Source organism: Orbicella faveolata, unplaced genomic scaffold (genome assembly GCF_042242905.1).
Source record: "Orbicella faveolata isolate gen_17 unplaced genomic scaffold, um_ofav_v1 contig_35, whole genome shotgun sequence".
Taxonomy (NCBI): Eukaryota; Metazoa; Cnidaria; class Anthozoa; order Scleractinia; family Merulinidae; genus Orbicella; species Orbicella faveolata.
Window position 1 is genome coordinate 26,761,095 of NW_028301564.1, and position 140,764 is coordinate 26,901,858.

Below are 140,764 nucleotides of genomic sequence, written 5' to 3' on the forward strand. Positions count from 1 at the left end.
ACACCAATCTTAACAAGCATGTTTGGTCAAAGGGTATCAGGTATGTTTGTACTGGTTGCTACTAAATGTATTGTTCCTTGCTGTTACAAATACTCTATTAGTCATTGTTTGGTTCAAGTGTCGTTGCTACTGCAATTTCCACATGTGGCATCTGTATGTTAAATCTAATGTATAGTTGTGTTTCACTTCAGTGCCATTTAGCAGGATATTTTGTAGAAGGTTCAATGCCGAATGCAATGTTTACTTGTGGTAAGTTTTACTTGTGTCTACTTGCAGCTAGCTTTTATTTGTTGAAAGGGTTAATAATATGGTGCTATCCTTTCGATCAAGTAAGAGCTTGAGAACTGCAAGCAAACATGAGTGAAACTAATCTCAAACAAACAGTTCATTTGGAGCTGATGTTCGACATTCTGCATTCTGCAAAATACACCTGCTGGGTTTCATGGATAACAAAGTGTAGCAAAGCCAAACCGAAGCAACAGACTATGTTCATTTTCTTGGTATTGAGTTGGAACTAGCTTGCAATGGAGGCTCGTGCAGGGGGAATATCATCAAAAAGAAGTTTTAATTTCTTTTAATTTCTTTTGTCATGCAAGTGACATTTTACTTGCATTTGAAAAGACTCCCTACATTAGCCTCAGTTGCATGCTAGTTCCAGTCCAATACAGAGAATATGAAAATGGCCTATTATTTTTTGAACCCTCAATCTTTTGAACCCCCAATTGCTGGAAGCACTTTTCTGCTCTGTGACAAAATGCAGCAGAAATATACCCTTGATTTTTTGAAATCCTGCCTTTTTGAACCAGTTTCTGTTCCTCTGGGTGGTTTGAAAAGTATAGACTCCACTGTGGATTTTTACTCAATAGAAAACTACTCTATAATGAAATGCAATTTTAGTATCAATAAATGTTTTTATATTCAGCCTAAGATCTGTCTTTATGTTGTAACAACATGACTGAGAGTAATACTGTTTTAACTTGCAAGATTTCCAAGTCTTATCAATTTCACAAAAGACTCAAAGAAGAATGGTCACTAAATCAAATCATCATCACAGTGTTACATTGCATGTCGGGTTCTCGTTACATGTAGTGTCATGAAATGTTTTTCTTTTTGTCTTGGCTGTTAGAAATGTACCTTTTAGAGTCAGAATTCGTCTAGCTCGTAAGAGGAATGAAGACGAAGACTCAGTTCACAAACTGTACACCCTCGTAACTCACGTCCCTGTGGCTACATTCAAGGGTGAGTAGTTTATTGTTCTGCTGTTGTCTGAGTAAATCTGCGCACTGTTAATCAATGTTTTGATTCCTGTCACATGCGCAAGTGTTCCAAACTACATTTTATTGCATTTCCGTTTCCCTTTTTGGCACTTATTAATACTTTGAGTAAGGGATATTGAAATTTACTTAAATGAACCTTAACTGAGTTTGTTGTTGATATTTTCTTCTAGGCCTACAAACACAGAAGGTGGAAAGTGAGGATTAGTAAACTGAACCTCTGTACAGAAATAAATTCTTCAATAAATGAAAATCTTGTTTCTTGTGTTTGATTCCAAGTTCCTTTCTATGGACCTCTGACTGGAACATTTTTACATTTCTCCAATCAATGAAACAAGAAGTATTGTTTTCTCTTTCACCTCCCCTTAGGGTTTTTGCAGCTTTTTTTTTTGGAAAACAATTAGTTGTTTACAGTACAACTCTCCATTATTTCCACAGTCTTCTGAGTTACAAGAGCCTGTGTAATGCAAAACAGTTCATGAAAGAAAATTTTAGGTTAAATCTCTTATTATTATATGACTGGGAAAATTACTTCTATGTGATTGGCTGAGAGCAGGGCTAATTTATCGTTAATTCTCAATTTGCACTGCAGTGTAAATAAATGTGTGTGCATTCGCAATTTTGTCAGTCATATTATAAATGAACAATCGTATGAAAGCTTGAGTGATATTTACACTATGATTGATATTTGAAAATTCTTTCAAATTACACTTGCCTAAAGGCTCATGCAATTTGGAGAGAATTTTCATATATCACTCATAGTGTAAATCTTTATTTGCACTTGCATTCATATGATTACCTATACTTTTTCAACATTATCCATTTAGTGTGTTGTGTAACTTCCTATTTTTAAAGGTTTGGTGGTACATTTGTAAGCTCATAGGAAATCAAAATGCAATTGGAGTGAAAATGTTGAGAAATACAGAACACTAAAAATAAATATCTAGTAAGAGATCAATTATCCAACGTTTTCCTTCCCAAAATCAAACATCAAACTGTGTGCTTAGGAAAACTAACAGGACTACATCTGAACTGTTTGATCAGTTTCTTTGAGTGAAAATACTGTGGGTAACAATAGAATTCTGAAAGTATGGGCCCCTGTTACTGGTGCTTTGAGATTTAGCAGGCGAAAGGGACTGCTACTTTTCTGGTGGCCATTACTTACAGATGGTTAAAAAACGTTTATACATGCACAGTGATTCACAGTAAGCTGTTGTTTCTGACAAAGCCCACACATAACACATGAAGTCAGAAGTTCTGTCTATGTATGTTACCAACTACCCACCAACAATGCAGACTGTACCAGGAAAAAGGCCTCAAGTGTTATGTACAGTACGTTGTAGTCTGCTTTTGGGTGGGCTGTTGCTTTTGGGGTTCAATAACAGGGTAAAAAGGAAACATTACTTTTAGGAGCCCTTACTTTTGGGGGTTAGGAGGGGGAGGTTACCATTACTATCAGTGTTTGTACTTGTTTCACACGTAATTTGTATCCCACTTAGTGGAACTTGCCAGTAAGCAATCCACACTAATTCTAAAACATCTAATGAGAAATGTACATCTGTTTCGTCGGACAAAAACATACACAACATTGCTGAAGGGTGTTAAGGGTGCTCATAAATGTCTGTTGCAAGAGTTTGCTGCACTCAAAGAAAGCACAGATTTAACGTGGAGTAACTTATTCATGATGGTGTCTTGCTTTGCACTGAAACACCTTGAACTTTGATTGAGCATTGGAAGAATGTGACACCCATAATATCTTTGGATATTTAATAATTGAAGTGGTGCATTGAATAAAGCCCTTAGTGACTTTTGGGAAACCTTGAGGTAACCAGCATTGAAATACCTTCCAGCCATTGTTACAGTTTACTCTGGTTTTCATTCTTTTCTAAGATGAACTAGTAATAATTATTAAGAGTTCTTTTTAGATAATAATTAAAAACAGAGTACACTGTAACAAATTATGGCTGGAAGGTATTTGAATGCTGGTTACCTCAAAGTTTTCCAAAAGTCACTTAGGACTTTATTTCATGCACCGCTTCAATTATTCAATGGATACATGATGGATATGAGTTGGCTATAATTACCCCCAAAATCATGCATAGGCTTACCGTATTTGTAGAGCACAGTACACCCCATATACCATGATGGCTAAGCCAATGAAAACTCTTGAATTACATTATCCAATGATCTAGTTTTTAAAAATGCTGCATGGGCTATTATACTTTGTAGAACAACTTCTGGAAACAAAATTAACATCTGTCCAACATCCCAAGAGTTTGTGATTTTGCAGCCTCTTGAGTAACCCACTCAAATAAATGTGTCTCACAGAGTCCAGTATTTAACTCAGTCTGTCCTTGGCAGCTTTTTATCAATACCAGCAAATTTATAGGTTTATCAATCATCTTTAATTGCTCTTAAAACACATTCAGGATAGTATCGTACAGATTATTATTACTATTCTCTTAAACACAACAGAACTGTGCTCCACTGGCCACTGAAGAAATGTGGTATTATTATTGTTAAGATTGGTTTGCAGATTGTGGGTTGCATAAAAAAAAATGCCCAAACTGTTTGAACAAAAAATGAAAGAAGGGCAGGCCACACTGCATAATCTTGTGTTGTCTGATTCAAACATCCTGAGAGTCTGGAACTGGCCACCTATGCAGACACTCTTTGGGCATGTCACACAACCTTTTGGGGGAGGAAGATTGCTTGATGAGCCCAAGGAGCATCTGTCTAGGAGGCTAGCATGGAACAAGACTGCCTGATCCTAAAAATTCTAAAATGGTGCCAAAGCTTAGGGGAATAAAACAAAATTAGACATGGAGTGATTGAGGGATGAATGAAAATGGTTTCTTTTTTTAGTCCCAGAAGCCTGGACACCATGTAATGTTTCAAAAAGAGCCTAAAAAACAACACAAGTACCCGTTTTTTCCTTCAACTGACAAATTTTCACTGTGAGAATCACTGCACATGGACTCAGCCATGTACGTGTATACTTGTATTTATTTGAGAAAAATTACGTCATGGCTTCAAAGGGTTTTAAAACCGGGTATTTTGGTCCTCTACTCACTTTTATAAATAATTTATTGTATTTATCTATATATACAATATGGTTTGCTTAGTCTTCAATAAACAAATCAAAAACTTGCAGTCAATGGTTAAACATTCACTGACATGAATGGGTCAGAACAACTTTCATAAGAACAGAGCTGCACTATTTTGTTTTTCAAATTTTGAAACTTCAAGCAAATACTCATGTGACCATTACCATATAATTTAAATTGTGCAAATATAGCTTGCCCACTACAATCTGTACCATTCCAGAACTTTTGAGGAGTATTCTCTGTGTAATAAGTGATAACAAAGTAAGTTTTAAAGAATGATGTTTTGAAGTTTCAAACAGTGAATCAAAACCATTCTGGATTTATGCAAGTCTATATTATTTGCTAAGAGGAATAGTTCACCCATTTCTAATTATATGTGACCTGGAGAATTCTCAATGCAAGTAAGATTGCACCTTGGGATTACAGTTTGAACTAGTTTCACATTCCATGAATGTAGATGGATGTTCACTTGTTGTTCCACCTGAAAAAAATATGCAACAAGTAGAAATCCAACTGCATTTACAGGCTATTTGAGCTAACAAAATAAAACATCAAGACTTGCATCCAAGGTCTTGACTAGGGCCTTGCTCTCAGCAAGTGTTAAATTTTCTACTCCTGAGGTGACAATCATTGTCATATTCCCAAACGTTTGCAAACTGTCAGTGTACGTCATTTCTTAAAGGAATCAGAGCTCACAAAATGTAATGATTTCTTGAACTGAGTTGGTGGAGTTCTTAAATATTTCTCAAGATTATACTGATCATGTATCCCTTGTAATCATCCAGTCAACAAAACAAGGTTGTATTCCGATTGTTCTTCTATTTGTAAATCTCCTCATGAATTTAAGGACAAGACACATTGTCCAATGATGCAGGCAATGTCAAATTGAAGCATGTCATTGTTATATATATATATTTGTGCACACAGTGGTACAGAAGTTCTACTCCTTGCTACAACAGTGTATTTCAGGGTCGTTGTACACGTGTGAACCTTTGGTCTTCATTTGTTGGTTGCTCCTGGTTTACTCTTCAATGAAAAAGGCTGTTAATGCAAATATCAAAAAGACAATTCCACCTATGATCGTCACTGAAAGATAGAAGAAGAAACATTGCACGTTAAACTTCTTGAAGTGCCTATAAAACCAAATGAAAAAGTTTCCTAAAATAGTTCTGAAGAATTGACGATAATGCTTTGGCTTTTTTTTCATTCCACCTTCACTTTTTTCCTTTGTTCTTCACAAGGGCACACCATCAGTGGAGACATATGCTCACAGTGCTTTTTTGTTGTATGGTCTTTGGAAAATAAACTGCTTGCAAACACTGTGACATCACTGTTCTTTATGTTTTTGTGGTTGTTCAGATTCACAAATTACATGCAGCAGCAAATATGGGCAGACCTCCTTCACACCAGAAACAACAGTACTGTATATTGTTATAAGTGCAATATATAACATTAAGTACCTGTTCTGACAGATATTCTCTGTGCAATTAATCTACCACCAATAACAGCAAGTCCAGTACATAAGGCATGTCCTAATGTTCCACCGATAGTCACACCCACTACATTCTGCAGAAAAAAAAACCACAAAAACTTCAACAAAACTTTTGAAATGTCTGTCTGGAAGTATTTGTTTTCAGTTACAACAAAATACACAGACGTTGATCAGAAAAAACAGTCAGTACATAGTGAAACTCCTGTCACCTGTAACCTACCACAAACTTTTCAAAATAAACTGAGGTATTGGCTTTAATATTTGAATCATGGTATTTTCAAAGCTATAAGCCGATGCACTGAACAAGAAATTAAAACAAAGTAAGCCGAACAAAGACCTTTCTTCCATTCAGAACCCGAAGAATGATAAGTACCCGTAATCTTGTACATAATGCATAGTAAGACATCAAATGGGACTCACTTGTGCCAATTAACAATATTATTAGACCCATAGCCCTTGTGGGCTACAGGTCAATAGCCCATGAGGCGAAGCCAATTTCACTACTCGAGGACTATTACTAATAGTCCTCTAGTAACATAGCCAATTAAAATGCAGGATTTGCATGAGTACACTAGCTAGGTGATACTAATAGTAAATGTCAAAGAACTTCTCAGACTGGAGCACTCAAATTAGTGGAAATAATTACCAAGATTTTTAGTCTACAAAAGTTATGCAGCATAGGTTACAAGTTTTCCTGATACATGTACCTTGTAAGTGGGTTATGTTAATTCCCACGGGGTACTCCCATATATAAGCAGAGCTATATAGGTATGTGGTGCTCTGAAGAGTATGTTTTTCAGGCAATTTAGTCTGGAATATTTACTGGAAAAGTAGCCAGTGAACAGGTTTCTTTACCTGGACTACTACGATAGAAACTGAAACTCGGAAGTGACTTTGTAAGATATTGGTTTAGTATGGCTATATTGGGCTATGATGGTGATAAAGTTTCTGCAGGGAAAATAGCTAGTGTGGGGGTAGGGGTTTTTGGTGTCCAGTCTAGGACAGGGTTACAAAATCAAGCTGATTGTGGTCTAGTATTGGGTAAGGGTTTCAGTGTCTCAGTGGCACACCTCACACTCAAAGATTTACAGAGTATCCCCAGGTGTTAATTATAAGTAAGCTGTAGTCAAACTCACCTCTCTAGATGCAAGCAATATGGTAGCTAGCTGTGATCTATCACCCCACTCAGCAAGGAAAGTTAGTGTGAATGCTTGTAGTAATATAGGTGAAAGAAGACCAAAGAGCTTTGCAGGTTTTTTCCCACCACGAATGATACCAGTTTCCACATCTTGAGTAATGGTAGATGAATCATCTTTTGCCATCTGAACAAGAAAAAACTAACCTATTAGATGGTAAATTGCTATATGTTTCATTTCTTTGCTATGGGTTATGCTATTAATACTGTTTTCACCAGCCCTTTATGTGGATCAAATTCAGAGTTGAGCTTAAGTTTCCTATAGTCAACAAACAACACAGCTTGATGTTAAAAACACTCATTGTGTCAAGAGCAAATTCTCTAAACTTGGTTTTCATGGCAACCACTATGGAAAAAACTTTAAACAGTACAATAACATTGCATTGGAAAAATCAAATAGTATTTAGTAATACACATTTTTACCAACTGTTTAAAAAAATCAGCTCTCACTCCTGACAAAAGGTATTGTATTATGAGTAGTATTAATAATATTGATTTCTAAGCTATTCAAACCTACTTCAGCTTCTTTCTTTTTAAGTTCTGCTTGAACTTCCTCTAATTCTTCCTGGCCTTCATTAGGATCCATATCATAACCTTCCTTCAACATCTTAAGACCGAAAAATACGAACAGTGCAGTTGATATATACAGAGTGTATTTCCTCGGAATGACAGTTGTTGCATAACCTAGGACTGCTGAAAGAATTGTCATCAAGCCAAGGGCGAACATTGCCCCTGTAAACACAACCAATCTAGCATGCCTCATTGACATAATGGCTGCAATAAAAAATGTCTTGTCGCCCAGTTCGGAAACAATGATGACAGATAATGAAGCTACAAAGGCATGAATGAATTCAATGCTAGTAACCTCCCAAGAACCACGAGATACTGAAGACTGCTTTGCTAGAGAATCTTGGAAGACAGCATTCTAAAAGAGACCAAACAGAAACAATATTGTCATTCAAGCCTGGCTTTATAAGATCCCAGATGATCCTAGGTGCAACTGAGAAAAAGATACCATACGCTATTCCTTGTAAAGCGCAATTTCAAGATGAAAACGTTAATTACTATTCTCTGATCCATTACAATCATCTACGATGTATTGAAATTGTCTAGAAGCTGTTGCATTTGTGTGATATCCAATGTGATCAGCTGCTTTTGTGTGGGACCCAGGCCTAATGGAAGACATAAGACTGTAAAATCAAGTCGTTAAATAATGGTAATAGGACTGAATGGAGTCAATTCATTCTGTAATCATATGAGTGATTAACAAAATCAGAAAAGTGCATAGTGGGAGTCCAAGTTGTTTAATGACAAGATGATCACAAACAAGATTAGACAACCCCTTTTACCAATTTATCAAAAACCTGTAACAAAATTTGATGAATATATAGCCATCGGTTAAACACCTTGATAAAAATTAAAAAATAAATAACAGCTAAGTTTGTTTGGAACCAACATGCACAGGAAAAGGAATCTATTCATATACATCTATCCAAGAAAAAGAATGCACAAAATGATGCGTACTGTCCACATACACTCTTCCGCAATTGGACAGTGTTTAATAAGAAGCATGATGCATAAACTGTCTAATATTACTAGGGTATCTAAAAGATAATAATGCTGCGGCACATTCTATTGATAGTGACATATTTTACGTAGTGATTCATCTACAACTTCATGCATGATGACACACGGATGGCGAGGTGTGACAAGGGATTGTGACAAAAAAGCACATAGTGATCTGACCCATGTTTGAACATAAAAAGATACACATCAATCTCCCCTTTACCAGATCTCGAAAATCAAAAGATGTGGAAGTTGTAGGAGCAGAAATCTAACTTATAAATTCTGTTTTGATATGCATTAAATGTCTCAAGAATGTTGACAGACTGTGTCGAGGACGCGTCCATCGCGATGTGTGAAAATGCTAAAGCTTTAGCTTAAATTCATGTTTGGATGAAAAGAAATAGATCGCAGCATATATGAAATTAGCGTGTTCTACGGTTTTCATTTGTTTTAATTATTCTGCGAGCTTTAGGAGCGACGATTTCTCTTCATTTAAGAATTCGGCCAAGTAGGCGAGACTGCTAAGAAATGACATACTAAGTTTAAAATTTAGATGTCACAATTAATCGTCCAGATTTACAAACTTTCACACACTGCATGCATTAAGAACAAAAGCAAGAGTTGTGAAAGCAGGCACAATCTCCTTCACATCGTTTTACAGGTAAATCAGAGCAAAACACAACCACTAATCTTTCTCACTGGAATCCATGCGAAAAGGCGTCCTCCTGTAGTTCGTGGCGCAACGCACTCTGGTAAAAAGTGGCGCAGTGCATTCTGGTAAAAAGTGATGAATTCAAGAATTTGGACCCCCTTTTACATATTCTTTTTAAATCCTGTTTATGTTGCTGCTCGCTCGCTACGCTCGCTCCGCAGCAATTATAAGCATGACACACATACTGTAAATCCTTGAATTAGCACCCCCTGCCCCTCGAATAAGTGCCCCACCTTGAATAGGCGCCCATTCCCCTTCCTCCATTTTGTGGATGAGTTATGAGGCAACAAAGGATATACAGTTTTCTTTCTGTAGTATTAGTATTGTATTTTTTGAACACCTTTAGTTTGGAAAAAATTACTAGTACTAATGGTGCTGCCACTTAAATTTTAGGATCAGCTTTTTCAGATGTTGATAAACAGCTTATATTGTTGTTTACGCCCAGGTGATGCGTTAAAAAAATGATCATGTCAGGCCATGATTTGGAAAATATTAAATAAGTACCTGCCCCTCCTCGATTAAGTGCCCCCTCGAATAAGCACTTCCGTCTGCTCCTAAATTTGAAATAAGCGCCCTGGACGCTAATTCGAGGATTTACGGTACTGTCCTATTCAGGTTATTATACTACAGGCTGAGAAATTTCTGAAATGTGATTGGCTAAGACCAGTAGTATTTAAGCCAAATTTGAAATACTTACATGTAAAAATTACAGCCAGTTTCCATGGTAACTGAAAAATTATTGTTTCTAATTTTAAAACAATGGCGGATAGATTTCCTGATTGTGACGCGAAAGAACTACAACAATTTAAGGAAAATGCAGAAAATTCGAACACAAAGAAAAGCACTAAGACCTGGGTTACTGTTTGGACCACATGGGCTGAAGAAAAAGGATACAGTCCAGATATTGTAAGCCACGAAGCCAAGGAACTTGACGAGATGCTTCAGAAGTTTTTCGCCGAGGTGAGAAAGAAGGATGGTTTAGACTACGAGCCAGACAGTTTGCGGGTAATGATAGCGTCCCTGGACCGTCATTTAAAGGAAGCAGGCAGCAGCATTTCCATTGCCAAGGACAGAGAGTTTGTCAACAGTCGCAAAGTACTCGAAGGGAAAGCTCGCTTCCTCCGTGAACAGGGCTACGGCAAACGTCCCCGTGCATCAAAAGCACTAACCACTGAAGATGAAGAGCTGTTGTGGTCCAAAGGGCTCCTTGGCAGCCAGTCTCCGAAGTCCCTAATAACCACAATGTGGTTTCTTTTGACGCAGCATTTCGGATTACGAGGCTGTCAGGAACACCATGACATGTATGTCGAAGATTTTTCATTCACCAAAGACGACAATGGCGTCGAGTACATCACGTACGAAGAAAATCCCACAAAAACGCGTCAGGGCGGCCTTCGCAAAAAAAGAAGAGTGGTTCAGCCGAAAATGTTTGCAACTGGTGGGCCAAGATGTCCAGTCAAGCTTCTAAAGATGTTCCTGTCACACAGACCCGAGGAAATGAAAAACAGTGGGCCATTTTACCTCGCGGTGATTGAGCGCTCTAAGTCTCAAGTGTGGTATAAGCGACAGAGAATGGGGACCCACAGCATTAATTCCTTCATGAAATCTATGGCTCTTCAGGGCGAGATTGAAGGTAAACGGCTCACAAACCACACTGCACGCAAAACGCTGGTGAAGAAACTCAAAGCTGCCAACCAACCTCGCTCCACAATTATTGGCGTCACTGGCCATACAAACGAGTGCTCTTTAGCCGACTACGAGGAAGGCAATGAGAATGAACAACGGCTGATTTCCTCAATCATAAGCTCTGACGGTCAGGCAAGCACGTCCAACCAATGCCGTCCTCTTCAGAATGTTGGCCTTTCCTCTGATGTGGAAAACACACTGATGATGAATGAAGAGCGGTTGACTACAATCAACAATTTCCACGGCTGTCAAGTGACCATCAACTACCAGCTTAGCCAGAAGTTTCCCGAGCCGAGGTGCAGTGTTCCACAGGCAGAATCGATTGCAGATGATTGTTAAACTTTGATTGATGAGCCTATTAAAAACTTTCACTCTTTAGAACTGAGATTTACAGACATTCGAGCACAGTTTCATCACAGTTGTGTGATGTGTGACCATATGTGATGTTTAAGCGATCACATGTTTAATCACATGTCATTGTAAAGCCATTCAACTGCACGTGACTAAATAAATGAAATTCAAAATTTCTTCGCCTTGTAGTATAAACAAAAAATAGCACGGTTTCTTCGGGGTATTTGGGATAAATACCGGCTCGTGATATTTCAAAACTCCCCAAATATCACTCGCCGCGGCGGCTTGTGATATTTTGGTGAATTTTGAAATATCACTCGTGGTATTTATCCCAAATACCCCTAGAAACCGTGCTATTTCCTATACAAATCGGGCCTGTTGATACAGTTAGCCTTACTGATATAACACTCACTCACTAAATTACTTGACCTCTTCTGTGCCCATAATTTGGCACATATATACCGGAGCATATATATAATAGTATCGCTAATTTCTAAACTTCGATGCTTATTCTCTTCACGATCAATTGAGTTCAATTAAATGCGACTAAGACGCAAACTCAGCACTGTACATGAAGGAGGGTCAAAAAACTAAGGTTTTGTTGCAATTACTTTATATAAAGCTGGAATTACACGGTTGCAATAAAAACAAATTCAAATAACTGTAATTGATCATAATTGATCATTTAATCGTGTGTCCTGTGACGTTGTATTGCCGGCATGTGTGCTTACATAATTTTGCAATTTTTGTATCATTCACTTATTTAACGATATTGTTACACAAAGATTTGCACAGAAGGTCTCTAAAAGCTATGCAGAAAAGGCTTTCTTACCACTTCATCCTCAACTGGTTGCACAAAGGACACAGAATCCGAAGCTTTTGTTGCTTTAGACGGATCTTTTTTAGGGATTTCCGAAGAAGCTATAAGAACTCGTCCAGCGAGACCTTCCATTTCATCTGGAACGGCCGCACACGCTAAGGTCACACGGCACATTATAACAACGGCGACTACTTGAAACAAACTAATACTTCCCTTCCGATATGTTCCCATGTTGGATCGATAAAAGAGGAATAATTTAAACCATTTACTTTCGCTCTGATGTGTTTATAAAATATGAATTTGTGAGAACTTTTGCCCATCACATGCAGCTGTCAGCGGGCAACTTGTGTAAGTCATGCACAAAAGTAAAGAGATGACTTGGGTTGGTCGGGGGAGGGGAGGGGAGGGGAGGGTGCCTCGGACCGTTTTCCGCTCGTTCCCTCAACCTACGTACATGGAAGTTAGTTTCTAAGAATTTGCCGTGTTGTAAAGGCGGATAGTTGGCATTTCTTGTGTTAGTACATAAGACTCGAAGTAGGTGTACACCAACAAGAATTTTCTGTCTATTCTTATGCGTCAGTCAATTCCAGCAGTGCCCATCTCCCCCCCACCCCCCCCCCCGCCAGGGCTAACCACCGGACATAAGCACTTTTTTTAAAAAATTGGGCAAATTCCCCGGGGTAGGAACACATAAGCTGTCTAAATGCCCAGGGGTGGGGACGAAAAAAGAGAGCAAATGCCCAGCCCCCGGGATCGTCGCCTTCCAACACCGCTGCAGTTTTTTTTATTAATCAGTGAATAAAACGTTCAACTGTTCAGTCTTTTAATGCAACGGTAAGACTTCAAGGACAACAGTAGGTGTTAGTTGATTTTGATTATATTTATTTCTTTATATTTTGTTTTTAACAGTTTTCAAGATCTGTCTTGAAGATCGCATCATTTGAATTCGCAAACCACTTTCATGAATTTAAAAATTTCAATGCGAAATGCGAAATAGTCGTGTTCACGTCAGTGATTGTTTTGTAATAAACAAAATATAGTTCACCTTGTCGCTTATATTTATATGCTTACAAGTAGTTAAGAAATAGCTAAAATTGAGAAAACATACCTTTAAAAACATCTACAAGTTTCTCTAGTCCCTGACGGACAAGCCATTGTTCGACAAACGCCTCGTCTTTCCCGATGAACTCATCCATGGCGCTTTCGAAAACACGTGTGTCAAATGCCCGAGGGTCGCTCCGGGGTACGCAAGTGCCCAGCTCCCGGGTCGCGATAAAATTGCGAATGCCCCACCCCCGGGACTGACAACCTGAGCAAATACCCCGCGGTTGCCCGGCGGGTGGATGGGCACTGCTGGAATTGACTGATGCATTAATCTGTCGCCTTGTACTGTATTCCTGAACATTTGCTGTCTAATTGTAGACCATTGAAAAAGAAAAAAAAAAGAAAAAAAAAACAAGAGTGTTTTACTAAAAAATATATCACTCGTAAATTTCATTCGAAACTCCATCCGGGACCCGAGTGCCGTAGTTTCCACGAATATTGATGACGTCATTTCTCGCTTTTTCACGGTTGTTTGTACAAACAGTCCGTTTGTCAACGTAGAAAAAGGAAATTACACGGTGGCTTGAAGACATAAGTTTTATTTTCTCGTGTTAAAAATAAATATTTTAGCGGAGCTCCGGCGGCCCGAAGGGCCGCTAAGCGGAGCCCCATACTCATATAGGAAAGAAAAGGAAACCCATGAGTTGATTTTCTCATGGTTATCGTGGCTTGCGGTATTGATCGTGGGCGCGTACGCACGACGGCGACGACGGAGTCGCGCAAGATGGCGGCCATACTCTAAATAATAGGTTGACAGAGAGATGCAACCTTGGTTACCGCGTTCTTCTTTGATATTGGACATCCATGTTATGATCAATTGACAACTGTCAAAACAAGGTATCCGCTGATCAGTATCACGTGACCATATCGCGGGTTCAAGTTTAGCTCATCGAGGTCACGTGTTTTTTGAGGTTGACCGCTGACCAAGTGCTGGTTTTCGATTGGATCGCAGGGGCAGGATTGTTTTGAAGCAATACAAAGTCAAATTCAAATCAAAATTCTACCTTTACCATAACAACCTGGCCCAGGAGTTACGCTTTTAGGCTGGCCTAAATCTATATATTACTCAGTCGCTGCGCTCGTTTGAAAATAAAAGTTCTATCTACGCGCCGCCGTGTAATACCCTCTATTTAACTGTTAATTTTCTTGTATAATGCATAAATCCCACAAGGAAAATGCAGGGATAAGCCGAGCCGGATGTTTCAGTTGTCGAGACTGAAGGCATGTCGGGAAGGGATGGGGGAGGGGGGGGGGGGGCAGGGAAGCACGAGTTACACGACTGTACTAAGGCGCGCTATTAAAGTACTTTTCCGAAATTTCTTGCCACGATGATATAATCAAAGGCTTCGGGGATTTTACGCCTTTTAAGAAGCAACCGTATTGTAGTATATATAAGTCATTGGGAATAGTGTGCAATATACCGCAGTCAGTTCACAGCTTCTGAATTCGGCAGACCAAACTCGCTTGCCCCTTATTTCACTGTCTGCGTCAAACTGGTTGCTTGCTCCTACGTTTAATGTCGGCAAAAATGATTTCCTTTACTACTTGAATGAAAAGCTGGCTGCGCGCCTGCGGGGTGATAAGCTTCTGGTTGGAGACTGTTGGATGGAAGACAACCGGCACTAATGTGGAGATAATAAACAATTTATCAGTAAAACTTTGGGTCATTTGTCTGTCGTTTTGTTTACGTTTCTGTTAGTAATTAGTGATGCTGGTGACCCCTTCTTGTACACATTCTTGAGCATTCGGCAAATTGCCAGTGTTGTAGACCATCGGGAAAAAAAGTCCAAGCTTTAGGTCAGTAGTTAGATTTCACGGAACAAGCCAAATCATACATCAAAAAGTTCAGTTCGCCCCTAGCTAGCGCTGTTGATTATACTTATCTCTTTCTGTGTTACGCAACACTGTTTCTAAAAGAGATCTAGTATCGTCCACACGGCCAGAACAGTCCGTGTGAGTAGGCCCTAGGGACGAGCGTAAAGTCCTTTATGTTTTCCTCTTGATCTTTCATATCATCGTCACCACTTTTCCGATTTCGCTGATAAAGACTTGCAGGAAAGCACGTTTTTTTCAACTGAAGACAGCGATCTTTGTCACGAAGGAGTCAAACTAATTTAGAGGTTAATATTCGTGTCTATATGTTACTGTTTCAAATCAATACATCAGATGAAAAGCTTGGGTATTCATAGCCAGATGGAAGCTGGCAAACTGGCCTGTCTTGTCAACTTTTTGCTAATGGGTGAGTAAAACAAAGTGACACGCGATAGCAGTTTGCGTACATCATCCCCATCTGCCACATCAATAGGCATCTGTTGTTCTCTATTTAGCGCTCGTACATCAGCGTTGCAGCGTAACAAGAACTTGACGATGTTGATGTATCCCTCACTTGCTGCGTGGTGCAAAGGAGTTGATCCTAGTCCGTCCTTCTTGTTAACATTTGCTCCCAGTTCGACCAAAGCCTTGACGCTCTTCAAATTGCCGTCTAGCACACACTGAGTAAGGGCAGTCATTCCAGAAGCGCTAATGGCATCCAGTTGAAATTCTTTTCCTTTCCGACGCAGCAACTCGACAAACTTCTTCGCTTCGGTAAATTCTGAATCCAAAGAGTCCTTACTACACGCGATTTGAAGGATTAAATCAAAAGGTAGCGGGCACGACTTAACCCGGTGCACTTTCGTTTTGCTTTTCGGTTTCTGCGTTGTTGAATCAACATCCATAGTTGTCAGTTTTGTCCTTCCCACACCACGTTTACCAGGGTGAATGGGCCTGACTTAATTAGTCACCACTTTTTGCTGTTAATTACATTAGAGCCCAGGTTCAAAATGAAACTCAGAACTGACAACCACTGTTAATCTATATCCTGAATATCGCACTATCAGATAAAGCCGTATCGTATTAGGTGTGTTAAGTCTCAAGATTAATTATTCCGCATCGCTACGTACGCGCGTATAGACTTCTTTGCTGCATATCAAATGTTCACAATCAGCCGTCCTGCAACTCAAACAGTAGGTCTCCATTTTCAGTTACTATACTAAGCATTTTCTTTTCGAGGATATTTTTTTGTCACGGAAAATAAATTGATGTAATGTTGATTTGTTTGTACAATTGAGTATAATCCACAGGGCAAACAAACTAAGTGAAAGTTTATCTTCGGCGATCGCAAGCTGATTGGTGAACCCGAGATAAAGCTGGAGGCAATTAACGCCAGAAAAAAATACCGCTCATTCTGGAAAGCGAATTTCGTTTGTATTCAAAAGCTCGTGCTATTTTAATAACTAGATACTGTTCTTTTGTTGGATTTATCTGTTTCAGGCGTCAGCCCGCTGGTGATGAGTTTCTGAAGCAGTGATGAAATTCTATGATGAACTTAAAAGCTGACAAAAACAAATACGTCTGGTTCGGGGCAGTTTTGACTCGCGGTGCCTTTTTTAAAATCTGTCACGGCAAAACACGTTGATTCCCTATCAATCGGTAATCCACCATTATCACATTACCTTTCATTTTTCACATTACGTAAAATCACGTTTAGATAATCATTGATTCTACGCAATGTCTCTCGTGTCTAGAGATAAGAGATGTATAAATATACAAGATATTTGTATAAGCTGAAATTGTCGTTATGTGAAAATCTTCACTTACTGTATATGAATTATACCAAAATCCAAGCTGTCAAAACACATACGGGACGTATTACATTTCGCACGTAGTGCGGGCCTACACCATTTCCCGCGCAGAGCCTAGGGACTCTCGATTCAGTAAAGCTGCCTGAAGTCTACAAATTTCCGCGAAACAAAAAACACGGAAACGTTAAGGCGGGACTTAACCTAAAATTCTGAAAGAAATTCGAAGTTTTGTTTTTCACGGAACTCGAATCTTAAGGTATTGAAGTTTTATTTTGACAAGTACTGTTACTGTAAGTTCAAAGCTCGTTTTCTCAAAACGAGTTATTTTCGCCTTCGAGAAAAGATATCTTGAGAAGGATTTATTCAATTGAGCTAAAATTTTCAGCATTTGTTGTTCTGAGTACGTTCTGTGGGATAAGCATAGAACTTTTCCATCCAGTGCATTCTGTCGAAGTTATGCATTGAAACGTATGTTAGATTTTCTGTATCAGATGTAACTGGTCATCATTTTATGTGTTTTTAACTTTTCAAAAATCTCTATGCTTATTCCAGCAAGCTATTTGTCTTCTTTTGTTAAAATGTAAAAATTATTCCCTTTGATCAGTTCTTGTAGGAGTTATTTTTTCTCAGGTAAGACCTGACATTCTTTAGCAGGTGGCAGATTTAATCAGCCGGTGTCAGGTTACAATACAGTTATAGGGTACACAAATATTTTTTTCATAATCTTTGGTTTTTGAGCCTTTTAACAATGCATACTTTGCCATGGTTTGAAGTTAACTCTTAGCCACGAGAAAATGTTTGAAACATGGTGTGTTTTTAGGATAAGTCCCACCTTAGCATAACTGACAGGCAGCTAAGGATATCATTTGGCAAAAACAATGCAGTGATAGCGGAATGGAAAGAGGGAAATTGCAAATCGTTTAGGGCAGGTAATGGGCTCCTGTTTAGGGGTAGGAGCCTGAGTAGGTTATTCAATTGTCTACTTTTTATTCTCATCTCTAGACGAGAGACAGTGCCCAGTGTTCACGATGATCCAATTAACGAATTGGCGTCAGTTTTTTTGTGCGTCTGCCCTGTTACTGATCATGAATTCCGTCGTAACAGTGGAACCCCGCCTTACAGTTACCCCGTTAATACGGTCACCTCGTTATTACGGCCACTTTTTTTTCATCCCGGCGAAACGCCCAGACATTTGCTTATTAGGAGATCCCTTTAATGCGGCCATCCCGTTACTACGGCCAACGGCCACAATCTGAAATCCCAACCTTTATAATCCATTATAACTTTTCCCCGTTTATATGGCCACTCGAACCAGTCATATTCATCTTTCCATTGTTAATATTGTATGTACTGATTGAAGTTTCATTTTTTTAAACGATCTGCATTCCGGATGCTTGTTATAGAACAGTTGTTTAGAAGGCAATTTTGATAGAGCAATCATAAAATTTGGCCCAACCCCGTTAAATCAGCCACCCCGTTAATACGGCCAAATTTTCGTGACCCTTATTTAATACGAGGTTCCACTGTACTTTGACGACGTTATGATGAAATTCTTGGCTAGTTCCTTTACGCCTTTCTCACCGGCCTTCACGGTCAATTGATCTCGATGAAGTTTCCGAAATGAACGGCTGGGAGTAATTTCGCCCTAGACCACGTGGTTCGAAACGTTTGACCGCGGCGAAATATTAAGGCCTAGGAACAAGGCAAATAAAATTAATTGTCAAGAACAGGACAGACGCATGCAAAACTGACGTCAATTTGTTTTTTATAATAACAAAAAGGTATAAATTATAAATTCAAGTGTCTGCGCGCTCATTGAAAATGAAAATTAGCCAAGGTAAAGGTAAAGGTAAAGTCTGCATGCGAGCCAAGTGGCCCAACAGGCCGGAGCTTATCTCGATTTCTGTAGCATGAAACGACTAGGAGTATTTCTACTCCCCCCTGGATGGGATGCTAGTCCATCGCAGGATTACCCCCAGCATTAAGTTCGCCGGTACCCATTTATACACCTGGGCGGAGAGAGGCACTGTGAGAGTAAAGTGTCTTGCCCAAGAACACAACACAATGTCCCCAGCCAGGGCTCAAACCCGGACCGCTCGATCCAGAGACGAGCGCACTAACCATGAGGCCACCGCGCCTCCCAAAAAATGAAAATTCAAGTGTCTGCGCGCTCTTGGCTAAGTGAAAATTGGCCAAGAGCGCGCGAGAATTTCTGCAGTTATTATTACAGCATGCTGTGTTTTGTGAAGAAAGCTTTGAAAAGAAGATTTGTTCGATAGTTCGATTGAGTTCGGCAACCGAACTCAATCAACTCAACCCAATGGTGTATACATTGCTTTGAAAAAAGATCACGTTTATACCGGGCTTTTATAAGAGGTCTGAAAACCACATGCACGAAAAACACCTGGATATGGCCCGAATCCACCGTGTAAATCACTATCCAAGGGAAAGCGTTGTTTGTTTTGTTAACCCCTTTAAGCTTTGTGTTGGTTCTCCCTTCTCCCTACTTTTTTTCACCGGTGTTTCTGCCTTCTCCCATATTTTTTCAGCCGTTTATTTTCTCCCTCCTCCCTAAACCGTTCCTCTCTTTTCAAAACAAATCATTTCAACACAAATCAGAGGTGTCAAACACCGCAAGACAAAAACAAACCAGTCACGAACCGGTGGGTTTGAGGGAATGGATCAAAATAAATGTTGTGCAAGAATTTGTCAAATCACAAAGCGGGTAAGAAAGTAGCCGATCAACACATATCTGTGCAAACAGCGGGATTTCACAAGCTTTTGGGAACTGGGAGTCTCGGACGAACTATAATCGAGGATTTTGTGACACGACCGGCTGTACCCCGGGCTAGTAGCTGAGCAGAGAAGCGTTGCGTGAAACTCAAAGGCAGTCGATACTTGAGGGCGTGTCTGAGGGCAGGGGCATCCCAGTAACACGCTCGCCACGTGTTCTAGTTCTGTAGGCTCGATTACCAGCCGTTGTTCGGGAAAGGAGCCCGCGCTCCTCCCCCGGGAGGAACGTAGACCGGACTCGAGAAAGCGGCGGAAATCGAGCCTACGTGTTCTGCGGTCCCCTTTCTCAAGTGTCCAAATCAAGGAAAATTGCTACTATAAAACACTTCTGGCGTTTTTCGAGTTAGTGCGTGATTTTTGTACGGGGAAGAAGTGATATGGGCAGGTTATGACGCGTATAAAAAAAGAGGTACGTGAGTTGATATGACGTCTACACCGGGTTGAGCGAGTCAATCACGTTTTCCACTCACCAGGATCTTTCACACGTGTTTTCGTCGACCTAAATAGTCGACAACTAACGTACAATGACGGCAAAACTTCCAATTTGGACTAAAAAAATGTCGGAGTTTCCTTGCTTGGTCCATGAAGTCTGGAAAAGTTAGCAAAATTTCGTTGCGTGCACTGATACAGTGATAGTTGACCAAAACATTGCGTGTGTGTGTATACATTGCTACAATGCGCATACGCCATTTACATGCAGAATAGAAACGATTACTGTACATGTCAGGAATCTAAGTTTATTTATTTCATCAGAGGCTCAATCATGGGTTTCTGACTTCACGGATTCCGAAAGAAAAAAAATTGCAAGCTTTGGTGTCCCCACCCGCAACACACCCCCTTCTGACCCAAAGAAGCGATCACCCAACAAACTAAGGCAGAGTTGCATCGCTCGAAACGACTCTATTAGCAAGGTAGCTACAAACATGCAACGTTGTAAATTGGGAGGATAGTCTCTGATCACAACTTCCGATGTCTAATAGAAAATTTGTTTCGGAAACCTTTGATTGTTTTTGCTTAAACCGTCTCCCATCGCACTGACGTGTACAATTCAACGCTTCAATCGCCTCACGAGAATTCGTCTTCAACCAGCTACTATATTACCCCTCCCCACAGGGTAAAGAAAATATGACTACGTCCACGTGATAATATTGAACTTTAGCATAAAGACGTGAATGTAGTGCACGTGAAACTGATTGGGTAACCAATCAAACTAAAGCTTACTACATGTGAGTTTTTGCAGCGGGAAGACAGGAAGCACGCATGTATGAAGAGAGTACAAGGTTCGTGTTACGGGTTGTTTGTGTGTTATTCACTTTGACCTGTGACTTGGAAATTCGGGAAAGTGGACACTAACGAACCTTCGATTCTGTACAAAATTGAGCCTGAAATGGCCAGTGGAAAGTCGTCGTATGTCCACTTGGTTGCAGGGGGGTAAGTTTTCGTTCGTTTGAACTTCAGCTTTTCCGTTAAAATTCCTGCAATACTCCGTGCCGTTGCATGTCTTCGGTGGAAACGAATTTCGCTTCACCTCGAGTAAAATTACTTTCAAGCTTTCCTCGCTCAGTTTTGAATTTAGGGCTTTAATCAGTGACGACTTGCCCTGTTTGAAATTGTACTCGATAATTTTAACCTCAATCTTCTATTAGATTTTTTGGGCAAGCTACATGTAGAGTTCAGCTTAAGCCTAAGCTTATACATGTGAAAATCTTTATAACTATGCAGTGAAAAAGTGCTAAGCTTTGTTTCTTACGTAACTTCTCGTCAAGAAGTCTGGGTTTACTCATAGTATGCCTCTGCTTTGGTCTCTTACTATTTCACACTTGAAATTTTTGATCGTTTTAGTCGAGAATTGCGCTGCAAAAACGCGATTTTGGAATCCAAACGGAAACGGGGGTTGAATAGAGACTGTACTGAATTTTTTAGGTTGTAGCTTCAATCCAGAGAGCAGGAGTGTGGAAATACCAATGACTAATTTGTTTTTCATTCTTTTCAGTGTTGGAGGCACTGTAGGCGCTACGATAACTTGTCCTCTGGAAGTTGTGAAGACGAGATTACAGGTATAATAAATCGATCGACAGAAAATTCTTGTGCATGTTTTTTCGTCACGTGCTTTTCTTCATCGTATGAAGTAGTATTTTGTCTACCAATTTACCAAATTTCTAACTCGCGCTGCCATTGTGGGGAAACAGGGTTTGTAATCTTACTTTCATCCCCTGCAATGATATTTACGTATTGCGAATTGAAAGTGAAATACTTTAGTGATGGGATCGGAAATAGCGAAAGTTTATGTCGCGAAAGTAACTTTAGTGGGATGAAATCAGATTAAACATGGTTTACATTACCAATTTGATGGGGTCAAATGTTCCGAGAACTTGCTGGGGATCACGAGAAAAGATTGTAATGAAAAAGAAGTAAACATCTATGTAACAATTAAGATGTATTTTTTCGTATAACGCCATGTCTGTCTGAACAAGTCATATTTGTGCTCATTCAGCATTTGTTTATGCAAATCACAATGGGCTTAGTACGAATAACACGAAGCGCATTGTAGTTGCTATGTACATAAACTAAGGTAGTGGTATAACGTTCCCTCTCGTGGCTTTGTATTTGTTAGCATATTGCCAGTTCAAACTTTTGCGCTGAAGCAAGTTATGCGGCTTCACCCTGCTGGCTGTACTGTATTGAGACTTTCAGTCTGGTATGAAAATTCATTCTGATGAATGATTTTTGTTTCATATTCCTTGTAGTTTCACCAATTTCACTGCCTAAAACAACTTAGATAACCATTGAATGGCTTATGTGAACATGGTATAGAGGGTTCATCTTGAACCAGAATAAAAGTTGCCCACCATGACAAACAATCAGACATTCCAGTCGGCATTGATGAGACTAGACTGTCTGTCAGGATAGAAAACTTAACATGGGAGATATATTTGGCAAATGTGTAGCTTCTTGTATTCAATGTCACATGATTCAGGTTCTGGGTAACATACTGTTAGTTGCTCCATGTTATATAGTTATGTGAACATCTGTTTTTAAAAAAATCTTCTGTTTCTTGTCTAGTCTTCAGTTCCAACCTTCAGACATGTGCTTTGCCCATCTGCAACTGGACCAGGAGTGTGGAGTATTCCAGTGGAGATCGGTTACTCAAGGCCTGTTGGTATTTTGTCGTGTCTGAGACACATTATCGAGGCTGAGGGATTGCGAGCCTTGTTTAAAGGTCTTGGACCAACGTTAGTTGGTGTTGCCCCATCAAGAGCATTATACTTCTCGGTGTATGCAAAAGCTAAGCACACACTCAACAGGAGTGGTGTGGTGTTACCGGACAGCAAGTTTGTACATGTTGGAGCAGCATGCTCAGCAGGTACGTTATGCATCAGTGTAAAATTACATTACTATAGCCACCACCGTTTGTAATTTTGTAATATATTTATCAATGAAGTGGTTTTTAATTGAGTGTTGTGCAACCAAAACCAAAGTTATTGCTTAATTGCTTTCGACAATCAATTGAATACTTCTCTAAAATTGTTTGCAATTAGATATTGATAGACTGGCCCGCCTAGACTAGTACTAGCTATCCGGGGGCCAGTCTAACTGTGAAAATGTAAGTTGAACAAAAGTAAAGGTGGTTGTTGTTGTTGTTAGTATTGAAACTTTGAATGCTGAAATGGTCCGAAAGAGCTTCAAAACCTGTTGAAAAAAGCTTATTCCAAACATGTTGAGAATCACCCCCAATATGTGTTAGGAGTTAGGCATAGCTGGGTGCATTTGAAAATCAGTTTCTTGCCTTACAGGTATTACAACATCAACATTGTCCAGTCCTCTGTGGGTTATCAAAACAAGACTCCAGCTTGATAACGGGTAAGTCTCAGGGAACATTAGATCTCTAAAACAGATTATATAATTAGATTGCCCTTGAACTAGAAGTTTTCAAATATATTTCAATAGCAGGGTGGTTGAAGGTACTGTGTCATAACACCATGTTGTGGCAGTGATGATGATGATGGTTGATGTTAAGGGTTGGTGATTGGTAAATGTGAGTCTTCATGAGAAGGCATGACTAGCATTTTTCTTTGCGAGCCTGAGATGTTGAACTTTTTACATTGTGAGACTGAGACTTAAAAGATTTTTAAATGTGGCCTCATGGTTAGTGCACTCGTCTCCGGATCGAGCGGTCCGGGTTTGAGCCCTGGCCAGGGACATTGTATTGTGTTCTTGGGCAAGACACTTTACTCTCACAGTGCCTCTCTCCACCCAGGTGTTTAAATGGGTACTGGCGAACTTAATGCTGGGGGGTAACCCTGCGATGGACTAGCATCCCATCCAGGGGGGAGTAGAAATACTCCTAGTCGCTTCATGCTACAGAAACCGGGATAAGCTCTGGCCTGATGGGCCACTTGGCTCGCATGCAGACTTTACTATGAGACATTGAGACTGTGAGATGCACATAACTGCTAGAGAAACAAGACTGTGAGATCCATGGTTTTTGAAGGACCATTTGCCACCCCAAATAAGAAGACAGTTGTTAGACAGGGTCTATTGTGCTAGTAAGGTTGAAATGTTGTTCACTCAGGTCTAAAAATGTGTTACCTATTACCATTTCAGTGCTACAAGGGGCCAAATAATGAAACTTATTCACAACATATGGAAGACTGATGGATTCAAGGGTTTCTATCGAGGACTAACAGCGACTTATGTTGGCGTTACAGAGACTGTTATTCACTTTGTGATTTATGAACACATTAAAGCTGAAGTAAAGAGACATAACTGCAAAGTGCGAGGCAATAATGAGAAGAATATAGTGGACTTTTTGCAATTTATGATGGCTGCTGCTACTTCAAAGTGCATAGCATCTGTAGCAGCATATCCACATGAAGTAATCAGGACTCGACTGAGACAGAAAGAACTAGATGGAAAGAGAAGATATCACTCATTCTTTCAGGCCTTCAGGAAAATACTCCGTGAGGAAGGTAGAGTTGGACTTTATGGTGGACTGGGAACTCATCTTCTTCGACAAGTTCCGAACACTGCAATCATGTTTCTCACCTATGAAGCTGTGGTAAATTTTCTGTGCAAGGAAGATCTGCCTTATTGAGCTTATATGTCACAGACTAGAAAGTTTATTCTACTATTTAAATGTGTGGGAAAAAATAAATGTAACATGTATATCACTAGTGCAATAATATATGGTAGGGAGTACATGAAATGAGAAGAAATTTAGTCTCGAATTCAAATGACTTTTTAAGTCTGGTCACTTTGAAAAAAGAGACCTTAATGTTGTACAAACTATGCTCCAAGTCATTGTCATAGACTTATGGCATTACTAGCCTGATTTAGCGATAATAACTACAGAATTTGGTTGCTTTTTGTATTTCTATTAATTTTTAAGCAACCCACCTGTTGAATTTTACAACCAGATTGAGTTCATGGTTCATTGTTTTCATACTTTAAGTTGTAAAATAGCAATTTTATACTTTTGTACAAAGAGATCTGAAAGATAGTCTGTTCTGCATCTTAAAAGATAATTTTATATTTGAAAAGATTTATTTAATTAGGATATATTGTTTAAGATTAAAGTGAAAACAAGCCATGTAAACACTGAACTTTACAAACAAGTTGAAGTTTATGAACGTTGGTGTCCTTAGAGTAATAAAGTTATCTTAATGATGTATTTTGTTAGATTGCTTTAATTGACCCTTGGATTTGCTTCTTGTGGGAAAGGAATGACTTTGCTACTGAGTAAATTAGGTCTGGAAATAGTCTCCACAATTTTTGTGCCCTGGTAGGTTTACTTCTCTTGCCAAGAATTGAGGACTTCTCATTTCTAAGCTGGCTTTTGTCAGGTCTTTGTTTTTGTTGTCATACTTTAATTTTGGTTGTCAGCTAAGCTATGTTGTTCTAAGGATTAGTTGGGCAAAGGCTGTCGAGAAAAAACAAAAATTGTTGTTCAAAACTTTAGGCCACCTTTCTGTGTGTTTGCAAATAACCTTGTTTGATATGAGTGACTTGTCTGTTTCTTCTGGTCTTGCGCACGCCTCCAAAGGGTTCATTTCAAAGGAGTGATCTAAGGACTCCTTAGATGTTTTATTGCCTGAATTAGCTGTTAAAGGAATTTCATCAAAACACAAATTCTCCCAAACTTATTCTCTGCATATTTCCTATAATACTAGTAGGGAGGTTCTGTTCTAAAGATGTCCAGACAATTTTCTTGGCCTTTCACATTTATGTTGTACAAAAGGGACAACCTTGTCGGGGTGGAATTGTTAAGAATGTTTGTTATTTGTACAAGTTCATAAACTGATCATATTGCTTGATTTCATAACATCCAGAACCAGTAGTCAAATCTGTGCTGCTTAATAGGTAATTCTCAATTGAGCTGGAGGTCTACTTGGGAAATTATTAACCCCTACCAAAATGTTCTAGAAAATATGCACACCCAGCCCACAGTAGGTCATATGTGAAGGAGTGGTGGTGGGGGATCACTGTAGGTATTTCCCGGAACAGTACAGTGTGCTGAATTATGGAGTAACCATGAGTTTGAATTTCTTAGCCCTCCTTTGTCCTGGTTACATTGAGAAAAATCATTCATGGCTCAAATTCTGAAGAAAATCCATCCCAAAAAATTCAATTTTAAAACCCTGAACAGTTTTATTTGAACCAACTTTATTTGCCAAACATACAACAATCTTCAACTACACCATTTTTAAGAACAATTTTAAGAAGGAACATCTAAAATGTATTATAACCTGAGCAAACTGATGTTGTTTAGTGCTCCACTTCTATTCCACTTTGCATTTTTGCAGTGACCAGAAGTTGAGCAGGAAATGACATCTGTTTTCATCAACATGGGTTTTGAAGAGAGGTTTTTCTCCCTAGCATTATAAAATGTAGTGGGTCTCGGGGTAACATTCTTGAATTTACCAATAAAAAATTATTAATGTAATGAACACTATATCGAGGCTTCTCTAATTAAGTGAGTAATCTTAACTCTTTCTGATTCGCCAATTTGTTGCTTAGCAATGACGTCATCCGTTTTTACACGTGGACGTATATAGATAGTGTTAGCGACATATTCCCGCCAGTAGTTCAAGTTTCAGTTATCGTGCGTGCACAGTACGTGTTTTCAAGTAAATTAAGTTTTAAGCTACCCTTGACTATTTAGAGTGCAAGCGGGAACCGATGTGTAAGTACAAACTATTTTCTATGCTTGCTTTTTAGTATAAGTTTCAAGTTTTGACGTTTTTTAACCTTAAGTACCTTTAGTCTCGGTTTTTTATACAACAGCCTATTGTACTAAGTCCAACACGTGGCAGAGCCCCAGTTTTCAAAGTTTTTATTTCATCTTGTTTCTAGCGATAGATCTTTATAGTTCACACTCCCCCTAGCTTAGGTTTCTATTTAGCAACTGTCCTATAAGAATCTCTGGTAATTCAGTTAAGTCCTTTCTTTGCTAGTATATTCCCACATCGCTTTCAGTGGCGCTCACGCAAGCACGTTTTTATCACATCGTACAATTTTATTGCTTTCAAGTTTTTAGAGTGTTGTCATTTATTGTATTAGAACAGTTAGCAGTATGCGTATCTGCTTCGAATCACTGATGATTTTAATTGTATCTTTACTGAGAAGTTTGACTGGAAGTATTGTCATATCGCAGTTATGATTGGAATGTTTGCTATTATTGTTTCGTGACTCTTGTCATCTTGTAATCTTCTATTATCTAGTAATTAGTTTATTCATTACATTATATTTCAGTTTACGTTCGATTATCGTCAATTAAATCACCGTCAATCACAGCTGATTTTCCGTGATCTCTGGCTTTATTCGATTAGTAAAGCATCTCCCACACACGCTAGTCTCATCGCGACAAGTTGTCTAGCAAGTGACAATTCAGCCTTTCAACAGTCGCTGTGAACCTGACGTTACAATTAATGATCAGCCAGTAATATTGTCTCACAACTCGCTTTCACTAATCTCTTCAACATAATTGTTCTTTGCCTGATCTGTTTTAGGTAGCAGACACTAATTGAATCTCAGCTCCCACGATATGTTGAATATGAGAATGGACTAAGTAGAAGAGGTACATGGTAGTGTTGAGATGGGTCGCTTATGAGAAACACAATCTGAAAGAAAATGATGGAAAGGAAAATGAAAGGTTACATGAAAATGTGCAGAAAAGTGCTGTGTACAACAACTAAAATGCCCTGTAAGTGTATATGACTGGCCCTTATATATGGTGCTCTGTCAGGGGTTTCAGCAGGTGGGCAACTGGTTTTCACAGGCAGGCAAAACTTTTTGAACTGAACTTCTTTATGAGAAAAACTTTCTTCGAGATGGTCAAACCAGCCAATTAATTTCCCTGGTGTCCAGCCCTTAAGATTGTGTCCATGGCTGGTTCTGCCTGGTTTTCTCATGGACACACTTTTAAGGAAAACCCCTGGCTCTGTACCAGATGTGGGTTAAAATCCCACTAGGGTCTCCAACTACAAATGTTACTTTAGGCTAGGGTTAAAATTTCCTTCACAGGACTAGTACTGCAGGGGGATATGAAATTTCTAGCACTCTTTCATTTAGAATTAAACTTCCTTGCTAACATATTCAAGTCCATGGGATGTGGGCATTTAGAGGTCAAGTAGGGTGGCCTAAGGTGGGAACTATGCATGGTGGTAAATCCTCAATAATTCACTGCTCAGTCTTGGAAGGGATACCACTGGTTTCAAGATTAAGAATATTTTAGAGTGTTAATGGCCACCATTTTTGTGCATATGTTGCCTGTTCCACTAGAACAGGCTGTTGAATCCAGCATTTAGTCATGTTTATATGTTTTACAATGTGAGCTTGTTGGAGCTCTGCTAAGTTCAAGTTATAGAGAAATGATATGAAATGCTATGCAGGACGACTAGTAAGAGGTTACTCTGCCATTAGATTTAACAGCAGTTAAAAAGCAAATTGAAGATATTCAAGTTACCAGTCAACTAGTGAATTGCTTGTCAGGGTTCAAAAAATGTTGATGAGTGTGGGGGCTGAGCTAATTTGTTGCTTGGCTTAGCCCATAACACCTTCACCTACTGGCTTCAGTAGGTAATGCTGTTGTTAACCTGTTTATTTAACTTGCCTGAAGTCAAATTACATTTACTTACCTCTACATAAGGATAGAAAAATGACGAAACACCAATATCTTTGAAATAAGCTTCTGTCTCAAATCTGATCATATATTTTCCAGGTATGAACTGTTCTTGAGTCAACAAGTTGGGAGCTCTCCCATCAGCATTAGTGACTCTAAAACAGTGATTAAAAGCACCGAACAAAATGTTAATGATAAAAAAATTATTAAGAATCAAGGGCATAGCCAGGATTTTTCAAAGGGGGGTCACACTGTGTCAAAGTGAGGGTACTCACCAGATTGTCATTTTATTTTCGTCACCTACTGTAGGTTGTTTGCTTAAAAAAGACTTACAAAAGGGTTGGGGGGGGGGGGTCATGGGCACCCCAGGACCCCCCTGGCTATGCCCCTGTTAGGAATGACATTGGGTAGGCCAGTGACTTCACAAGTTGATTAACCAAGATAAGTTGCTGGTAAATTTCAATGACTGAGAAAGACACAACATTGTGTAACATTGTTAACCTTGGAAAACCAGCTGGTTGAATGGGTGGGTAAAAATGTTACTGCTAATTTTTTTACTGCTTTGTACATGGCTTTTCTTTGTGCTTGCTTATTGATCAGATTCACAGGTGAGCTTCTTAGCTAATAAATATACATGTGGTTACAAAACACCACACATTCAATATATCAATATTCTAACATGGCTCCAAGGCTTTCAGAACAAAATTGGCTATTTTTTAAGTTTCTTTTGTTCCCAAAAGAGACTTGGATACAAAGAAAACACCACCAAATATAGAAGTTTGTCCCAAAAGCCTCAGAACCATGTTAGAATAAATTGATATATTGAATTGGACCTATTGTGGCCCTTTTCATATATCAGAGACATTGCCAGCCCTTAGGCAGCATGTTTATCCTGCAATGGCGCTTAGTGACAATGAAATCTGTATGAGTAATTAAAAAAACTCAACAGAATAAAAACTTAGATGCTTAACTCTGTGTTTTAATTCAAATTGTCCTCTGATTACAAATTCAGTCCTCGTAGCTAGATATTTTTTACTGCATAACAATAGTCTCACCCTGATGCAATGTGCTTCCACATTCTACTGTCCGGCCGTATTTCTTCAAAATAGAGCTGTATCTGGAGGTTCCTGGCAGGTGAACCCCTGGCTGTGTCCAGCACATGAGTAGTGAGAGGGCTTCCAGTCATTGGACTACTGAAATCAGCTGAGCGGTGCTGTTGAACCAGAAACTAACAGTCAACTGAAGATACAACAATATTGAACCCTCCTTCGTAATATTTTAATAAGTTGATATTTAGCAAGGGTAAATGAGATGCATGAAAGCATTCATCTTAGATAATTATGATTTTCCAGTTGAAGGCCTATAGAAAAATGTTTACTTAGTGACTGAAGCTCACTTCAAGAACCTGAGTGTGTCAATTTGTGTTTGATGCATTCAGCAATATCAAACAGGCTTTTACTGTTACCAAAATTGTTGATTTATATGATTTATAAATCTTTCATTTGAGCAGACCCCACAAGGCACCTGTAAGATGATCACTAACTTTTCAAATCCTAGTAAATAGCCTGATATCACATGATAATCAGGATTTCTATGCATTGATAACATACCCTCTTACAGACAAAGAGAACATTTGACTTACAAAATCACCCCTAAGTGAACCCAAAAGTCTGTCACTTACCTTTTAACCTTACATTAAACCTTTCTATTCCTGTCAGTGACCACAGGGTTTGAAAATAATTAAGGTAAGGAGATAATTTGTTTGCTTATTAACACTCCACTACAGAAAATGCATCACAAAAAGAACAACTTCAAGAGGCATTTACTTCTTTATTAGTTTCAAGGTTTTTCTTAAAATAGCATGTGCAATGATCACATCATGTGTCTTATTTTTGGAGAAAGAAGGGGGGAAGGGTTATGGGGTGGAGGGAGAAGAAGACAAGTGGTAGTGAGTGTCCTGATCATAAGGATCCAAAAGCCGAGAGTCTACTTACCATATGGTGTGAAGACGATGTAGAGGATGATGAGGAAGCCATAGCTGGCACTGTTTGACAATAAACAACTCTTGAGTTTGCAAGACCAGTGGGATTATTTCCAGCACGAGCTACTGAGGTTTGAGAGAAAGTGTAACTACTTGCAGTAGTTTTAAATGATGCTTGGAGTTGATTGCGTAGATTATGTGAGGACGCTGCTTGAAGCTGACTCAGTCTGTAAGCTACAAAAGAAGTATGCTGTCCCCTGTGGCCAGAGTGGTATGGCAGACCAGGCACAGGGTCTGTTGGACTGGATGCAGGGCTTGGATCTGTTTCCTTTTCAATGTCATGGCTATTTCCTTGAGACAGTGAAGTTCTGATGGTGCTGGGTGGGCTACAGTTTGAAGGCTGTGATTGAGAATGGTTTGGAGAAATGATGACCTTTGTGAGATGAGATTGTTCTTTGTTTTGCACCACATTAAATGGTGGTGAGCCAATGGGTGTTTCACCACGTCTTGATGATAGCATTTGCTCTGAGCTTGATATATACTTTCCAGTAACAGGCACCATGGTTGGACGCTCGTCACATGGTTCCCTGGGGAGGATGTGTTGAAATCTTGGAGCAGTGGGTAGAGATACCAGTGTAGTAATGAGAGGATAATCTTCCACGAGGCTGTCGAGAATTGACACATAAGTACCTCTAATGCAGTTGTTTGTGTATATCCTGGACAGCCGCGCTAGTTTGGACATGTTTGTCATCATTTCACCCAGTGAATTGTGACCAACTGCTGCATTTTCATACCAAATAGGATCATCTTCGCAAGCATGGTGTTTGAAGGAAGCTTTGGGTCTCTGCCACAGGTACAGGTTCATTGGGTTCAGCTTTGAAAGGTACTTGAGGAATGATGCAACTGGGCACCTTGGATTTCCTGAGGGATGGTACAGTAGAAGAATCACTCAAAATTCTACTCATTGGCCTTAACAATATGGGCAAATATATTCAATTTTGTTACAAACGTACCTCTTGGAATACAGAAATTTTTTTTATAGGAACTAGAACGGGTTTTGTTTGTTGACGCTGTTATAGCATGTTCTGAGGCGTTTTCTAACTATCATGGTATATAGCTTGAAGATTACTTAGGCACAAACATAAGTCTTATTTAACAAATATTAGCCCATCCCCTCTTCAAGACTCTCTACAATTTATCAATAATATTAATCACTACTTAGTAATAAGTCCCAGGAAAACGAGTTTTCGGAGTTAAGGGTTCTTTGCAAGTTTATAGTTAAGATTGAGTGAATGATTGAAAAGTACTCAGCTCACGAGAAAAAACGCAATTCCTATAGACACAAATTGTGGGTTAGCCTCACTAAATTTATTTTTAACCTCATTTAGTCAGGTTAACGTTTCCTTTATAGGATTACCGAATCAGGTCGTAAATATTTCAACAAAAATAATATTTTAAAATTTCTTTGAGTGAGATTTGTTTTGATGACAAAGAAAATCCAAGAACTTGCTTTCTTCAATTGAGGTCTTTCCCATCAAAGAATCGACACCATGTTGTGATAACCAGTGACAGAATGCGGAACAGTTCTCTGAGTTCAACACGTAAGCTTTCTAAATAGATGTCTTCTTTTCTTTTTCTTAGCTTTTATAATTGGCTCTAAAATAATCCAACTAGTTGTTTTAATACGCTGTTGAGCGTTCGCGCGCTTTTCTGTACAATGCTCAGCTTACCTGGTTTTTCATTCATCCGCGGACATTTTCCGTCAGTGAACACATTTTCACAATGGGCAGGATTAGGGTAAACGTACTTCAAGCCCGTAGCTGAATGATACCCGATCAGAAAAGTGTCCCGGGTTTGCTCTCTCACGTTACTGCGGTTTCTTTTTCCTGGTAAATACATCAGCAGGTCAAAGAACACTTTCCTCTGCAAGCCATCGGCGCTGAATGGCGACAAGACCTCACTCAGATAAAGCTTCTTCAAATCGTCTGGCCCGATGTCCGAACGGTTAACTTCGCCTTTTCCTTGCTTTTTCAACTTTTCCACCTGAGCTTTGAATACTTTGTTTGACTCGGTGAATTCGGGGTCGTTTTTTATGTCTACATTGCTCTGTTGGGACTGTAAGTACCGCAGAATACCAAAGCGTATACTACCTAGGGCTGAGGATTTGTAGTAATCACCGTTCTTTTTGCGGGCTTCGACGTAGAATTTACGCAGGAGATCATTCAAAGCTGGTTTGTCTAAGTTCTCAAATTGGACATCCATGCTTTTCTCTTCCATATAGTCGCGGAGAATTTTAACTGCATTTTTAGTGGACCTCCATGTATTTTCGCTGCATGAGCGATGCTCCAACAACCTTTGAATGTCCTCCTCGGAAGTTTCCCCAAAGCGTGGGAGCGAGTTTTCGTCTGTTGGGCTTCCAAGCGAACTGGCTTCACTGTCGGGGTTATTTTCAGAGTTGTCAAAAGGTTCTACTTTTACTCCGGGGAGTAGAACGACAGAACTTGTTTCTTCGTCCATTATCGCACCAAAAGATAGCGGCAACGTATTAACCTACACAAGACTACAACGCAAGTTGACGCCGGGCAATATCTGGTGATGTCACACTTAAAAACTCAGCACAGGCACTCGCCTGAGTTATTTATATCACACACAAAATAATCTGCTGGAGCTCTAACGCAGTTTCGACGTAGTTATCTAACGGAGAAAAAGATGTGTACGATTCAAACGAATCTACGTCTGTTCTTCACCTGACATCGATAGAACGATCGAAATCTTCGTTTCATTCGCTGTAATATTCTGATACCAACTGGTCCAATATGACTTAATCTTCATGAGATACTTAAGAGACTTATTTCTGTGGTGCCGAAAAGCTAGCATCGAATACTTGTTTTTTTTTTCAGTCGAGTGGAAACTTAGGGACGATATAGATCGTTTTCCGGAGAATATCTTCAAGTTAGCCTAAAATGATATCAACATTTGTTAACTTTCAAAAAAAGCGGGTATCGTCCTAGAAAACATGAATGTTCCTGCCTGTCTTATCGAGCTGTTCGTAGTTGACAGGCAAGACCAAATCATTGTCCTGGGCGTTTTCATGCAATAACGAAGTAATCGAGATAACAGTAACTCATATTGAATGCTCTTCTCCATATCTATCATAACTCCACATAATATTACCACACATGGAATTGTTGTATCATATCTTTGAGCAATTAATAGAAAAGTAGACAAGCGACTGTGAATGCAGTATATATTGACACGTATAACAATTAACAATATGGTAGAGCTTTTCCCAAGAGAGGATATTGGGTCAACGAAACTCCACGTCAGTTTAGTTCCACAGTTTGGGCAATATAATAAATGAGATATTTTAACGAAAAAAAATAAAAATAAAACTTTTAATTAAACTTCTCATTTCGAACTATCCAAGAACGGAAGGTAAAATACCAAAAGAAAACGGAATTCCATTTTCAATATTTTGACTTTCCACTAAAAACGAAGGACACTTTTAGTCAAAATTCAACAAATACGGCTTTTTAAGGTTTAGGACAAGGGAGGTCAAATAATGCTTTGTCCAGAAGCAATTACGTGTTAATACCCCAACGATGTATTTCAGTGATATATTACTTTCCGAATACAAGAGTAGTGATATTGCTTTTTAGAAGAAAAAAAATGCAGTTTAGGCAAGCTTCCAAGGAAACTCTGAACGCAGAACGGTTCGTGTTTTGCTCCTGAAGACTGAATATTCTTGACACTGCCTAACAACCGCACTGATGTAGTGTGGAATAAAATGATATAGCATTTCAAATTTCAAGTTTCGTCAGCATGCCCTTGAAAACGTATTTAAATGATGCCATACCGACCACAAAATAGGCGCCTCTATTACAAACTAAATGCAATAAAAGCCAATACAACCATGCTGTTCTCAAATATCACTGAACAATTTCGAAAGAATTTTCTATGCAGGCAGAATAAACCAGTTCCTCACTCTCGCATATATTTATATTTGCATCTGGCTAAAAACAGCGTTCCACAATATATTTAAGGGAGACAATAGAGCTAGACGGAGTGAGCTAAGTGAAGTGGAAATTACTGGTATTCGTTTATAGAGAGACTGTTTTTTAAATTTAGTAACAAGGATATGTGCTAGTCTTGCTAGAGGGCTTTTCGTACGCGCCGCAGGTATATCCCAAATGTTGATAAATTAAAATATCAGTATTTATATGGTGTAAAGTTATGAGTTAGAAACTTGGTGTTTTTGTCTCGTTGGGGCTTTGCGACGTTGAAGAATTGAATGACCATAATTTTTTTGGTTTTCACTCTCGGATACTGAGGCCCTGTCCACGCTACGCCGGAGGAATTTAAAACGGTGTTTTCATTCTGAAAACACATCAAATGTTTTTCGTCCACACTGAGCCGGAGAAATTTAAAAACGCAACAATAACCGGTCATTTTGGATTTGTGTTTGACGAAAACTCGGTCAGGGGAATCACGTGATTATCGCAACGTCATCATTTTCGAAAAGCTCCGTTTTCAAAATGTTTTCCGTCTACTAGTCCACATTATAACGCAAAGATGGCGTTTTCAAATTCCTCCGGTTTGAAGGGCGTTTTCAAAAAGCTCCGTTTTCGTGACGGATTAGTGTGGACGGTAGGCCTAACGGTAGAAATAAAGCTACGTTTTTCAATTTCTCCGGTGTAGTTTGGACGAGGCTTAAATGACATGAAATAACCACTTTACTCAGCCGTTAGCTTAAGACGAAACATGAGTAAGTGGTGATAGCGTTGGATGTGAAATTAGACGTCCTTAGTTTCTGCGCCATTTGAAGTTGTAACACAGAGGCCATGAGGTCGTCGCCTTGGACAAACTAAAGTGAACAAGTAACTGATTGTAACTGGCCAGCTTTCACCGACTTTATGTCCGCTTTGCAATATTGTTTCTTCAACTTTCCCTTTACACTAGTGAGAGCTGTAGAAAACATAATTTTCGACGTAACTTAAATTATCACCAGATTGGCTTTGCTTGAGAACAGATGCAAGTTAGCATTGTTTGTTTTTCGTTTTATGTCCAAAACTTTAAAAAAATGAACATACATGTATACAGGTTAATATTTTCGTTTTTTATCAGCCAAAGGGCAATATAAAATAATGAAGAAACAAAAACGAACCGTTGCTCAACATACCGCCTGTTTGGTCAGGTTTAATGCTCTCCTTTGCTCGAACATCTGATGTTATGCAGACTACATCAGTTGTAGTCCGCCAGACCAAAATAAAAATTATTGCGTGGCTAAACACCGTGTTTGAGCAAGCAACAAGCAGGAAATTCCATCTTGTTTTGATGGCATGATGTCAACACAATCCAAAATGTAGTGCCTGTCAAGGGTTACACTACATTTTTCCGGCAATTAGAAAGCAACAAATCAAATAAGGGCAGTGCTCTGTCATTCTACTAAGGAATATTCCAGTTCATTGTTGAGCGTTCTCTATCCCAGGGGAGCTTCGTTAGCGGGTGGTTACAAATTTCTGAGCGCTAACTGTAATGCTAGCTACATTGGCGAAACCAATCGTCATTTTTCCACGCGCTTACGTGAACATTTGTTTTCCGACAAAGCTCTAACGTTTTCAAACATCTACAGGCTTCAGACGAATGCTGTAAGCCTTGCGGAGTCTTTCATCATTTTGGACTCTGCCGCAACAAAGTTTCAAGTAAAAATTAAAGAAGCTATGTACATCAGTTGGGATAAACCTGCTTCAAATCAGCAAACTTGTATACTCCAGTGGTAACTGACAACGACAGACGTTACTGTCGAAACATGTATTTAAAACTGAAAAGATGAAAAGCGCTGTCTTTTTTTTTATTTATTAGTAGCCTACTGCTCACAAGACCTGTTGTATTGGCGATCATGAGGAGATCAGATGAGCGTCGGCAGTTTTCTCTGAAAAACTACACGTATGAAATTTCTCTACTACAAAAGATAATGTTTGTATCCTCCTTCCAATAATTTCAAGTGAGCTTTTATTTGATTTCCTAAAATTTTTCCTCATAGTTACACATAAGCTTGATTTGCGGCCATTGAATATAACAATATTGTTCAACGTGGTTGCCACAGACATCACTTTTCAAAATTTCCTGACTTTTCCCTGATTAAAATAAAATTTCCCTCACCAAGTAAACACAAAATACCCAACGAGAAGCGATCACCAGCCTTCCCTTAATACAACCCATTCATTTAAGACTGACAAGTTTTCAACAAAGACACTCACAAATTCTTCATGATTTGAGGAAAAACATTGCGGAGATCACAGTAACCTGAAATGATTCTTCCAACCTTCAATGGTATAAAATCATTAGTGTTATTATTTTGACCTTCCCTCACTTTTCTTCAGATTGGCAATGTTCCCATTTTAAAATAAAATTCCTTGTGCCAAAAAAATCAATCAGCTACTGAGTGGAGGGACAGCAGGGATAGGTGCAGGGAGGGGGGTTGGTGGAGTTTACCTGTGATCAGGTTTTGTTTTTTTTTTTGTTGCTTTTTCAGGATGGGATGTAGGGAGGGAGGGAGGGTATGATTGCAGTTTAGAGGGGAGTATTCTGGAAAAAGGTAGGTTGAGAGGAGGATTACATTACTATCCTTGCTTGCTTTACTGCTTCCTTTCCATTATTACTCCCATTGTAATATTTCCTTTTCTGTCCACTGCGAGTCTTGGCAGCATTCCATTTTTCAGTTAACTAACTGATTCATCAAACTGCACCAGCTTACTCTATCCCCAACACCCTCACAAAACATCTTCAAGGCTCTGTCTTCTAGTGTTAACTTTTGGGGAAAGGTTTGCAACAGTAAATTTTCCTTGAAATGCTATCTTTATAAATGGGGCTGCTTGTTGAGGAAGGGGCAAAGAGAAAGCAGAAAGAAAGAGGAGAGAACCAGGAGACAGAGGAGGCCACTTCACTCTCAGCCAGTTCTAGCCCTTCCAGCCATGGTCAGACCCTTCTAGCCATGGTCAGACCCTTCTAGCCATGGCCAGACCCTTCCAGCCATGGTCAGACCCTTCCAGCCATGGTCAGACTCTTCCAGCCGGTTGCTTGAGATTGTACGCTCAATATGTGTCTCTCTACCCTGAAAGGAGTCCAAAGCATTTTAGGGCTCCAGGGTTTTTGCCTGAAAATACAGGGCCCCCGAGCTCTTCAAGACAGGAGAAACTCTACTGCATTGAATCAGGGATTCAAGGAAAAATAAAAAAATCAACTGAAGGAACAAAAACAGATGAGTGAGTGAACAAACATTTGCATCCTGGCTGGCTCCAAGAAAGGAGATTCCTCTTCCAAAGTGAATTTGTCAGGGGTCCGTGATGCAAGAGATGCCTGAACCCCTACTTCTGAGACCTAAGCAAACAGTCATGTAAGCCTGTGGATTGTACTGGCGAGAATCAAAATGTGAAAAGAAAATAGACAAGACGAGACAGAGGACTAAAATAAACCAAGACTTGGTTTTAACAATGATAGCAATCGTCTGTCTCATCTTGTTTATATTCTTTACTAGTGAGAAAAAAACTGTGATGGGTATCAGTTCACCTAAGTGGGGTGGGAAATAATTTTTCTCCCCTCATGCTACACAATCAAGACCTTGGCAGTACAAGATACCTGTTGACTTTGTAACATTCTAAACTTGGATTCTACAATTACATGATTTTCAATATTACAGTACAAGCATGGCAATGAACCAGCTTTGTCTTCTTTCAAGACGTAGGTGACGCATTTAAATCATATCATTACATAGTCAGCTCCGTGAGCGGGCAAGATGAATCAAAGCCTGCGCTGTGATTGGCTTCCTGAGTGGGCAAGATGGAGCTATCTTACCCGCTTGGGACAACCCGTCGTGTCCCGCAAAAAAAATTTCCCCGAAAGTCATATAATAAATCCTTTATTGACCAAGCTTGTTCAGTCAAGATGGCTTGATATTGGCCTCGTTCTCTTTTTGCGAGTTTATGGACCTCGACTCTGTCTCGGTCCATAAACATGCAAAAAAAGAACTTGGCCAATATCCAGCCATCTTGACCGAACAAGCTTGGTCAATAACCCGTATTTACATGGTGCACACAATGTGAAACTGGCGTACAACATGAGGGGAGTTCCATAATACGATCATTGCTACAAGTCTTTGTTACGTCCGTCTGATAGAACCGGAATTCAGCACAAACGCACTGTAATTTTGGAATACATTCGTGCTAAAAATCGTTTTCATAAGTCAAGCAGTTTTAAGAGCACCACGCCATGTGACAAGTTGCCATTACTCGTGACATTCTAATGGCTTTCTAATCTGTCTAATCCAGTTACAGCTTGAAGACATACAAAATTCAATACATCCGCTAACCTTTTCAGGAGTTATATGGTTGTGTATGCTTAATAATCTTGCGTTACACTGCATAAACGCCACTGTTCTCCACCAGTGTGGAACCAATTCTTCCTGCCTCTTCCTGACTTGACTCTGGCTTCCCGGCCGCGAAGCGATCCGCGATTGTAGCTGGTCAGCGGAGTATCGAATAAGTGCCGAGCCTGCGAATCTTAGATCTGAGGTTTCCACCGTAAATTTAGAATCCAAGATGGCGACTTCTAGTGCGGTCAAATCCTGTGCCAACAAATTGACCAAAGCAGAGAAGAAGGCTTTAAGAAAACAAACAAAACTTATCCATGCTCTTCGTAGACATAATGCCGATCTTGCAAGTGTTTCAGAATCGCCAACTCGACACCTGATGGTTGGAAACGGAGGATTAATGTGCGGTGTTGACAGAAGTCAAATCATTAGCTTGTTTCAGAAGCTTGGAAACATTGAACGGCTTTTAATGTTTCCTGGTCGATCGTTTTCCTTTATCAGCTTTCAGACTGTCAGTGAATCTGTGAGAGCAATGGAGACAGTGCATGGTCGTGTTTTAAATTGCCCTTCCGAATTTTCCAGACCCGACGTGACCTTTTACCTTTCATTCCTTGCAAATGTACCTGACGACGTCACGATTGAGAATCAGGTTAAACCGGCTGGACTTGTGCTAGTGGAAGACTTTGTGACTGAAGCAGAAGAGGAGGAATTGATCCAGGCGCTGGGTTGGGGAGTTGATGGCAGTGAAAATGAAATTCCAGGGACAGGTATTTACCTAAGTTTTTCCTGGCATGATCAATCACTCTGCGATCAAACAAAATCGAACTTACACGAAAATCATAAGAGACAATCAAACTGAATTGAATGTCTGATTTCTCAAATCTTTGTTTCCAAACTTTTGGTGTTGAACTGAGTTTGGTTGCTGAACTCAGTCCAACACAATCTAAAATTGAGTTCGATTGGGTTCAGTTTGTCCAATTTAGGTTGATTGGTTCAGAAGTTGAAATCACGCAGAGTTTGGTGTTCAATTTCCTTTGATTACTCAACTCAGTCTAAGTCAGTCTATGGACTGAGTTTGGTTGAGTTAGACTGAATTTGATTGAGTTTGATTGAGTTCGATTTCCAACTGTCTATTGAGTATGCCAGGGTGTTTGAAGGGGCAATCCAATCTTGACATTTATAAATAACACCTTAATTGACTACTTCCCCAATGGTGCTTTACAGTACCAATATTAACTGGAATGAGGCAGACAAGTTGCCCTCCTGCCATTTATTACCTTAGTTGAGGAGTAAAACTCATTACTACTGAGAAACGCAACAGCTAGTGGTCAAAGTGCAATTTGTTTCTACTAAATTTTGATTCAAGTCCGGTGCTCTAACCAGTCAGCCTTAAAAGATGTCTATAACTCCTCTCATATTCTAAAGCTTTATCTGGTTAACTGATCCTATATTTTCATCCTATATTGTGCCCGACTGTCCTAAATCCTACATGAAGAACAACATTGATAATGTAGTAGGTCCAACCAAATCAATGTTGCATGAAAATATTAGATTATCCAGTCTGGGCTCAGGGTCACCCTATATTTACATCCTAGGGTAAAAGATACTGACAAAGCTCACCCTCAGAAAATAGCCAAATTATGTTTTACTTGCTCACTTTATTCTGAATGAGGCAGTGAGACAGTTTTTGACTAAGGGGTGATTTATTATGGATAGTAACACCAGTTTGACTCCTTCCCATTAACAGTGTGTTTGTTTACCTCAAATCAATACCTCCCTCCATGCTCATTGTGTCAAACACATACAGTGATTGAACATATTATGTTCAATTGGTTAAGTAGAACAAGAAGCTATATCTGTGTACACAAGGCTTTTTTATTTCCATTGCAGCAAATCAGCAACTTCGTCACAGGAGAGTCAAGCATTTTGGTTATGAGTTTATGTATGGGACAAACAATGTGGACAAGTCAAATCCATTACCTGATGGAATTCCCAGTGTTTGTGATACGCTACTGGATTGCATCCAGAAGGAGGTCATGTTTAGACCAGATCAAATGACTGTTAATGAGTACAAACCTGGTCAAGGTATGATTTGGCAACTAATTGGAGGAAAAAGTTCTCCCTCATATTGAAAGAAAACTTCCATGTTGAGAAAATTCTTGGCTTGCAAGGGTGTTTTTTTTGTTTTTTTTTTCAAATTAAGATGGTATAGAAGAAATGAGAAAAGACACAGAACTTAACAAAAATTGTTGGCAAATTCTAGGATCATTTTGGGTAAGTCAAGGCGGATGAACAGGCAGCAAAAAGCAACTGTAACACCTGTGGTAAAGGAGAAATTGTGGGTTTCAGTCTGATTTATAGTTTTATTGCAGAACTGAGAATATTACTCCATTGTGATTGGCCGAGAGCAGGTCAATTTATTTCTCCTATTTGCACTTGCCTAAAGGCTCATGCAGTTTTAAGAGAATATCGAAATATCATGAGTAGCGTTTATATGATTGCCTACACTAATTGAATACTCTAATATTGCATGGTGTCTTTGATGAGAGATACAAAAAAGCAGCTTATGGCATAATCTTGTGAACCTGTGCCTACTTTGAACAGAAAATTTGTAAGGACTTTTGTTTTTTTTCTTTTATTTGCTGAAGGCATCCCACCCCATGTGGACACTCATTCTGCATTTCAAGATGGAATTGTCTCACTCAGCCTTGGATCACAGGTATTCATTTATGGCTAAAACAAATTTTAAAATGATGTTTTTAAATGCAGAAATTAGGATACCAAAATATTATATTATGGCATCCAAAGGTTCAAACCTAAAAGATGTAAAACCTAAACACGGTGACCTAGTAAATGGGTCAATACAAAGCAGAATTGACCCTTTTGCCTCGTTTGCATGTCAAACCACTGATAACTGTAATAACAGTTATTGTGGGACAAAGCGTGAGTCCCGAGCAAACAAGTCAGCCTTGTCTTGTTCAGTTGTGGAGCTTGTCATATAACAATTAATGTTATGAACATGGTTAGGTCACCATGGAATTCCGTCATCCTGATGGTCATCAGGTATCAGTGGTGCTACCGAGGAGAAGTTTGCTTGTAATGACTGGAGAAAGTCGATATCTCTGGAGTCATGGGTAAGGTCAATTGCTTCATGTTTCAATAGAAAAAGAAAAGATTTTATTTCATTTCAATATGAAACAATTAAGACAGTGTGGCAGCTTAGCTTTCTGGAAGTAAAAAAAAAATTCGGATGTTAAAATTTCGGTCGTTTTATTTCGGACGTTTTCATTTTCGGACACTTTTTGTCTCATTTCGAACAAATTTTTGGACACTTTGCCGAAAAAACCAAAGTAAATTTATGCCAACAAAACACGAATTAGACTGAAACAACATCTATGAAAGTGGTAGTTTTGGTGGACTTTTTTAGTGATATAGATGCGCTCCTAGCTTACCAGACGCATCTTAGTTTTTTTGATGCTGTTGCGTTAAAAATTGATCATCAAATTAATTTCGTTTCAGTATAACACCGCGGAAATATGATATCATCTATGGTACAAAAAGCACATCAAACAAGGGGGCCAGTTGTGGTGGACCCTCCGAGGAACATCAATCAAATATCGCAGAGAGCACCTCGAGAGAAACAGCTGAAGAAGGAACTACTCTGTTTGAAAGACAAACGAGAATCTCGCTGACGCTCCGAAAAATTCGTCACACTCCTTGTAACTGTTCCTTCGCATCTCAGTGCGACTCGCAAAATGACAATAAAAATTCATCTGCAGTTCCACCGTCTTCTGATGTCCCAAAGACAATCGGAGAAGCTCAGAGCCTGGAGAAGATACATGTACATGAAGTGTACGAGAAGATAGCGCCTCATTTCAGTGGAACCCGCCATAGTCCCTGGCCAAAGATTGCGGAGTTTTTAAGAGGGCAATCCGTGGGAAGCCTGGTGGCTGATGTTGGCTGTGGAAATGGAAAGTATCTTGGGATCAATGAAAACATATTCAAGACTGGCTCTGATAGAAGTGTCAACCTTGCGGCCATCTGCAGGGAGCGGGGATTTTCTGTGATTGTGTGCGACATCTTGGCCTTACCATACAGGTAAAGGGAACTGGATAGAAATAAACTTGATTCCCAACAGTGAATTAATTTTGTCTTGATGTACTACCAAATTCTCAGAAGTAAATAAAATAATAATAGAAATATATGACATCAGTAAAGAGAACTGGTATTTCTTGGTGAACCGAAATTTCATAGCCAGTCACCAGTGTTGAGTTGGCTTAAAAAAGTAAAGTCTGCATACGAGAAAAGTGGCCCATCAGGCCGGCGCTTACATCCGGTTTTTGTAGTATTAAGCGACCAGGAATATTTCTACTTCCCCTGGATAAGATGCTAGTCCATCACAGGATTACCCCCAGCATTAAATTTGCCGGTACCCATTTTATACACCTGGGAGGAGAGAGGCACTGTGAGAGTAAAGTGTCTTGCCCAAGAACACAACACAATGTCCCCGGCCAGGACTCAAACGCGGAGCGCTTGATCTGGAGACGAGCGCACAAACCACGAGGCCACCTCGCCTCCCATGTTGAATTGGCTTAACGGTGAGTTTTTCACGTGCATTTAAAAAGTAGTCTAAAGTACAATTTAAAACAATAAAAAAATAGATCGAAAAAAGAAAAAACAACTTGAAAAGAAATGTGAAAATGTAAGTGTTTTACCACCCCTTTTTCCTTGCCATCGCGTCTACGCTTGCCTTTAGCTAAGTGACTGAAAAAGAACTATTACTATTACTAATTTGTCTTCTTTTATTTCAGGTCCAATGCGTTTGACGTGTGTCTGTGTATCGCAGTTCTTCATCATCTCTCCACTGCAGAGCGGCGTCTATCGGGTCTCAGGGAGCTGGTGCGAATTACACGGCCAGGTGGACTGGTGCTAGTCTACGTCTGGGCTTTAGAACAAGAAGCGAAAAAAATAAAGAAGAAACAGTTGAAAGAAGTGAATTTCACTGGAGAGAATGACCATCGAACTGTACAAGACAGCGAAAATACCCCGGACGAGTCTTCGAAAGAAAGCGGTGTGGCAGAAGTTTTTCATGAAAGTAAAGAACCTTTTACAAACAAATTTGAAAATTCGAGTGAAAATAATTTAACAAAACTACTGGTAAATGCTTCCAGGGAGTCCTTTGAGCAACAAGACTTGTTTGTACCTTGGAAATACAGCGGACCAGGGAAACTACAAGAAAAACAGCAAAGAGAAACTGAAGAATCAGGCCTCGAGGGCAAAGATGGTCACGTGTACCATAGGTATTATCACGTGTTTCAAGTTGGCGAGCTCCGGGAACTTTGTAGCCATCTGAGTAACGTGACAGTCGAGAAGCATTACTACGACAAAGGGAACTGGTGCGTAGTACTCAGAAAAAACCAGTGACGGTGGGAGACTGGGTTGGACTGAATGTAGTAGGACATTTTCGTATTCTCGGTATAGGACTGGAACTAGCTCATGCGACGCATGTGGGGGAATATCATTAATCTCATCATTTGAAAAGACTCGCGGCATTAGCCTCAGTTGCAAGCTAGTTCCAGTCCAATACCGAGAATACGAATATGGCCTATTGCTTCTTCAAGAAACGGTAAAGGAAAGAATCGATTGTCACAAATGTGAACTGATTTTTTGTAAGCAGCTCGCTGGCTCTTTAATTGTTTTCTTCGGAATAAAGACGAATATTTGACCAGACATAATTGATAACCAAATGACATTACCACAACCCCACACACGTGTGAAAGAGTGTTGACATCTTCAAAGCCAATCTAAACGTAACCCCTTCTAAGACTTCAGTTATCTGTGGCACAGCTGAAGCCTAAAGCGGCCTTCGAAAAAATAGGGAAGTAGCTTGACGCTCGAAACACTTTCTTTTTTCTCTCGCCTTTTTTACGGTGATCCCCAACGTATGGAAGAGGTTAATCTAAATAGGCCATTTCCGAGTTATCTTGTGTCTGTTTCAGAACGAGTCCGCATGCAATACCTTCCTATGGAAGTGAGTTTGATTTGCATGAAAATAAACGTGATTCATATGAATGGTTTTGCACGGAGACTCGTTTAGATCGACACAGGTGAAAGGCAACTCGGAAATGGCGTATTTGTGATCCCTACTTTGGTGCAAACCCGTTGCTTTTCGAGACAGGTAATGTTTCTTTTGTAACGCAGCTTTCGTAATATTTAACTTGCAAAATGACTATCTGAGCGTTTGCTGCAGCCTCATGCACGACTGGTACCGCCACTGTACCCAACCATCGCGCTGCTCAATATGGCGGTTAGTAGCCATATCAGAAATTCATCTTCTCTTGCGTGTGCATAAAATCTAAAAAAAAAAATGCAGTAGGATTAAGATGAAAACAAAAACTATCTAATGACTACAGTAGTTCTTGCAATACACACAATAGCAATACAAATCGTTTGTTTTATTTCTGACCTTGGGTAGCTATTTATTTACACAACGCGCTTATGTTTGTTTCTTTCTCCACGGATAAACGCGCCATACCGTTGACACTTCATATAACTTAATATTAAAATTTTTCTTGAGTTTTCCACTTATGAGTAAATCGAAAACTACACTCTTTAATTAATACAATACCGTGACATTCCAGTCGACGAATATTGCGTTACGCGACTTAAGTTGTCACAGTTTTCGAAAACCACCTGTATGCTTTAATATCATTCCTGTAGGCAAGTTCTTAGTCTTAAATTTTGAAATGAAATTTCGGGATATCAAATCAAATATAAATACTAAACAGCACGAATACGATACTGACACCAAGTGAAAATGACTGGCACATTAACTTACGAGAGGGGACTGAACCCGGATGTTGGTGTCGGAGGTGTTGCCACGCAATGGGAAGTCACATGATATCGAGTTGACATCGTAATGTTGAGACCCCTTACAGGTTTTATTTGATTGGAGAACAAGAATCGCAAATCCACCAATAGTCCAACTACGGAACATTGAACTATTTTTGTCGTAGCTTATATTTCATCGCCCGATAAGTCCTCCGTTGTGTTATTTATCGTATCATTGTTTTCTCCTCCACCAGGGGAGAAGTTGATTTGCTCATCTTCCTCCTCAATATCTTCCTCTTCCTCGTCATCTCCATCGCCAAACGGGAAATCATCTTCCTCGTCGCTCTCGCTTTCACTGTGTTCAAGATCTTGCAGTAAAATGCTCTCAAATTGTGTAACGTCCTGTGAATCTTGTTCGCTTCCAAGCTGTGGTTGTGATCCAAGGCTTTCCTGTTTTGTGTAGCTTTGTGATGTGCTTTCGTCATCGTCGTAACCCTCGATGTCCACGTCTTCCTCTTCGTCAAAGTCTGCGTCCATTCGAGAAGCTAAAGACAAAATAACGAGGGAAGTATAAGCACAGGCGGGAGAAGAAAGTCCTTAACTCCAAGCCCAGTTGTTGGAAATGTGGATAACGCTATTCACCGAATAAATCACTATCCATTGAATAGCGCGGTTTGTTTTGTTAACAGTTATTCACTGGATAGCGATATATCCGTGGATAGCATTATACAGCCTTCGAACCTGGTTATGGGCCGAACTGAGGTGGATAACGTTATCCACCGGATAAATCACTATCCAGCGGATAGCGTGGTTTCTTTTGTTGACACTTTTCCACTGGATAGCGATTTATCTGGTCGATAGCGTTATCCAGCCTTCGAACAACTGGGGCCAGGACTTCAATTTTCTATGCAATTCCCCCCATCCTGAACTGCTCTTGTAAAGACATAGGCATAGACATACAGACATCATCAGTTCCGCTTCTCCGTGTGGACATTGGGGTATAAATATTAAACTCAACTATCTACGATTATATAACTACCATAAAATATTTACGAATGTATAAGAATATAATGGGTGATATCCAGATGATATTTCACTTCTACCTCGTCACCTAGTTGCCATGTATTTGATATTTTAGTGCACATGTCTGATCTATTTCTCTGGTCCGAAGCCGGTCTTTATTTTAGCCCCAACGCAATTCGCTACCATCTCTAGGATATCAACCACGAAATCCCACTTATAAGACCCTTGGATATCTCCCCCGCCTGTTTATAACACGAGACCCTTCGTAACAACACAGGCAAAAACATTAGATTGAAAATGAGCATTAAATCTATACGGTTAGTAGAAAAAATAACCACTAGCATAGCTTACATTGGTCTGGTGCTGAGACAGGAGTGCTCAGACTGGCCCTGAAGTCCCTGTAATCTTCGCTCGTCGTGTCCAGTTCCTCTGCGTCTAACACGTCCATCATGCTCTCCTCATCCTTCATGGAGTCTTCTGGGAAGTCATCCATGCTGTTTTCCATTGACCACTCCGGTCCTGGTACTGAAGGCGGCTGACTAGCGGCGTACGATGACGTGTCGTCTCCTGGAGTGAGTAAAATTTCATTCTCCAACTTGGATAGCTGTTCGTCATTCTGTAAGATAGTGATAATAAAGGTGGTTAACGAGATTTGAACAAAACGGAGAGATTTCTTGGTAATGTCAGTTAACGAATGCAGTCATTGTTGCTCTCAATAAAAGCTTTGATTAAAAAGGATTTAAGGAATATTTTTTTCGTGTTTTACATACTTTTAGTTGGCTGTAGAACAGAGCAGGTGAAAAGAAGATCGACAAACAATGTGCGAAAAACCTAAACCTCAACTATACGCTATCCGACATAATTACGCGAACAGCAGTGTTTCTGTTGGGAGGCAAGCATCCTGTGCCACTGTGCCTATAAATAAGCAGCTCATGCGACTAATGGAAGGACAACCCCGACAGAAAATCCTGAACCTTCAATTTGACCTTTGGCTTATCACCATATCTTGTAAAAAAAAGTTGTCGATCAGGGAACTGTTATCTGGTCAATTACAAGCCATGTTTTAGTTTGCGTTCGCCATAACTTTCATTTGCTGGACTGATGGAGCGATGAAAGAGGACTACTGTAGGAATGAGTTCAAATCATCCTGGTTACTTCACTATGGTGTAGTGTAAGGTGTGTATCGGCACATAACCTTGCTTACCTCCCTCAGGGCCTCCTCACAAAACTGGATCAGTTTCTCGGCCATCTTAGAAAACTCATGTGATTCGCCTGACAACAAAAATAAGTTCTATTACCCAGCGTAAATTTATAACTAATGCGGTAATTTATTGCAAATTAACAAATTGACGTCAGTTTTTCATGCGTCTGTCCTGTTATTGATCACGAATTTCGTCATGACATAGTCAAGGTGAATCCGCAGACTACTTAGACAATGTTATGACGAAATTCATGATCAATAAAATGGCAGACGCATAAAAAAACTGACGTTATTTTGTTAACTATTTCCCAAGTAGGAAGATTTGTGATGGTGATCATGGGAGTGTAATTGAGCCGTACCGTTATAGATAACACTGTTTCTGTGCATCATTTTCACGTGTTCCATAAACTCGTCCCTATTTTGATAAGCATGTCCTTGCACTTGCTGCGAAGAAAAATAGAGGCACATCAGTGAACAGAAGATAGCTCTGAAGTGGACATATGAAAGATCATATATTTGAACTGTGGGGAAAGATGTTAAGACATGATTGATCAAAGTGACCAGCTCCCAGTTGGCTTGATAGCTCAGCTGGTGAAGCACTGCACCGGTATCGCAGAGGTCATGGGTTCAAATCCCGTTCAGGCCCGAATTTTTCTCATAGAGCTGCATTGATTAATCATATCTTCATATCTTTCTCCCCAGTTCTAATATATGATCTTTTATATATTCACTTGTATTCTTCACCTTCTACGGGTATATTACGAACTCACAAAGTGAGCAGCTCCCAGTTGGCTTGATAGCTCAGTTGGTAGAGCACTGCACCGTGATCGCAGAGGTCCTGGGTTCGAATCCCGTTCAGGCCTGAAGTTTTTTCAGGCTTTAATTTCACAACAGCTTGAGTTGTGTGCATAACTGCGATGATCGTTCATGTTTTTACAGAAGGTAGCTCAGAGGTGAAAGTGGGAGGTACCGAGTTCAAACATTCCATTAGAAAACTTGTGTTTGTGTGGTATTGTATTTTTCATTTCTCCACTTGACGATATGAATACCGTATTGTTAAAATAAAGTGCGGTGAAAGGAAAGTGGGAAGGGCAAAATATAGTAAACTAATTATGAGCCCTTTAATTGGATACATTTATTTTAGGATAAAAACAAAACTAATATAAGAGAGGAGAGAGTAAACACACAGTAAATAAATAGTTTATGTCAGAAATATTAATACTGAGCGAAATAAAACTAGTAAAGTGCTGTAGTTAATATAAAGGGTATGTAAACCCTGTACTTCCGTCCTAAGCGGGGGAAACCCGTGAACTGATCGTCGGAGCATGATACAAAGGCAACTAGAAAAATGCCGCACTACGAGGCGGACTTACCTGTCTGATGGTCAGAAGGTCGATTGGAGTCTTAACGACATCGTAATAATCAGGCACCTGCTTAGACGACACAGGCTTCTGGAAAGGCCAACTCTGAATGACAAAAAACAAGAAATTACACATCTAAGAAACTTTGTTGTAGCACTCATAAAGTTTCCGATTTTACTATCAATCAAACAGTAGGGCGCGGACTCGCGAGTGCTCCCGGCCAACGCTCTCACGCTGTCATGGCGCGATTAGTTGCTTAGCAACTGTCACCCTGTCACCGAGCGATCAGTTGCTAAGCAGCCTCGAGACAAAAACTGCGGCCTCGGTCCCGCAGTCTTGGAGATCAACTGGTAATTGTTCTCTTGACCGGTTGGGCGAGAAACAAAAAATTGCTGCGAGAAATTTTCGCAGGACGATTTTTTTCAGTTTCTTTTTTCGCTTCTCAGTCGACGTCGCATAAGGAAAAGTGCGGCCTACTCATTTATGCATCGATTGCCCTTATTCAGTTTATCTGTATGTCATTGAAGAAAGTGCTATGTAGGCGCACTTCACCGCAAGTTCCACAATCAGTGTCAGTGTTAGACTTGGTACCTCATAGTTATTTCGTGATCAGAGACATGAAGCACGAGATCGTCTGTGGATCGGTCTGTACCGAGGGGGTGATCCCCCCCTTTTTAAATTCCTTGGTAATAGGTACATTTGAACTTGTCGACTTACTTCTTGCAATCCTTTCAACTGTGCGACGAGATTTTCCAGGAAGAAAGAAAACGCGATCTGTGAAGTACAGCAATTTGTAATTTAGGAACATTTAATTGTGACGCCCAAATACTGTAAACTGCAATCTTTTTCACGGCTAAGGAGGACTTCACATTTGCTGACAATTACCTGTGGATCGTCGCTAAGCATGGGGTTTATCTCTTTCTCCAGCTGAATGATTTCATCTTCTTTCTAAAGGAATGAACGTTTAGTACTGTTTTAGATTGCATACAAATGATATTCGTTATGATCTTTATAGGGTATTTATAATCAACATGATTTTTCCGCTCATAAATCGTCTTGGACGTTGCTATCATGGATGTGTTAACCCCAAAGAAATTTGTCTTTGGCATCAATTTTAATAGTCATTTAGCAAGTCAACTTAGACTGTTTTGTTTTCATCTTTCTTCAGCCGGATTTCGTTACATTCTCCACGTGTCCCTCGTCAACTTCTCTCATGTAAGCTTCACTTGTTCACTTACTATCTGTATACCTATTTTATTCCTGATCTCGTTCACCGTTCAATTCAAAATGAACGTTAATATGCTAAACATTCCGGCTGATTCAAGGCCGACCGGTTGTCATTCACGAGGAGTTGAACTTAGGACTATTACTGGTTGACAAGGATCGTTAGTTTTCAAACCGTCTGTCAGAAACAGTGCTGATAACCCAGACGCGCTACCTACACTGTTGGGTAAACGGAAACAGTCACTGATCCGATGTACTGACCTCGTTCAACGCCTTGTTACAGACTTCCAACATTTGTTGAGCTGAACCAGTGTAAGTGTGCGTAGGACCTAAAAGAGAAACATGATAAGTTCAGCGATCTCTATGGAATTTAAAGGAGAAACAAGTACCTTTTGCAAAGGGGTTCTCCATAAATTAGACCTATAATTACGATCCAATACGTCAAGTAAGTTCTTGATTGAATTTTTTATTTCTTTTTGAGAGCTGTGTGTTGGTTTTCGTAAAGCCTGGCAAGTCAGAAACAGAGTAAGCCAAGATAGGCGGGGCAAGTGAGAAACAGAGAAAGTCAAGATAAACGGGGGTGCCAAAGTGGCCTGCATGTGGTCGTTGGTTGTTTGATTCGCTCTGAGGTTGGATGAACAGACAGAAAAATAATTTTGTGGTAATTTTGATTAGCAGCTGGCTTCAGCGAGAAGAAACGGCTCGATATGTTTCATTGCAAACGTACAGACTCACTTACCGTTATACAGAACACTGTTTGACACGATCAAGGAAGCGTGTTCGAGAAACTCCTCTCTGGACAGATATTTACACTTTCGAAGATTCTAATGATAGCAAAAAGTAAAATATGACCATGTTTAACACTGAAATGAGAACGTATTATCTGTATTGGACTGAAACTAGCGTTCAACCGAGACTAAGGAACAGAACACTTATAAAAGCCTATTTAAGATTTCTATGTTAAAATGTTAGTTATTTCATGGGCTCAATAGGCAGCTAAAAAATGTCGCACCTCTCGCATTGTCTGTAGATCCATGGGAATTTTAACAATGTTGTAATAATCAGGAACAGTTTTTGCTGATACAGGATGGTGGAATGGCCATGTCTGTGAACAGAAAACAATACTACGAAGTTACAAAAGCCTCGGCGCTAATTTCCACACATAGTCTCGCGTGATAAATGTACCAGAGATATACGAAGAAAGTTATTTAAGAATATAGCTATTTGTGCTCCGAGGAAATAGTGGCAAATGGAACAAGAGGGAGTTCTGATTTTGTTTTTGTGCCATCGTGATTGGTTCTATGGTAAACTTACTTTTTAATACTAGTCAGAAAATCGTTCTACCCATGAATAACACATGGCATTAATGCACTCCTTCAGTTTCGGAAGATTTTAAAGAAAAGGGACGACTCAGGAGGGCAGTTTACCATCAACATCTAACAGTGCACTGACGATTTCACTTACTTCGTCAACTTCTTTCATTTTGTTAAGAATTCCCTCAAAAACAACTTGCAGAGCCACCTGATGTAACAATGAACAATACAACAAGTTAGTAAATGGCAAGAGAGGAGTCTAAACAACAGCAAAAATTAAAGCATTAAGTTCCCCTACCTCAGGATTTGCCCTACGACGGTTGATAGACTTCCGAGGTTTCTACAAACACACAATGAAACAGAACAATTCAGTGGAAAGTTTACACAGGAAGAGGACTATAATAGGGATATAAGTATTTCATCTAATAAAGTGATGTTTAAAGACGACAATTTTATGTTTCTTTTGGTTCGATGTGCCGTACATTTAAACATCATACCTTCAGATAGTCACAGTGCATCACTCCAGAACGCCTCTTCTTTCGAACTAGAACAGGAAAAAAAATTGCACTTAAATAAATCCGTTATTGAAACTGAGGTGAAAGGAGTATTATCTCAGGCTATGCTTACGCAAAACCTAAAGAAAATGTTTCATAACTGTATTTTTGAATAAGAACTAAATTCAGATTATGTAGAGCTACACTGTATAATTTCTGAATGAAGTTCCACGTTGAAAACATGGCGTTTTTTGGAAACCTGCAAAGAAATCTGAATCAAAGTTGAAAATTTAGCCTGCAACTGTCCACAGTATTAGTCATTCTGTCCTCGCCACATGCATCCTTCATGGTCTTCACTTCCTAATGGACTCTTGTTATTTATTGAGCAATGTTCCACAAAATTATGAAACTAACTTTCCACCGGCTTTCTATGTTTGCTGGTGAGTTTCTCAGCAAAATCACGCTTACAACAAATAACATTATAACAGAACATCAGCGCTGTTAGACTAAAATACCCAATGCTGATGGAAGCTCGGAGAGATCTATTTTTTTTTCCTCACCAGATTCTTTGGGGAATCGCAGAACAAGTGATTTCCGCTTCAGCTCGTTTGTTCTGAAAGAAAGCAGCACAAGCAAGGTCAGTGACGTCCACCACAAAATGACAACAATGAATAAAACGGTTTTCTTAAATAACTCATGACTACTTTGTCTAAGGGTTAGTGTTTTCGTCTCCGGATCGAGCGGTCCGAGTTCGAGCCCTGGCCAGGGACATTGTGTTGCGTTCTTGGGCAAGACACTTTACTCTCACAGTGCCTCTCTCCACCCAAGTATATAAATGGGTACCGGCGAATTTAATGTTGGGGGTAACCCTGCGATGGACTAGCATCCCATCCAGGGGGAGTAGAAATACTCTTAATCGCTTCATGCTACAGAAACCGAAGATAAACTCCGGCCTGATGGGCCACTTGGCTTGTATGCAGACTTTACCTTAACCTTACTTTACCTCAGGTTTCTTGTTGCTTGCTGTGATTGGTTTCGCCCGACAAGAAATTAACCAATCACAGTAAAGATTTTTCCTTCTTCTCAAAAAACCAACCAATCGACAAGCCAACCAAATCGTTATTAGCCAACGGCGACTTTCCCTGCTGCATTGCACGTGTTTCATGATAACCTTTACCCCTCATGTCACGTGCGTCAAGTACGTCACGTGCCAATTATGAACTTTGAGACCTCTCTTTAGTAAACTTACTGATCGAGGAATGCTTTTCCAAGAGTAATTTTCGTTCCTTCTACTTTCACCAAATCATCCTGGGGCATGTTCAGTTCTTCTTCAGCCACTTGCTCGTCAGTCATGGCTACTGTCACAGAGCCAGGGTTAGCTTCCTGGTAGTTCGGACAGTTCTTGTTTGTTCGCATGTGTCCTATCGCTCCACAAGCACCACACTTCAACTAAACGAAAGAAAAATAAATGTGTTACTGAGGAAGTGAATAATCAAAGACTATATCAGATTTATAGCGTTTTGAAACAGTATTTTACAACATCAAGGGCAACTTTGTAAAGATGCCCCACCAATTGTGGAGTTACCTGGCAAAAGACCCTATGTACAGGAAAACTGAAAATGGGTAACCCACTCTCCTCTAGAAAAACTACAGGTGTCCCAGGCGAGTGGACACCGGCTAGATAAGCTGGCAAACGGGGTGTGATGTTTTACGTCAGTTTTCCATACGCTAACCTGAAAATGTCGGTCAATGTAACTAGAAAATGCGAAGATGGAAAACGGTCCACAAGAACTGAAAAATACTTATTAATGAATGAATGATTGATCTCCGTTTGTTCGTCCGATGGCGGACGTCGGTCGTGTTCTGGTTACTACTCCATCTAACATTTATTTGGTAATTTTTAAGCACAACCTTAACTACAGACAGTTCCACTTACATTATTAGGTGGCTTTTCTTTCTTCTTTTTAACTGGCTGCAATTTCTCCTTTTGTTCGTTTCGCTTAATCCTTCGTAACTGTTCTTGAATCCTAAAGTTTCCACACACACACAAAAAAACCATCGTTAAGTTGAAAAAACATGAACAAAACCAAAAAGCACCGGCTTCAAACACACCGCTCCAAAAATCAAATCAGCTTCAAGAAATCTTAAGCATTTTGTAAATCATTCTAACTTCGAAATATTAATTCTCCTTACCTATTCCCATACATTTACTTTAAAGTTACTATTGGGAATTTAGTGATGCATCAGGGTTATTCCTGAGGGGCCAGTTGTGTCAAAGTTTACTATCCCAATGCCAACATAAGCTTTACCTTCTCTTTTCTCTACGAATTTCCTCTTTGTGGACCTCATCATTGCTTGCAAACTGGGCTCTACAGAAACAAACAAACAAAAAAAAAAAACCAGCAAAGGTTGCGAGTCGCATTGCATTTTGAAGGTATCTTGTTATGAAATATGTTCCCATTGTAGTCTCTCCACCCTACTTCAGAAAATGCCATTTCTCGACTAAAGAGCTAGCAACACCAAGTTAAATTCGCTTACATTCGAGTTTACTGTGAGCTAAATATTGCTGTTCAGTGGATAAGCCCTTCACTGAATCCGTCACGTTCAAACTATCAATTTTATTATACTCTTTGCATTTCTGGCGACTCAATAAGGTTAAGTGTCAAGCATCTAGAAAGCGACTTTTCCCATGTCGCTCAGCTGAGAAGGTTCGTATTACTAAAACTATAGTTAATAAAGGGAAATGGACATGAAGCCCAGTAAACTTCACAGGAGCGAGCAGAGATCAAAAGGTTTTTCTTGCAAGGTTTACGACCATGTACAATCCTTTGTTTTGCGCGCATACGCGCACTCATTTTGTTGAAGTACATGACTGCAACCTTTCTGTTTGCCCCCTGCTCGAACACACATAAAGATCTACTGTGATTTGTCCACGGTCGAGACTAAAGCCCTCAGAAAAAAAAAAAACATACAACAAAGAATTTGCCGAGTTTCGCAACCACTCCAGTCCCCTCTTTCTACGCTTCAACAGAGTAACTCATTAAAAGATTAAAACTACGGATAAAAATAATTCACAAATACACTGTACTTGACGTTCTTGTCCTTGTTAAACTTGAGGTAAGCATCAATCACAGCCTGGTTTTTAACGACTTCAATGCGAACAAATTCCTTTCCGTCGGTTGTTTTAAACGTTCTTCTTATTCGAAGACGACGTCCAACCTGGCAGAAAAGAAAACGGTGTCAACACCTCTTTAAAAAAAAAAAAAAAAAAAAAAACTCCCCTTAAGCATCAGAGCAGACTAAAACGAGAGACCTTTTTCACGGTTTCTGATGCCATCGTGCTTGGGGAACAAACAGAGCAAAAATTGCAGTAAATGTGTGGGAAAAGTAAAACGTTCGATACCCAATAAGTTGAGAGTGATAGACTTTCTGAGTATTGTATGAGTTTCAGGGAAAACTGAGATACCCAGCAGAAAGTGTTTTCGTCAAATTTGAATATAGATTTGCTGTCAGGCAAGGAACTGCACTTTTAATTTTTCATACAAATAAATGTCTCTAAATTTTCCAGTAAATTGCGGTTCGGTTTTACAGACAAATGTATATGGAAAAATGAAAACCTTAACTGTGGCTTTTCTAGCGAGGCTGTTTCTCTCAAATGTGGTCTGTAAATTATTTTATTGTTTAAGAAACCACTCGCAAAATCCAAAATTACAACTCAATTTGACATTCAGTCTTGTTTGAGGGCAAGCTGAACCTAAGGCTAATTTAGAAGATTTATTTCATTCAGTTGCAAACATACTGGTGTTGAATTGAAGTAAGTCAAACTTGAAACTATTGATATCAGTGGCCGGTATTCTAAGCGTTTTCTTTGTATACTTGCCATTGATGATTCATAACTAGTCACTGAAGCTGTTTCATCGTCATCTCCTCTGCTATCTTTCTTAAGCCCTTCCTTTCCACCCTTTTCGCCTGCAATATTGAATGAGGTAGTTAGGTTAAGTCTGTATACGAGCTCAGTGGTCCATCAGGCTGGAGCTTATCCCGGTTTCTGCAGCATGAAGCCACTAGGAGTATTTCTAATCCCCCTGGATTGGATGCTGGTCCATCGCAGGGTTACCCCCAGCATTAAATTCGCCTGTTCCCACTTATACACCTGGGTGGAGAGAGGCACTGTGAGAGTTAAGTGTCTTGCCCAAGAACACAACACAATGTTCCCGGCCAGGACTCAAACCTGGACCACTTGACCCGGAGTCGAGCGCACTAAACATGAGGCCACTGTGCCTCCCTCCCTTTGATTTTCATAGTTTAACGGCAATCAATGAAAACAAAAAAACGGGGGAAAAAACACTCACAGCGAATCGTCTATAAGAAATGAAAACATCTTTGTATTTTGTTCACTGCTTGTCTAGGTGTTACTAGTAAGTAAAAACCACACCAGAAATAAAAGACATCTGATACAGTAGCGAATGCCGTACCTGAATTCTTGCCGTTCTGTTGAGATAAAAATGGAAATAAGATATTTACTTTGTTGTCAATGGCAAAGTAATTCTATTCACGAACGTAATAAAAGGCATAAGTTGAGTATCATACTCTCACAGCGGCGAAAAGACTGAGCGCGAACAAAACTTAAGTTAATGAACTTAGTAAGTAGCATTGCATGTAAAATCATTTATACAAGGCTGTTTCAACTTACAGATTCCTTGCTAGGTTTGTCATCGCTCAATAATTTCTGAAGTTCTCTTCTCTCAGCCTCTTCTTCTTCATGAGTGAGCTGAAACAAAGAAAACCTCGTTGAAATCACGAAAAAACCTTCACAACTAAACACAATATGAAAAGGAAAGAAAACAGATTTTAGTTCTGTTTGTTGAAGACGTTTTAGAACAACAACACTGCTGTTTCTTATTTGTCCGTTTGGACAAAAGTGATAGTTTCAATCATTAAAAAATCTCAGTAATCACGAAATATTATTCTTCATCACTTAAAGTGATTCAATTCTAAAATTTCTCAACCTTTTAAAAACGAAGGAAAATGGGCAAGTGATAAGAATATAGCCCTGATCATCTCAGCACAGAAGTCTTGACCGAAAACTGAATTCTCTCATGACGACTTACACAAAAGGTACGGAAGTAGTAAGGAGAGTATAGACTCTGACCTGCATGCTGGTTTTCTTGTTGGCTAACATGCTTTCCAGGTTTTTGCCCAATTCATCGATATCACTTCCTTCATCACTGCTACTCTCCTCATCTGTGGACAGAACCTCAGTTGATGATAGAACCCTACAGACGAAACAAAACAAGACCAGATGTGGCTGTCAGCGCACTTAAAACGAGTTTTTATTTCTCCCTGGGTTTAATTCCTTGTTAGAAACAGTTAGCCTATAAAACTATTGAGGGACATTCAAACTGACAGTGAAATACATTTGTTGTCAGTTTTCACTACAGTCAAGAATTTAATTCTTTGACAACTTTCTTCTTAAAGTTGGTTTTCCATACTTATTAGCCGCCCCTAACAACTGCATGAACAATTTATTGGCATTTGGCATACTTTGACACCTTCACCTCTTGAAAAATTTGTCTGCAATATAATATATTTGAAGGATTCTAAACTAAAGTCCTGTCCACACTACGCAGCACAAACGACTATGTACCTGTTCTGTAAGTCAAATATTCTTTGGCATTCTTCTTTGTAGCGTTCTTGATGCTCAGCAATTGTGAATCTTGATCCTCTGGCAAACTTGCTCATACCTGTTGTCATCGATGAAACACTTTGACATAAGGATTATGCTAAATAATAGTTGTTAGGCCGACAGAAATGAAACAAATTGAAATCAAAGCAAAATTCTATGAAAAAGTGTAAGAGAGTGAATGACCAAAAAACAGAGCGTGACGGTGTGACGCTAGCGCGGATTGAAGGGGGACTTTTAAAATGTCGTGACAATAATGTGACTAGTTCCTTTAAACAAAGATTATACTTGGTGTCACACCTTCTTCTCCAGACTTGGCCGCCTCTGTGGACATTGTGCGAACAACATGAATAACTTCCCATCTTGAAAGTTTGCGAATCTACACCAACAAACAAACGAACAAATGAAACAAGCAAGCAATTGTTAGCAAAATACCGTAAACTGTCGCTTATAACCCCCGGGCTTATAAGCGACCGAGGAGGCTTATAAGTTGAATAAAAAAGAAACTCTTTCGACATGAGCTACGGCAGTGTTGATTGAAATACGTTTTTCATATACTGGTTTTTAAGTAAGCTTTGAAGGACAACAATAAACCGAATTCATTTCATTTTAAACTATGGAGGCGGGCTTATAATCGGAAGTATTTTGTTTACAGGTAGATGGAACTATTTTGTTTACAGGGGCTGTAACCGGAGGGGCTTTTGAGCGGGACGGCTTATAAGCGGTAGTGTACGGTAGTAAAAGAAACGTGTGATGCCAGTGGAAAAGCAAAAAAGCGACAGGGAAATGGTGTATTTGTACAAGAAAGCATTACCTCTTCATCTGATACTCTGAAGTTCCTTAACACTTGTCTCGCTTGCTTAAGGGACAGTCTTCTCAGATCAGCGTCTGTTCCTGTAACAGTCTTCTGTTTTCGTATTTGCGGTGAGCTGGTGCTTGAATCATCCTAATCAAAACAACAGCAGCAACAGCAACAACAAAAAACAAATTTACACAGTGAGTACTGACACCGACCTAATACTCTCTGACAATGCGTCAAGGGTGAGCGAAAACGCGTGAGAAAAATCAAAATTATGTACATTAATGTACCTTGTTTGCCATGGGCTTGTTAGGTACTCTGACGTAGGAAAATCCCTCCCCACACCCGGTGGGGTCCGCCGAACCTGTGACTGCCAGTTGACATTTTCCTTTCATGGCTGAAATGAACGCTCTCGTAGTGTTCCATGGTGCTGTGCGAACCTACGATACAAACAGTACTTAATTAAAGCAAGCTCTGTAATTAATTGGCTAAGGCTTCTGTAACCTGGTGTAACAAATCAGAGCAGAACTTTATCAGTCTGCAGAACTGGCGGTTTAGCGGTGCAGAGCATGCAGAGGAATACACACGTGCGGAACGCGAGAGATTAGCTAAGAAAAATAAACCTCGAGTATGCCGCATCGCGTTTTGCCCCGCTAAACCACCTGTTGCAGACTAAGTTTTTTCATTTTTCAGGCTAATCAAGCGATGAACTACGCAAAATATGGAAGTATCGATTGATTTCAAGTCAGGCATTAGTAAAACAACAACCGTTTATAACTCATATACCTTCACAACGCCGTGTGCCAATGCAACTATCATAAATGTGTTTGTTGCCGAGGCTTATCAAAATGTAAGACCTCGCTCGTTACCTCGTCGTCGATGTTTTTACTTTCAGAGTCATCGTTGTCGTCATCACAGGAGAAAAGAGACTTTTCTCCATAACCTGCATCCTGAGAAACAAGAAAACAGGTCAACACTGACTCTGTAACACCACTTAGGAGTCATGAAAATCTATTTTCTCCTTAAAATATCAATATTGCATTAAACAGACCGGTAATGAGAATAACGAAGATGATTACTAACTAGGATATATTGTCTACACTGATGAAACATCAATTTCCCAAAACCATTTCCCATAAGAAAACTCTTTCAATAAGTAAGGAGAACTAACATTCTGAAATATGAAAATCCTGCAGCACTGTCTAAGGGAGGCTTCATCGAAGAAGGACATTTAACGGCAGTAAGGGAGGGGGGTTGACAAAAAGTTAAGTGTTAAATGTTTATAGTGGTCGATGCACTTAACTTCAACCAGCTAGTTCTCAGGCATGCAAAGATATATCTCAAATAAACACATCAGGCTTACAAATTCCAACTGGCGGGAGGCAGACCAGCTGGCTATTTACAAGCATCACCGAGGAGTTGAACTAGGGTCTGCCGAGAAACAACTCCAGCTTAGTGATCAGAGCGAGACTTGGACCTGTGACTTCCGGATTTCAAGTCCAGCTCCCTAACCACTCGGCCACGCTTCCTCTCAGGGAGGAGGTGAAGGTAGAGAGGATCAGTAGAGTATGTACAGTATAACAAATCGTTGTGTTCAGCTAAATCAGACGCTTACCTTGAGTCTCTGCTCGGCCGCCAACATACTGTAAAACGCACAGCACTGCTCAGGTGACACCAAAGCACGCATCTCTTCCTCAGTCGGCAAACGGAAATCACTCTTGAGCACCCACCAGTTACAGTCCGTGCCTGAGGTGACACACCAGTGTGGCCATCAGTTAGCTGGTAAATCACTCACATAACCAGCAAGATAACCACTCACTAATCCACCTAACCAACCACTCGCTCTCTGCTTATTCACTGTTTTTGTTTTCTTTTCAATTAAACGAGCAAGGGACTGGGTACGTACATGTATGTCCCTCCAAACCATATAAGGTTCTCTCAAATCACAGCTTTTCAAAAGTGCCATTTTACATTGTTGTGTACCAAAAACACTGACATTTGGTAAACTTACTAACCTTTAGATGCTCCTTTATGTACAAGTTTCAGTTTTTCAAATTAATCGATTTTAAATATTCGTACCTACAATCTTTAGTCCCTTGTTCGTTTAGAACATGGCTAATACTTTGCTATGCTACACCTTGCTATGCCATTCTTTTATTATACTCGACTCGGCTCTGTTATACTACAATCGATTTCTTTTCTTAACTAACTTTAGTAGCAACGAAGTTTTTCTACCCTACATGCATGTTCTGCTGTATTTCGCTGCACTATGCTACACTTACACTAAGCTATGAGTTACGCTGCTCTAAGTCCCTACACTGAACTGTACTATACTCACTCCAAAATGGAAAAGATTCTATCTCCATATCCTGGGAATCTGAAATAATGAATTCCTTCAGTGTCAACTTACTTCATCTCACTGTTCCGCCAAAACCTACTGTTCTGCGCCATGTTGTAACTAAACCAACATCTACTCTATACTGTATAGAAACCAATTGAAACGTGATATCTTAGAGACACTAAAACTGACTATACTTAATTGTACTAAACGCACTTTCCAAACCAGCAATTCAGATTAGAACGACTGCTTGTTCACTCACGCGCGTGATCACACAAACTCTTGCACACGTTCAATTACGCATGCTCTCTCTTGCTCCCTCCCTCTCACTCACGCACGCTCACAACACCTCCAGCTACTCATACTAATCCACGCCCACCCACGCACGTCCACGCGCACGCCCACGCACGCTAATTCCGCGCACGCACGCACGTATTTCACAAATTCGACTAGCCAGCCAAGCAACCAACCTGTTCTTTTAAAGTCAGCACAAAGCTTGAGTCGTTTTCTAATGCTGCTTTCGGAGTGCATAGGAAAAGCTCGCTTGATGTCATCCATCTTGATCCTTCTGGGTGTGTCTGGACTTTTCCAGAACAGACGATATATAAAAATCTGTGGAGATATGTAAGTGAAACTGTTTAACAACATGTCATCAAAAATGCATCTCCAGTGGGTAAATACATTTTATGAAATCACTTAGTAAATGAATAAAGGATGGAATCTGCTTGCACGTTCAAAGATGGTTTGCGTTCTTTGATTGTCAGCATTTCGTAAATGAGACACTCGAATTTGTTTCGGCACTTTTTGAATACTGAAAAGTTGTTAATTGATTAGATATAAAGTGGCGTTTCAAATGTCTCCGGCATAGTCAAGACGGGGCCTTTAGAACTCACCTGCAGAAAGTCCCTGGCGTGGATGTTGGCTTTTTTAGAGTTTGGTCCTGGAACTTCAAACTTTGGGCATTCCTGTCCCACTGTAAATATTGTTTTCACATCACGAATCCAATACCTAAATAAATGATATCGTGTCAAAAAGAGCTTCATATAAAATACGGTTACGTAGAAAGAAAATTCAGTCTTATTTCTCCAAACGACACGTGATGATATGGTGGTACCTACCCCGAAGGATTTCTGATGACCAGAAAGTCCGTCTCGGGTAACCCGTGCTGGAAAATGGGAGCTCTGAACAAGTTACATTCGAAAGCCTGTAAAACAACGATGATAAAATCCTGATGTGACATACAGTGGAACACCTATTCTCATACCCGTATATTAAGAAATTCATCAAGTTCAAACGTAAAAGATCATGACCGTGACGGTGTTTGGATATCTAATCTTAAGTAGAATAGATTTTTAGGATTTTATTTCTCCGTTTTCTACTTAGTCTTGATTGAGAAGATATATCAAACATTCCAGTCAGTGTTTGATCACATTTCCAAACACCTCGAAGTTTGTCAAAAATACTTCCTTCGCGGTGTCTGGGAATGTGGCAAAACACATACTCTCCTGTTTGATATATTAACAAAAAAACTCTCTAAAAAAGAAATAATGTGCAAGTGGTCCCTGCTGCAGTACTTCAATCATTTATTTTGTCTCTGTCCAAGTCAGTCTTAACAATCACAACTGCGAAAGTTGACTCTGAGTACTGCTGTATTGTGCTTCAATTACTCATTTCTATTGTTTCTTTCCAACGGCGGGTTCTTTCTGCATATGTTGTACAACTCCACGTTTTAATTTGTGACATTTCGCTTCAGAGGTTTCACAGCGACGTATCTTAACCCTTTGAATACCAAACTTTCGCCAAAAAATACCGTTTTTAACCGTTTAGTCAGGTTTTTTAGCTGCCATGACGATAAATAAGCCTAAGTTTTGCTAAGAAAACTTTTTTTCCACTAAAAGGAGAGGTTTTTCGAGGATTAGGTACAAAATTGAGCAAAATTTCCATTCTGGGCATGCGTATAAGCCAAAATTTGGACTTTTTTTTTTGCTATTAACCGTTCTCAATTTTGTTCGTTGCCCCTTTCCTTTCTGTTTTTCTCGGCCCTTTTACACTGGCTACCTTTTTGCATTGTATGTTCTTTCTGGCTGCCGTGAAAAGTTGGATGTTAATTACGGGCGAAGCCCAGAAATGGACCTTGATCAATGATAGGCGTAGTGGACCATTTTACCACCGTTTTTGCACCAAAACTGATAACGTTATTTTTCGATTTGCGACATCGGAATGTCGTCGATATCTAAACCTGACCATTGCACGGAAAGGCCTAGCCTAGTACTACTATCTGCTCATCAAGAATATCTGATGACATTTAAATTGATGACGTCACAAGTGGTACAAAGAGCACGACCATTAATTACGCATATGCGTAGTTATATGCGTAGTTGGTATTCAAAGGGTTAAGTCTCAATGTGGGTTTCTACGCGAAACGTCTCTACGTTTCGCTTCAAAATTCTCCGATCTTGCAAACTTCCTTCGCGAAATGCGCGAACTAACAAACATACTGAACTAACAGAAAACAGTAAAGTCAAAAATACTTGTTCACAAAAAGAGTCACGTGCGCGAGAAACTTGTTTTGTCGAATTCCATTCGACTGATGTTCACTTGAACTTGGTCAGTTCTTTGAATACACGTGCCAACAAGAGCATGCACTTAACATTTTCGGTCGGCACGTACACAAACGACACGTCATAAGTTCTATGAACTGACCTGCAGAGCTTCTCCCGGCATCAGCTGTCCGAGAAATGGCGATGTCTGATGAACTGGGACGGGTTCACCATATTCATAGGTTGGCCTACTCTCATCCTTACCGGGCTTCTAACATCAGCAATAATAAGAAACTCAACAACAATTTATAGACCTCTAGCACCAGCAAAACTGACCAGGTCCATCTTTAATTTTCATTGCATATTTACACCTCACAGCACTTTGCCAGGCTAATAAATGAGCTGCGTCACAGTTTGCGTTCTTGAAAAGTTTAGCCTTTTTTTTTTGTTTTTTAAGTTCGTCGTTTGTAATCCGTGTTAATCTTCTCCATCCTTAACCATCCTTGTTCCTTTATGGTTTAATATCATCTTTTTGGTGTTTTTCTATTTTCAAGTTCCTTCAGTTTAAAGGCAATTTTGGACGAGGCCAAAATATCTCAAAATCCCGTGACTTTTCTCCTTAAAAATATAGTTGACTTTCAACAATAAAATTACAAGAGTGATCAGCATCTAATTTATCTTTTCCTACTCACCCTCTTGTAATAGTTTCTGACTTTTGCATTCATGCCCACAGCCATGATGAGCGGGGGATATTCTTCACAGTATTCAAACAACACAAGGTCACCATCCATCCCTGTTAGATCAGCCGGCGTCCTCATAAAAAACATTTCACCTCCACCTGATGCCAAACGCTCTTTCTCGCGTTCCTGTAAGACAATGCAGCAGTTTGAAATTAGTCTAAAAATAACAGTAACCCTTATGCGTGATAAAAATCTCAAGCTCATAATCTATTTGCTTAATAGAAACACGATTTTAAACCAATCAGCGCGCGTATTTTCTTGGGCTATTTTCTATTCATGGCTGGAAGAGGAGCAGTAAAACTACCCAAAACAACATCGAAAGAAAATCGGATAACCTCATAAAAATTACTCTTGAATTCAAACTTGAAAATGCCAGGTTCACATTTTCACATAGCACAGGTTCAGAGGTCATGCAGTAGAGACAGTTTTCCTAATCACAAATCAAATCAAGCCATAGACCTTACCCTGGCTTTCTTCTTGATAACCTTCAAAAGCCCATACACAGCATGTCTGCCAGGCTTAGATAATGCGTCATGGCTGATACGCCGGAGAGGAGAGCGATGAAAAGTTCGCAGATCATGGATAGACATACAGGTGGGGAAGTAGGGCCGTTGAAGTTCAATGGCAGGCAATGAATGCTGTAGAGAAGAAACAGAATGTATTAACTAAAAAGGTTACATGGATGTTACTATTATATAAAACTACTAAATGAACGAACAAGTGCTGTAGATATACATGTACATGGATAAACACCACGCTTGGCAAAAAAAAATGAAGTAAGAGAAGTCAGGAGTGCAAATTGAAGAGATGTTTACAGGTCATGAGAATACACTGACTATCAGAGAACTTTTCCAATTGGTTTGCTTCAACTAATTCAGGACATTTATGGGGTTGTATTTGATGAGATCTTTGGTATGAAGTTATCTTTAGTTGTCTCACTCGGAATTTTCACCCCCTAACCGAGATCAATTTCCTTAGACAGAGTTGCAACTTAGTATTCACACCAGTCATTTAGCTGTCCTATTGCCAATGTGATATCAGAGTAAAAAGAACTAAAAAGCAATCCGTCTCGTAAGATATATGTAAGAAGCAGCCACAATATAAAACTGTGACCAACAAAGACAAAAATAAAAAAAATCTCTAAAGCTTTATATGTTGTATGGGTTATTGACCAAGCCTATTTGGTCAAGATGACTAGATATTGGCCAAGATCTTGTTTTGTGTGTCTGTTTACAGAGTGAGATGCAGATGTGGTCCATAAAAATGGAAAAAAGATTCAAGCCAACATCCAACAATCTCAACTGAACAAGCGTGGCCAGTAAGGATTTATTACATGGATTTTATTACTCATATTATATTGACAATTACAGTAGCCTCTGAAGCAGCTTGAAAACTTGGCTAGTTCTTACACTGTAACTACTGTAGTATAGTTTAGAAAAAAGCAGAAAGAAGTGTCGGACCTGCACAAGATTTGATCCTCCATTTGTATCAAGAGAGGTTTCAGATGCTGCAAAGAAGAAACAAACACAAAAAAACAATGTTGATGCTGTAATCAATCTGCCCCCTATTAAGATTAGTACAGATCATTTTGGCGAATTGTACAGCGCCTAGAGCAGGCATGGATAGGCGCTATATAAATATTTATGTATATATTCTCATTCACAAACTTTGCACATTTACTACATTTGGCATGATAAATTGAGTGGTAAGACTTATTTTTGGTTTGAATGAAAAAATCGGAAAAGCACAACATCTGCTAAAAGGTTTCATTGAAGGTTTCACTGTAATTTATGGCATGGCCATGAGTGTTAAAGATTGAGGGGAACTAATATCAAATGTTCGAGCTTGAAAGATACTCACTGTTCTTTGCAGTGTAGTATTCGTCATGTGATAAATTAAACTTATCCTTTTGCTGCTCCTGTGGTTTTTTCACTTCTTCTTCGTCCTCTTTAGCATTGTTCTTGCCAAGCAGAAGTTTGGATTTCTTGGATTCCTGAACATAATCAAGACATAGAACTTCATAAATATGACCATTCAGTGATAATGCATCGTTTATAGTTGGTATTGCAGGGTTTAAGTTTGAGATTGGTGGCAAATTACAAGAGTTGAGGAGAAAATAGATCATGTGGCCTCCCCAACCCTCAGTCCTTACCGGTAACTCACTTTAGTCCTCTTGCCAGAACACCATGCATGACATTAAGACTACCACTTGGCCGATCCATAAAAAACAACAATTGCTTTGTGTCTCCCATTTGCACCTGAATTTGCATCTCATCTTTGATGTTTTGGCCTCGCAGAAAACATGAAAACTTACATATCATGTGAACAGAACTTGTTCAAATGGTGCCACAAATGTTGCAAATTTCACATCAACCATCAATGTTTTGTTGGTAAAAAGCGACACATAATGGACAAAACCATCCGCGTTTGAAAGTAAAACTACACACTAAATTCATCACACTTCATGGATGGATGCAAATAGTAGTAAGAACCTTCTTAAATTTGCCTGTTTCTAGCCATCTGTAGGCTACTTAAACGCTTGCTAGGTGAGATGCAACATCAAAGATCATGGCCAACAATCTGGGACTAGAAGTAGGTTGGAGTTTTTCCCTTCAGCCATTAACATGAAGTAGAGACTAAGAACAATAGCTAGCCCATCGCTCAACTGAATTGAAACACAAAGTTTGTAGAAATAAATGTAATTTGTTTTCAACCGAACAAATGAAGAAAAAATTCCTCATGCTATACCTTCTTTGGAGTGAGTGTTGATGCATTTTCCTTCACAACTGGACCAGTATCTTCAGGAATACTAAGAATGATGTTCTCATCATTTGGATCAAGTTGCATTATGGTGGGAGAAGGGATTGATGGCATGTTCTAGAACAAAAAATACATTCTTCCTTTGAGTCCAAAGTACAGCTGTAAATTCTATTTTAACAATCAAGTCCATTCCAATCTAGGGACACACCCAGTTTGCAGAACAAAGTGGCTTCATTACTCCTTCTGGACACAATGCTCGTCCAGTGTAATCATTCTCATTTATCATCTCATTTAACTCCTAAATATAAATTTTCTTACCATGATCTAAGGATATCCAACCCATTTAGCAATTTTATTAAAATTAAAAATTCTCAAATGCATACCTCTGCATCCCAAATAATCTTGTCTTCCCAATTGCCATAAACAAGCTCTGAATTTTCCACTGGAAATATAGAATACCATTCTAGAGATTTCTGGTTATTGCTATCCTCTCCAGGCGTGCCTTGCTTACTGGTCTGATTTAAAAACTCAGTGTTTGCTTTGATTGCAGAAGTAGTGTTCTTCAAAAAGGTTTCTAAACCTGGATGCCGAACTCCTGAATAGAAAAGAGACATCAATCAAGAAGACACAAAAGAAATATTTAAAATGGTTTTTTATTTTCCTGAAATTCAGGTTGTGCTAAATTAATACCTATGAGGTAAAAAGAGGTTGAAGTCTGTTAGAAATAGATTGGAGGAAGAAGGTTTCTCATAACAACCATATTCTGTAAGCAGGCAGTATACCCCTAACATTTTGTTAAGTTGCCTTAAGAGGATGCTGTTACCCAACTAGTATTCTTAGATGGCTAGAGGCACTGTGAGAGTAGCCTAACATATCTTGTCCAAGAACATGACATGCTGACCCAGGCCAAGCCAAGACTCAGCCAAGGACCATTCAATCTAAACCCAGCACACTGACTATCAGACCAGTACACCATAAAGATGTATGAGACAGAGGAAAATAAAAATTCAACTTGTTGATACCGAGTTGTTGCAAGAGCTGTTCCTGTTGCAGTGCATAAGCATGAGCAGTGCGTGTTGTTGCCGTGGGAATCCATCCTGCTCTAGCTTGTGCTTGAAGGTTTGGTTTCACATCGTCAAGAGTCCAGATGATGTCATCTTCCCAGTTAACTTGGGACACCATTTCAAAACAATCCCCAGGAGGGAGGGACTCTGGAGATTTAGGGGCATTGGCTTCATCCTCCGTTTTCTGTGAATGGAAAAGAGAGCACAACTAATGAAGATGCAACATGCACAATAACCACTGCAAACACCAGCTACAGCATCACCTGAGAACAATGTTCTTCTATTAATTCAAATCTTAATTAATAACTACATGTACTAGCCTAGCTGAGGCTTATAACTTAATTTTCATTACTGATAAGTACAGTGTAGAGGATGATTTTCTTTATTGTTATAATTATATTAAACCAGCCTCTTTGACAAAGTAATGACATTCACTACATGGATATCTGTGTCAGAGACCTGATCAACCTGACTGTACTACCAGTTTGCTTAGGGTACATCTGTTTCAAGTGTTTGTCTGATGAACTTTTTTCAATCCCAGCTTTGATCTAACCTCTTTGAGCTTAAAGCCATAGTCTAAGTTTGTTCCATCTTCATTCACTCCGAGCATTTCATACCACAGAGCTGCTGGACCATTCCGCCATTCACATATGTATTTACTGCCAGCATCCTGGGCTCCAGAGGATGCCCAGTCACCATTGATGTCTCTTAGTTCGTCAGTTGTTGGTTCCCATGGGGCCATCAACTTGTCCTGAAAATAGATATGATACATGTTAAAACACCCTTAAAAGGCTGTACTTGAAATATCACATTAGCAATTATATATTATAAATGTCTGTTTCTACTAAGGATTAAAGAGGCAGTTGATCCATGTTTGATGTGTGTTCTCATTAAGACAACAACATTCCCTTGGCCTGAATATCACATTAATGTCTTCAAGCACTTGATGTAGAATGATATTTTATTAGTCACAAAAAGTTGAATATTTAGCCAGCAAGCCAGACAGCAAGCCACCAAAGTGTAGAAGCCCACATAAGCTTGTAATTCTATTTGTTGTCAGCAGCTTATGATGAGTCACAAAGTCTTCTTTTTATGTTTCATTCACCCCCAAAGCTAAAGCTACACATAAGCCTTGGTGCATCTCAGATTTTAAAACAAGGATCATGGCATCTGAGTGAGCCTTGGATTTTAAAACCATACATAATACAAAGGAAAAGCAAAACCTCGACTTCTGCAAAGACTGACCAAAATAACAGAGAATACCAAAGTACTTCCTCACCTCATCATCAGACATACAGTCCTCAGGTCTTGGACTGGGAGGGGATTTGGGTGGCTCTATCACAGGTTTTTCATCTTCTTGTTTTTTCTTCTTCTTTTTCCTTTTCTTGGCATTGCGCCACTGCTGGGGCATAGAGGAAGCCTTCGCAGGACCAAACAGACGTGAGAACCTCAACACTTGGCCAGGCCGAAACTCTGGAAACAGATCTGTGACTGTTTTACCATCATGAGTTGTGAGCCTACCACCCTCACTCAGCAGCTCTACAATTGAAAATATATATATATCATCAATAGTTCTGTGATCATTGTCCATTTGACCTTTGCAACAGGGTTGGGTTATCGGTTACTTTCTTTGGTTACTAAAAAATGGAAAGTTAAACTTAATGTTGTGGTTTGGTTAAGGTACATGCTGATAATTTTGCCTGGAGAAAGAGATGTCCCTTATGTATCCTCTCCTATAATTACAGAGAAACAGAGATGGATCACATACAACATAAACATTACATAATTTCAACAATGCCAGTTTCTGGGTTAAAACAGAGTTTAGGGAACACAAAAGAAATTTAAACCATGACAAGATAACTTAATAGATAAGATATATGTAATTTTTATATGTGCTTAAGCTCATTAAGTATTAAACAGAAATTCAGATCAATTTACCTGATCCAATTGTACTAGCCAGAGGAGTAGTTAATGATTGTTTCTCAGCATTGTCACGGTCTGCCATTCCCTCGCCTGATGGGGATGCAGATAACTGGGGTGCTGGTGGAGGCGGCATTGCTAACCTATCCTGTTCTTGTTTGGACAGTGTAGATGCAGCAGGGGCGACAGTTGGTAACAGTATGCTTCCAGCTGTTTAGGAAAGGCAGAAATCAAGTTAAAACCTTTCCTTGCACCATATCACATAAAACTTCCATTATGATTGACATTGCAGTCCCCTGTGAGATTAATCCTTGCTAGGTATTGAAAACCAATCATGAGAATGAATTTCCCATTCATTGCAGCAGGTAATTAAATGGATGTAAGTTGTAAGTGAATTATGCGTCTTTTACTCCCTAAGAGTGCCATTTGGCACACAACATCATAACTTTGTGAATATTTGAGAGATTTCTATGAATTTTTGCCATGAAAATTGTCTTGTAAAGATCTGCTCATTGAAGGCATAAAATTGTGACCCCCTCCTATCTAAGATATGGTTCACCACCCTCATAATTTTACAATTTCTTTTTTCAGATGCACATGGAATGGAAGACTTGTTTCACATCAAGCTATGCACTAAGACCTGCTAAATTAGCTGCAGTTCGGGGGCATACCTATAATATTTGAGAATTGATATGCGCTAGAAGCTTTCCATTTTCACATTTCAAAACAATTTCTCTCAAAATGACTACCTCCATCACAGCTGCTGACGTCAGTTCTTAAATAAGCTGATCAGCAGCTTTCAAATGGTATACTGTACACAGGCAGAGAGCCTTTATTTGCTGATTTTGGAAAAACTGTCGTTTGCCTTAGGGGGTAAAGGCTTAAGTAAATGTTTCAGGTATATATATATATTTTTTTAAAGTTGTATGACAATTTTGACAAAACACACATGAAATTATTTCCTAATTTGACTCGTCACTATTTGATTACCCATGCTAATCACACAATAACAAAACAGTAAACAAGCAAACCTTGACCACTGGATGTAGTGCTGACATTGCCGTCACCATCGTCATCATAATCTTCATCTGAAAGAAATCACAACATTGACTCATAACAGTCATAATAATACACATGAAAAAATTACTCGATTCTGATTGGCTAAGAGCAGTGCAGTTCAAGTGTAACACCAGTGCAAATTACACATCAAAGTTCTGGATTATGATTGACTGAAAGATAATAAGAATTTTTCTAAGAAAATGATATCAGGTAAAATGATGATGAAAATTTTGTGTTGAAACTTTGAAAAAAGTTTTCTCAAATAAGAAAAAATGGCTCCAAGAAAGATCTTCCGACACTTCCTCCGCGCGAATTTTTTCATGTTTATGTTATTAATAAGTAATCATACGGTTTTTCTCGTTCAATTTGGAGTTAATTTGCACTTGTGAGTTTTTCAAAAAGCTGAAATTACACTCGCCGAAGCGGCTCATGCAATTTCAGCTTTTTGAAAAACTCACTCGTGCAAATTAATTCCAAATTGAACTCGAAACCGTATGATTACCTATACTTACATTTAGATATTCTGAGGAAGATAAAAAGGCTGATCTTCCTTTCTATTCTCATTACTAACCTTTTATGGATGTTTCAATGAGAATTTCAAGATTGATCATTGCAACTTACCAGGGGAGCTGGTATTCTTCTTCTGAGAAAATATTGACACAGCATGTTTGTAATACTTTTCTTCCTCCTCCTCTGCTAGCTCGGTGATATCACTGTAATCTGTAGCACCTGAATCTTTCTGAATCCAACCTGAGAACAAATATAAAATACATAACATTATTAATAGAAGAGAGCATCATACAATAGGAAAGAAGAGGCGATCAAAGACCACACCTTAAGAAACAATAATTCAGAATGTCAATATATCTGCTTACAAAATGTAACTTAGAATATATCACAACTAGAGAAACGGTTAAGCATATAATTTATGTGAATAAATTTTGCATTTAAATAATTCTAGCTTACAACATGACCTACAAAGTAAATTTTAAAGTATAATTTGATACAATTCTGAACTCACAGTACATATGTCCAAGGAGGCCTACTGTTTGTTTGGATAAACTACCATTTGTTGGCATGTGTAAGACTTTCTATGGAATTATTCATAGTATAAATTATGCATTTCATAACGTTTTTTCAAGTTGTTACATACTACTGCTTGCTTCACTCAGTGATGTCGAATCTTGATTCTGTGAATTTCCCTCCTCAGCGATATCTTGCACAAGACTTCCCAAACCACTCAGAGAACTCAACTGGGAAAGATGGCGTCGTGATTCCTAAAGAATGGTTCCAACAAAACTTGACATTTAATTCCTGGGGTAACCAATCAATCAAATTGATAATCGATAACAAATGATAACACTTAGTCAATGATAGCGAAAATTAATAAAAATCGATAACAGGAATCATTCATTGCGAGTAATCGATGATTATGGATTTTTCACTTAGCATTATCGATTTTATCAATAAATAACACATTTATCAATTCTAGCTTATCTTACAATTTATCGAAACGAAATCAACAAATGATATAAACAAGCTGGCAAAAACCACTAATAACAACTTCTTTATCAATAAAATCTGCTACAACTTTTCTAACAAAGTTTAATAATGATAAAAATTCAATATACAGAGAAAGGTAATGATATTTAATTATTGTCATGACTCATCCCATTAATACAGTGGAATCCTGCTTTTTCGAACCTCCTAGGGAAACAAGAATTGCTTTGAAAAGTCAGCTAGTTCAAGAAATGGGGGGTAAAATTAATGTCTGACTGAGTGGAGGGAAATGATTTCTGGTCATTCAAAAAATTGAGTATTAGAAAAATTGCAATTCCACTTTCCTCTCTCAAATTTACTTTCCCCCTGACCGTGTCCACTCCTGGACTTGATTGTTTAGAACTGTGACTCTGAAAATTTACTGATCAGTCTTAATTTCATTGAAGTGCACATCTACGAAATCCACCTTTAAAAAGTCACCATCAAATACATTGATGGATACAGTTTTAATAATAATAATAAAACACTTTAATAGCTGACACAATTACTGGTAACCCCGTAGTTTACAGAGAGTAAGAAAAAAAAATATTTAGGAATAATATTTAGTTAAAAAATGTTAAAATATTGAAGAAGTTAAAATATAATACAGCATGCACATAAAATGTATTCGCATATATTACAAGACATTTTCAAAACGTTCTAGAGACGGTAAAATGTTCACGGTCTGAATTACTTTGTAAAAAGTTGTTCACTAAAAGTTTCTTAAAGTTTCTTTCATGTGTGATAGTTTTAAATTTGTCGTCTAGACAGTTCCACAGGTAAGTGGCACTTGCATGAAATGTTTGTAGGCCTGCGTTGAAGTGACATTTCGGCACCGCCAGATGATCATGAAAAGAAGCTCGAGTATTATAAGAATGGGTGTTTTTAACATAGGTTCTATAACTTGTAAAATAATGCGGACACTCCCCATTCACAATTTTAAACATCATGCACAATTTCTTCATGCGTATTACATCATCTATTGGCATCCACTGTAGTTTCATGAACAGTTGAACCGAGTTATCGTGGAAACAAGCGTCTAATATTAACCTACTACAGCGTTTCTGCACTCTAAGTATTCTCAGCAGTTGATCGTTAGGGACATTACCCCAAACCGAACAGCAATATTCAAAGACAGGCTTGATAACAATTTTCTGCAGTGGAGATTAAGGTAGCCTTTCACTCTTTTAAGTAGATGAATTCTAGAGTTCAGCTTCCTAATTAAATATTCAATGTGGTTGTGCCAGCTAATGTGCTTGTCAATCTTGACGCCTAAGAGTTTTTCATCCTTGGCTTCTTCTATGCAGTTGCCATTCAAGTGAACATCTAAGGTTGGGTTGTTAGCATGTTCCAACTTCTGTCGTGTACCTATGAGCAGGTGTTTCATCTTCTTTGTGTTAGGTACCATTTTGTTTAACTTCAACCAACTGCTAGTGTTGTTTAGGCTGTCTTGCAAATTGTTTTGGATATGATCAATGGAGTGATCGGAAGTCCATAACATTGTGTCATCAGCATATATTTCGACGTCAGAAGTTGGTAGGCAGAGAGGTAGATCGTTAATGTAAAGTGAAAATAGCATGGGACCCAGGATTGATCCTTGTGGAACGCCTTGTGGCAACGTGAGAGGGTTAGATAGCAATCCAGAAATGGCGCATGTTTGAGTTCAGTCGTATAAATATGATTTGAACCACCTCAAGGTTGGTTCACTAGCGTGGTATTTAGCAATTTTAGATAGTAGAATGTCATGACTCACTAAGTCGAAGGCTTTGCTCAGGTCCAAGAATACCGACCCAACAAACTTGCCTTTATCCATAGCTTTCAGCCAGTTGTCTGTGAGGTTCAAGAGAGCAGCTTCGCAAGAATGATTTGGACGATAGGCAGACTGTTTGCTGTATAGAAGGTTATTTTTGCACAGGTATTTTAGGTAGGATGATGCAACATGTCTTTCAAGAGGGTTGGAGATGACTGGCAGGACTGAGATAGACCTATAATTGTTTCTGTCATGAGGTGAGTCTTTCTTATAGACAAGAGTTAGCTTTGCTTTTTTGAATTTATCTGGAAAAACGGCTTTAGTGATGCTTGCGTTGTAGATATGGGTTAAGCTTTGAGAAATCACCGGTAGTGCCAGTTTTAGAATTTTAATGCCAATCCCATCTAGGCCAGTGGCTTTGTTTCCTCCTATGCGCTTTATATATTCTTCAACTTGTTGAGTGGTCATGAGGGGGATATCAAACTGTGTGGAAACATCTATGCGAGCATTGATAAAGTTTGAAATGCTTGCATGTATGTCATCATGTACTTGCTCGTCGACTGTGTCCTGAGCCGAGTTTGCAGCCAGCTGTATGTTGGTGAAGTGATCGTTAAAAGCGTTAGCCATGGAAAGTCGGTCTGTTATTTCTGTGCCATGCGTTTCAATAAAAGAGGGCGATGAAGGAATCGGGTGTGTTGGTACTGCACGTTTAAGAGTTTTCCAAAGTTTTTTGGGGTTGCCCATATTTTCAATGATTTCATTTCTCATATGGACTGATTTGGCATTGGCAATCATTTTGACAACTTGATTCTTTAGCTTCTTACACATGGTGTTCGCTAGGATATTTGTTTTCGCACGTTTCTTGAACTTATCTCTGATTCGGATACAGTCAATGATAGAGCTATTCATCCAAGGTGGCAACTTTTTCCATTTCACTCTTTTCTCGACAATAGGTGCGTGCTGGTTGATTATACTATTGAAAATCAATGTCCAGGTGTCCAACCAGGTGTCATTAACATCTTGGAATATATCAATCACTGACCATGGAGCGGTATCTAGGTTGTAAATAAAACCTTCCTTGTCAAAATTCTTGAAGCTACGATATTTGATGGTATCGTGATACGATTTGGGGGACTTAAGGCCGCGAAACTTGTGTACAAAGCAGACTGGATAGTGATCACTCAGTCCATATATCGCGACTAGGGTTTCGATGATCCGCTCTGGATGCGTAACATAAACATGATCTAGCAACGCGGCCGAACATATCGATAAATCCGATGATATCGATACATGTAACTTTGAAACTTTGCCAGCGTGTGGGTATTGAGTTTATCGATTGGTCAATAACACTTAAATTCAATTCATCGATTGATATCGACTTATCAAGTGGTTTTTTATATCGATTTTTATCGATTGACTACCCCGGGTTCCATTTGATAGCATCATAGCATGCGCTCAAACTTGTGACATCAATTGCACATCACCTTTTAACCTAATTATGAACATATCACATACACCGATCCGAGTTTCGACAATCAAGTTGTTAAGATTGTCCCTTGCGGTTGAACGAGCAGAATGTGAATATAAGTAGAAAGCTAAAGCCATAAACAAGTATAGATTTGTTGACAAATGTTTGCATCCACTACAGTCCCATTTTACGCGAGGCAATTACAGCAGTAAACCATTCATTAAAATAAATTACCTCATCTAATATTTCTGTGTCTTCAAGTTCTCCTTTTTCATTGATGTTTCCGAATAAAAACCCTGTTAGGTTCAGAGAACTGTCTTCGTCCTCCGATTCCGCCATCTTGGCGGCAGCGCGCTGTGACTTCTGGGAATAGTACCCAGTCTCCTTAGGTATCTATTCTGGAAACATATAGTTCTTTAGGGTTTTGTGCCTTTTGAAGAGCTTCTCTTCCTGTCACCCCTGTTCCTGCGCTATTAGGTTTTCAAAATGCTATAAATTCAGTAACAAACGGGTCAAGTGTGTCTTCTAATTAAGGAGTATCGGCAGCATAACCCAAAATAAGGGGTTGTTTCTCGAAAAACTACAAGAAAGGAAAAACTACTGCTCGGAAAGGAACATGTACAGAATATTGATATGTATGTCTATATCTGACCATTTGTTTGCATATTTTTGTTTCTCTTCTCCTATTAATTGCTTATTATCTTCTCGCGTACGACCAGTCAAGCTGTCAGTCAGGACTGAGTCCTATGGCAATAATCCGAACAACTTTATAGATTTGCACATATTTTTTTTTCCATTGAACAGAAGTACTGTTCACGTCCGGTGAATCATACAGGATCTTTACTCTTTGCGTGAGGCGCCCAAAAAGAGGTCTGTGTTAAACCTTGGGGGGTAGATCCCAGATCAACTTTCAACTCGAAAAATTATTGTCGATTCATATTTTACACAGTTAATTTCATGGTGTAATACGCTTCTAATACGGCTTCAATACTGCTTCCGGACTGAAGGCGTCAAATTTGTAACTAGTCAAATATTTTTATACAATGATGGCCAAGGCAGGTCTTATATAAATAGAGCCCTTACAGGTCGAGTTCCACGCTTCGAGTTATCAATATAAAACGGACGCCATCTGCCTGTAAATACTCGGAAATCGTTGTCATTAGTACGTGATGGTGAAAAATTGATAAAGTTGGATCTGAGCGTATCAGCAGATATCTACTGATATGATGACAAATATTACCCTTTTGTCTTCCACAGAAGCCTTCAAATTGCGTGCAAATGGATCAGCAAAAATTTGAAAAATCTGTTCCCCTGTCTGTGGATTTAAAGTTCCCGTTATGCAGGAAAAAAAAATTGTGAAGAGATAGGCGCGAACCAGTTGCACACTATTTAAGTGTTAAGGAAGGAGGGTTCGAAACTCTTCCATGTCATGTTTTCTAGAAAATCGCCAACAGCAAGCCTAAGGCTAAGATCGTTCCCCGTGCCTCCCACAGTTATGGTCGAATTCACTCACAGCGTTTTCTATAGCTTCACTAGCCGCAATATGGAATTTCTCAGTTATAAGAATAGAAACTACCAATCACCACATATATTTTTAAATCTCGTTTGGAGATTTGATGTACTTTTCTTTTAACTGTCCTGTCATCAGTCCCTATTTAAGCGGTAATTCTCTTTATCCATTTAAACTGGCTATCATAAGGATTGTTAGCAGTTGACAAGCTTAATTTTGCGCCTTTTGAGTTTCACCAGATATGGATGCCCCATAAAGTATTAGTCTTATAATTCAGTGTTGTTATCCCTTACTAACAAGACCGTTCCACCTTGTAAACCCTTCGGTTAACATACAATTTCTCACGCTACCAATCTCCATACATTTCTTATAATACTAGATGAAAGAATTTAGTTGTACGCCATGGTGGAAATCAAGTTCTCATGTTTGGTCTTTTCCTCAGTCATTCGACATAGTCTACATACTTTGGCTTTCTAAAATGTTAATCCGGCACTCGCCAAAACAAGAGAAAATGAGGTAGTCTCTTCCCAATAAAACCGTAAAAACAGTTCGTTTTCGAGGCCTGTAACATGTTAACATGTAGAGAAACATTGTTAGTACCAAGCGGCTGAAGATAAAGAAGAAACATGAGGCCCTATTAAGAGGGATACGGCTTATTCTGGTAAAAAAAAAAAAAAAAAATTAACGGGGTGCAGGAATGTGGGGAAAAAAAATAATGAGGTATGGTACATTCGGATCAGATAAAACGGGATATCGAGTAGGAAATCGTTGATTTTTGCAGCTGGAATCAACGGAGACGAAATAATTACGCCAAAAATTAAAGGGATGTGGGATTTTGAGATCCCCCTTCCCTCTAACGGGACCTCAAGCATGCATGTAGCATTCTCAAGATCAATTTATACCATACGTACTTCACAGCTAGAAAGTCCATAACCCTTTCTCGACATGGTACCTGTAAAGCTTAAATTAAGGGGTACCCCTTTCCCCCCAGTATCCACCCCGGAGTACTCGGGGATTCCTTTTTTCAGTTGTGTAGTGAGCCCATGGAACCGGACCTAAATTGTGTTCATCTAATTCGAACTCCATCTTTTGAGACCGTTTTGACTGCTAAAGGAAACAACTGCAAGAACTAGATGCGGATTAATTTGCTCGTGCATGATCTATAGCAGCAAAGAAAAGTGCAGCCAGTTAATCCAATTCAATTCAACGGATTCCGACTATTTATAGACGCGTGTTGACTGTTCCTAAATAGATTTCCGTTCTGCTGTTTTTCTGTCTTTCAACAGTGTAACTTACAAATACAGGCACAGAGGCAAAAATGACTCATTCGGATGACTTGAGAAAGCAAAACGTTCTCTGATCTAGACAAGGAATTGCAGTTGTTATGCTGAATTATAGCGAGTCCATTTTGTAGAGAAAAGTTTTGAATTGTTAATCTCCCTTTGTGTCTGCATCAGGACTGTTGTCGGAGGTCGAAGGTTTTAAATAAAGGACATATGTAATTTGATGAATTTGGTTTGTTTCTATAACTTGGTTGGCACTGTGGCCCATATTTTTGGAATACCTTTCTGGTGTTTTCACATTTGTTAACTTGCGATTGCATGTTAATGGGTATAACATATGGGAAACACTATAAATTTAGAAAACAGAGCTAAAATTTGTCTCTCTGCGCGTGAAGACAAATGTTGTAGTATATGTATGGTTGAAACTGTACCCCACTTTCAAACACAGGATGTTTTTGTGTGTATACTTACAACCTGTTGCCGACTGCGGTGGGTCACAAACACTGCCGACCGCGCCCATGAAAATAAGATTATGCCACACCGACTTAAGGAAAGAGTCGAGTTTTGTTTTGTTTATTACAAAAACGGTTGCCGTTTTGTGGGAAGTGAATTTTTAATTACTGATAATCACTTCTCATTAACAGCAGGACGTTTTATCAGCTGTAATTTACCCATAATTACAGGCAGAAACACGAAATCGTTCAGCACTGCTTCAATGTCTGATTGCGAGAACGTGAACATTAATGGAATGGAACAACGTGTATTTTAGCCCAGTCTTTGAAAGTTGACTGTTTGGTAAAAGTCGCTTCGCGTCACTCTGGCCGGTTTGGCGACTGACGCTGAAAACGCTAAACCGGCCGAGAGCAATATATGAAAGGCGGCTGCATTTGAAGGTCAATTAGTTCATATTTCTCTCAAAATTATCTCACCTACTTTCCAAGCTACATTTTAGCGGTGGAAACTCAGTGAAACATGCAGGAAAGCCGCCAAGAATCATTTATATGTTGCCAAATGCAAAAATATAATCTTTAACTGTCGATTCCATTTTGAAGAAATAATTATTTATTAAATCTTTCTCTTCCTCTAAACTAGCCGCCTTTTTGATTTATCAATACCAGTTCTGGACCATCCATTATATTTGCCATACATTTTAAGAAAAGAATATAATTTCGAGAATCATTTGCATCTCACTAAAATGTATGGGATCTTTAGATCAAAGGTGCTGTCAAATTGTTCGACATATTAAGTACGCTGTAAACTGTTCCAAGGTTAACAAATTGTAAATATGTCAAGCATTCAGACCTTTTTTGCTGTGTCTAAACAACTTACTTCCAGCTTATGTCGTTTAGAGTTTATTTTACCAGTATTTTTTTCATTCAACAAACAGTCCATCACTTTGGGTTTTAATTGCAGACCTATTAAAAGCCGTGTGCACCGTTGAATTATGTCAAATGTGCGAATTAAAAGATTAAAAAATAGCTCTTTTTAGGCACCCGCCAAGATAATCCATAACAAAAGCAAGAATTAGTGCTCAAAAGCGTTATTAGACTGACATTTCTTTGTCAAACTTGAATTTACAATGAGTTACTTGTTTGGACACAAAGCACCTCTATTAAAAACTAATAAAAGCAAATCTGCGCACGGCGCCAACCATCTTAACAACTTTATAATGATTTAAACACCCTCGCTCACATCTTCCTATATTCACTTGAATTTCAAAACCAATAGCTCTTAAGCTCCCTAACCCGCTACTAATAACTGCGTTGAAAAGTTCAGAAGCTGTGATTATCCTCTCATTCTTTTGTAACATTGCTCAGGTGGAAAAGAGCTAGCGATATCGCCAACAGCACAGTGACAGCCGGTTGACTTCTCAAATGGCAGCCTTCGGACATATCATTGCCGACGGATCTCTATCAAATTGGCCCGGTAACTATTTTAGTCTTTCAATTTTTGTCTATTTATATGCCTAATCCTTAATTCAATATCTGCCATCAATATTTGTGGGGTTGTTGTCCGGTTTATTCAGCTACGTGGCTACCCCACGAGAAATTCCTATGACTTAAGAAGCAGTAACCGACATTCACATCTGGACACCATATTGAGTTTTGTGACTTTGCACTTTCATTACTGAAGTGTTATTGCTGTTATTACAACCTCTATAACACTGATTAAAACTCGATTTATTTGCAATTATCCTGCGTTTGCCATCGCTGGAGAAAACAGGATTTTAAAAATTGTGTTCTGTACATTTTACCACTGATTTGCCTTCACATATGTTTGGACGCTGTCGGACATACCACACTTGAAAATTCATATTTTTGCCGCGCAAAGTTGCTCCCAATTTTACGGGATGAAACAAGTTCATTTTGCCAATATTTGTATATCAAACGACCAGACTTCTGAGACAAATTTAGTGCACTTCTAGGAATAATTGGTTATATTTTACAGTGCTTCTTTCTTCAGTTTGCTTTCTTTTATAGTTAAGTAACTGCATGTTGAACACACCATGAGTTGTTTGAAAGGCAAAACTAGACGATATCTTTATTTCTGCCAGCTCGCACGCCAGTTATTTGAGGATATGTTTCCGGACGGGGTTTCGTAACCTTTGTAATCCTTGTATCTTCGCCGGGCGGTTTTTTTCTGGTGTCCGTTTGAATTGAACCAAGTGCGTCTAAGATACCGACATTGAAACCCTCGGTGTTATCAGTCAAATTTGAAGTCTTTATTAACCCCCGGAAGGGAAATAACAGTATCTTTTATTCGACAGTACCGAAACAATCGGAGCCGGCACTTTGAGATTACAGAGCGATGCGGAATTTGTAACGTTCCTGTGACTCAGGTAAGCTAAACAATTTTTAGAATTTGCATGCATTAAAACTACTTGCTATGCTTGGACTTTATTTGGAACTTAACGCTTATTAATCGTAGAAATATTGTGAAATTCCACGAAGGGCCAAACACTAGCGAACCCGGCAATGCGGAGAGTCGGGGTGGGAGCCCATTTGTTGCAAATGATACTTGCCAAAAATTTAAAAATCGCTCATTATAATTTTATCATTCAATTACTTTCACCGTTTCGCGGATCGTGACTGCTTGTAATGAAGAATGTTTCCTTATTCCTTGTGATTCTAACTCGGTTAGCGGAAAAGGCATTACACTTCAGAATTTCCGTTTCTTCCCAAGCGACTAAACACCGCGGTCGTGGCAATTGTTTGATAAACAAAAACGGACCGATGAGACTTACACGGCCAAAAAATGAGAACCGATGAGACTTACATGGCTAAACTGCCTAAATAGTTGTACTCAAACGGTTTAGGGCGAAGAAAAATGGCCTCGTTTAGCGCGAACACTGCCCTATCCTGCATGAAGAAAAAGAGTGAAAAACAGGCTCGGCAACACTTCGGAGAAGTCTTAGGAAGCCTAACATGTTTTTTTACACTTACGGGGCGAAAGTTTATTAGCTAGCTGCAACAATAACTTTGCCATTCGTTCTACTTCAGCTTTCTATTTGTAACAACCTGTGAAAACTTACCACTATCAATTGTTTTGAAAATGTTTTCGACATTAATCGCATTCTTTCTGCTCTCTAAGCTTGCTGTCAATTCGCAGAGTTGTCTAATTTTATCATCGATGTCATTGAAACATTTATCGACTGGAATTCTGCGGTTTAAAAACACACTCACACAAAGGAAATCCGCGGTTTAATTCGCTGAAAAATCTCTGTTTTTGTAATTAAGGTTCCTACCACCACTACACAATTATGAATTTAGTTAGACTTCTTTGCGCCAAGGCCCCACAAATATGAACCTGTATAAAATTACAGCTAAAGTAGTTTTCCACCTGTAACTTTTAACAGTTGAAAAAGTGTGAAAAGCGAACACAAAGAGTTGTATTCATATCAACAATATAAAATATTTTCACGATTTTCATTGGATCGCGCAATTGGAATCTTATACGTTAATTTGCACGTTGATTCTCTTGTAACTAACGCACGCGAAGCTCGCAAAATACTCTTATCGCCGGAAGTATCGAGGTATTCTTTTGACTATAGATGCGGTGAACTCTACCCTTGCTAAATCAAACCAAGTGTCGCTGTGTATTAAGAAAACATTTTCAAACATTAACCATCGATTAATTTTCCATTTGAAATGTCGCATGCTGAGTAGCAGGGAAATCCATTTTGAAGTTGGAGGCTAAAAGACCCGGGGGGTACTCCTTATCTATCTATTCCCTGCATAGGCGTTATAGGTATGTGTGGCCCTAAAAAGTATGTTTTTTTTTAGCCGTTATGGTCAGAAATCGGGTATCGATTTTGGCCATTTTGGTCTCAAATAGGGATAGTTTTTGCAATCTGGTCTTGAATTGGGTATGTTTTCTTAGAAAAAGCTATCCTACCTAATAAAAACATATAAACATTGCCTTTAACATTGGTCTGAACTATGGAACTAATTGTAAGGCAGGTCTGAAACAGGAAACCATAAACTGCAAGGGACCGCATACGATAAACGCTGCCAACGTAGGATCTACAAGAGATCTGATCGAGACACCAACATGACAAGAACCGATAAAGTAGGATCGCAACAGTGGACAGCTGTTTCGCCCTTCTTGGGGCTCGTCAGCACTGTGTAGCGAAGATATGTAACGCCAGCCCAACAGCCAACGCACATAAATTGCAAAATAACCCGTGCACTATATCAAGTTCCGTACTTTGAACTCACTTGCGCCCCGAAACACGCGTTGCCACATCACATGTTTCGGGGCGCAAGGAGACAAAGTGTCAAGATTGGTGTCTCGAAAAGCAAAAGAATAAATGTGGCTGGACAAGGCCAGCCTAAACATTTAAACATTTAACCGCATGGCCAGTACCATGCTTATCTGAAACAAGGTATTGATTAAAAGATCAGGGCTTAAATAGAGTATCGTATTTTTCGTCAGGTGATAAATAGGGTAGGGAAAGTCTTGGGAAAGAGGCAGCACATCTTCACCCAATTTTCTGTGAGTAACTCCCCCCCCCCCCCCCCCCCGCCCGGACTAAAAGAGCTTAAAGAAATCAACAACTCCAGAAATGCTGGTGAAATTCCCTAGAATACAATGGGGCGAAAAAGTTGCATAAGTCAATGATAAAGAACGACTGACGAAAATCCAGTGAAAATAAGACTTGATCGACAAACATTTGTTTTTCAAGTTTCGTTTTTTTTTGTTTAAGGTGGTCTTATACCTGAAAAAAATTTTGTTTTGCAAAACAACTCTGTGGAGCAGTTTTGGTATCACGTTAAAGGCCTTTGCACTCCGACTTCAAAAATGAGCTTTTCCAGGTCACGTGCCACGATAGTTAATGAATAACTAGCTCCTAAGTGTTAAAAAGTGGTGTTCATTATAAACACGATAACGTAATAATGAATGGTTCGAGAAGTATGGAATTAAGTTCATCCTGTCCATAAGCAAGTTGTCCAGGAGACAAACCTCAGAAAACAGTGTTTTGAGGGGGTTTTTCTCGTGAAATGTTGAAAAAGTATACTAATATTAACTAATATTAACTATATTAACTAAATAACAGGGAAAAATTTCATAAATTGCAAATTTTGGAGGTTTAAGACCTAGATAATTGTGTCCTTCATCAATGTTGAAAATTTGACAACATTCGGTTAAAACCCAGTGGAGATATCGTGTGCGAGATATTGATGATCCGTCTATTTGGTCATTTTGAGAAATAAGGCTTTAAAGTTTTACTTCGGTCTCTGAGAGCCCAAATTAGCCCTGTGAACTAGGGGGGGAGGTTAGGGGCATGGGGAGGGGTATATTTAAAGGTTTTACATAAATGTTTCATTGAACACCCGAATACACACCAGTCATAGAAATGTTAACCAAGTATAAGGAGCGTATAAGATGGTAGAAGAAACAATGTTCAGGACCATGATGCAAAATTCTCATAATTACACATCTTTAAAGCGTTTGTGTAAAGTATCATTAAAATGTATTGAATTGAATCCATTTTGTGAGTACTTTTAGACTGTAAACAATGGTTGCTATGGGTGTTGCTATGTTGAAATATAGCTAGAAGTGTTCAGATTTCTTAATTTAAATGTAAATTCAGGAGTAATTAGAGGAAAATCGTTTCAAAATACGATTTACAAATGGACAGGGATGTTGAAACTTCATGTTCCAAAAAAATGGTTTTTTGGAGAAAAATTTATATCTGAGAGTATAAGACCCCCTTAAAACGATCTACGTAAGAACCTCACCGTTTAAAAGATAACCTCGCGATAAAAGGTGCCTGAGCGGGGACGAGAAACAATGAGCAAAGTTGCAACGCCTGAATTACTCATCAGTTTTTCAGCGCCTAAAGGGCTCTAGGCAGTTTATAAATGAATCCATATGCTTGGAATTTTTAAGGCGGAGAAATTAAAAATCTTGGCCGCCGGGGTGAAGAACCTGTGACAAACAGGAAAAAACCCACAAGGGGGGGGGGGGGGGGGGGTGTGCGGTGTAACTGCACCTCTTGCTGGTACACTCTTGTTTTTATGTATAAGAATATATATATCTTATAAGAGAATCGACGTTGATATTTGCGATATTTTGTAAGAATATTTTAAGAATCAAGAACCAGAGGCTGAGACTTTGAAAACAAGTAATTTGTGCTTTTAAAATTGATAAATATAATACAATTATATGTTTTAACTAAACCGTACAAAATTCTTTCTTTCTCTAAACGGGAAAACTAGCCAAGAAGCAACAAACACAGCATTAGCCGTATTTTGCAAGATGTTGTGTGCTTCATATCAGGTTCTAATACCTGCGGACTGGCTCTAAAATTACTTTAACACCATCCCGACACCAAATACATTCGAAAACAGAAATGTCATACGCTATAATCTAAAAATATTTTCAGCCTAAATTAGGCCGAAAAATAAGAATATTCAACTTCGCCTAGAAAACACAATTCTTACAAAAAAAGAGAGAGAGAGAGTGCTCGAACTACATGGAAGTCTCACTGTGTGAGCGATAGCTAAACGGACTTTGCTCCAGCTGTTACTTAAGCTATTTTATTAAAAAGGCTTCAGCGCGCTTACAAAGAACTTAAAAGATGGAACGATAAGCACAACATATGTTTAGGACGCAATGAGATTAAGAAAAAGATATAGTTTTGTTACTGCAGAGTCCGGCAAGAATCGGCCTTCTGACACATCACTGAGTTGATGGGGGTTGATCGGCAAAGAGCTCAGAAGAATAACTAACAAATTTCTTACCTGAACGTACCAATTCCTTGTGATGGAAAGAAAGCAAGGACACCATAGGAAAAGTCACATTTTTCGCCTTTCTTGAAAGACCTTGAAGGTTAGCAGTCCTTATTTTAACCTAATCGGCCTAATTTTTGCGTGACCCAAATTTGAACGCAGTAGTATCTTGTCAGTTTATCTATGCAAATAAAGACGTGAACACCTCGACACGAAGCTTAGAGTAAACTGTTCGGATTACGCTTAAAATGCTTCCGGATTTGTCACAGGCATTTAAGGTCCTACATCGCGTGCAGGCGTATTGAATGTCTACACGTATGTAGGCAGCATAACACTTCATTAGTCCTCTTACTGACTGCGAGGAAGATAACAAAGGTTCCCTTTCGTTATATACCACATAACAACGTAACCTTTGTCGAAGTCATTCCTTCAAAGCTGCATGGCCTAACGACGCGATAGCGTCCTTGTTCATGGCTCCGCCTTCCGTAAAACGCAAAGGTAAACATTCAGCAACTCATTTGCAAACCGGCCTATACTTGCATACATATGTAGTGGCCTAACTGGACACCAACGAGACTGATAACGAGACTTTCTGAGTTTAATCTGCTGCTATTTTAAGCTAATTCTAGCTACGCCCGCCGGGACCCAAGCCAAGGGTAAATCAAGTGGTACAAAATTAAAGTAGTCGGATGTAAATCCTAAACGAACGCAGCTGACTTGCCAAGGCCTGCAAGCGGAGATTAACCAATTGAAAACTAGAAAAATAGAATAACCTTTAGCAACAGCTAACCTCGGATCTATCCATGGTAGGGAGAAGCCAAGTACGCAAGAACGACACAAACAGTTACACAGGTGAACTTCTGAACACCAAATTCTAGAGTGAAACGTTTCCAAGGCAAACGGAAGCCGAGGCGTTCAAGAATTGAGTGTTCCACAGTATGTAAGTTAACCTTGGCTCGCCAAAACTAAGCTTCTTAAAAACATTATTTCGAAATATTTGGCTCCAGAACACATACATAAACTCTATATATTTAGCATAGTATACTACTAGCCGATCTCGAATTTAAATCAGCTTACAGAGTAGCAAGTTGATACACTCACTACTAACACGATTCCTGATAAATTCTGCAGTTAGTATACTGAAAACCATTTTTCAACTGACAGGGTGGTATAAACCGGTTGAATGTTCACATGACTCCGGAAAACCGAGGATAGATTGATTATCCGTTTAGGAAAAAGACACGGGGTTAACGACTTGAGCCCGAACTATTGCTCGACTTTCTCGTGCGAAAGTTCAGTGAAAGTTCATTTAGTCCACACTATGTCGGAGGAATTTGAAAACGGAGGTTGATTTCTACGGTACGGTTAGGCCTACCGTCCACACTAATCCTTCACGAAAACGGAGCTTTTCGAAAACGTTCTTCAAACCAGCGAAATTTGAAAAAGCCGGCTTCTCGTTTTCGTGTGGACGGAAAACATTTTGAATTCGAAAACGAAGCTTTTCGAAAACGATCGATGGCGTCGGGATAATCATGTGATTTCTCTGACTTAGTTTTCCTCAAACGCAAATCCAAAATGACCGGTGATTGTTACATTTTAAAATTCCTCCGGCGTAGAGTGGACAGAAAACATTTGATCCGTTTTCAGATAGAAACCTTCGTTTTCAAATTCGTTCTATGTTATGTGGACGGGGCCATGTTGCGGATTTATCGTTAATCTACCAAGACCAGATGCTTCTGTATTTTTAAAGATTCAATGCGCAACATTTTAATTGCGGGTCCAATGAATTGATTTTCGTTTCTCGGTTTGGGTCAACGGTGAAGCTATAAATAGACAATGTAGACTTGCACGAATGAGGAACTAAACTCTTCTTTGGTTTCTTACGTATTTAAAGTTCAAAGTTTTCAGTCCAGCAGTTTCCTGGATAGCTATAATTAATTCTACTGATCAAGGCAATGCATATGATTAGTGACACACGTGAAAAACTACCAAACCCGTCTACATGTGGCAGCAAACAACGCTAAAGTTCACACTTTAAAAAATGACTGGGTCAGTTAGATTTCTGGGTTTTAGGAACTGAATTACAGAAGCACGCACACACCAAGCTTTGATATAATTTATACACCGATCGACAAGAGGTTTTGAGATCTTGATATTTCGCGTGCGGGACCGACAAACAGAAAAATCATTGACCCTCTTTTAGTCACATTAGTCAGGAGCCATGCATTAGTAAAGAATGCCATTTAAGAAGAGAAGTATACTGACTGTTTTGAACAGTAGCGATATGATTATCTGACATGTTCGTGACTTTTTAAATTTGCTACATGGCTGCATAGTGGCTGGTGAGGAGATAGACAATACAATGAGAAATATTTATGAATATCATCACAAATTTAGATTACAAGGTATTGGTTTATTGAAATTTTATTTGTATATTCAGTTCGATCCAAATCAATACTCCAGTAATAAATAGTAACAAATTTAAAGGGCGCATTCAATTGCATAAGTTTTTTCTATAAAATACCCTGGTTAAAAATGCAGGTTTGCTTTATAAATAGCTCAATAAAATTCCCCAATTTTGACATATTTGCTCGTTGCTCGCTTTAATACACGATATTTTAAGCATGACTATTATCGTGGTATTTTTTGGCCGAAGTCGAATATCAAGAGTTGAATAACTTCGTGGTGGTCTTGAATTATCACACTAGATCACGTAATCCAATTCTAAGTTAATTTTTCTCTCTCTCTAAGCAAGGCTGGGCAAGCTTACTGACTTTATGCTACTAGTCTCATGCCGGAAATCATGATTAAATTATTAATTCTTCTTACAATTTGCCATATCATTATTAGTAAAGTTAATTATGAGAATTTGGTGAGAACCGACTATCGCGAGTTTCTTTATCCTTGCCGACTGCCTGTTTGAGGTAGAGACCAATTTTACTTTCGAGTACGTTTTTGAGATTTGACCGCGAGTTTCAGTTTTTCAGCGACTAATAAAGATTTTTCCCAGACTGTTTTTTTTCACACTTAGAGGACAACATAACTAAGGCTTTTGAGCTGCACGATCGAGGATAATCAGACGCCATTTCGTAATTCGCAAAACTCCATGGCCATGACGGAAAACCTTTGTTAACAATGCGTAAGATCTGAGTGAGACCAGGTTAGACATTTCGTGACTTTTTATATAAAGTGACAATGTATGAGACCGGGTTAACTTTACATGATTAAGGTGGCCGAACACAGTTTTCGCGCGCGCTTTTGCTGATGCAATTGAGCTCGCGCACAAGGATTACAAAGAGCGATCATTTTATTTACTCAACAGCCGCACTATCTGTGCTATTTTTTCTCTATTATTGAACGCAGTGTATTGATGGCTTTAGTCTTTTATTACAAAGATATGTTAGAAAAGGTAACGACGCAAAGAAACCAGCAATTCTCAGCTTTCTCTTTGTTACCGAAAGAACCCAGTTAAATGTAGCGCATGCGCAGTTGCTCGAAAAATTGAGACCGATTGCTTTTGCAGAAACTTTCGGATTTCTGACGATCCAGTGGTTAGAATTTGAAGAAATTTGGCAAAAAAATAGTTCAGAAACCACGTGAATGATCTATCGCAAAAAATCTGAATTTTGACATAGGAATTTTTAATAATACAGAACATGCGGTGAAAACGATTTACGACGAATTACGAAAATCGCCTATGTCAAAATTTTATTAGAACAGTGTTGACAGAAGGGATTTAATGTCAATTCGTAGTGGGCAAAAGATGAAAAAAATCTAACGACTGGATTTTTTTAAAATAAACAAAAACCATTTTTTAAGCCTTGTTTTTAACCAGCCCCGTTGCCATGGCAACAGCACACACCTTAGCCAAAATGCGAGAATAAACTTTTCTGTGGTTAACCTTGACTCTTGCAAAAAACGAGCGCCAAAGCATAAATAGCTTAAAAGTAATGGTGAATTAGGCATAGGCTCTTGAAAACTGTGTTCGGCCACCTTAAGGTGGCCGAACACAGTTTTCGCGCGCACTTTTGTTGATACAATTCAGCGCGCGCACAAGGATTGCAAAAAACAAACATGCCGTCAATAGAGCGATCATTTTATTTACTCAACACCCGCAGTATCTGTGCTATTTTTCTCTATAATTGAACGCAGCGTATTGATGGCTTTAGTCTTTTATTGCAAAGATATGTTAGAAAAGGTAACGATGCAAAGAACCCCGCAATTCTCAGCTTTTTCTTTCTTACCGAAAGAACCCAGTTAAATGCAGCGCATGCGTAGTAAGTCAAAAAATTGCGATTGAATGAAAATTGCACTCTCGGAAATACGCCTATTTCTCGAGAACCACTCATTAGAATTTCACGAAATTTGGCACGAAAATACTTTAGGAAATAAGTAACTGGAGTAGTGAAAATAATTGAACTTTAACAAAGGAAAGTCTAGATATTCCAGTGAACCTTCAACCAGGGATAATTCGAGATCTCTCTGTTAAATTATTAGCAAAATGATGTTAACTTATGAGAATCGTTACAAGCTTGCTGCATGCAAATTATAAAGAAAATCTAATGACTAGATTTTCTGCAAATAAACAAAACCGATTTTAAAGGCCTGTTTATAGTTATTCATGTTGCCATGGCAACGGCACATAAGTCAGCTTAACCATCAAAAAACCAAATTTTGTGTTGTTAACTAGCTTGCTGCCATTTTTGACGACCGAGGGATGAAGGGTTTTAGAGAAAAAGGTGAATGAAACACAGGTATCAAAAACTGTGTTCAGCCACCTTAAGAGGCCAAAGTATGCGCTAATTGATATAGACCGTTAAAGAAAATCATGTGAAACGGATTTTAGCATGCAATAATTCTGTTCCTGTACGGCTCGGTTGCTGCAAAAAAATTCACCAAGGTCACCAAGCGTTTGGTTTGTGTTCGTGCAAAATCAAAGCTGAAATCCCTCATCCTAATTTAAATCTCGATATTCTGTGTTACTGCTTGTTGTAAAAGTGTTTAATTTTTTTTGAACGATTTTGTTATTAATAAGCAGGATTAATATAACAACAATCGGCCTGTGCAAATTCAGTTTCGATAAAAAAATATCAATAGAAACATCAGTTACTATCATTATCAGCTTCGATCTGCGGCCTGCAATGAAATTAAACCGAGTGGGGTGATTCCAGCCATACTGGCTGCAGACGCCGGTGGGCGCACTTTTTTTTATGACAACCATGTACGAGAAAGAAAGAATACGTTGTGCGGTATCGCTATTTATTTTTCGTTGTCAAGAAACAACTTCTGATATTGAAATCACAAACCTCATACAGACATCGATCGAAGGGATAACACATTTCTAGTCGTTTCTAACTCTGCTATGCTTACTTTTAACCTATATTGTAGTAAATTAGTTGTTTTCAGATCTCTCGCCTTATTCCGTTGTTGACGGGACGAATTGGGGTGAAAAATAGCTACTTAACTTTGAAAGATTTGTTCTCCGTCAGGCCAAGTTTGCTATGTGTACTTATCATCATGAAAGTAAGAGATTTCGGAAATAGCCAAGCACTCAATGGCGTAACTCACAACAATATGTCGTCCACAGACTGTTAATATCAATGACGGCAGGCCATATCAACTACAGAAGTCTGTCTTTTTAAACAAAAGGCACAATAATTTACTTAAAAGAAGTCAAGAGGAGTCATTTCCGTGAATATGACTCTTTAGAGTCGATCGATAACAGATTGCTAAGAAATTGGTCACAGGTTTTTGTCTACATTACATCTGGCAATATTTTCGTGTAAGATCTTTTTTTAAGGAAAAAATTGCCGTGCGCAAATATTCAACTGAGACTCTGATCTTTTAAGATGTGAACAAACCACCGGCAAGAGCAATATTTACGTAAAAATTGAAATGAAACAACACAAAAATTTCGAAATCCCACTGAGGAAATAATAATAAAAAATAATAGAATAAGGAAGTCATGTTGTGAACACTTTGAACTGCGAACGGGCCGGAAAACACGCTATTTCTTTAATTTACTTTCAGTTTTTATTTTCACTTAGTAAAATAATCAATGTTTATTGACAGGAATATATTTAATTTCCAATGAGATTGACTAATTGTTTTTATCCAATCATTTTTCGTAGTTCGGTAACCAAATTGTCGGGGAATCTAAAGCATGTTGCATAAATTCAAGTACCTCCCCTCAGTGTCGTTGGGTTTTGGCTGCTTGACGAACATTTTCGAGCTGAGTGGCTTTATATAACATTTTCGTGATATGCAACAGCACTCAAAGCTCTCTTAACTAACCTAATTGAGCTGGTTCCTGTCTACACAGGAATTGAAGTAAGAGAGAGTACTATCCAGTTATAGCCTGATATCATAACAGGACGCTGAAGCCCTTGGGTTTTCTTTGTGCAACGTTTTGTGTACAGAACAAGTATTTTGGTCTCAGCCGCCGTATTTTCATCACTGAGCCTAAGGCTTGGAAATAACTGACTATTATTTGACAGACTTTGGAACTGTTTCTACCGAAATCAGGTATGTTTGAACATCTCAAAGCTCTCAAGGGGTCACTCGAATTAAACTGATCAGCACCACTAAAACCTTTTCAGTTTTATAATCGTTGTTTCAGATGGACAATGGACACCAAACTGAAAAAGTTCCGTTCGATCAATAATCTTGTAAGTTACTCTTGGACCTCTCTTCGTCCTGGATGGCGCTTCTTGAGAAATTTAACCCCTTCGTCTAGCGCGCCGTTTGTAATTCCTCTCAATACGTTCTCTCAGCCCTTAGTATGATCTTTGTTCCTTGTTGGTTCATTGCTGTCTCTTTGATATTTTTCTAGCTTACTAAACGATCATGTTTACAAAGCTGAGTTTTATTCGATTTTAACGTAATTTCATATATCATTAGAATTAAGCTATTACAGCAAACTTCGGAATTTGGCTCTACGTTTATCACAACCAAATCAAGATCGCTTGACAAGAACTGAAAAGTTGAAACCAAAAATGTCTGTGTTGAAAAGATATCCTGTCTAAGACCAAGATTTGTTTGTGCACTTGCACCAATTCGTATCGGGCTTAAACTGCCGAGATGAAAAAGAATATATACACGCGAACGCTACAGGTGTAACTGAACTTTAAGTTTGCGATCGCACGTTTTCCTGATCGAGTAATAATTCTGAAAAAAAAATTGTGGTGCGGATTTGTTTGTTAAACGAATCGATACCAGCCTTGTGCATGCTCGAGTTCAAGAAGATTTTAGACGATAAAAGTATTTTTTTTTAATGCAATTTAAGCTTTCCAAGGCATGTTAATCTCGGCATGTTAATCTCGAGAGGGTTTTTTTCCAGAGTATCATCTTACTATAGAGAAAGAGGATTTTAAAAACACTTTTAACGCTTTGGTCTGGTTTCCGAGACTGATATAATTGAACACCAATTCAAACAGTCAGCGTGTTTGTGATTGAATCATAGACAATATATTACAATAGTTTTACAGTAATTCAATCAATGTAGTGTAGGCTTGTGTTCCAGCACCGGTGTCCCGGGTGTTAGGAGAGTCTATAGATCTATCTGGGAGAGTTCGTGGCCAGAAACTGGCAAATTTCTTGGTATCTGTTATACCGCTCACAGGTTCATCATGTTCACAAGCTTTCAGAAAAGACTAAAAAAAGGGGTAAAAGCATTTTTTAACACTAAGATATCTTGTAAGACATCTTATCCTAGAAATATTTTTAGGACTTAGCTCTTATTAACCGAGCAGGAGGTCTGTATGGGAGAATCTTGACCGAGGTCGTGAGTACAGACCAAACGCAGTGAGGTCTGTACACACGACCGAGGTCAAGATTCTCCCATACAGACCGACTAAGCTCGGTTAATAAGATGCTTATTATATGGCAAACAAGAAGAAATTCATGAATTAATTCGTTTAATGTACCTGGTTTGTAGTAGCTGGCATTTTGCTTGCGAACGGCAATAAGCTGAAGTAAAATCTGCCAAAGTTTGCTTGTTCTCTTTAAGTTTTTTTTCTCAGAGGCTTTTTGGCATTTCCATAAATAAATATTGTTAGAAGAAAAAAGTCAATATTTTTGCATTTTAGTTTGCAACTTTGTACCTTAAAACATTACCGGTCTAGATGCCGGTCTAGATGGGAAAATCTAGGCTGCTTTCAATACCAATTTCAGCCAATCAAATTCGTGAATTCGGTAGTTCCCAGTCCTTGTGAGACAGAGCCATGTATATAATAAATACATTTATTAAAGCTCCCCTATAGGGACTTTTCAGCCACAACGTAAAAAATAGTCATGAATAAATTACTTTACAATAGTATAAAAATCAACATGGGCATGAAAAGAGAATAGAATAAATAAAGATAAAAATTTATATACAATTGGAATAAATAAATAAATCTTAAAGTTTCATGAATACTAGTTTCACTAGAGGAAATCTCTGCTGCTGGCCGCAATAACTCGGCGGCCTTAGCCCAGTGTCTAGTGCCGAGTCCTTTTGATTTCGCTGCAACTGAGAGATACTGGGGATGAGATTGCTCGAAAATCACTCCAGTGCTTTCACAGCCTAATATCACTTTAAACAATAAGGTTTGAAAAAAGCATCTGAGTTTTCCAAACAACAGTGCAAAACGACGCTAGGGAAGTTAATTGTCAACGAAACCCTTAAAAAACTCGAACAAACAACAATTGAACAAAGAAGGCTCATGATTAACAAAGAAATCGAATAACTGCTCCGTGAAGTAAATCGACCATTCTTTTAGTTAATTGTGTTATCAACAGCTAGAAAGCTAAGAGAAAGCGGCTTCTTTTTGGCGTCAACAGATGGTCAATACCTCTCGCCTTATCTCCGATTTTTCTTGAGGGGAACGGGACGGCTATACAAAGTCTACAAAACCTCAATAACTCCTGCTCGGGAACAATATAGATCTTGATTACTGTTTCAGGTATTCATTTACAGTTGGAAACAGCTAGTTAAAGATAGTTTGTAAAACTCACTGAAACAATCTGGCACTTGTTAACTTTTGACATAAAGATTATAAAGAAAAATTCGTTTCTTGCAGGCTAAAAACAGCAACGGAAGATTCCAAAGTCCACATTTTAGCTACAGTATCACGGATATCTTGGAAAGAATCTAATCAGATTTGTATTTAAGAAGTGACGTCATTTGTAGTTTTATAGCAACTCAAATATAACTACTGTTAGAACAATATTTCTAATAATGGAAGAAGTTTTGAAATTGCATGGAATGCATTTGTTAGACTTTTCGTGTTGTCGTTAATAAAATCTTGTTTTTAAGATTCCAGCACAGTTAGGTCCTTGTTCAATTTAAGTTGCTTGAACTAATGACAATCAGTTGTTTCATAACTACCACTCATGTTTCTGTTTGAAGAAGAAAAAATAAGATTACACCGCGAGCTTAAAGTTCTGCTTTATTTATTGCAAACTTTGTCACCGATTTTTTACACGTTCTTGTCCTGAAATTTCTTATGGCATTGCCAAAACTCGTGTATGTCCTCTATGTCGGATAACCGATCCCTTTATGAATTTTTCATTTTCCTATTCGTGACCAACTGCTTCAACATTCTTCAGCGAAGCAATTTCCGTTTTTTAATGGCCACTAGTAATGAAGATTGATTGAGACTAAATTGATCATGACAGCGCGACACATAATCCGCTCGAGGGCAGGCCTGAAATGGAAAACAACTAATCCTATTCCCCTGACATGCCATGCTAGCCAATAAAACTAGACTGCTCTTTTCCCGAGGTTTTAAATAAATCTTTAGCTTGAAAAGCGATAACCTTTAAATCCTTGATAGTGCTCGACTCAATTTACGTCACAGCAATCCAGAGCAATGATGTTTGCCTCGCCGAAAAGATGGCGCGTGTAGAGAATATCTCTGTGTGTCTGTCATAGTAGGTGGTCCACCGAAAGAAAAAAAAAGCGACTTTTAAAATATCTTGTTCTCAGTAAACGCTTTCTCTTTCTTGTGCTTAATTGTGTTCCCTTCTCTGACCAAGAGGTCAGCTCGAGCATAGAGCTTCTTTATGCTCGAAATTCAATCTTTCAATTTTGTGACAATGAACTTGTTTGCGCCCAACTGTTTTTCATTTGTCAGACGTAAATTGATCGCCACTCAAAGACGGTCCAAACGCACGCCCCCTTTGGGACAGGAAACCAAACTGACTAAATGCCCGCCGTTTTAGTTCCTGAAAGGCGCGATTTTCGACCGTTCCGCGGCAGGAAAATTTGTTGGCAGTAATATGTGGTGTATTATAGCGTAACAGATATGCTAACAGAATTGCAAATTCCACGTTTTCCTCTGTAGAATAGCGTTATTTACATGAGGCTGATGAGCGTTGCAAGGAATGTATACAATTTGTTTGTTGGGTCACGTGCCTTCATAAAACTCCTCCCACTGGTGTTGTTAGACTGATACGCGTCATTAATGATTGACAGATTCAATCATAGCGGTGACTTTGCTATTGCTTGTATTCATAAATTTTATCCCGAAAAGTAGAACGTGAGTCTCTCGGAATATTCGCTTGGAAACGCGAATTTTCGCATTCTTTGAGTCGTGGAGAAGTGTGAGAGATATCGTTGTTTGAATCTCTAGCGTGTAATCGGTTGAAAGCAGCGACAATTTTGCTGAAGTTTAGAATACGGGATACTGAACATGGTGAAGTCTCGACCGTCCGCGTAACGCACTAACGGTTTTGTAATGATTTTTCTGTAGTGACTCTAGACTTTACGACTATGGTCGCTCTCAAGTTTGGAACTGTCGTTCGTCTTTCCCTATTATGACACCTGAAGTTCTCACGGAATCGACTGAACTTAGAAACGATGGTTGAAGAAACCCTCGCTGGAAAAAAGAGGGTTCGATTGCGGCATGGTACATTACTATGGACGCTTGTGTGTTTGTATGCAACAATTTTACCCGCTTCTGCTACACAATACAGTTTTCATGTCCAAGAAGAATTATCACCGGGAGCCTTCGTCGGACAAATTACTACTTCACCTGGAGTATCATATACATTTGAAGGGAATCCGTTACGGTTTACCTTAAATTCTGTAACTGGAGTGATCACCACAGCTTCGCGAATCGATCGGGACAGTTTGAACTCAAATCCGATCGCTCTGCGAGTTCGGACTTCACCTACTCCTTCCTCTATCGACGTGATTGTATATGTGGACGATATTAACGATAACCCTCCAGAATTTACTTCGTCTGACTTTCCTGTCAGTATTTTCGAAAATGCGCTTGTGAACAGCGTGTACGCGTTAGACCCGGCGTCTGACAGAGATGAAGCAGAAAATGGCACCATTGATTACTCCATCATTTCCGGCAACGATGCAGGGAAGTTTCAACTCGGTAGGAATTCGACCGAATGCGGTGGCTACGACTTGTGTGTTATTACCCAAGGAAGTCTTGATCGAGAAAATGTGTCTGTTTATGAGTTGAATATCTCTGCAAGCGATCGAGGAACACCATCACTGCATGCCTATTGTTTGGTAAATATTACACTCGTGGATTTGAACGATAACAATCCGGTGTTTACAACAAACTTGTACAATGCTTTGGTGGACGAAAATACTCCAGCTGGCGTGGAGATATTAGCTGTGACTGCAACAGACAAAGATCAGGGCTCGAACGGTCAAATAATTTATTATTTTGATGATACGGATGGTGATTCGAAGCTGTTCGACTTGAACTCAACAACAGGGGTGATTAGAACTCGAAATCCTCTCGACTACGAGACAAGAAAGCTTTACACTTTTGATGTTCTCGCTAGAGATCAGCCAGAAGGTGTGCAACCGAAAAATGGCAGAGCCAAAGTGGAAATAAAGATACGAGATGTCAACGATCACAAACCGCTGATAAATGTGTACTATGCAAGTCGTATCATCCCCGAGGAAGTATCTGAAGGTGCTTCTGCTGGTCAACTTATAGCAACTGTCGTAGTGACAGATCTTGACGACTTTTCTGGTCCAAACGGGCAAGTAACTACGTCCGTTTCCAATGGAAATGGAAGCTTTAGCTTGACTCTCAAATTTGCTCCGCCTCAGGGAACTGACTATATTTACCAACTTGAAACTGTTTCGCCTTTAGATCGAGAAAGGTTTCCATCCTATAACATCACAGTGACTGCCAAAGATGGAGGAAATCCCAGCCTTAATACATCGAAACAGGTTTTTGTCTCAGTTACAGATATCAATGACGAAGTTCCATCTTTCACCAAGCAAAGTTATTCCGCATCCATCAGTGAATTTGCCCAGAATGGAAGTACTGTTTATCATATGACAGCTATTGATTCCGATGAAGGGATTAATGGCCAGATTTTGTACTCAATATTAAGTGGTAATGGCTTGCACTGGTTTCAGATTGACTCTTTGTCAGGCCTTATTACCACTGCTGGGCTTCTAGACAGAGAAAAGTTGCGTCAAGTTTCTTTGACTGTACTTGCTAAGGACAAGGGTCTGCCACCGCTTAACAGTACCACGGTGGTGACTGTAACAATCAGTGATGTCAATGATAATCGACCAACATTTTCTCAGGATGTCTATAACAAGACACTGGTAGAGAACTTGAATCCTGGAACTACTGTTATGACACTACAAGCTAAAGATAGTGACGCTGGTGATAATGGTAATGTAACATATGTGATTGATTCCTCTTCCCAAGAAATAATTGACACTTTTTGCATCACACTAACAACTGGTGTCTTGACTACAAAGGTAGAACTTGATCGTGAAGTTAAAAGCTTCTACACCATACCTATCAAGGCCAGTGATCATGGCAGTCCACCACTGTCATCAACAACTTTGGTGCATTTGCATGTCACAGATGTAAATGATAATTACCCAATATTTTACCCTGTCACCTATGTTGAAAGTGTGCTAACAAATACCCAACCAAACGTCATTACCCAAGTAACTGCAACCGATGCAGATGTGGGGACTAATGGGAAGATCATCTATGTCATTGCTGATGGTGATTATGGAGAATTCTCAATTAACAGCTCTACTGGAGAAATAAAAACTCTTTCTTCACTTGACGGTCAAGGACGAGGATTTTACAAACTGAACATTACTGCTCAAGACATGGGTGGTCTATACGCAAAACAGCCAGCGTCAGTAGAAATCACTGTCCAAGGACAGTCAGATGATCCTCCCAAGTTTGAATTCAGGATCTACAACTTCTCAGTGTATGAGAATGTTCCGTCTGGGACATATGTTGGAAAGGTCATTGCCACTACAAAAGCCAACAATAAGAGCATTCAGTACTCCATAGTTTCAGGTGATCCAAACAATTTGTTCCTTGTTGACGGTGCTGGTGGAATTATTATGGTCGATGGACATGTGGACAGGGAAGTGAAAGATAACTACTTCATTAGTGTTTTAGCCAAGGTGGGAACAGTGCGTCCCTTATCTGCAAGTACGTCAGTGAACATAAATGTCTTGGACCGAAATGACAATCCCCCAGTCTTCAAAACTCCTAGTGCACAAGTGACTATTGATGCTACCTGGGCTGTCGGGAAAGACATTTACCTGGCTTCAGCATCTGATGAAGATGCTGGTCTGAATGGTGTGGTTCATTATCAGTTGACTGCTGATGGCAATGGCCTTTTTAAAGTGAATGTTACTTCAGGTGTGGTTTCATTGGCCAGGAAGATAACCAGTATAGATGATCCTGTATATATGCTGCAAGTGTTTGCTTCTGATCAAGGATCCCCTCCGCTTCATGCAGCCTTTATGTTAACTGTGAGCATTGAAACTAATCAACCACCAAGATTTTTGTCATCCTCATCAGTTGTTGACATTCCCCGTAATTTGCCTGTGGATAAGCGCTTCCTTCCTGTTATTGCTTTTGATCCAGATGCTGGTGACAATGGCATGCTGACATATTTGATTGCTCCACAAGGCAATGAGGAAGGATTCTTTGGAATTTCCTCAGAAGGATTGTTGTATGTAACAAAGAATCTTAACCAAGCAAAGAGTTCGTTCCAGATCTCAGTTACTGCAACTGACAAGGGAACTCCACCTCTCACAAGTTCTGCTTCAGTTACAGTTAACATTCAAGATTCCACTGAGCATCAAGCCATGTTTGTTAATGACACTTTTGAATTTACTCTGATGGAAAACCAACTACCAGGTACCAGTGTTGGCCAACTACTTCTTAAGGCAGATAATTCCTTGAAAGACAGGAGGGTTGTTTATTCTCTTGTCGCAGTTCAGGAGGATTTTGTAGTTGATTCGCAAACAGGACAAATCATTACAAGAAGAATGTTTGATCGTGAGCAACTAGTTTCGCAGAGTGGACACAATGTTGTAACATTTCTAGCAAAGGCGGAGTACAATGACACACCATCAAGACAAGATTCAGCTATTGTGGTAGTTACAATTGAAGATGAAAATGACAACCTACCCTGGTTCCGCCGTTCAGTGGTTTATGTGACAGTTCAAGAGTCGTCTCAAGTAGGAATTGTTTACAAAGTCATGGCAACAGACCCTGATGACGGAGAGAATGCCAACTTCAATTTCTCCATTGTAGCTGGACCTAGTCCACAAGTGTTTTACATCGATCCCGTCGATGGAAATCTCTTTCTCAACTCCTCACTTGACAGAGAAGTAGTGGATCATTACACTCTCACTGTTCAAGCAACTGATACTTCCAACTCCTCCATGTTTTCTCAAGTGCGTCTTGAAATTGTGGTGGGTGATGCTGATGACAACAAGCCTAAATTCAATGTGACGTTCTCCACTGTTAATGTCTCTGAAAATTTGGCATTATCTTCCCAAATTGCTGTGGTGCAGGCAACTGACATGGATGAAGGTGTCAATTCTGAGATTGCATACACTATTACATCTGGAAATTTGGAAGCTGTATTTGACATCAATCACCTGACAGGCGAGGTATTTCTCATCAAGCCACTCAACTTTGAGAAGACAACAAAGTATCTTCTCAATATAACTGCAGATGATCGTGGAAGCCCACCCCAGTCTTCTGTGTCATGGCTCAGTGTTAATGTCCTTGATGAAAATGACAATGCTCCAAAGTTTGCAGATCAGCCAAATACTATCCGTGTTTTTGAAAATGTTACAGTTGGTTCTGAGATTGGTCAGTGTTCAGCGACTGACAAGGACAGTGGAGAAAATGGCCATGTAACATTTAGTATTGACAGTCAGACCCCAGTTGAAGACATGGCTTTCAAGGTGAACCCTGTAACTTGTATGATCAAGACAAGACAGAAGCTAGACCGTGAACATGCCCACTCATATAAACTTGTTATCAGGGCTATGGACAATGCAAGTCCTGAGCCAAAGAGACTTTCATCCACCAAGGAGATTATAGTTGTGCTAAAGGATGTGAATGACAACAAACCCAGATTTGTGACTGCTCCTGGTGTGGCAGTGGTTGGCAATTTAGCGGCTAATGATCTTGTCACGACTATACTAGCCAAGGATGCTGATACCGGAGTGAATGGAAAGGTAGACTATGTCATCAAGAGTGGAGATACCAACATTTTCCGGTTAGACTCAAACACAGGAGAGTTATTTGCAAAATCTCAGTTACCCAGTAACCAGCTGCGTTTCACCCTAACAGTGTCGGCCAAGGATAGTGGTGTTCCTTCTCTTAGTACCGACACTACTGTGACAGTCTTCAAGAAGGGACAGCCAAACAGTGGCCCTACATTCAGTTCAGTGATCTACAGAGACTCTGTGGATGAAAACAGTGGTAAAGGGACATTGGTTACTCGAGTTCAAGCAACATTTACTCCAAGTTTACCTGGTGCAATAATCAAATACTACATCACCTCTGATTCCAGTAATGGTTCATTTGTCTTGAATGCAGACAATGGTGACATCACAACTGCCTTTGAGCTTGACCGTGAGATTTTCTCCACATCTCTGTTTGTGCTGACTGTATATGCAGTGGATTTGAGTGGATCAAGTGCTTGGACCAGCAGTGTTACAGTGGAAATTTCCCTGGGAGATAAGAATGATAACAACCCAATATTTTTGTCCAGTGTTTACAGATCAAGTGTAAAAGAAAATCTTCCAGCCAGTGCAAGTGTTGTAACTGTTTCTGCTGTTGACAAAGATGACGGATCCAATGCGGAACTTGAGTATTCCATTGTGGATGGGAATGATGGCAATGCATTCCAAATTAATATCACAACAGGTGTGATTACCACCTGGACAGTACTCAGTTATCAATCTCGAGCAAAGTACAGCTTAAATGTGACTGCAACAGATAAAGGGAGTCCAAGACTATACTCAAGCTGTGTTGTAATGGTGACAGTGACTGCTGCTAATAACAATGAACCTCAATTTTCTCATTTGTTTTATTCTTTTGATGCTGTGGAGGGGACTGCAGTTGGTACTGTCATAGGGACCGTGATGGCATCAGACAGCGACACTGGACCAAATGCCATTATCAGCTACAGCATTACAGGGAGTCACCAAGACATCTTCTCTGTTGACCCAATGAGTGGAAATCTTAAGGTTGCAAAATTGCTTGATAGAGAGGCTGTTGAAATTTTCATTCTCAATGTCTCGGCAAGCGACAGTGGTGATCCATCTATGACTGCCCATGTTGAAGTTTATGTGAATGTGTTGGACAGGAATGATAATGTTCCGCAATTTAAACCAAGTTGGTACTCTGTAAGTGTCTCAGAAGGCACTGCAACACACAGCAGTATTGAGAGCGTGTCAGCTACTGATAAGGACTTTGGCACCAATGCACTCCTTACATACACAATACTCTCTGGAAACAATGACCGCACTTTCTCAATTTACTCAAATGGTACTATCTACAACCTTAAAGAATTTGACCGTGAGAAAAAGAGTTCCTACTTTCTCACCATAATGGCAAGAGACCAGGCAGTACCTGTGGCAGCTCAATTATCAAGCACAGCAACTGTCACTGTGAACATCGAAGATGTCAATGATAACAGCCCATATTTCATATCCAGTAATATCACCCACATATCTGAGCATGCGACAATTGGTGATATTGTGACCATGGTCATGGTAGCTGATTCAGACGCAGGAAGTAACAGCAAGATTAGTTTTAGTCTAGTCAAGATTGATGCTCTGGCACCATTTAGCTTAGGCGCGACCGATGGTGTGCTCCGAGTGTCAGGAAGCCTGGATCGTGAAGTCAGAGACCGCTATCTTGTCAAAGTGATTGCAGCAGACCAGGGTGTTCCAGTGAGGCGTGCAGAACTGAAGATGACAATTTTAGTTGACGATTACAATGACCATGCACCAACTTTCCAGCCAGGGCCGAGTGAAGTGAGAGTTGATGAGGACATTTTGATTGGAAGTCAAGTTACAAGCTTGTCAGCCACGGATGCTGACGAAGGTAGCAATGCAGAAGTGCGCTACAGGATCATGTCTGGAAATGAGAATGGAACCTTTGAGATGAATTCCAAGAATGGGATACTAAGTACCATCAGGTCCCTGGACAGAGAGACCACACCCAAGTATAGCCTTGTCATTCGAGCGTCTGACCTGGGAGCACCGTCACAGTTCACTGACAAGGTGCTGGAGATTATTCTACTTGACATCAATGACAACACTCCCTCCTTCTCTCAAGCTTCTTACACCACACAAGTTCCTGAAAATGACCTTGATCCCGATGTCATCACTGTGAAAGCTGTGGACAACGATGAAGGGAGAAATGGCAGCGTCACTTATGACATCATTGATGGTGATGGTGTTTTTAAAATCAACAGCCTTACTGGTCAGATAGGACTGAAGAGTGATTTGGACAGAGAGAAGCGGGCTGAGTATACGCTGAAAGTTTTGGCTACAGATGGAGGAACACCACCCCGTGAAGGAGAAACCGAGGTCATTGTGAAAGTGAGCGATGAAAATGACAACCCACCGGTGTTCCAGCCGGCCAGTCTCAGAGCTTCAGTCAGGGAAAATGCTGCTGCAGGTGCCAGTGTCTTGCAAGTGACTGCGACTGATGCTGATGCTGGAATAAACGCAAAGATCACATACTCACTGACCATGACTTTCGACTTGTTTAAGATTGACTCTGATACTGGAAAAATAACAACCACTGCTCCCCTCAATCGTGAAGTGACTCCGGTGTATAGGCTGGAAGTGGTGGCCACTGACAGAGGGACCAGCAGTCGACAAGGAAAAGCTGAGTTAGTTGTAACGGTTGAAGATGTGAATGACTTTGATCCTGTGTTTGGTTCAAGTCAGTATACAGCAACAGTAGCGCCAGGTGCTCCTCCAGGTACTTTTGTCATTATGGTGTCTGCTGTGGATGAAGATATAGGCCCTAACGCTGAGTCCGAGTACACCATAATAAGTGGCTCTTCTGCAGTCTTTAATATTGCTCCAAGAACAGGCATCATCACTGTGGCCCAAAACGTACCCTCAAGCCCCTTATCGTATTCTTTTAGTGTGAAGGCCTCGAACGTGAATGCACCACAGCGCTCCGACACTACAAACGTACAAATCAGTGTGAAGTCAGGATCATTCCCAGTATTCCAACATCAGGACCAAAGTATCCGGGTCTCCGAGCAGGCGTCAGTGGGGACTAAATTGGTCACTGTCAATGCAACCGGACACACGGCTTACTTCATTGCTGCAGGCAACGTGGGAGATGTATTTGAGCTGGATAATGTTGACGGAGAGTTAAAGATCAAGTCGCACTTGGACTATGAGGAACAGAGGAATTATACTGTGGTGATTGGTGCCAAGGATGGAAGCAGCCAGCCACTCTCGGGCTTCGTCACAATCCACGTGGAAGTCATTGATGAGAATGACAACCGTCCTGTATTCTCACAGAACATTTATCGAGCGGACATTCAAGAGGAACTCCCTGTCAACACAACAGTGTTGTGGGTGTCCGCGTCGGATTCTGACTCGGCGGCCAATGCAGTGTTGGAGTACAAACTGGTGTCTGCTAACAGCCAGGCCAGTTCAGCTTTTGCAGTTTCTTCCAAGACCGGGCGTGTCTCTTCCAAAGTTCGACTCGACCATGAAAAAATCTCTTCGTACACATTTAAAATTCGCGCTGAAGATGTGGCAAACAGGTCCATGGCTAGCGAAGCAGTTGTGGTGGTAAACGTGCAGGATATCAATGACAACCCCCCTATTTTTGAAGATCCTCGGACAGCCTCCGTTTACGAAAACGTTTCTGTGGGAAGCCTTGTTGCTGTGCTGAGCGCTCAAGATGCTGATACTCAAATTGGTTCCCTGCTGCAATTTGGTTTTGCCGCGGCTGGAAATCCAGACGATGCGTTCACTCTTGATGCAAATAACGGCAGACTGACCGTGAAGAACGCCCTGAATCGAGAGGTGAAATCCCACTACACACTGCAAGTGACAGTGAGTGACTCACAGCACATAACGACGTCTAACTTCACTGTGATTATCTTGGATGTTAACGACAGTCCACCAAGATTCCTTTCTGATCCTTTGACACAACAAATTCGCGAAAAACTGCCAGTTGGAGCTGCGGCGATGAACGTGAGTGCCGTGGATGATGACGAGGGAACCAACGCTGAAATCCTGTACTCTATTCTGCCATCTCCTTCAAGCGATACTTTCACAATAGGTCGTCAGACAGGTGTTTTACGCCTCAATAAGGTACTGGTCTACAAGAAACCGAGCGCTGCTGGGAACGAGAACTTTTACAATGTGACGGTGAAAGCCAGGAATTCTTATTCGCCATTTTTCGAAGAAACTGTGCCTGTCATTGTCGAGGTGACTGACAGTAATGACCACACCCCAGTATTCACGTCTCCTTCGTATGATTTCTTCGCCGTTCGTGGTACAAGGGCCGGCGAGACAGTAGCGCGCATAAAGGCGGTTGATGATCAGGATGCAGGCACAAATGCGCTGGTACGCTACGAGGCAGTCAGCGGGAACGGAACATCGTGGTTTAACATTGATCCAGATAGCGGTAATGTCACTGCCGCCAGTCTCCTTGATACTCTGGGCGTGTTCTACCTACGGGTCAGGGCTCGGGACACGGGACAACCCGCCAAGGAGAGTTTTGCCAGTCTTCACGTGGAAATTGTAGAACCCAACAACAACACACCCAAGTTTCAAGTTAGCCAATACAATTTTCCTGTACAGGAAACAGTGCCTGTGGGGGATGAAGTTGGAAAAGTAAGTGCCTCAGATTCGGACGCAGGAACGAACGGCCAAGTGGTTTATCGCATAGAGAGCAGTGATCCGCCAGGATTTCTTGGAATTGGTCGAGAGAACGGTTCAATCTTAGTGAAGAAGGCGCTGGATTACGAGTTTTCCAGTAAAATTGTACTCAGCGTTGTGGCTACAGACGGTGGAAAAGTGCCTCGTTCGGACACTGTGACTGTCCGAATTTCACTCCTGGACGCCAACGATAACCGACCGGTTTTCTCAAGTCAAGAATACGATGGATATATTGCAGAGAATACAGCACCTGGGGCATCGATTCTTACTGTTACAGCTTCAGATCCCGATCAGGGCGACAAAGGACGGGTGGAATACAGCATCTCCAACACAGATCTCTTGGTGTCATTTGAAATAAATCCAACCAGCGGACAGATCAACAGCAAGACTGTGTTCGACTACGAAGTGAAACAGTTGTACGAGTTGTCCATCATGGCCAGAGATAAGGCATTGCCTCCATTAGAATCACAACCAATGGCTACAGTGCTTGTTCACGTGACCAGTGTGAATGAATATACACCGAAGTTTAACAAGTCTCTTTTCCAGGCTTCTGTGGCGGAGAACGCACCACTTGGGCAGTCTGTGACTCAAATACACGCAACAGACCAAGACAAGGGTCCGGATGGTGAGGTCGTTTATTTGCTGGTCGGAGAAAGTAACAGTCAAGGATTCAGCATAGATCGCTACACGGGGGTTCTGAGTGTCTCTGGGAAGCTGGACAGCGAGCAATTTGGGATTGTAACGCTTCGAGTTCTCGCGAAGAATGCGTTACAGACAAGCGCGACGCCTGATACCAGCGATCTAGCGACGATAATTGTCACAGTCACGGACGCTAACGATGCTCCTCGATTCCTCAAAAGTGTTTATCATGCCAGTGTCAAGGAGGAACAGAATCCTGGCCAGCCTGTTACTAATGTCACGGCTGTGGACGACGATTTTGCCAATCAGCCGAAAGGAGCAAGGATAGAATACAGAATTCTCGCTGGCAACACTGGAGATGCTTTTACCATCGATCTGATTACAGGAAGAATAAGGACAGCGAAGAGGCTCGACAGAGAGACCATCCCACAGTACCACCTGACAGTCACCGCCACAGATAAAGGGCTCCCTCCTATGTCCGGCAACGCTACTGTCATTGTAAATCTTGATGACGTCAATGATAATGCGCCTCGCCTTCCTGTCAACTTTACGGGCATGGTCAAAGAGAACAAACCCGCTGGTACCACTGTAGTGACATTGCGACCCCAAGACCTAGATGTAGATCCCAATCGAGGACCCTATGCGTTCTCCATCAGCGGCACCGACTACGGAAAGTTCCAGTTAAACAGCGCTAGTGGTATGATAACAACAACCGCAGAGCTGGACCGCGAGACTATCTCATCATACAACTTGTCTATCCAAATTTCAGACGGTGGCTCCCCAAAGTTGTCCGCCGTGTCGTACTGCCAAATTCTCGTCCAGGATGTGAATGACAATGCCCCCCGCCCGACCGCACGTGTGGTGCACGTGAACAGCCTTAACAGCTTCGCATCCGGGACAGTAGCTAACGTCCAACCTGATGACCCGGATGTCGATGACGTCTTGACATGCCAGATTCTCAAGAACAGCGACGGATTGTTCAATTTCCTTCCAAGAAGCTGCATTTTGAGGACAAACACGAAATACGATGGAAGCGCTGACCATGATTTGGTAGTGAACGCAACTGACGGCAAATCAGCAGTTTCATACGATGTTAAAGTGCGTTTCGTCGCCTACAACTCGCTAACGGTTAACAATAGTATAACAGTGAGAGTGCAGGCGGCAGGCCCAGAAATGTTCCTTTCTCGGTCCTATCAGGATTTCTTAGATGCGATCAATCGTATTCTTCCGCGTGGTTTTGTGTCGCAGCTCTTCAGTGTCAAGTCTGTATCAGGAGGTTTCGTCGACTTGTCGGTCGCCGCGAAAACGCACGATTTGCAGTACATAACAAGAGAAGCGCTCTCTGACCTGCTGAGCAAAAACAAAGCTGAACTGGAAAGAAATGGTAATGTCGTGATACAGAATGTGGACTACACTCCTTGTACTGCTAGCAGTCCCTGTCAGAATGGCGGCGAATGCACCAGTTACGTTCAAACCCTGGGAACCACGACCACTGTAGATACTCTGCCGGTGATATTCTTATCTGTGGATTACGACTGGAGGTTCAAGTGCGTGTGCAAACCCGGCTACATCGGGGAGACGTGCGAGATCAGCGAGAAAGGATGCAACTCCAAACCGTGTCAGAACGGAGCCACTTGCGTGGACAAAGATTTCTCGTACGAATGCCAATGTCCGGCCGGTTTTAACGGATCCGCTTGTGCCAACGATATAGACGAGTGTCAACAGAAGCCTTGCAAGAACGACGGACGATGCGAGAATCTCGTGGGGAGCTACAAGTGTCACTGCAAACCTGGTTATTTGGGGGCCAACTGCTCATCTGGTTTCGATTTCTGCCGAGTATCCTCTTCCAATAGCTGGGCTCAACCTAAGTGTAGCTGCGATTCTGGAAAGGCTTGTCAGTGCTCGTGTCTCGGGTTTGAATCTGTGTCGTATCTAACGCTGCCCACCCTGGAGAGTCTACAACAGCGTAAGTTCAACAACATCACTTTCGAGATTTCCACGGCCAAGAGTGAAGGTTTGTTGCTTTACAACGCAGACGGGAGGTATAGCGGAGACTCCGATTTCATCGCCATACAGGTCATTGGCGGAAAGATCCAGATGTCGTTTAATCTCGGCTATGCAAGAAGTGCAGTTGTTGTGGAGCATGGCAAGTCTATAGACGATGGACAGTGGCACATTGTCACGGCGATTAGAAATAGGAAGGTGAGTGCGTTATCTTGTGTGAACAAACTCTATTTTCTCCTTACAATTTCAGCATTGTAAAGCAGACGTGAGGATTTTGGTTCTTAGTACTAAGTACAATGACATATATGGGCAAGTAAGGAGATTTGATACCTCAAGATGAAGCAGCAGCTCCTTGATATTCTTGTATTCTGTATTAGGAGCAAATGTCGGCAATAACAACACATTCTAGTGGCTAACAGAGCGGTTTTCATCTGAGTGTCGTCTAAAAGTAATTGGTTTTGCATTGTCTACACTATACAATTGGCTTAAAAAACACGCGCCAATTTTTATCCAATAAGAAGTTAAACCAAAACCAATCGTGACTCGCTGCTACACGTTTTCCCGCCCTTCGCGTCAGCTACATGTAATTACTTTGAGTTTTGATTGGTTCACTGGATTGTCTGTGCGCTTTGTGATTGGCTAGAGTGATTACTTTGGTTTTGGTTTTACGACACCCAATTGAAAATCGCTCTGTATTCAAACAAAAGATTATTCAGTTTGAATGTTTACAACATTTATTGAGCCCTTGCATTGTTTGACAGGTTGGTGAAGTGACTGTAGATTCGTCTGCCAAAGTTATGGTGGAATCTGAAGGAGAATTTGAGTAAGTATCAAAAATGTTTATTTATTTGTGGTCAAATTCAGTTCAAGTGAAGCTCTGTAGAATCTCACCGTCCTGGGAAATTGCCCTGACCTAAAACTTAATTCTCCTCCGGCTTATTTAAAAAATATATGAACAATAAAACTTAATTCTCCCCCGGCTTAATTAAAAAATATATGAACAAAGTAATGAGAATTTTGAAGTGGATCTTGGTGCTTTTGTCGATAAACGACTTGCAATTCTGTTCTGACGGACGACCTTATTTTCCTGTGCAGTCAACTGGACTTGTCTAATTCGCCGTTGTTTATTGGCGGGATAAAGGACTTCGATCGTTCGCTGGATCACCCTGGCCAGCATATTCAAGCAGACGATTTTCTTGGTTGCGTGAGGAACTTGTTCATCAACGGCAAGAAACTGGACCCGGCTAGCGCTACAGAGTCCGCTGGCATCATTGACCGCTGTCCTCGGCTAGGCCAGTGTACCTCGGGGACGTGTAAGAATGGAGGGAAATGCGTGGATTACTGGTTTGATTACGTTTGTGAGTGTGCAGATGGATACAGTGGGAGGAACTGCGAACAAGGTAAGTTCATTGACTGTTGGAAACACCTCGGGGTATATCAGAGATAATGGTTTATTAGAAATCTGTGCGAACCTGTCCGTGCCATTATCAGGCTGGTGACCGAAAGAAACCACTACGCACCCGAAACCAAGATGCTCGAGCAACGACTATCAATGATTATTTTAACAAATTGACATCAGTTTTTCATGCGTCTGTCCTGTTATTGATCATGAATTTCGTCATAACTTTGTCAAAGTAGCCGTGGATCCACTCGGCTATCGCCTCGTGGATCCGCAGTAAATCATGGTCGACCGAATTTAATGTTTAAAAGTTTTTATCTTACAGTTTTGAACGCCCATATGGTTCTGTTTGAACTTATATCTTACAAATTCTTTATACATTGTCTTACAATCGCTGTTTCTTTCCTCACCCTTGCAGAAGTACAACCAGTAAAATTCAGCTCAGACAGCTTCTTAGTGCTCCAATTCAAGGACAGTTATCGACGTGAACAACAACGCAAAGAAAGAGAAAGTAACACGGCTCGAAAGAGACGAGCAGTGTCTTCTAGCAAAGAAGAGTTTTCTGTCAGATTCCGTACTCGAAATGCCAATGGTCTTCTCCTTCTCGCCAGTGATTCTACTACAACTGTTGTGTCAGGCTACACTGTTCTAGAGGTGAGTGCAATTGCTGCATTCAAACAATATTTCACAACAATGTTGAAAGTGGTAATAATTGTAGAGTATTTTTTGCTAGGTTTTATTTTCCTCTACCCTCCAATCAGAGCGATGTTTTCGCGCAACCCGCGTTACGTCTTTCCCCGCGCTTTACGGTTTATACCTAGTCACGTGTTTCCACCGGTTGCATGTTTTCCGCCTTTGTCACGTGTGCCATGGGCAAAATATTTATTGTTTTCGCTTCGAGTTCTGTTCGCTTTGTCGAGTCTAGACTGAGACCTCCTATTAACATTCATGTTGTACTTTCTCCTTCTCTAACAGATAAAGTCCGCAAGCCTCAAGTACAGTTTCGGTAATGGAGGTAACGTTGCCAGTTTTACCGTTCCTTCCAGTGTGTCAGATGGCGAGTGGCATAACGTGACTATTATCCACCATGATAAAAGCGTGACTGTCACTCTCGACGGCGACGCCCGCACGAAGTTGTTCGACAGTTCAGCGCACGACTTCCTCGGAAAGGACATCAAGGCCTGGTTCCTGGGTGGGTACAACTCGTCTTTCGTGGGTTTAAACCTGCCGAGTTTCTCTGGCTGCATGAAAGATCTTAGCATTGATGGCCTGCATGTGTCTTTCTCGGGACCGAACAAGTTCGCTGCGATTTCACCTCGGGGCGGCTCGGTGGACGAAGGATGCGACGGCAGTGGTTCGTGCGCTTCGGTTCGCTGCACAGACCCGGGTAAACCTTACTGCTTTGAAGAGTGGGAGCTGGCCACTTGCATCAGCGATAAACAGTGCAAACCGAATCCTTGTGGAATAAATGGCTCTTGTTTACCGCAGAAGGACGGCAGCTATACATGTAAGTGTAATGGAGAGGTTGGAAAGTGCGTCGGAACTGGTGGACGAAACGGAGATGACGACAGTCGTCTAAGCCCTGGAGTGATCGCGGCAATTGCTTTCTTTTTGGTTTTATTGATATTGATAATCGTAGCGGTGATCTTCGCTCGTCGTTATCGACTGCGACAGAAGGCAAATAACAAGACCGTGGTGGAGTTTGACGCTACGACCGGAGCTGAGGTGGCAGCTGATGTCCAAGACGCCTCGCAGAGGACGTCTCCCTCACACAGCAGCGACGACAGCGGTGTGGTGATCCGCAATCCGAGCCAGAAGTCTCTGACGGATTTACGGCAGTCGGCCCTGCAGAACGGCAAAGACATTGTTATACACAACGTCGGCGCCCCGGAGGATTATCAGATCAAACTCACCAAATCCCAGGAGAAAATCGACCCGGGTTTCTCCGAATCCGACGGGGAATTTATCATGCGAAATGAAGTGGCTTTGGGTAAGGACGTACCTGTTGATCTTGGAGATGTGTCGAGATTGTCGAGGACCCCTAACCATCGGAGCACCCCACTGGAAAAAGAAAACACTCGCTCGGTGCCCACCAACAATAGATCAAAAAATCGTGAGCGTAAAATTCCCAATCCTCACTTCAGACATGGTCTGGATAAACGGCAGCCGCTATCAAGGAGCATCCTGGATCCCAGGTTACGTGGACCGACGAACCCGAAGTCTTCGCGACGTTTTCGGAAAGGTTCGCTGGGTTCTTCGAGTAGCGATGACGCTCCGGATTTCTCCGAGGCTGGTCTCAGGTCTGATGACAACTCCGACAGACTGGAGCATTACGACATCGAGGTTGCTAGCCTAGGCTACAGCGAAGTTTCATACCAATACGATCCGAACACGTTCAAGGACAAATCGTTGAACTGTCGGGAGCCGCCGGGATTATCTGCGGTAGAGATCGAGAGACTTCGGAAGCAGCCGCCGTCGGGAAGCTTGCTCGATGCAGTGTCTTCCATAAGCGACGAAGACGCGCCGACAATCGATAAATTGTCGAGTGTTCTCGAAGTTCCCGATACTTCAAGCGAGAGTTCCGATGATACTTTTACATGCAGTGAGTTTGAATACGACAATGATGAACCTAGTAGAGAGGACAACAACTTCCGCGGTAGTATGGTATTTTCAAAGCTAAACGATGTTAAAATGAACGCAAGCAACCAGAATCCTGAAGCGAACGAGGGCCGAACTTCTCACAGAGGCTCTCTCAGCACGTTGAACATGAGCGACGAGGAGATTTTACCAAACGCTTTGAGCTCCAAGCCAGCAAATGGAAAGAAAGATTTATTCAACTGGGACGATGTGCTGAACTGGGGATTGCGCTACCACAATCTTCGCGGAGTGTACAAAGACATTGCACAGCTTAAAGATTCTGCGGGACCTCCAAGAACCAAAGACGAGGAATATGTTTAAGGGATAGAAACATGTTATTATTTTGTTAGTGAGCCTTTTATTTATTGAGATTTGAAAAGTTTTATAGAAACGTGAACAAAACACAAGTTGTACATAGAGTGTTTGTAGTTTATTTTCTCTTTTTGTCAGGAGAAAACGTTTTCTCAAATTCGCTTGTGAGTTTTAACAGTTTTAATTGAAATTGGACAGCTTAATTGAAAACCTTCAGTATGGAGGAATGTTTGCAAGTGTTTCGGAAACTCTCTAGTTGTAATCGTACCACAGGTCACCCAAGCGCAATATAAGAGTCTTTATTCCGTGAATTACCCATACAATGATTATCCCATAATTTTCTCCATACAAACTCTTGTATTACGCTTGGGTTACGTGTAGTCATACAAGCTAACCATGTTTACATTACATTTTCATCGTCTAGCCGATTTTTTTTTTTTTTTTCAGATTTTTAACGTTTCTATAGTTCAGGAACCTTTTGCGACCTCTTTTCCAGCAGAAGCCGAATTTTCCGCTTGAAAAATAGAACAAAAGTTATATTTGTACAGAATCAGAGCAAATATTAAAGTATGCTGATTAAAGTACGTTTTATATAGATATTGTCTCCACAGCGAATGTCTGATTATTGAAAGTATCGTTGAACTGCGACTACTCAAACCGGCCACTAGAACAAAACTAGCCATGCAAAACGTGAATTGATCTAACCTGGGAACAGTGGACTGGTAGCTTTACTTCACGACATGGAACGGTCTGTTTGACAGAAATACGTAAATGCTATTTACTCCTCTGCGCTATATACACTCTCAGAGACCTTGACGGTGAATTATCATCATAAATTTCGCTCGCAAAATTTAGCTTGAAAACTCAGTTTGCGACAACTAAACCGAAACCGTTGAAAGGCAAACAAAATTTAGGATCGAAACTAACCAATCAACAAATGGCAAAGTTCCCTGAGAGGTTCGCAACACTTCGCACTTGGTTGGGTGTGCAATTTTGTTAAGGTCTATTGTTTGTAATCTTCAATGTCATTGGTTTATTTGAGAAAACGATTACTGTCAGACTGGTTAACTCTTTACTAAGTGGTCCAGTTTGAGTAGTCGCACTGCAAGGGACTTTTCATGTCCCAAAGCAGAGGGTATTGTGAGCCCCTTGGCAAGTTAAATCTTCTTGGAGCCTGGACAGAAATGTTGACTCTCGTTTGTTGAGGTGCAAAAGCACTGCACCAGAGCTGTAGTTTGGCTAGTTCTTTTGTAACGGCACATCTCTTCCTTGCTGCTCCCTGCTAGTCATTTCCTTTCACCAGTTTTGGCTATTTTTCATTCCGACGTTCAGACAGATGAAGTATCTGAGTTCTGATAATCCTGTCTTCTCCTTAGCACTGAAAGACACATAGAATGATACTTGCGAGTTTCTCTGTGTAGCCAGAGTAAACAACTATCTAATTCACCAATCACATTTCCAAAGTAATGATGTATCTGAGTGTCTGATTGATTGTTGTTGATAACAAAAAAGCCAATCACAGACTGCATTGATCTTGGTAGAGCTACTGTACATCATCACTTCTCTAAATGATCTGCTTTCCATGTATGAAACTCCTGTTGACATCAATGCCATTGCAACCAGAAAACAAATGTCAACTTCGAAAACCTTCTGTTTCTTATACTGGGATTTAACAAGAAAGAGGCCCTAAACTCTAAACATCATTTTACATGCTCTCTTTGACACTAACAAAAGTCTTGTGAGACTTCTGAGATTTTGATACTTTCAAGAAAAAATTATTTGCTTGATGCTGGCTGGCATACCAATTTGCCGCGATTTCAAGACCTGATTACATGCGAGTTGAAAGTTCAAGCTGTTTCACTAAGGAGTTGGTGAGTTTTGACCCATGACATGTGACATGTTCTCCTAAAATCGGAAAACGTATTAGGGTTGGGTTGCATAACAACTTCCATTGTCTACTGTCTGTGCATGGTCAAATGAACTGAAAGCAAATTACTATGACCACTTTCAGTAGTCTCCTTTGTGTGGTAACTTGCATTGTCTCGCAATGCTTCTTCTGGAGAAGTGTTGTCATGCAAGAGTTTTTGTGAGATGAGCCAAAATAGAGCCCTAAAAGGAGGCCTCAAGTTATCACGCACAAGCCCCTCATAATTTTCCTTCAGCTGGCAAAGTCATCCCATGGGTCAACATTTAGAAAGCAAAAATAAACACACTTAGTATTACCCAACTAGTGAAGTAATGTAAATCCTGGATTTTAATTGGCTACACTACTAGAGTACTATTAATTGTTGTCAATATTATCATTAGTAATGGTCCTCGAATAGCGAAATTGGCACAATTGAGCGTGATGCTTTCTTTCGTTTTATTCTCAAATAAATATTTCTTCAACTTGCATTTGCTTACTTTATTATTGCCTTTTCTGTCCAACTAGTTGGGTGATACTAAAACAATTAGACCCTTCACCCTCAAGGGCCACACCGGTCAATAGCCCATTCGGCTTCGCCTCATGGGCTATTGGCCCGTAGCCCTTGCGGGCTAGTACTTGCTAATAGTCAGTTAATTTCCTGATTTGATTTTGTTTATAAAACAGAAGTCCGAATATGGGGACCATCAATTAGAATAACTTACCTTACAGGAAATATATGGGGAAAACAATTGTTCAGTCCAAACTCTTCTTTTATTTTGTAAACTTCTTCTATCATCATTTGATGCCTTACTATGGGAAGCTTGTCCATTTTTGTAAGAACAACCTACACCAACAAAAGAAGTTAGAGCTATAGTGAACCAACTTTATCTCAAGTAAAAAAATAACGAATTTCTATACATGTGCAATGTGTACTGCCCTGTTGATAAGTTGCTACCTTAAGTTTCTTTATATGCCCATTGAAATGTTCGGAGTTGTCTATTCTAGAGTCTCGCATTAGACTTTTTGCTCTAACTGGGCTCAAAATACACACAAAGAGTAATCTTGTCCATATTACATTTCGTCAGTTGCTGAATGTTAAACACTATGCCAAGCCTTGTTTACACAGTTTGAAACTTGAAGCTGGTTTTCACTAAAAAAACAACAACAACAGAGTCGTACTTGGAATTGTAATCAGAGGCACAGAGTGATATAATCAAGAGTGAAAATCACCTATTTATATCAGCTATTATCATTACTATTATAATTGTTATTGTTATTATAATCAAACCTGTCCTGACCAACAATTAATTTTATGGGTTTGTACTTGAAAATTAAAGCTTGGACAGAAACACGGATCAATCAAATGAACCACATCTTTTGTCCTCCATTTTTTGTCAGCATATTTCTCTGCCAACCTGAACATCACTTTGAAGACTACATATGATATCTACCATGTTACAAGTAAAATAAAGAAAGTTCACCTGAAAAGGGCCCCCAAATTCTCCCATCATTTCAAATGCTATCAGATCGTTTTTCTTGACTCCAACTTTTCCATCAATAAGGAGACAAACACTTCTTAACCTGTAAAAAGTTTAATGTACAGTAATTTTACACCAAGCACTGTCTTGTTACCTTCTGCCATGCAGGAGAAGGAACTGAAGATGATGAAACTGTTTTCACAAAGATGGAGAAAATAATTATCAACTTACTCTTTCCCAGCCCGTTCTTTAAGGTAGGATTCTGCAACATTAACAAAGTGCTCAGTACCACGCTTGCTTCCTAGGCCTGCTACATAGCCATAACCAGGTAGATCCACAAGGTACATCTTTGAACCAATGTTGAAGAAATTGACAAGTCGTGTGTGACCCTTGAAAAAAAGGCATATTGCACAATGAAAACAACACAGTCAAAAGAAAAAAAACTATTTAACTGTATTTTCACATTTTTTTAATCCAAAATAGAAAGTTAAAATTAACCTCATTAAGAAGGTGCTCATAAAAGGTGCTTTCCATGGTGGGGTGAGGTCTTATGTGTCCCATGGCATGATAAGGACGGAATATAATGATGACAATGATATTGAGGATGGTGATGATGACCACAAAGATGACAAGGTAGCTAAGGGTGATTTTCAACGTTTTAAAGGTTTTTACTGAACTACACAGTACTGTGGAAGCACATCTCAGATTTTCAATTCATTTGTCTGGGTTGTTAGTTTTTACAACATTAATACATAATCTCCCAAAATCTAACAGCGGTGCAAAATACAGTTCCCAAAATCTATAGAAAATACGAAGGTATTACTTTTTGGGGGTGTAAAAATGATATATGATTTTTATAGGTATTTTACATACAGGCTTTTTAGATGTCCTGACAAGTTTCTTCTGGTTCAACAATGCATTTATAAGAGAGGATTTACCAACACTTGTCCTTCCAATAAAGGCAACCTGCTGAAACAGGAATTTGTTTCAGATTAGGGGAAGCTTGGTGGCACATAAACAGGCACCCTTGCACTATATTCATATATCAATGTGATACCGGTGGTGGAACATTTATCAGAGTTCTAATCATATTTGTTCTGAATCATGTTGGCCTCTAGTAGGCCATACCAGACAAAATGGCTGTAAAACGGATTAAATAAGTTTAATTTTGTGATACCCCCAGTGATAGGAGAGTCTTAGCATGCTAAATACCCTAGTTTATATTCTTCTTCAATGATATTCCCTCTAAGGGCCTATTTATACAATTAACCCCGGGTTACTTTCTAACCTGGGTTGAATCACTACAAAGGGTAACCCTTTTGCAGTCAAATGCTTGTTCGCGCTGTAACATGAAAAAATTAGTGAAGCTAGGTCAGCCCCCTTGCCGGGTAACCCTTGTCAAGACTCGGGTTGATCCGGCTAGAAGGTGATTCATGTTGAGATTTGGGTTGATCCGGCTAAAAGGTTTACACCCACTGTCGAGAATCGGGTTGACCTGGCTAGAAAGGTTGAAATTGCTTAAATTCTGTCATGTAAACACTGGGCCAAAAGCTAACCTGGGTTAACGTTGGTGCTTTCACCCAAATAACCCAGGTCAAGCTTGAGGCAAACCACATGCTATTGCACACTGAAAACCTGGGTTCGTGTAAAGTGTTTGTTTTCAGTACTCTCTGTCGTGATTCAACTCGGGCTAAAAATCAACCCCAGCTCGTGTAAAGAGGCCTTCACTGACAATCTTATGAAGTCCCCGTCCTTAGGAGTGCCAAAATACCCACGCACGCAATCCCAACGTGTTCCCTAAGATATCCCCGTGATTGACCTGGGGATAAACCCCAAGAAGCCAGTAATATGCCGTGTGTGTATCCTCTAAGGCCCAGTTCAGACGCCGAACTTTTCATGAGCCGAACCAAATATATTGAATTAAGTACATGAAAAGTTCGGCGTCTGAATCAGTTAAGAACGGCTATTTGAATTTGGAACGGCCCAGCCGTTCTTCCCGCCTAGCTCAGCCGGGAATTTCGGCTTTGGAACGGCTTTGATTCAGACGTCGAACTTTTCATGAGCCGAACCTAATGCATAACTTATTACAACGTATTTTGCAGGCAGTTTTTACTTTGCCTGAAAATCTCTGACATTTCGATGTGTTTTGGTTCAAACTAAATAAAGTTCGGCGAATTAATAATTTGATAATTTGGGTCGGTCCAAATTCGAATTAAGTTCGGCTCATGAAAAGTTCGGCGTCTGAACTGGGCCTAAGAGAGACATCACCTCAGGTAATCTAAGTTTTGGAGCATCCTCCAATTTCAGGGCAGATCCCTGAAAGGTGGCTTCTGCACCAAGTAACTCAAACTGTCTTTCTGCTCGATCTAGAGCTCTCTTGGTCGGATTAAAGCCTGTATCAGATCCTTCTGGTCCAGATAATACATTTTGACAGTAAAATCTCCAGGAGAAAGCTTTCTTGCGTCGAATTTGGAAAGCTAAACTTGTCAAAAATCTGTGACAACCACCTCTCATATCCCTCTTTTCCAGCTAAATGGTAGGGAGCCTGCGATCTCCAAGCGGACGGTAACATCCGGGAGCTTCGCGCCATGTGGAGGAAAAATGGCGACCATAGTTGTGCCGCCAAATGTGGTAAAGAACTGGGAAAAATCGGGAAAAGATGATGTGTACGTTCGCTGAATTTTGTTGGAGAGTCTTTCTGACTACCAGATCCTTACGAATCTTCTATCTATTTGCAGTTTTCGGCTGTGTAAAAACTGCGTGCGGGGCAAAGAAGGAGAGCTGTCGCTGTCTGATTCGAACTTTCAGTGCGGGGAAAATGGTTCGTAAACTTGTCGATTGGGTTGGGAATTTTGAGCTCTTTCCTACAATCCATTCCTTTTGTGTTTTAGATCTCAAGCGCGTGATCTATGAAGTGTTTTGCCACGTTATTCGAGGCGATCTGAAGCAAGAAGATGCCCTTTCGTTGCTGTCAGATGTCACGGTAAGAAACACGTTGGTATTCTCTAATTTGAAAATCTGTTCTTTTTTCGTGCATGCCTCGTAACACATCAGCCAGTTAGTAAGTCGTTCTTTTAGGTTTTTCATTGTTTGGTAAAATTTGAGGATCAGTTTATACTCGCACTTTTCTATTTCTATAATTTAGGTTTATAATTTTATGATGTTGCTGGATTTATAAGCTTAATCATTTTAGCGATTGATTGATTGACGTGTTTTGTAAAGTTCTTCTTTTTGGAGGGGAAAAAACAATGTGCGCAAGGTTCCTAAACTGTTGACATACTTCATTGTTTGTCTGATGAGTTATGTAACTGCAGTTTGGAGCTCATGAACAAGTGCGAATCTTAGGATAAATGGTGATTGATTTCCAAAACAACAAGTGCCTTCTAGTAGGGTCCAGGGACATGCTCCCTTAGGAAATGTTCTGGATTTTTTTCATCCCTAATTTTTGGGGTTTCTGAGTAATTCTGAAAATCTGACTGATTTCCGTGCGATGGTGGAAACCGGTATGGATCTGCGCCTGATGAAGGCATACCAAAGTGTAGGAAGGGAAAATTTGTTTGTAATCAAGCATAATGCACCAGTCATTTGAAATCACTGAGACCCCATTTCCAACACCGTCTGCATGAATGGGGTGAATTTTCGTGATCATTCCCTTAAGAATTGTTTTCGGAACCTCTGCTTCATCCCTTGATGTTGCTTCTCCCAGATGTTTTGAAAGTAGCTTTCGTGGAGTGAAAACTCTCATTGCAAACATATTTCTGGACACAGTTAATCAAGGCAAAACCTTTGTTAATTTTTGCTTCTCTGCTTTTTCCCTCAGGAATTTCATTCAGGATGTGCATCACTGCTGGCTGACCTGATATGTATCTTGGGTACACAAGCTCTATCCAATTATTGCTGTTACTTTAAAAATATGTTTTTTGTTCTGTCTGATCTGCATAGGCTGACTGCAGTGTTCCCTAGAAGTACAGGTTTGCGTGATTGTGTGTGCTGTGTTTGCGCCCTATGTATCCTATGGTTCCTGGTGTATTCATAATCCTACAGATGTGGAAAGCCAGTGTGCGGAGGACAAGCCGAGCAGAGAAAGATTCCTGTCATTGGTCGCAGCTTTAGTGGTATGTTTTGGGAGCTTTTGGCACGGCTAATCACAGCTAAATTTTCATGAATACTCTGCAAGAAAATAATGCAGTTTTGGGAAAAATTTAGCCCTTATTCCCTGGAGTTATTAAACTGACATTTTCGTTTTTTTTTTCTGAAAATTTCTCACAGCCAAGAATGGAAAGGCGGTAAATGAGATCATAGAAAATCACGTAGTATAACTGTGCAAAACGTGTACTATGTCTGACTTGATCTATCACCAGATGTATAGAAATATTAATCATTTGAAACATATATCAGTAACCAAGGAAAAATATTTCTTTTTTTGATTCTGAGACTGATAAGGCTGATTTTTTTTTAAAATTAAATGATAGTGAATGAGCTTATAATTTTAATTCTTTTTACTTGGGATTAAGGTTGCTATATTTAATACCTATTGGTAAAACGTAATCTTTGGTACTTTATTTGACCATATTTGTGTTTCATTGCATACACATTGTTTTTAGGGATTGGTTCCAGAAGCTCTGCTCAAGGAAAGGCTGGATGTAGAGACACTGGACACATTAGGAATCATTCCATCGACAAAGGCTTTTAATCAGAAATATGTTAGGACCAAGACTAAACTCTTGTATGTATATAGACGCTTAATGAAGGCTAACAATTTTAAAAAGCGGTCAGAAGCCACATCTGTTATTGAGGGTACGGAAACATGACAAATTGTATGTTTTACTACTTGCCTATTGATCAGATCTCGTAAACATTGTTTTAGATAAACTTTATTTCAAATAAAAATTTACAAAATCACACAATTTTTCGTTATCATCTTAACATCATGTTCAATTCGCATTTAAAACATGGTTAATGTTGTTCAAGTTTCTTAATATTCTAGTGTTTGCAGTGAGACAAGCCAGCTTTTGGTAGATGAGTTTTGGAATTGAGGATCATTTTTGTAATTGAAATCAAGTGATGATAATTAATGAGTCTTTTCTTTTTTTGTTTTCAGCTACAAGCAACAGAAATTCAATCTTTTAAGGGAAGAGAGTGAGGGATATGCTAAACTGGTGACGGAATTGGGCCAGGAAATCAGTCGACATGTTACTAGTGCAACAGTTCTGGAGAACATCAAGTCTTTGATAGGTAAGAGCAGGACTCCCAATTAAAAATATTTCAAGTCTTTAGAGGTGAGAATTATGACTGGGAACTAAGAATTGCCCAAACAATATTCTTTTGACAACTAGAAAATAGGGATTTTGCATCTTTAATAGTAGTGTAGCTTAAAAACTGGACTTGTGAGTGGCTTTGAGAGGAATAGTTTTCTTGCTGGCTGTGCATGCAAAAGAGGCAAGAAGTGAAGTTTACACGTACTGAGTGGGGGCAGGGGGGCTGGGCTTGAACAGGGAGATCAGATACCACATTTGGTCATGTGATCCAGTTTGTTTTTCTTGCCATAAGAAGCAACTGCTTTCCCAACCACCAGCCCTTTTGCCAGTCTGCATACAGTAATACTTTGAGTAGCTGAATTGCAACCAAAAATACGGAAGGGAACACACTTAGACTTACACATTGTATCTGAGTTGTGACAAATGGCATTCAATGTGTGAGAATATATATATATGTTATTTGCCGGCTGGGAGGCCCATATAGTGAAAAATTGTGACCAAGGTTTTACAGATTCCAAATGGGTTTGTTTACGCAACTTTTTCATTGAATCGGCGTCTGCGCCTTCTACTAACAATTTGTAGAAAACTCTTCGCAACAAGCAAGTAACTCAGATAGTAGACAAGAAAGATGTTTTAAAGAACAGATTTTTTTTTGAACAACTTTATGTTAGTTACATTTATTTCACCAGTCAAGTTCCCCAAAATTGTTTTTGCAGTGTGAAATTTCGTGCAAAGTTTGAAGTTTTACCACAAAAACAATTTCTGTCAGTCGTTGCTTTTAAAATCACTTGAAATCAGACTTTTCTGCCGTAAATTGAATAGCAGAAAGCAAGGAAATTCATTAAGTGTATTCCACAGAAATTCTCCTAAATATAGCAACAATCAGAGAGGTAAACTCATCTGAAATTAACTCAAATTTTACGGCGAGAGAAACACAGGATCATGCGCCATTACAGTGCCAAGCTACAAACAACCAATCAAACTCTCACAACTTCAAAATGCTCAATTGAATTTGCTTACAGTGACTTTCCTTGCCATTTTAAGGAGAACTGAGATAAACTTGCGTTGACTAATTGTCAATGGATGTGTAAAAAAGGCAAAAGATTGACGATTACCGCAAACTTTTAGGAGCGAAATTTAAGCAGCGGGGAAAAAATCTGGCCCGTGGCCTGTATCATAAAAAGCTGGACCGGTCACATGTGTATGATTAGCCAATCAAATTCGAGGATTTTGGATTCTGGCCTGTTCAGATGCTTGAGAAAAAAATAATAATTTATAACAATTTGTAATTAGTTCATTATTATAATATAGACTTGTACATGTACGTATGGAAACATAAGTTGACTGACATAAATTTTTTGGTTCCTTATTTGCAGGGCGGTTTAATCTTGATCCTAACAAAACTCTTGATGTGCTACTAGACTCCTTTGAATGTCGCATTGATCTGGAAGACTTCTTCCTTCCTCTGTTGAAATCATACATGGAAAAGTGTGAATCTACTGCTCTCTGTCACATAATAGGCTTTAAATTCCAGTTTTATAAGGTGTGAAATAAAACATTCTTATATGAATTGCTTTTGTTTTGATAGGAGAATTACTGCTGAATAATTAGTTATTGATAAATAGTCCTTCAGTGTTCCTGTGTTAGGATGTGGTATCAGCAAACATAATACCCTTCAAATACATGGGAAAGATTGTAATATTGTAAATAGACTTGTTTTGACTGATATGTCTTTTTTTCATGATCTATTTTTAGGATCAACCAGACTTAGCCACCCCTCCCTCACTCTTCCATTTGACAGCTCTGCTAATAAAACATGGACTCCTTGATTTGAATGATCTTTACCTCTATGTGAGTAGACTAATTTTATATTTTTTGGGTGTGTGACTCTCTTGCGTCAGTCAATAAGCACTTAATATAACTGTTCCTTGCTCTTTGTAGTGTTGTACATGTAGAGTGCTTTTCAATTGAGTGTTCAAAACCAAATCAAAACCAAAGTAATCACTCTAGCTAGTAATCACAAAGGACATAGACAATACCACGAACCAATCAAAACTAGAGGTAATTACATGTAGCTAGTGCAAAGCGCTGGAAAACGGATGGGAATGAGTTACAATTGGTTTTTAATTAGTAACTGTTTTACTTCTGATTGGATGAAAAAGTGGCACAACTGAGTTTTTTTAGCCAATGGTGTAGCATAGTAGGTGCAAACCCAATTACTTATTGACACTCAAATGAAACTGCCCTAAGTAAAGCATCATAACTATAAGTTAATTTATTTTTCTACAGCTCAACCCTTCCGATGGAGACATAGTCACCAGTAATACAACTAGAATGGAGGAGGCTAAACAAGAAGCAAGAAAAATGAATATGGCTGTTCTAGCAGTAAGTTCTTTGTAAATTTAGTATTATTGCAGTTTTGCAACCTTGTTTTGATCTACGAGGGCTTATAAACACTGGGGCTACCAGTATACATGTCTCTATGTCCCGCAGATGGATTACTACTGTAGTTCAATTCAGGGGCAGTAGGCTTGAACATGTTATCTGTCAAATCTTATTAACCTGACTATTACGTCACCATACTTGCATTGTTTTGTGACTACCTTCCATGTTTTGTGGCTCTGATAATGACTATAGGCAACACTTAGACAATTTTAAATATTTTCATTGTAATTACCAACATTTGGTACTTTTTTGTTCCCTAGGAAATTGCTGCAGCAAACAATGAAGAAAGCAACAAAGAAAACAAAGAAAATGATAAACCAACAATTGTATGTTAATATTCTTGCATGTTGTCAGTAAATAGTATAAAATAAGTAAAAGAAATGTGGGCAGTTTGGAATGATGCTAAGGAAATCAAGTGACTGTTCAATATTTTTATGATTTACTATATAATTATGAAAAAATTTTTTAAAACTGAGGTACAAAGTAATAATTATAAAACAGTACAAAGTAATAAGCAATGTAGATCCCACCAATGTTGTTTTACTGTATTTGATAATGTTTTTCTTCAAAAATAAATTTGATTACCCTGAAAAATTGAAAGTGAAGAATGATCATCACAGTTAATTTTCCAATTTAAGCAATTGGAAAGAAGAAGCGTGAAAAAAATCAGGGCTTCAACGGAATTCGAACCCGTGACCTCCGCAATACCGGTGCGATGCTCTACCAACTGAGCTATGAAGCCACACATTGGGAGCGAGGCCAATCAGGCTTCTTCTTTCCAATTGCTTAAATTGGAAAATTAACTGCGATGATCATTCTTCACTTTCATCTACAAGCGCAGTTCATATATGAATTATTTCATATAAACTTCACATCATTTCACTCCTCACGGGAAGATATGAACTCAACTAGTTGACCTCGTTCCCAATGTGTGGCTTCATAGCTCAGTTGGTAGAGCATCACACCGGTATCGTGGATGTCACGGGTTCGAATCCCGTTGAAGCCCTGATTTTTTTCAGGCTTCTTCTTTCCAGTTGCTTAAATTGGAAAATTAACTGCAATGATCATTCTTCACTTTCATCTACAACTGCAGTTCATATATGAATTATTTCATATAAACTTCACATCACCCTGAAAAATTGTTAATTCTAAGAGTATTGCATGTACAACTCCGATAATTTTTTTATTTGCAGGTTCCAGATAATCAGAAATTTGGTTTGTGTGAGTCACTGCTTATGGTTGGTGCATGGGACCACGCCTGTTCAATACTTGATAGACTACCACAATTTGCTGCTGTGTCAAATCCTGCTATAGCCAAAGGATTATGCAAGCTTATTCACACAACCATTGAACCACTGTATCGTAGGTAAGTTTATTGTCACTTTTGATCTCTGGGTCATGGTAAAGTTGTCATTCATGAAGTTATCCACTTCTGTAATATATGGCACCTGAAACTGTATGTATCCTGGAAAAATTCATCAGTGGAATTTTCTAAGGATGTATGTGTAGTATTCCTAGAAACCTCTTGGGTCAATAACGTGAGCAACACAAAGTCGCTCTTCAAGCTACCGCTCGTACACACATGCACATGCACCCGCTTGGTCATGTTACCATGATCATAGTCCCAGTTGTCCACAGGACACCACAGTATGTCACTGTGTTTCCTTTGTTTCAAAGTGAGGAAAGTATGGCAGTATGGGCATACTACATCTTCTCTTGACTAATAAGAGTTTCTTTATAGAGTGAAATTTACCTAACTTTCGATGCAGGGACCTGCGTATGAATTATCACTCTACCTTTTTCAAAATGGTACAATGTTTAGTGATAACTTGTGTGCAGATCTCCCAGTAAATCATGATCTTCTTTTGTTTTAACCTTTCCAGACATTCTTCAAAGGCTGCTCGAGGACGGCCTTATGCTCCGGTCCCTGGAGGACCACCACAGTGTAAAGCCTTCACTGATCTGCCGCTGTATGTGTTCCCCATGTTACTTCATCTTGGGCCTCATTTGTCAACTGATCCAATCCTGATGGCAAAAATCTTGAGAATCAGTAAAGGATTCATGAAAGATGTAAGTTAGCTTTCTGATCTATTGAAGATCTTCTGAGAGAAGTTTTTTGGTTTGAACCCACCAACCTTTCTCAAAACTCCAGTTTGCTATGGCTTTTAAAGGCCCTTTGCACTCAGAATGTCTTCTTTGCGATTTTTTTTAACAATCTTCCAAATTTAACAATTTTTTTTTCCCTTTTCTTCAATCTTCTTTGCGATGGATATTGATATTTTGTGGGACCTTATACATGTACATGTTTTTACTGTGCTCTGGGCAAGGACTGTTTCCCATTTAGAGATGAGACTTTGTCAGATTCTGTTTTTATCCAGTTTGAAGATAGTTGCTGACTTCTCGAATGATGTTTGATCAAAGTCGTTGACAATATTATCATCATAGCTAGTAGAACTGATGAAGAACAAACACATAGCTTCAACATTCTAAAAAAAATTTCTTCACCAGGAATTGTTAGTATCTGGTGTAAAAGTATTAATGATTTCTTGTTAACAGCATCCAAATGTGTTTGAGGACAAGGAGCAAAGTTCAGTACAGGTTTGTTTCTCATGGCTTCATTTATCAAACTGGACTCAGAGCAAAACATTGAACTTGTGACAAACACAGAAAAATTTGTTTGATTAGCAAAGTAATTATTAAATATCAGTTGTTTTTATTTTTTAGAACAGTTTTGAATTGAGTGTCGTAAAACCAAAACCAAACCAATTACATACCAATCGGACTACTCAGCCAATCTCAAACCGTAGTAAAACCAAAACCAAAACCAAAGTTATTATCTAATTACTTTCAACACTCAAATGGAAACCGCTCTAATATGTTCAGTGATTAGTAACAATTTACCGTACATTTTGAGAAATATGTTTTCTTTCCTTGAGTAAATTAAACGAGAAACAGTTTCGTAAAACATCATTATGTTATATAAGCATTAATGGTCAATTTACAATGAATTTACATGGAATGTGTGTAATAATTGACAAAAAGGCAGCAAATTAGCCAAATTATGTGGAATTGTCAGCGGTATTGAGTACAATAATTATTATTTTTTTCACCACCAGAATGGTAACAGCACTGTTAATATTGGTTAACATTATAGGTTGAGAAAGTCTGGTGTGGCCTATTGACACTGGTAGATGAAGTTCTTTTACCTTCAATTTCACTCCTTGAATGCAACTCCAGCTTAGCAGAAGAGCTGTGGGCCATGCTATGTCGTTTTCCTTATGAGCTCAGGTACACCATGTTTGTTGTGTAACTTATTAGGAAGTGTTGTTGAATGGTCCTGTGATACGGCAGTTTGCAACTTTTTTGAGATCTGCATCTAATATATCCAAGGCAATTATTTTATAATACAAAGTCAGGCATAGATGTATTGATAATAAACAAGTGGATAATTGAAGGAAAGTTTCAGCCTTGCCAGTAGAGAGAACTGTTATGTTGATAGCTGGAAGTGAAGCTCTATTGCATGGAAGGTGTTCTGGTTTCCCTCTCGTAAAGGAGATCAGTTAGTCTTGCTCACCTTCAGTGCTGCAAACTTCCTAGATTAACAGTGGGTCTCTGATGCTGTGGCTGAAGAATCTGTCACTTCATTCGTTCATCCACATACATTTCACTCAGATAAATACAGTGGAACCCTGTTAATCTGGTCACCAACGGGCCACAGAAATCATGGCCAAATTAATGGAGTGGCCGTATTTAAGGAGCTCTTTAAATATGAAAATGATTGACTGAGCTTTTGCTCGGACCAGAGTAAAGTGACCGTAATAACAAGGTGGCAGTATTAACAGGGTGGTTGCAAGGTAGGGTTCCATAGTAATTGATTTTGGTGGTGCAAGGTTAATATTGTGATGTTGGTCTGAACTTTAGGTTTAAAATGTCTGTTAATCATTGTTTATGCATTGGAGACAATCCCCTAATTTAGTTCTTAAACTGGGTTTAATTCTATGCTTCAACTGATCCTGAGAATTGTGCCACCTGAAAGTTTCATGCTGTTGTGCAAATGTAACTTACCGTATTATTATTTTTTGTTAGGTATCGACTTTATGGTCAGTGGAAAAATGAGTCATATGGCAATCATCCAAAAATGGTCTTGGCAAAAGCCGCGACAATAAAGAGAGCAAAATACATTACGAAGTGAGTCACCTTCAAGTGTTCTGGACAAGCTATAAGTAGTTTGTGGTGACCCCTGTTAACCAATCTAGTAAATGCTTACTAAGGTTGCATGGATCAGAAAATTTCATGCCTCTTTATAAAGAAGGCAGTGGCATTGTAGAAGTAACATTTGCCATGTTTGTTTGCAATTTCACTATTTTGTTTAAAAATAGACAGGTACTGTGAGCAAGCTCAGTTGCATTGTACAGTGTACAGTACAGATTTCTTGTTCATGTTTTTTCTCACTTGCTCAGAATACTTAAGTTGTTCAAAATTTTGTTATTATTTTGTAGGAGATTAACCAAAGAGAATGTCAAACCCTCTGGAAGGCAGATTGGCAAACTTAGCCACAGTAATCCAGGCATCTTGTTTGAATATGTAAGTTGTTTATCTCTGCTGTTGTGCAAATGTTTATTCCATTTAGGGGCTAGTACAAGAAGTTCATTGTGTGAAATATCCTAGCTGGTCTCCTGTTCAATGACGATACGTGTAATATCTTAAAATAAAATAAATAAATTACAATATTTAGAGAGGAAGCCACATCGGCCTAAGCTGGTTTTCATGCAGGTCTTCTATCCTGGTTGAATTGGAATGTGGAGATGTTAGGTTTTGTGGAGGGAGGAAAACCAGAGAACCTGGAGAAAAACCCTCAGAGCAAAGTCAAGAATCAACAACAAATTGAACCCACATATGATACCAAGCTGGCATCAAAACTAGGCCACACTGTTGGGAGGCAAGCACTCTCACCACTGCACTATTCCTGCTCCCCTAATTAATATGTAATACAACAGAAAAGATGTCTTGGCTGAAAACTGAGAGAGAGTTCAAGAAAATGTGCTACAAAAGGTCATACAAATTCGATGCCGACTAATGGTTTCCTTGTTTGTACACAGCTGTTGTCGCAGATTCAGAAGTATGATAATTTTATTGGACCAGTAGTGGACTCACTCAAGTACCTCACTCCACTGGCATACGATGTTTTAGCTTGTATCCTTGATGTGCACAATATATACATGTTCAGTTGTGTTGCAGTACAAACATTATTTGATGGAAAAATACATAGAGGATGTTACACTGCTGCGCAGAGATACGAAATTTATCTTTAAGTTAGTGTTGGTTCCTCAAATGATGTTCAATCAAAATCATTGACAATTATCGTGATAACAAACACAACTGATGAGGACCAAACTCATAGGGTGTTTTTTCCAACTCTCCCTTGATCTGGTTAAAAAATTGTTTAAAATTTCCTCAGGGTTAGTGATGAGAATAAATGTTAGTATGTTGATATGTCCATAGTGGTTACTGTTGAGCTTCCTTAACATGATAATAGATTGTATTATTGAAGCTCTGGCAAATCCAGAAAGAGAAAGACTAAAACATGAAGACACTAACATTTCAGAGTGGCTAAAAAGTATGAAACCTTGTTCTTACAATTTTGCTGGCACTACTTTTGGTAATCGATTGACCCGCCACTTTCTCTCAATTATGAAAATGTCACTTTGCCACATGCATGTAGGATATTCAATATCATTTTAGTAGCATTCAGGTGCTTTTATGTAAGGGTTGTTTTTCAAACAATTTATGGTAAAAATTAGTGGTTAAAGGTCCAAATGACATTTCAACCATTCTTCAGTCATTATCAAGTTAAAAGATAAGAAGTTGGGATGTTAAAAAGCAATAGATACGAAATTTATCTTTGAGTTAGTGTTGGTTCCCCAAATGATGTTTAATCAAAATCATTGACAATTATCATGATAACAAACACAACTGATGAGGACCAAACTCATAGGGTGTTTTTTTCAACTTTCCCTTGATCTGGTTTTAAAAATTGTTTAAAAAGCATGCAAAAATTTAAATCAATTAAAAGTTTTTGCACAAATTGAGTCAGATTGTATATTGAGATTTGGTCTCAGTTTGCCAAGAAAAAATTTCCTAAACATTTCATTGAAAACAATATCTTGCAAGTCTGACTGCATCCTTCCATACAGTGTATGTGTGACCATTATATATGACCATTGTGAAAACTCTAAAAGGACACTCTTAGCACAGCACCAAAAGAGTGAATTTTGTTTCCTGTCTTGTTTAACCTGACCTCCATATTCCTTTTTTTTTAAGGTTTAGCAGTGTTTTGTGGCACTGTTTTCCGCAAGTACTCCATTGAACTTACAGGTCTTCTGCAGTATGTGGCAAACCAGCTCAAGGCTGGGAAGAGCTTTGATTTGCTTGTCCTGAAGGAGGTGGTACAGAAAATGTCTGGAATTGAGATATCAGAAGAGGTGACAGCCGCACAACTAGAAGCTCTGTCAGGTGGCGAACTTCTAAGGGCTGAGGTAAATACATGTGTCATTAATTGCAGGGAGAGAAGAAAGGTTGGCTCGTTGGATAAGCAGATAGATAGAAGAGATTGTTTTTGTGATGCTAGATAAAGGTAAAAAGTATCAACATTTTGTACCACTGCCTTCTTTAGGTTAAAAAAAAAATTGCTAAGAACTTATCAGTTTGTTTATGCAAATAAACCTTATTCTGATTGGTGAGTTGAGTAAGTTGGATAAGCAAACTGGTGTTAAATTTGATAAAATAAAAGTGCCGATTGAAAGAAAACCAATCTATAAGCAATTTTTTCCAGCTGGCTGGTCCGCTTGGTTTATCTTAATGGTGCTTGAGTCTTGTAAGACTCAGCATAGTTACATCTGAATGTAGATGGGAAAAAATATTGTTTTGAAGGTTTTTCTTTTATATTGATTACTAATTGATTAATTTATTGTTTGCAGGGTGGATACTTTGGTCAGATAAGAAACACAAAGAAGTCTTCACAGCGTCTGCGTGACACACTGTTAGAGGGAAAGTTAGACTTGCCATTGTGTCTTCTTATGGCTCAGCAGAGAAATGGTATTGTGTTCTATGAAGATCCTGACAGGCATTTGAAGCTTGTTGGAAAGCTTTATGACCAGGTGTGAAAAAAAGAATTTCTTGTTTTGTAGGATAGATTAATTGGAGGTAAAGAAACAATATTGTGAAAAAAAATTGTCTGACTTTGCTACAACGGTTGAGTGCACGAGAAGCGTCCTTTAGCAGAGTTTTGAATGTTCTGTAAATTTTAAATGTGGCTAAATGCAATCTAGGCAAAATTAATCTCAAGCCAACGTGGTCAGCAGTCAACCCCCATTTGTGTACACAACCTATGGGGCGACCTCAGGAGCTTGAGCTTACTTCATGGCCTCCATACGTTTTGTGTCACTTTGCAGCCGATTTTCGCAGATCATTTATGTGTTGAGCTGATCTTTGTGCATCACTAGCTGTGGATATTTAAGCAATAGCTTACTTTTCTATGAATCATTGTGGATTCTTGCCCCCAGCCCTCCTGTCCTCATGGTTCACGGGTTTAGATAAGTATTTCTCCACTGAACTCTGTTCAGTATGATGATGCCAAGCGGTGGTTGCATGTAGGGGTGGTTCCCACTCATAGGGTTGCCATGGATACCTCTTTGCTGTACCTGAAGTGCTCAGCCCCCTCCCCCCCTCTGCTGACCTACAAGGCACCAGTTCCAGAGCTCATCTATTAGTGATGGGTTTAAAAATCATGTTCAAATGTCCTTACCATGGCCATTTGGTTCTGTTACTTCTGTTCAGTGTCAAGATACTCTGGTCCAGTTTGGTGGCTTCCTTGCATCACAGCTAACTGCTGAAGAGTATGAGTCACATCTGCCGTCACTAGATGTCTTAGGGCAAACTTATCACCTCACACCTGATGCGGCATTCTTTCTTTCCAGACCAATGTTTGTACATCAGATAGATGTGAGTATGATTAGAAAAAAAGATGCTTTGTAAAATTAACTTCTTCTCCTTTTAAACCTTCTTTGTAATCTCTCTGTTTTCTGTTGTGCTCATTTTTTTGTAGTTTCTTGAAAAGGTCATTGGCAAAGTAGCGACAGTTTTTTTTACATTGCATGTACTTGTAGTGTGCAACGAAGCGTAAAAAAAAGTGTTGTGTACATCTTTAATGTGTTTCCTTTCTCACAGACTAAGTATGAGGAAGCAAAGAAGGCCATTGCTGCTAAAGGAAAACAACTACAACAAAAGGTGAGTTAGAATATGACAGCAAACTAATCAAGTCTAGATCTCTATTAACAGTATACGTGACCCCCTGTCATGAATGGTTACCAATTTAAGAATTATCTTGTCTGTATTTAAATTAGCCTCACTTAACTTGTTTGAGAGTAAAATAAAGGATCTTGTTGTTGTTGTCAAAACCAAGGCTAATCAGGCTAAATTTGATACCTAACAAAAAATTTATGATTGGCAGCCATTCGTGAAAATGGTCTATAATTTTTTCTAATTTTCAAGAAGCTGATGGTTACTTTTATAGAAGCGATATGAACTGTGCTTCATTCTGCATGGGGCTAACAACTCGATTTTGTATTTATTTATTCATAGCAAATTCTTCAGTGTTACATTGAAGCTGTAAATTCTGTTATGGAGCCTGTGTTTCAAAGTGCTCGGCTACTACAAGTACCTAAAGTGTGGAATAGCATCAGGTATGCCATTTCTAGTGACTGAATATCGATTACATTTGTAACGGTGAATCTTCTCTCCACTGCAGCTGTTGAAAATAATTTCGTTTGTCTTGTAGTAACCTGCTGCATCACTTTTCAATCACTACAACAGCAAGAAACCTTGTAGAATTTTCAGACATTTTTATGTTGTAGAATCCAGGTTTGACTGAATGTTTCTGTTTTTGAATTTTCGATAACAGGAAAATACAATGTAGTATAGTGAATAAAAATAACCCTTATTCAATGGTTTAACAGATAATACTCGCAGACAGTTTACTCAAAGCTCACGGGCATAACACAGACTTGTAAAATAATATTGATCGTGCCATGATCAATCAATTTCGGTGAAGTGCTGGTATTCTACAAAATCATATCCTTCTGAAAATTGTGCTTACTGTATTATAGTATTTATATTACAGTATTTGTATTACTGTATTTGTTAAAAAGATGAAAAGAAACCTTTCAAAAAGTGCCAAATGACAGTGATGCTAGTATCTTAGAAGCTGTATCATTCACCTAGGGTTTATCTAAGAAGCCATAACAAGTTTAAGCAGGATGAAATAAAATTTTATGCTAATGGTTGCTTGTTGTTTTCAGCCCACAGTTGTATGTGACGTTCTGGGCTCTGTCCATGTTTGATTTGTACGTCCCATCTGAACGATATGAACAGGAGTTGAGCAAATTAAAACAACAACAGGCACAGTTGGACGATAACAAAGACATGGTATGTCACGCTTTAAACAGGGCTGACTTGCGTTTTTTGATTGAATCCATTTTGTCTTTCATGTGATCTTTTATTACTTTTGTCCTGGTCACCAACGTGAAACAAAATAAGTCAGAAATGATGTTGTGTTACAAAATCAATCGTTTCAAACGTGATTACGCTGAGAAATCTTGTTTTTCGTTCGTCATGATTTTGATTCTGAAGGAGCATTTTTGATGAATGTACAATCGATTCTCTGTGCCCTCTAGCACTGTTATTGCGGGTGACTTGAAGTTGACTTTTTTTGTAATTGTATTGCTTTCCTGTAGCCTGTCAGCAAGAAAAAGAAAGAGAAAGAAAGATGTTCTCTTTTGGTAGAAAAATTAAAAGAAGAGTTTAAACAGCAAGAAGAACACAATCAGCGAGTGATGGCTTCTCTTAAACACGAAAGAGACTCTTGGCTTCCAGCAAGTAAGTACAAACTCGCTCTGTCCTTAGAGCTATTCAAGGTAATTTTCTGTTCGCTCGAACTTCACCTTGGCCAAACTCTGAAGTTGTTAAAAAAAAAAAAAAGTTGTGCATTGTGCTGGTTTCTTTTCAACCAATCCGAGACAAAAGCAAAATCACACGTGACTCAGCAATCGCGTGTTTTCCGTCGCTTTTCACATTGAGTACTGATTGGCTCATCGCGTAATTTTCTTTGCTGTGATTGGTTGGATGTGACTGCTTTAACTGCCCTAGCACAGAACTAGTTACATAACTCTAATGTTGAATTGTTGTGTTTTAGAAGCGACAAAGAGTGAGACAATCACGCAATTTCTTCAGCTCTGTATGTTCCCAAGATGCGTGTTTACTGCAAGCGATGCTGTGTACTGTGCCAAGTTTGTTCACATGCTGCATAACCTCAAAACGCCAAACTTTTCAACGTTATTGTGCTTCGACAGAGTAAGTCACCTTTTGAATTTCCTTGATAGTTTTTTTTTTAAATATTTATGTCGACTTTCTTTTGTAACCGTGTTTAGTGATTCATATTTTTCTTTCGCTGAAGGTTTTTTCGGATATTTCATACACTGTAGCAAGCTGTACAGAAAACGAAGCCAGTAGATATGGTAGGTTTTGAGGATCAACTTCTGTTTTCTCCTTTAGGGTTGCAATAAAAAAAATAAAGAAGGCTAGGTTGTGAAATTTACGTTTTATATCAACAAACAGACGCTTTTAAACTGCATTGAAAAGAGATATGCAATGTCCGGTAAGGAGATTTGTGATATCGAGCTAGGGGACTTGAAGGCTTAATTATTTGCTGGTATTTTCTTTCAGGTCGGTTTTTATGTTCAATGCTTGAAATAGTGATGAGATGGCACGGTGATAAGAAAACTTACGAGAAGGTTAGTCACTCTAAAGTGGTAGTGACGAAATTGAGTTCTTGCACCGCACTTGATGATCTGTCTGACGACTCGATGCGTTAAGAATCTTCTTCTGAGGAATGTAATCTGATTTTGGTGACGTTTTAATATTTAACAGGAGTGCGGTAGCTACCCTGGATTTGTGACAGTTTTGAGAGCTACTAACAATGATAAGGCGGATCACTTAGACTACGAGAACTACAGACATGTTTGTCACAAGTGGCAGTACAAACTCACCAAGGTACTGATTGTTTACTCTTTGAATTGAGGATTTCATTGACGCGTTATAGTAATGAAGAAATATTAAACTGTTCACGGTTCGGTCCTCGGGTATTGTCTGAGCCCGCAAGTTTTGTGAGAGCAAGACGTTGCTATGCAACCTACGTGACGTATCGTGACGCAAACGTTGCGTCATGTTCACGGCTCACGAGTAATCGGGGAATAATTCTGATTGGTTTATGCGAATTGGAATTGATGATTTTCTCAAAGCAACACTGCACGACCAAGTATACTGTTTTATGGTGATTCAGTGATAAGCGTTTCAGGTTATCGTGCACCTTTAGAGCACCTTTAAGGTGTCTCACGTCCAAGCGATGTAGTGCGTCCGGTTTAAACTGTAGATACCGAAACCCCTATATCATATTAAAGCTTATAGAGATGGCTATCAAATTATACCAAGAATGCCAGCTCTATAAGCTTTAATTTGATATAGAGGTTTAGGTATCTACAATTTAAACCGGGCGCGCTGCATCGCTTGGACGCAAGACACCTCTATAGGTATACGGTAATCTTAAACTGTTTTTACTGTCGAAGATAACTATGCTTTGCATACTTGGAACGAAGCAAATTGATTAGCAGTAGTCATGTAAGAAAACACAGAATTATTTTGTTCAATATATTGTACTGTTTCTGCTTTTCAGGCTCTTGTGGTTTGTTTGGAATCAAAGGATTATACACAAATTCGAAACACAATCATGGTTTTAACAAAGGTATATTTCTATCGATGTGATATGTCAAGCTTTGCAAGGTGTTAAAATTGCTCCTCGTTTTGATCAGTTGTCATTCTTTTTTGCAGATTTTGCCATATTATCCTAAAGTGTTAAACCTTGGTCAAGCTTTGGAAAGAAGAATCGATAAAATCTGCGAAGAGGAGAAGGAAAAGAGACAAGACATTTATACTTTAGCAGTAGGGTAAGAGAATTTAATGATTATAACGGGTCCAAGAAACGAACTAATGTCAATATAACATCTTGTTCACAAGGCGTTTGTGGAGAGCAAGGATTTGATTGTTTTTTTTGTGTGTGTGGAATTCAAGGTATGCAGGTCGCTTGAAGGTTAAGAAGCGAGACATGGTTGTAGAGAGCGAGTTTCATCACAAAGAAAAGGTACAAACCTGAATGAACACTGTTAAGAAATCGTTTATGATTAGTTTATCCGAAGCTAGCTGCTTGCGTGTGTATGTATGTATCAGCCATTAACTTCTGAATCTGATCGAAATGAATTTTATCCTTCTAGACTCTGTCAATAGGCGCAGAGTACAAAATCTTATACTTATGTGACTTAACAGAAACAAAATATAACCATGAATCCTTGTTGCTGTTAACTCGTGTGAAGCCTTTTCTAATGACCGTGGGAAATTCGACGTATTCCTTTCAAACATCGCAAATTTTCGAAACTTTATGTACTCCTCTTAAGTAGCACTACTACTTTCAACCAGTTAATATTTTCTTTTCTGTCTGTCACAGCACAGCTTTCTAATTCTTTGACCGTTCTTATATGTCAGACTTTAAACTTTTTTGTCTTATATTTCAGCCGCCTGTAACAGCCATCCCGGCATCAAGTCAAAGCGAAACTGTTGCTGTAAAACAAGAGAAAATGGTAAGTCATGTAAGGAACTCAAGGGCTTACAGTAAAGCTTCACTCTATAGCAGTTTGGGTTACCTGTGGACAAGCTCTCTGACAAAGGAGCGGACGTCGAGTGAAACGAGCCGAGAGGAAGAAAAGAGCTTGTTCAGGAGGCTACATTATCAACATCTTAATTCATCTAACTGTTATAATACGTTTTTGTATTTCTCCCGAGGGAGAATTTGAGTTGTGGTCAAGGTTGTGTCTTGGTGCGTTTGTGATCAAACCGTTGGTTGAGAGGGTTCTGTAGAACTGGAGATCCAAAGATGAAAACCTTTGTTGTGCAAATTGTTAGAAAAGAGTTGTAGAGTAGGCCATTTCCAAGTTACCTGGTGCCTCTGTTAAAAAACGAGTCCTCGTCCAAACCCTGACATATGAAAATAAATTTGATTTGCATGAAAATGAACATGTATGCGGAACTCATTTCCACGTGAATGGTTTTGGCACGAAGACTCGTTTTTACACAGAGGCAAAAGGCAACGAGGAAGTGGTCTATACTCCCGTGTCAATCTAAATACATGGTTTCTGTTTCAAAGATTAGCTGACTTGATTTCTGTATTTATCTCTTTGTCGCTCTAGGAAGCTCCGGCGACTCCTGCAGTGAATTCAGACACAACAAGTAAGTGTGTCCTCGACTGATAAGCCTTGAAGACTATCTGGAAGCTTGACATAGTAATCAAGTTAATTATTTTTATTTTCTTTTAACGGAATTGTTAATTTATAATCATATAGAGGTGGAGTATCGTTGGTAAAAGTAATTGGATTGACCGGAGTACAATTTTTGGGAGTAATCGCGCGAGTAATTTCAAAATCGGACGAGGCGCGAGACCGATTTGAAATTACGAGCACGATTTTTCCCTGAATTGTACTTCGCGAGGTCCAATTACTAATGAATCGTATCTTAAGCTGACAAATTTTTTGAGCGAAAAAGTCAGTAGGACGTAATTGACGTGTGAATGGCGTAGGTATCCAAAAAGTTGTAATTGGACACCTGTAATTGGATATCCACGTGATCGCGCGCTGATTACGTGACAAATAGGCGCGCGGAGAACCAATCACGATCGAAAATTTTGTTTTAGATACGATTAAAGACCAAATCAAACTCTTTGTATCTTTGTTATTTAGAAAGTGTGAAGAGTGAATCTGACGTGAAACCCAAAGCTGCAGGTTTGATTAGTGACTCTGTTTTGTTGTGTTGTATGAGCACTTAATGTCTGCTCTTGAGTGTGTTGTACTATAAAGCAAACATCTCTTTCATGATTTTTCGATGTACAAAATTACCTCCAGGAAAGTTTGTAATTATTAGCCAAAGAAATAATAAGCAAAAATAGACAAGAGTGATTAAGGATGGCAAGATTTAGAAGGATAACGAACGAGCTTCAAGAAGTTACGCTAAATTTTTCAAAGTTTGCCCTCCTTGAGGAACCTTTCTTGACGTTTTTATTGTTTTGTTTGTCTTAGTGAATATCAAGAAAGAGCCAAGTGGTTCGAAATCCTCCAGGTATGTATTTTTAAACCTTGAAAAAAAAAAAGACACTGAAAAATCTAACAAACAAACGAGCTGGTGAGCGAACGGACGGTCGAATGAACGCACTGACGGACGGACCAACGAAGGAACGAACGAGCGAGCAAGCGAACGAACGAACGGACGGACGGACGGACGGACGGACGAACGAACGAACGAACGAACGAACGAGCGAACGAACGTGCAAGCAAGCAAATACACAGTAAATTCGGTTTGGCGACTGCACGATGTTCTTTAGTTCTTGTTAAAAATCATTAATCATTTTTATTTACTTTCGTTTCCCTGCGCAGTCCCAGTGCGACGAAAACCGAGAGCGCGCCTTCCTCGCAAGAGAAGTCCGCTGGTAAATCAAGTGCAGGCTCATCCAACACGAAATCATCAGGCACCAGTACCCCAAGTGGTCAGTCGTCCCGGTCAGGTCCAGCTGACTCACCAAGCAGGACCACGCCAACTAACAAGTAAAACACAGGGACACTTTTTATCTTCCTTTTTTTTCGCAACAACATTCGACGTAAAGTTATCAATTGTGATGTTTTTAAATCATAGATCTGGCACTACAAACAGTAACTCTAGTCAGCAAGCGTCGAAATCCACTGCGTCCAATGCGAGCTCTAAAGGCACGAAAACTCCAACTAATGTGAAAACAGAAAACAACACGAGCACGAATGGAAATGACGTGTCCATCAGCAAAAAGACTGAATCCAGGTGAGTGAGACTGTGTGCTTTACCTAGTACACTGGACAAAACTGTTCTGGATCGACGTTTTGCACCAAAAAGTAAATAATTTAGTACTTATCTTAAACTTTATTAAATTCCACACATGGAAAGTTATTTTCATATGGATCGCGCGAGGAAGACGTTAGTTAGAGCGTGTCCAAATTTGCTTACTGAATCACAAAAGTGAGAAAAGAAAAGAAAAGAGGGAGTCGCATGTTTTTCCTCGACATCGAAGTGTTGCAACAGTGTTGCTGTACGTGGAACTTCGGTACGCGTTTGCATGATAACAGTTTAGTAACATTTTTTGTTGCTTTCAACGATCGTTCGAATTTATCATCTACGATTCAACGTGATCTTAACTTTTGCTGTTTGCTAGATGGGTGGTATTTAAATCCTTCCCACGCAACCTGAGAAAAGATGAACTCCACGAAAAATAAAAATAAATTAATAAATTACAATATTTAGAGAGGAAGCCACATCAGCCTTAGCTGGTTTTCATGCAGGTCCTCTATCCTGGTTGAATTGGAATGTGGAGATATGTTTTGGTTTTAATGGGGGGAGGAAAACCGGAGAACCCGGAGAAAAACCCTCGGAGTAAGGCCAGAACCAACAACAAAATTTAACCACAACTTCGAAACCGGGCCGGAATCAAACCCGGACCACATTGGTGGGAGGCTGAGCGCTCTCACCACTGCGCCATCCCCGTGCGCCATCCCCGTGCCCCCTGGAGACAGGCTTCTGAAGCATGTTAAAGAAATGGTGACTTGCGAAACTTCTGAACAAAGTTTGCTTTGTCCGGAAATGAACGGTTTTTCAAGTGTCCATGTTCATGTCTTTTCAGTAAACAGAAACTGAAGGAGAAGGAAAAAGATAAACAGATTGACAAGGAACAAAATGACAAACCCAAAGAAAAGGTGAAAGGAGAAAAAGCTGAGAAAATAAAAGAACAGAAAACAAAAGACAAAGAAAAGGAACGAAGTAAGAGTAAAGAAAAAGAAGGCAAAGATAAAGTGAAAGAACGGTTGAAAGACAAGGACAGAGAACGGTCTGGGAGTAAAAGCAAACATTCTTCACCTGTAGTTCCTGAGTCACCGCGTGATGGAGAGTACGAAAAAGGTAGGAACCGGTAGAGATACACTAATTAGGGACCAACTGAGGTAT

General features: G+C 39.6%; 11 protein-coding genes and 2 long non-coding RNA genes across 15 annotated transcripts in view; 8 read left to right on the forward strand and 5 right to left on the reverse strand.

Annotated features, from left to right (window-relative positions):
* The window catches only part of LOC110043525 (large ribosomal subunit protein eL31-like), a 2,647-nt gene extending 1,120 nt beyond the window's left edge, over window positions 1-1,527 (forward strand). The window contains exons 3-5 of the mRNA XM_020748988.2: window positions 1-40; window positions 1,127-1,239; window positions 1,448-1,527. The exon at window positions 1-40 is cut by the window's left edge and continues 86 nt beyond it. Coding sequence (XP_020604647.1) covers window positions 1-40; window positions 1,127-1,239; window positions 1,448-1,482 — 188 coding nt within the window. The 3' untranslated portion in view covers window positions 1,483-1,527. The remainder of the gene's footprint in view (window positions 41-1,126; window positions 1,240-1,447) is intronic.
* A 2,129-nt stretch (window positions 1,528-3,656) lies between these two features.
* LOC110043411 (putative divalent cation/proton antiporter TMEM165) lies at window positions 3,657-12,537 on the reverse strand. The gene is made up of 5 exons (XM_089273097.1): window positions 12,216-12,537; window positions 7,586-7,993; window positions 7,010-7,195; window positions 5,842-5,947; window positions 3,657-5,467 (listed from the first exon to the last, which is right to left on the reverse strand). The coding sequence occupies exons 1-5, from the start codon at window positions 12,432-12,434 to the stop codon at window positions 5,403-5,405; spliced, it is 984 nt and encodes a 327-aa protein (XP_089129223.1). The 5' UTR covers window positions 12,435-12,537; the 3' UTR covers window positions 3,657-5,402.
* On the forward strand, window positions 9,972-11,429 carry LOC149104058 (uncharacterized protein KIAA1958-like). The gene has a single exon (XM_089273093.1). The coding sequence runs from the start codon at window positions 10,106-10,108 to the stop codon at window positions 11,369-11,371; it is 1,266 nt and encodes a 421-aa protein (XP_089129219.1). The 5' UTR covers window positions 9,972-10,105; the 3' UTR covers window positions 11,372-11,429.
* A 2,398-nt stretch (window positions 12,538-14,935) lies between the features above and the next one.
* On the reverse strand, window positions 14,936-16,408 carry LOC110043451 (protein phosphatase 1 regulatory subunit 27-like). The gene has a single exon (XM_020748900.2). It carries the CDS (start codon window positions 16,022-16,024, stop codon window positions 15,491-15,493), a length of 534 nt encoding a protein of 177 aa, XP_020604559.1. The 5' UTR covers window positions 16,025-16,408; the 3' UTR covers window positions 14,936-15,490.
* A 4,586-nt stretch (window positions 16,409-20,994) lies between these two features.
* Window positions 20,995-25,394, forward strand: LOC110043379 (solute carrier family 25 member 36-A-like). The gene is made up of 5 exons (XM_089274043.1): window positions 20,995-21,154; window positions 21,717-21,780; window positions 22,787-23,087; window positions 23,518-23,584; window positions 24,329-25,394. Exons 1-5 carry the CDS (start codon window positions 21,111-21,113, stop codon window positions 24,816-24,818), a joined length of 966 nt encoding a protein of 321 aa, XP_089130169.1. The 5' UTR covers window positions 20,995-21,110; the 3' UTR covers window positions 24,819-25,394.
* Window positions 25,395-26,369: 975 nt separating this feature from the next.
* Window positions 26,370-39,340, reverse strand: LOC110043378 (uncharacterized). Its single transcript, XM_020748831.2, has 5 exons — window positions 32,556-39,340; window positions 30,839-31,746; window positions 29,900-30,057; window positions 28,861-28,999; window positions 26,370-27,843 (listed from the first exon to the last, which is right to left on the reverse strand). Exons 1-5 carry the CDS (start codon window positions 33,340-33,342, stop codon window positions 27,754-27,756), a joined length of 2,082 nt encoding a protein of 693 aa, XP_020604490.2. The 5' UTR covers window positions 33,343-39,340; the 3' UTR covers window positions 26,370-27,753.
* LOC110043409 (tRNA (carboxymethyluridine(34)-5-O)-methyltransferase ALKBH8-like) lies at window positions 39,333-44,928 on the forward strand. Of its 2 annotated transcripts, XM_089274042.1 has the most exons (6): window positions 39,333-39,960; window positions 41,084-41,278; window positions 41,842-41,912; window positions 42,221-42,327; window positions 42,713-43,291; window positions 44,005-44,928. In XM_089274042.1, the coding sequence occupies exons 1-6, from the start codon at window positions 39,423-39,425 to the stop codon at window positions 44,615-44,617; spliced, it is 2,103 nt and encodes a 700-aa protein (XP_089130168.1). In that variant the 5' UTR covers window positions 39,333-39,422; the 3' UTR covers window positions 44,618-44,928. The 2 variants fall into 2 exon arrangements, with proteins under 2 accessions (XP_089130168.1, XP_089130167.1); XM_089274041.1 differs by lacking the exon at window positions 41,084-41,278 and having other exon boundaries at window positions 39,381-39,960.
* A 699-nt stretch (window positions 44,929-45,627) lies between these two features.
* On the reverse strand, window positions 45,628-76,659 carry LOC110043408 (transcription initiation factor TFIID subunit 1-like). Its single transcript, XM_089274040.1, has 46 exons — window positions 76,535-76,659; window positions 72,697-72,820; window positions 72,165-72,293; window positions 71,516-71,572; window positions 70,503-70,694; window positions 69,844-70,103; window positions 69,118-69,315; window positions 68,523-68,748; window positions 67,884-68,095; window positions 67,489-67,617; window positions 66,601-66,733; window positions 66,201-66,247; window positions 65,205-65,378; window positions 64,693-64,866; window positions 64,164-64,271; window positions 62,579-62,664; window positions 62,354-62,468; window positions 61,931-62,072; window positions 60,738-60,868; window positions 59,992-60,072; window positions 59,413-59,562; window positions 59,138-59,269; window positions 58,624-58,702; window positions 58,288-58,384; window positions 57,793-57,916; window positions 57,334-57,411; window positions 57,116-57,131; window positions 56,521-56,609; window positions 55,729-55,859; window positions 54,950-55,009; window positions 54,577-54,667; window positions 53,890-54,089; window positions 53,201-53,253; window positions 52,644-52,690; window positions 52,445-52,486; window positions 52,298-52,354; window positions 51,846-51,938; window positions 51,573-51,657; window positions 51,095-51,162; window positions 50,495-50,557; window positions 50,327-50,383; window positions 49,622-49,714; window positions 48,608-48,692; window positions 48,252-48,319; window positions 47,399-47,663; window positions 45,628-46,569 (listed from the first exon to the last, which is right to left on the reverse strand). Exons 1-46 carry the CDS (start codon window positions 76,637-76,639, stop codon window positions 46,211-46,213), a joined length of 5,505 nt encoding a protein of 1,834 aa, XP_089130166.1. The 5' UTR covers window positions 76,640-76,659; the 3' UTR covers window positions 45,628-46,210.
* Window positions 76,660-80,753: 4,094 nt separating this feature from the next.
* LOC149104059 (uncharacterized) lies at window positions 80,754-96,268 on the forward strand. Its single transcript, XR_016202066.1, has 3 exons — window positions 80,754-81,019; window positions 81,861-81,932; window positions 95,388-96,268. It is a non-coding gene; the product is annotated as an uncharacterized LOC149104059 (long non-coding RNA).
* Window positions 86,644-88,583, forward strand: LOC149104060 (uncharacterized). The gene is made up of 2 exons (XR_016202141.1): window positions 86,644-86,826; window positions 86,958-88,583. It is a non-coding gene; the product is annotated as an uncharacterized LOC149104060 (long non-coding RNA).
* A 520-nt stretch (window positions 96,269-96,788) lies between the features above and the next one.
* On the forward strand, window positions 96,789-114,101 carry LOC110043407 (protocadherin Fat 4-like). Its single transcript, XM_020748858.2, has 5 exons — window positions 96,789-109,354; window positions 109,918-109,979; window positions 110,252-110,556; window positions 110,974-111,209; window positions 111,531-114,101. Exons 1-5 carry the CDS (start codon window positions 97,169-97,171, stop codon window positions 113,511-113,513), a joined length of 14,772 nt encoding a protein of 4,923 aa, XP_020604517.2. The 5' UTR covers window positions 96,789-97,168; the 3' UTR covers window positions 113,514-114,101.
* LOC110043406 (uncharacterized) lies at window positions 113,601-119,430 on the reverse strand. 2 transcript variants are annotated; one of them, XM_020748857.2, is made up of 6 exons: window positions 119,157-119,430; window positions 117,762-117,854; window positions 117,120-117,277; window positions 116,892-116,991; window positions 116,133-116,254; window positions 113,601-114,882 (listed from the first exon to the last, which is right to left on the reverse strand). In XM_020748857.2, exons 1-6 carry the CDS (start codon window positions 119,400-119,402, stop codon window positions 114,801-114,803), a joined length of 801 nt encoding a protein of 266 aa, XP_020604516.2. In that variant the 5' UTR covers window positions 119,403-119,430; the 3' UTR covers window positions 113,601-114,800. The 2 variants fall into 2 exon arrangements, with proteins under 2 accessions (XP_020604516.2, XP_089129871.1); XM_089273745.1 differs by lacking the exon at window positions 117,762-117,854.
* Window positions 119,431-119,437: 7 nt separating this feature from the next.
* Window positions 119,438-140,764, forward strand: part of LOC110043404 (THO complex subunit 2-like) — a 25,192-nt gene continuing 3,865 nt past the window's right edge. Inside the window, exons 1-40 of the mRNA XM_089273744.1 lie at window positions 119,438-119,554; window positions 119,627-119,709; window positions 119,780-119,871; window positions 120,709-120,760; window positions 120,933-121,003; window positions 121,493-121,614; window positions 121,990-122,123; window positions 123,523-123,689; window positions 123,902-123,997; window positions 124,436-124,531; window positions 124,852-124,917; window positions 125,785-125,957; window positions 126,475-126,661; window positions 127,148-127,189; window positions 127,746-127,879; window positions 128,678-128,779; window positions 129,091-129,175; window positions 129,691-129,784; window positions 130,128-130,208; window positions 130,913-131,127; window positions 131,569-131,748; window positions 132,428-132,592; window positions 132,818-132,877; window positions 133,232-133,332; window positions 133,948-134,074; window positions 134,383-134,524; window positions 134,841-134,998; window positions 135,102-135,162; window positions 135,371-135,438; window positions 135,575-135,697; window positions 136,377-136,445; window positions 136,532-136,647; window positions 136,772-136,841; window positions 137,269-137,334; window positions 137,941-137,980; window positions 138,487-138,528; window positions 138,823-138,862; window positions 139,177-139,344; window positions 139,433-139,591; window positions 140,445-140,719. Coding sequence (XP_089129870.1) covers window positions 119,490-119,554; window positions 119,627-119,709; window positions 119,780-119,871; window positions 120,709-120,760; window positions 120,933-121,003; window positions 121,493-121,614; window positions 121,990-122,123; window positions 123,523-123,689; window positions 123,902-123,997; window positions 124,436-124,531; window positions 124,852-124,917; window positions 125,785-125,957; window positions 126,475-126,661; window positions 127,148-127,189; window positions 127,746-127,879; window positions 128,678-128,779; window positions 129,091-129,175; window positions 129,691-129,784; window positions 130,128-130,208; window positions 130,913-131,127; window positions 131,569-131,748; window positions 132,428-132,592; window positions 132,818-132,877; window positions 133,232-133,332; window positions 133,948-134,074; window positions 134,383-134,524; window positions 134,841-134,998; window positions 135,102-135,162; window positions 135,371-135,438; window positions 135,575-135,697; window positions 136,377-136,445; window positions 136,532-136,647; window positions 136,772-136,841; window positions 137,269-137,334; window positions 137,941-137,980; window positions 138,487-138,528; window positions 138,823-138,862; window positions 139,177-139,344; window positions 139,433-139,591; window positions 140,445-140,719 — 4,387 coding nt within the window. The 5' untranslated portion in view covers window positions 119,438-119,489. The remainder of the gene's footprint in view (window positions 119,555-119,626; window positions 119,710-119,779; window positions 119,872-120,708; window positions 120,761-120,932; window positions 121,004-121,492; window positions 121,615-121,989; window positions 122,124-123,522; window positions 123,690-123,901; window positions 123,998-124,435; window positions 124,532-124,851; window positions 124,918-125,784; window positions 125,958-126,474; window positions 126,662-127,147; window positions 127,190-127,745; window positions 127,880-128,677; window positions 128,780-129,090; window positions 129,176-129,690; window positions 129,785-130,127; window positions 130,209-130,912; window positions 131,128-131,568; window positions 131,749-132,427; window positions 132,593-132,817; window positions 132,878-133,231; window positions 133,333-133,947; window positions 134,075-134,382; window positions 134,525-134,840; window positions 134,999-135,101; window positions 135,163-135,370; window positions 135,439-135,574; window positions 135,698-136,376; window positions 136,446-136,531; window positions 136,648-136,771; window positions 136,842-137,268; window positions 137,335-137,940; window positions 137,981-138,486; window positions 138,529-138,822; window positions 138,863-139,176; window positions 139,345-139,432; window positions 139,592-140,444; window positions 140,720-140,764) is intronic.

Excerpts from the sequence above, each read along its gene's own strand:
- LOC110043407 (XM_020748858.2), top strand. The coding sequence starts at position 97,169 with ATGGTTGAAGAAACCCTCGCTGGAAAAAAGAGGGTTCGATTGCGGCAT. Across the intron at positions 109,980-110,251 it reads GAATCTGAAGGAGAATTTGA|TCAACTGGACTTGTCTAATT; the intron begins GTAAGTATCAAA and ends TTTCCTGTGCAG. Across the intron at positions 111,210-111,530 it reads CAGGCTACACTGTTCTAGAG|ATAAAGTCCGCAAGCCTCAA; the intron begins GTGAGTGCAATT and ends CTTCTCTAACAG.
- LOC110043409 (XM_089274042.1), top strand. The coding sequence starts at position 39,423 with ATGGCGACTTCTAGTGCGGTCAAATCCTGTGCCAACAAATTGACCAAA. Across the intron at positions 41,913-42,220 it reads CACTCAGCCTTGGATCACAG|GTCACCATGGAATTCCGTCA; the intron begins GTATTCATTTAT and ends GAACATGGTTAG. Across the intron at positions 43,292-44,004 it reads ATCTTGGCCTTACCATACAG|GTCCAATGCGTTTGACGTGT; the intron begins GTAAAGGGAACT and ends CTTTTATTTCAG.
- LOC110043378 (XM_020748831.2), bottom strand. The coding sequence starts at position 33,342 with ATGGACGAAGAAACAAGTTCTGTCGTTCTACTCCCCGGAGTAAAAGTA. Across the intron at positions 31,747-32,555 it reads GCGGATGAATGAAAAACCAG|GAAATCCAAGGTGCCCAGTT; the intron begins GTAAGCTGAGCA and ends ACCATCCCTCAG. Across the intron at positions 27,844-28,860 it reads TTTTCTATCCTTATGTAGAG|ATTGTGTTTCTCATAAGCGA; the intron begins GTAAGTAAATGT and ends ATTTTCTTTCAG.
- LOC149104058 (XM_089273093.1), top strand. The coding sequence starts at position 10,106 with ATGGCGGATAGATTTCCTGATTGTGACGCGAAAGAACTACAACAATTT.
- LOC110043406 (XM_020748857.2), bottom strand. The coding sequence starts at position 119,402 with ATGAGAGGTGGTTGTCACAGATTTTTGACAAGTTTAGCTTTCCAAATT. Across the intron at positions 117,855-119,156 it reads CAAAACTTAGATTACCTGAG|GTTGCCTTTATTGGAAGGAC; the intron begins GTGATGTCTCTC and ends CTGTTTCAGCAG. Across the intron at positions 116,255-116,891 it reads AATTTGGGGGCCCTTTTCAG|GTTGTTCTTACAAAAATGGA; the intron begins GTGAACTTTCTT and ends TTGTTGGTGTAG.
- LOC110043379 (XM_089274043.1), top strand. The coding sequence starts at position 21,111 with ATGGCCAGTGGAAAGTCGTCGTATGTCCACTTGGTTGCAGGGGG. Across the intron at positions 21,155-21,716 it reads GTCCACTTGGTTGCAGGGGG|TGTTGGAGGCACTGTAGGCG; the intron begins GTAAGTTTTCGT and ends CATTCTTTTCAG. Across the intron at positions 23,585-24,328 it reads AGACTCCAGCTTGATAACGG|TGCTACAAGGGGCCAAATAA; the intron begins GTAAGTCTCAGG and ends TTACCATTTCAG.
- LOC110043408 (XM_089274040.1), bottom strand. The coding sequence starts at position 76,639 with ATGGCGGAATCGGAGGACGAAGACAGTTCTCTGAACCTAACAGGGTTT. Across the intron at positions 69,316-69,843 it reads ACTGTATGTCTGATGATGAG|GACAAGTTGATGGCCCCATG; the intron begins GTGAGGAAGTAC and ends ATCTATTTTCAG. Across the intron at positions 52,691-53,200 it reads GCGATTCCCCAAAGAATCTG|TTCGAAAGAAGAGGCGTTCT; the intron begins GTGAGGAAAAAA and ends TTCCTGTTCTAG.
- LOC110043411 (XM_089273097.1), bottom strand. The coding sequence starts at position 12,434 with ATGGGAACATATCGGAAGGGAAGTATTAGTTTGTTTCAAGTAGTCGCC. Across the intron at positions 7,994-12,215 it reads AACCAGTTGAGGATGAAGTG|AATGCTGTCTTCCAAGATTC; the intron begins GTAAGAAAGCCT and ends GGTCTCTTTTAG. Across the intron at positions 5,948-7,009 it reads TATTGCTTGCATCTAGAGAG|AATGTAGTGGGTGTGACTAT; the intron begins GTGAGTTTGACT and ends TTTTTTCTGCAG.
- LOC110043451 (XM_020748900.2), bottom strand. The coding sequence starts at position 16,024 with ATGGATGTTGATTCAACAACGCAGAAACCGAAAAGCAAAACGAAAGTG.